This window comes from Cupressus sempervirens, chromosome 2, assembly GCF_028749045.1.
Source record: "Cupressus sempervirens isolate cs-2001-9-10 chromosome 2, ASM2874904v1, whole genome shotgun sequence".
In the NCBI taxonomy this organism is placed as follows: Eukaryota; Viridiplantae; Streptophyta; class Pinopsida; order Cupressales; family Cupressaceae; genus Cupressus; species Cupressus sempervirens.
Window position 1 is genome coordinate 376923169 of NC_143119.1, and position 141381 is coordinate 377064549.

Below are 141381 nucleotides of genomic sequence, written 5' to 3' on the forward strand. Positions count from 1 at the left end.
TGATCGGAGTTATTCTTTTCTGGTTCTTTTCTCCAAAAGCTTTTTTGAACCAATTATTATTTAAATAAATATAATGTTTTACCAAAAAAAAAAATTATTAAAATACTTCAAAAATTAATTAAAGAGAGAAAGCTAATTATTTAAATTAAGATATTTTGTAATTAAATATATAAAAGAGTTGTGCATGAAAAGATAAAAGGTAATAAAGTAATTAACAATAATTGATCAGCGAGTTCCCTCTCATGATTGCACAATCAGAGCCCCAATTTAGGGGAGAACTCTTTATCAGAGATCTAGAGCTCATTTTGCAATTACACAAGTTTTGGGGAGCAAAATTTGGAATTGGATCAATAAAAATTGAGAGTTTTGAAGGGTTTGGGATTTGCATGCATTTACAGATTGTCTCAAATTTTAGCTGTAGTTTTGAGGTAGGGTTTGAAAACCTATTGTAGAGATTTATTGAAACATTTGTCTACTTTGTGTCTTTCTAGGTGCTTGCCTATTACTTATTAATTTATTGTATTGATTGTTGAATAAAGAATTATATTGTAGATTTTGAAAAGGGAAAATTTATTAATTAAGAAAACTTGACTGAGAAAAATTATAGAAAATTGTAGAAAATTATTGTGACTGTATTCTTATAAACCCCTTTCTAATATCACGAAAATTTGATTATTGAAAATTGGAAGAAAATGATAAATTGAACAGTTAGAGTTTCAACTTTAAACTTGTCATTAGAACTATGTGATTATCATGAATTTTCTAAATATAGATGAATATTCTTCTTATATCTAAAATAATTTAATTGCAATATTTATTTAGAAAGCAAAAGATTAATTCAAAGAAAAGCACATTGTAACTAAATGTAAACATGCATGTGAAAACAAATATGCTAAAAATAGAAAGCTTAGTATGGTTACATGCATGTGAAAACAAATTGGCTAAATATAGAAACTAAGTATAGTATGGTTACATGCATGTGAAAACAAATATGCTAAAAATAGAAAGCTAATTATAGTATGATTACATGCATGTGAAAATAAATATGCTAAAAATAGAAAATTAAGTATAGTATGGTTGCATGATTTGAAAGATCAAAGACATGTGAAAATACTAATTGCATGTTTATTTTTATTTTATAAAAATATAATTTAATTTTTAGATTTATTTATTTAAAAATAATAATAATAATTTATTAATTTCTGAAATTAAATAAATACTATCTATTTAGTTATAAAGTGAATGTTAGTGTTAGTGATTATTTAAGTCTAGTTAAACTCTTAGTTGCATATACATGATTTTATATTTATTAATGCAAGAAGGGGGTTAATAAATAAATATTTAGAATTTTATTATATTTTAAGAGAAGTTGTGGTAGAGTTCACTTTGTAATCATTTAGTTAATAACTATTTGACTTTATGAGAGAAATTACAAATAATTAAATAAAATTTATAATTTTATCTCTACTTGCATTATGAATTAAAAGAAAAGTAAATGTTAATCTTGGACTTAAATAGAAGTCATGTTAATATTTTAGAAATGAAATTGATATTAGTATTTAATTTAATAATATACATTTATGTTATTAATTAAACCATTTCTAATTTAACATTATTTAAATTAATAACATTATAATATTGCATAATATTTTATATGCACAAAAAGATTAGATATTTAAATACTTATTGTTTTAAAAAAGTATATTAGCATAACAACTTATATTAACAAGTATATTCTTTCTTTATTTATAAACACATCCTTATGACCCAAACTAAACAAGAGAAATTGGTGGAATTAAATCATGTGGTTGAAAGCTATGTGTTTTCTAATATTGTATTTATAGTCTTGTGATATTTATTTTCTTGATAGTTTTTATTTGTGGGTTGTTTAGTTGGCCAAGTTAAGATGTGAACTAGAGGCATTTTTTAGATTTCTTTTATGATTATTTGATTGGATGTCATGATGAACTTTATGATTTGAAATGAGATTTATGTTTTATGAGCTTTATGCTATTGAGCATTTATGAGAACTTGGGTTTCAAGAACCAATGTTATTTTTTTTGGTTTCCTGTTAAGGAACCAAATTTGATCAATATTACTCTTGTGGTCTGGGACACTATTGTGGTTTGTGATTTTTGGAAAGGTAGTCTAGGTGCATGTTTATGGAAGTGGCTTGTAATGGGGGCTGGGGCTCAAAGTGGCTGCCAAGGTAACTCATTGTAAGTTGTGTAACAAGTGATAACATAGTAATTAAAATATCTTGCCTGGCCCTTTTTCATGAGATACATTAAAAAAATAAGTTAGAATTTTTTTCTCGCCCATGCCTTGAGTTCTTGTACAGGCTAAGGATGGGAATGGGATGATACCTAGTGAGTGGTATGACTAGTTTCCTTGTCATCACGAGAGGTTATTTTGGTTTCGCATAGAGTCACTAGGAGGTCACAGTCTTCAAAGACTGCTAGGGTAACCTTAGAGTTGGCTCATGTGATGACACTCCATAGTATGTAGCATAAGTCTCTTTTATATTTTTTTTCATTTGTCTCTATTGGTGTACTTGTTGGATATTACTTTTGATGGTGCATTTATTGTGAGTTGTTACTTATTGATTAGATGTCATTTATTATTGGTAGTTGACTTTTATTAATGAATGATTAGTTATTTATTAGTGGTGTTTTTTATTATTGGAGTTAGTGATTGGTAGTTTACTTTTATTGATGACAATTATTATCTGTTGGTCATTGTGCTTGTGACACTTGACATTGATTTCAAGGTGGTTGTATAATTCAGGTCTTGGTATTTGTATGTTGATTTGTTATGAGATGTTAATATTGGAATGAGTGTCCTTTCAATTTTGATTATCTCTTCTTCTTGAGTAGTTTGCGTTACCTTGAGGTAGTTTGGCTATCAAGAATCCTTGCCTAGGATTATTTTATGATTTTATTATCTGTGTGTGGATCGTACATTAGCTCTCCTACATGTGGGAGTGGGAGCCTAATTAGGTGACCATGCGGTCGGGAGGTGGTGTATTCTTATCATTTGGGTCTGCTCAGATTGACAGATATTGGATATCCCTTGATAAAGTGGTACCATTATCATTCTTCCTCTTATCTTGAAAACTTCTATTCATTTTATGTATCTATGTATCATGTGTTTTGAGATCCTATACGATATTATATTGTATATTGATGTACTTGTATCTATTTTTGCATACCCTGTGACATGTGCAATGGATGTTATTCATTAGATGTGATTTCATATTATTAGTTCTACTTGTGTGTTTTCTTATATGATTATGTATGTGTTTATTCATTTAATGATTATGGACATTGTAATTGAGACTTAAAATTATTAATAAAACTTTCTTAAATGTGACTCAACGTGAAGGAACCCTTGAGGAATTGAAACTATATTTGTAATTGATTACATATTCTTGATGTGTATGCATATATTGTTTCCACATTATTATTACTTTAATGTTATTTAAAATTTTAAAAAAAAATACTTCAATAAACTTTGTAACACATTAGGTTTATTTCTTTTGGATTTCTGAGCGGGGCGTTACAATTGTCACTGAGAAGTTGGCAAAGCAAAGTGAAAGTTTAGTCTTAAATGAGTAAATTTAGTGTGAGCTAAGTGATGTATTACTTAAGTGAAATGTTATGTTCATCAAGTAACAACAATAAGAATAATTTTATAAAGATGGAATGTGAGACTAACTTTTGGTAAAAATAAAGAATGTTCAAGAAGTTCAAAGACATGAGTCAAAGTTTGTCACAAGATCTATGACTAGAAAAATATAATGAATATCTAATGATGAAGATTGAAGAAGGATAAGGATGATCTGAAAGCTCTATGAAAGTATGTTCTAAATGACTAAATGCAATGATCTGAGATCAAAAATTTTGGTTAAGTGACAAAATCTAGAACAATCTAGAAGTAGAGACTATTATTTAAAGAGAAGTTGGACCAATTTTTGGTTGTTGGTTGAATGTTGATCAATGTTGTTAAATTAGTGATTTGTGTGAAGCAAGGAGAAGGAAAGAAGAAATGATAACTGAGAAGAGTAGAGAAAAGATAAAACTAGATTTAAGGAAAAGTGGAAGTGAGAAGGGGTGAATAAACTAGTAAAGAGATCAAAAGGAGACTAAGCAGAATGGAAATATGAATGAGAAAGGTAGTGTTAAACCTAACATATAATTTGTACTATTAATTTCTCACCATTGTAGAAGAAAAATATCATAATTGAGTGGACCTAACAAGTCTATGAAATCCTATATGGTAACATCAATTAGTGGTATTTATAAGTCCTTTAGAGTAGGCCACTCTTAAGACAAGATCAAGAAGTGATAAGATCTAGATGATTTTTTGGTGTAAATCCTCTAACCAAGTCACATTAACAATGTGTGTGTAAGCCTTTAACAAGGTTGACTCCTAGAAAAGATCACTTCAAAAAAGTGAAAATTTTGGGTTGTAAGTCCCAGGTGGTTTTTCCCTTTACAGGGCTTCCATATTAAGAATCTTGGTGTCAAATGTGTGAATGTTGTTGTGTTGCAAATTGATTTTCATGGTATTTAGTTTTTGCTGCAACTCAGTAACAACTGGATACTAGTAAAAAATTATTATTGATAGTCGACAATAACATGAACAATGAGTTAACAATTTAAAGTAAAATGATTATGTGAACTAATTATGAAGTTGAATGAGATCACCGATAAATTACTCTTTATAGTTATGAAGTTTTATTTGGTACTAAAGTCTTTGAAGAGATTATAGGATAACTGGACATAACTGAATCACCTTCCCCACCCGCCTCTCTCAGTTATCGAATAACCCTAATTACAACACATAACCTAATAATTACCCTAACATTAACCTTAATTGTAACAATATCACCAACCTTAACCATAATCTGATCACTAACCCTAAAAATAACCATAACTTAACAATATTAATAACCTTAACCATAATAATAACATTCAAACCCTAACAAAAATCTTAAATGTAACCAAAAGTCAACCATAACTTTAGTAATATCATTAACACTAACCCTAATTACAACATGTAACCTATTAATTTCCTTAAAATAACCTTAATTGTAACAATAGCACTAACCTAATATATATGTGTGTATGTGTGTGTGTGTGTGTGTGTGTGTGTGTGTGTGTGTGTGTGTGTATGTGTATGTGTATGTATATGTATATGTATATATGTTATGATATATATTTATATGTGTATGTGTATGTGTGTGTATGTGTATGTGCATGTGTATGTGTATGTGTATATGTATGTGTGTGTATATATATATGTGTGTGTGTGTGTGTATGTGTATGTCTATATATCTATATACACATACACATATATATATATGTATGTGTGTGTGTGTGTGTCTATGTATATATAAATGTATGTTATATATATGTATATAAGTATGTATAAATATACACAAATATAGATACATATTATATATGTATATATACATACATATATACTCATATATATGTGTATATATACATGTATACATATATGTATGTATGTATGTATACACACACACACACACATATATATGTATGTATATATATATACATATACATATGCATATACATATAGATATATATACACTTGCCAAGAGTAATCCTTGTCAATTTATTTGTTTTCATCAATTTTAATCCACATAAGAAATCTCTCAATTCGATGAAAATGGGGGCCTCAGCAAGGAAGACTCTCAACACTATATATGTGTGTGTGTGTGTGTGTGTGTGTGTGTGTGTGTGTGTGTGTGTGTGTGTGTGTGTGTGTGTGTGTGTGTGTGTGTGTGTGTGTGTGTGTGTGTGTGTGTGTGCTAGCAGGTATATATAAGGAAGACCTTTCTACTTTCTACCTTATTATTTACTAATTGAGCATTGCATCACTAGGCATTGGGATATAGCCTCGCCTAGTTCCCTAAGGTATTGATCAAAATAATAATAGGATATAGATTAATGAGACTATCTATAGCTAGGAAAAATCTACTAATAGGATATTACAAATACACTTTCTAATATTAGTCACAAGTAATTAAACTTCCTCCAAAGGATTTTTGGTCTTGTGCTCTATTTAATTATTTCAGATTTTTCTCATTATTTTGGAAGTTGATGATTTTATTATTTTATATAGATGACTAAATGGTTGAGTTAATTATTGAGAGAACCTTAAGAGCATTGAACTAGACATTTGGATATCAAATAAGTGTGTGTGCCTATGGACACGTGTGCACACATGCATGTTTTTAAAACATTATATGCAAAACCATTTTCCCTCAATGATGGATAGATCAATTCTGCTAGATAAATAATTTTGCTTTGTATCACAATTTTTAATGTCAAATGAAACTATTTTTAAAAAATATGCATGTAACCCTCATTACTAGCTTTGTAAAAAAATGTATTGTATTTATTTGAATTATATTTTTTATATAAAAAAATTATAATCATAGATGTGATATAAATATAATTTTCTTTATTTGAAACAAATGTGACACAAATATAATTACAAAGTTTCACCACTTAAAGTGGTGATTAGAGGTGGTATTTATTTCTCCTCATTGAAGTTCAAACTCTCGGTTGGTCATTGTAATTATGGGTTTGTGTCTTCATTGATCCAATGGGCTTGTGAATTTAGGCCTCAAATTTGTAATAAGGGGATGAAGTCCTCTATTTGTGGTCTCACTGGTTCATATTCTAGGTCAAAAATGTTTTACATGGAATAGAAGGTCATGACGTACTACTATCACAATTTACATTAAAATGTTTACTATGCACTTATTAAAAAAAATGAAGGGTCTCAAAAAAGTACATTCAATTACTTTCACTAATTGTTGTTGTAACAAGACAATAAATATCAAATGAACATATACACAAAAAAGATAAGTTACAAGATAACATAAAAACATAATAAAAATATATTCAATAAAAGTCACTTAAAAAAATTTAAAAAATAATTAAACTATTTTTTTTGGAATAAATAAAATACATGTTAGTTAGATCCATATTAAAAATGCCACAAATAAGAGTTCATTTTTACCCAAATCTTAACAATGTGGCACTATGCAATAAATGTGCTAACAAACTAATTTTAATTATTGCAAAACAACAATCGAATCTTGTATCCTTACATGCACAAATATGTACATATGTATATATGAACATATACAAATGCATACAATATACATTTAGAATTTTATATATTATTTTATTTGTTTTTTCGATTAAAAAAATTGCATTTACATCTTTTTAATAAAATTTCTACTAAAAGGTTAAAAATTATACAAATATAAAAGAGACAAAACAAGTGAAGTGGCCACTAGAGAGAACACTACCCAGCAAAGTGTTACAAAGGATGTCTATGTCTACTACATCTACCCTAACCAACATATGCCTAAGCACCGCCTTGAAGAGTAAAATTATGACTATTGCAAATAACATCCACAAGATCCACACCTCCAACTAATATACACTTCACCAAAACAATGTCAAAAAGAGGATGAACAATTTTCCACCACACATGTAGAGTACCCATCCTTACATCCTAAAAAATCCTCTAATTCCTCTCCAACTAAACATGCCAAATGATAAAATGACCAAGAGCTCATGCAACCTAAGGAAAAGAAGTTTTTGCAAGGGTTTTACCCAATGAGCCCTAAACTCAAACAAAGTGGAGAAATGTTAGTAGGTCCAATCCTAAACACCCTACTAGAGGTGCCAAATTTCCTTGGCAAAAAGAGCACTTTAAAAAATGTGAGAAATGAACTCCTAGGTATTACAACACAAGATGCACATTGAGGGTCCTTGAAAGTCCTTCTTGCATAAATTATTCCAGGTAAGATATTGGTTGTGAACGACCATCACATGAAAAAATTTCATTTGAGCCAGGAAAATTTATTCCAAACTATTTCCACCCGAGTACCTCAATACTTCCAAAGAACTATCTATTGAGCTCCAAATACCCTACAAAAGAAGAGTATATACCAAATGAATCATTTTCCTAGACCAAGACATTTGATCCCACCAAGGAACTACACTCTCAAGAATCCAAAACCTAAAACAATTTTGCTTTGATCCCTCTCTAAACTTCCCAATCAAAAGAACCCTTTTGTCTATAACCAACTGCTATGCCTAAATTATAAATAGTCTTGTAATGCACAACATTATGTGACCGAACTATAACAATCATAGAGGGGCTATAAATGTAGAAACAACTTCAATACCAAGAATTTTTTCAAAAGAGAGCCTTGGAGTCCTTATTGAAAATCAAAAAAAGGCCTCTTAACCAAGATCCATTTTTCAAGTGTGTCAAACCATGGAACCCCTACCCTCCAAAAGATGCCAAGAAACATCCAAATAATCAACTCGTAAAAAATAATGTGTGAGAATGCAAGCCCAAAGTTGATTCTAACTGGTACATAAACACACATATGCTTTGGTTGCAAGGCAGTATGAAATTAGTACATCTTCAGTACATGTTTCATTTTAAATTAGAGCTTCTAGTATTCAACTACATAAGCCATAAATGGTATAGGTATTCAACTTCTAAAGTTTTAACCCCAGAAACTCCTGTCAAAATCAAGTGTCACAAATTTTGCCCCAAGTTTGATGAGACTTCAAACATAGTACTATTCCCCATCATGTTGGAAGCACCACATTGAGATCAAAATCTACGAGTCCTAGAAGAACCTTAGCATGCATCATGAAAACCAAAAAAAGGGGTGATACTGCAAATCTTCTAGAATACTCATTGGTTTCTTTTGTTACTTTTTTCCAAACATTAGGAGTGTTCTCTGCATAATCTATTAGTAAACCACCATATTTAAAAAGTAGTGTGACCATGTTATATTCCACATAAAATTATAGAAAAGAAGATCACTAGAAAATACAAGGTAGAACTAATAACATATGTAGATGTTAAATTAATAAGGCTCTTTGTACCCACAAGGATGTCTTTACAGCCAAGAGGAGTAGTGGCTAAGGATGTGGTCTAAAAAATTACCTTTATATTTTTAATAGAGGTGTTTTTTACGATATTTGATTTTACATTCACATAATTTATCAAGAAGCAGAAAGATTGTCCCCATATTTTGTTGGTTTCTTTAACAGGGGCCCATATTTTATTCAATCATCACCTAAGTATTTTAAATTGAATTGGTACTAAGAAAGACAACCTAACAAACTTTAATGAGCCTTGATAATGAATTACATACTCTAATGATGTATTTTCAACTTGATATTCAAAAATATAGAACTAGTTTTTCTCCTACATTATGTGAAAATTATCATCAATCATCCTATACAAATAAATTTGTATATTATATTTTGAAATCATGCTCCATTTTGGTTGAATTTCTATTAATAATCAAAATCATGTCACATTTTCCTACCTATGTTTTCATTTATTTAAATAAAAATAAATTGCACACATTCATACATGTTATTCCAGACTAAGTAATGAGTAAAATTACATTTGATCAATCTAACATGATTACCTCATTATTTTAAACATCTTATGTTTGTTAAATTTATTTGGATGATGTTTCATCATATTAAATCTTCCCATTTTTAAATGTAAGTGTCTTGATTAATTGTGTCCTCAAATAAAGGTTGCAATACCCTCTTCATTGTTGAAGAATATGAGATCATTTTTCAACTAAAGGTCACAATGCGCCTCTTCATTGTTGAAGATTATGTGATATCCTTACATGAGTATGTAGAACTAACTCTAGTCCTTACTATAAATCTAACCATAACTATTATTTTAGTAACTATAGTTGTTAGCATGTTATTATTCATATTTACAATCAACGAGCCATAATTATAACCTTGGTCATAATAATAACGTGAACCTTAAGAAAATATTGTAACCCAAACCCTAATTTCAACATAGAATCTAACTATTCTAATGCTAACATCAATTGTACTAATAACGCTAACCTTAATCATAATAGGAGCACTACCCTAACAACTCCAACGCTAACCTTAACTGTACTAATAATGCTAACCTTAATCGTAATAGGAGCACTACCCTAACAATAATCATAACCTTTAAAATATCAATAATCTTAATTGTAATAATAACATGAAGATCCATTAAATATGCTCGTAGAATAATTTTTCGATGTTTCTCAAAAGACCTCAAACTTGCTCGTTGGAAACACAAAAGATGAAAACCAATAGTAGCCGAAATCATGAAACCTAACAAAAAGAAAAAATGTAACCAAAAAATTACCATAAATTTAATTATATCCTTAATAATTACACCATATAACCCAAAAATTACCCTAACACTAACCTTAAGTGTAATAATAGCACTAACCTTAACCGTAATAGGAGCACTAACCCTAACAATAACCTTAACCTTAACAATATTAGTAACCTTAATTGTAATAATTATAGAAGCCCTAAAATCTTAAATGTAACCAAAATCCAACCATAACTTTATTAATATCAATAACACTAACCCTAATGATAACATATAACCTAACAATTGCCTTAACCCTAAACTTAAGTGTAACAATAGCACTAACCTTAACCATAATATGAGCACTAACCTTAACAATAACCTTAACCTTAACAATATTAGTAACCTTAACCGTAATAATAAAATGGACCCTAACAAAAATCTTAAATATAATCAAAAGCCAACCATAACTTTAACAATATCATTAACACTAACACTAATTACAACATATAACCTAACAATTACTTCAAACCAACCTGAACTGTAGCAATAGAACTAACATTGTGATATAGCTTTGTAATAATGACTACTAATCTTGCTAATTGAATTAAATGTTTTCAAAGTATGTTTAATGTGATGGTTAAGTCATTATAGGCTTGGTATTTCCGCCAACGTTCAAATCTTTGTTTGTCTTGATGTTTTGGGTGTTACATGCCCTTGATGTGTTAATGTGAATCATTCATATCGATGATGAAGTCCCCTTTTTGTAGCCTGACCTAATTCAAGTAGGGCTAAAAAATCTTAAGGTATTGATCAAATAATAACAGTAAAAATAAATGAGACTATCTATAGGACAACTCTACTAATAGGAGATTAAAAATACATCTATTAATATTGGTTACATGTAATTAAATTTCCTCCAAAGGAATTTTGGTCTTGTGTTTTTTGTGCTCTTTTTTATTATTACATATTTTTCTCATTATTTTGGAAGTCAATGATTTTATTATTTTATATAGATAACTAAATGGTTGAGTTAACTGTTGAGAGAACTTTAAAGAGCATTGAATGAGACATGTGGCTATGAGATAAATATGTGTGCTTGTGGACACATGTGCACAAGTGCATATTTTTATAACATTATATGTGATACCATGTTTCCTCAATGATGGATAGATTAATTCTACTAGATGAAAAATTCCACCATTTTATAATGTCAAATTAAATTACAAAACAATGTGCATGTAAACCTCATTAATAACTTTGTAAAAAAAAGGTATTTATTCTATTTGAATTATTAGTTTTTATAAAAAACTATAATCATAGAATTGGTATAAATACAATGATCTCTATTTGAAACTTGTGTAAGAGGTATTAAGGTTCACCACTTAATGTGTTGGTTGGTGGTGGTATTTTTTTTTTTTGTCCCCACCGAGGTTTAAACTCTCGGTTGGCCATTGTAAATGTGGGCTTTTGTCTTCATTGGTCCAATGGGCTTGTGGATTTAAGCCTAAACTTTGTAATAAGTGGATTAAGTCCCTCATTTGTGATCTCACTAGTTCATAGTTCTAGATCAAAAAAGTTTTACATGGAATGGAAGGTCACATCGTAACAATATCACCAATCGCATTAAAATGTTTACTATGCACTTATTATAAAAAGAGGGGTCTCAAAAAGAATACATTGCATTTCTTTCATTAATTACTACTTTAAGAAGATAAATATCAAATGAACATATACACACAAAAATCATAAGTTACAACATAACACAAAAATACAATTTAAAAAATTATTCAATAAAAGTCACTTTAAAAACATCAAAAATAATTAAACTATATTTTTTGGAAAAAGTAAAATACATAAATTAGATCCATATTAAAAATGTCACAAATAAGAGCTAAATTTTACCCAAATCTTAATAATGTGGCATTATGGAATAAATGATCTAACAAACTAATTTTAATTGTTGTAAAACAACAAAAGGCATGTGTATTCTTATATGTACATATATGTACATATGTATACAATATACATTTAGAATTGCATTTTTTATTTTTTATTTTTTTTAATTAAAAATATCATACATATAGCTTTTTAACAAAATTTCTACTAAAACAGGGTTAAAAATTATACAAACACAAAAGAGACAAAACAAGCAGAGTGCCCACCAAAGTGAACACTACCTAGCAAAATGCCACAAAGGATATCTATGTCCACTACATCTACCTTGGCCAACATACACTAGAGCACCCCCTTGAAGAGTGCAATTAAGACTATTACAAATAACATCCCCAAGATCCACACCTTTAATTAAAACATACTTATCCAAAATAATGCCACAAAGAGAGTGAACAATTTTGCACCACATGTAGAGCACACATCCTTGAATCCTAAGCAATCCTCTAACTCCTCTCCAACTAAAAATGTCAAATGATAAAAGGAACAATAGCTTGTGCAACTTAAAGAAAAGAATCTTTTGTAAGCATTTTATCCCAATGAGCCCAAAACTCAAAGAAAGTTGAGAAATGTTAGTAGGTCTAATCCCAACACCCTATCATAGGTGTCAAATTTCTTTGGCAAAAATAGCACTAAAAGAAAACATGAGAAATGAACTCGTCAATATTGCAACATAAGACACACATCAAAGGGCCTTGAAAGTGTTGACGTATAGCATCAATCGAAGTGATATACTCATTACATTGAGTATTTGTATTCATGATTTATATGAAAATTATTTTATGTCTTATATTATTGATAAGAATAATATATATTATATATATTATATATGTAATATAATATATATTATACATTATATAATAATATATTACATATATGGTTAATATATTAATATTAAATCTTTCAAGATGTTCAACTTGGTGTTATGCATCTTTGGTGGAAGATCTCACATTCTCTTCAGGAAACTATTCAAGTGAAGTGTGCGCTAGATGGGGGTATGGATCTGGTTGATCTTGCTATATGCAATTGCCTACATTTTCATCTTCAGGAGGGGGTTGCAGCTCAAAGGTTTCCAAGAGTGTCCAGGCAGCCTCGACATTAGAGGAAAGGTCAGGTGAATCGAGATGGGCATTGGACTCCTCCTCCCCATGGAGTTCTAAAAATTAACACTGATGGTTCTTCCTAAGGGAATTCAGGCCCTACTGGTATTGGGGAGTGGCTCGTTGCAGTTATGGTGATCTTAAATTCTTTTTCTCAGTTCATAAGGGTGATTACACTAACAATCTCATGGAGGCTCAGGCCATTTTATATGTTGTGGAATAGTGTTGCTTGCGAGGATGGAGTAAGATTATCTATGAGTCTGATTCCCAAGTGGTAGTGAACTTGCTTTCCTCGCAAGAGCTTGAGGATGTTAGTTGGTAGCTAGCCACTATTGTTAATCAGATTATTCTCTTTTGTATCTCTTTTGAGTTCATTAGGTTTACTTATATTCCTCGTGAATGGAATAGAGTTGCTGTTTGTTTAGCCAAATGGGCTTCTAGTCATGCTCTGGGCTAGAATATTATGGATAGGGGGGCAACTTCCCTTTGAAATGGTGCAAGAATTTGATGAAATTGTTGCTCATGATAGAGCTCCTTCTTGAGCTCTCCTTGTTGTATTTCTTTCAGTCTTAATAAATTTTTACCCCTCCTTTTCCATATATATATATATATATATGCTTAAAGGTAAGTTATACATATAGTTAACTAAAGATGATTAACTATAGGAACATGCCTCTTGAAGAGACATGTCTCCTCTTCTCATTTTTATATGAGATCCAAAGCTACATTTGAAAAGCATCAATCACATTGACAATGTTACTACATTTGCAAAAACGGTCTTAGAAAAACAACATGGTATTAGAACTCCAGAATTCAAAATGTAGAAAATGAAAAGAGGAAATATAGAAGTAGTAGAATTAGAAAGATAGAAAATGTCCAATGCTGCATAATCATCTTTGAATTGTAGAAGAAAAACATGCTGCCAACATGCGTAGGTGGTTAAAACAACATTCGAATTGAAGAGAATATTTGAACAACGAAATCCTCTCCCTGAAGTAATAAATTCTTCAAGAATTGAAAGTTGTGGTTAGAAGTTATCAAATGTTTTAAATAGAGCCATGGCAGGGAAGACTTAATAAAGTACCTTTGTGAAGGAAACTAGATTATTGGTTTGACTGTATTATGAGTTCCATGGCATCTACATGGAAAATATTTTGATGGAATTACCACACCATACAGGCCCATGTCATCGTCCAAACGGCCCTGGGATGTCTTCATCAACTATTATGGAGATGACATGAACCATACTCTCGACACCATCATCTTCCATACACTTCATCGTACAAAACTGCGATATAATCCCTTGAAGTTAGTGATATAAATCCACACATAAATACAAGATGAAATGTGTATCACTTCCATTTACATTGTGATATTTTCCTCAAACTATGTTGGATTGCAATGTTGTTTAGTCGAGCTTTCATTTATACTCAAAACCTAGAACAAAATCATTCTCATCTTCTATCATAATTAACCTTGTAATCTGCATTCGCTAGCTCGTGGAAAATGATGCCATGCTTTTGTATTTTCTATATATGAAGAGAAAGGTTATTATACAACTAAATAGCTTCAAGAATGAAAAATGGTAGTTGAAAACATTTCTATTTACTCTGGCAATGTGATCAACTATAAAGGCATCTTAGCGCACAAATGCCATTTAAGTTTCTTAAGTTTCTAATGTGTTTATAATAAAACATGGTTATTTAAATCTGAAGGTGACCACGGATAAGAGACCAATGTGAAAAATTGACACACCATGAAGGGAAAGTGTGAATATAAAGGAGCAATGATAATAAAGAAGAGTGAGATCATGCAAATTGGAAGTTACTAGAAAATAAGAGATAAATATAATAGTGACCAAGCCTAGTCACCTCTTCGTAGCACACATAACAAGAAGAAGTCAATTCAAAATCTTGATGAGAAACTATCTTATAACCAATAGGTGACAGTGATGAAATGTAATACAATAGGAGACATCTACCATCCAATGTGGAATATAACATAGCAAGGGAAAGTGTATTTGATAGTAGTTAATATCAAAATACAAATGTGGCACCAAAGAAGTGGATAGAGGAGAGAAATATAATAGATCAAATAAAACAAAACACTATCATCATAAAACAAACAGGCATTAGTTGCAGAATAACAGTGACATGGAACCTGCCTTAATTTAGAAGGCAAGCGAATGAAAAAGGAGGAAGCAAGCAAATTAAAAAAAGAGGAAATAAAATGTAAAGTAAAATGAGGGAAAATGAAGTAAGTCATCTTCCATATTAAGGATGTTCTACGTAGGATTTCATATTATAGTCATACCTTGACTTGGAAGGATAAAAAAGAGGTGGGATATAAAGTCATGGAGATGAAACCTGAAATTATAGGGAAACAAATAGGAGAGGTATGTAAGGTTAAGGTAAATGTTTATTAATTGTAAAGGTCGTATTTATTTTTATTAATGTTATAAATATGACTATTATTATTATTATTGTTTGAATTTGTAATAATTATTTACAGTTATATTATATGAGATAACCGAAAAATATATTGATTATTAATTTTTATGAATATATTGAAATTGGTTATCTTCATTTTTTATGTAGTATAAGGAAATAATATGTTTTAGATTAAGGTAAAAACAAGTTTTGAAGGGACCCTAAACTCTTAATGGAAAAGTAAAAGATATTCAAATAAACACAACCAGATTTTATAAGGACTTGAAACCTGTAGTATGAAGGCTACAAAACCAGGTTTTATAGAGACCTAAAACCACAAAAAATGACCAGTAAATGAAACCAGGTTTTACAAGGACCTGGAACCTACAGTTTGAACAAAAGGAACAAAAATCAGTTAAGAAATTCAAACCAAAGACCAGTTACCAGAACCACCACCAGCTATTGCAACTCCTTGATCATTTTCACCACTTCCTTGCTTGCCTCCGCAATGTTTTGGATAATGTCAGCAGTAGATCCCCCAGTTGCCTCAGCCACCTTCTTCCTTGAACTCTATCTCGTTCTTTTGCTTGGCCCACCAGGAGACATGATTTCCTCATTATTTCTCTTACCTAAGCTAGCAGTAGCTACACAGATGCTTGAAGTGACCTGTGCCTTATTGTTACCACTCTCTTTGGTCAAAAGATGGAGCTCATGTTCATATTCCTTTAACTTCTCTGGGATATTTCCAACCTAAACTTCCAGCTAAATGATCTTAGCCTGGTCAATTTCCTAGTCCTACTGCATCTTTCTCATTCTTTTTTTTAGATTCATTAACTCATTGTACATCCAGGTATCACCTTGGAAAGAGGACCTTGGAGAGAGGATTATGCCTTGAGCTTGGCAGTGTGAAGGAAAGAAAGCATTGCATCCTCACCAGTTGAGTCATCCTTCTCCTTCCCCATATCTTCTTCCACACTCGTAGCACCCTTACCAGTGAGGTCATCCTTATCCTTCCTCGTATCTTCCTCCAAACTTACCTCCCTAGCTTTCTGGGGTTGCTCACTCTAGTTTTTATCCTCTTCTCCAACATTTTACGACCCTATACTTTTGTCATAACTTTCCTTAGCCTCATCATTTCTAGTCTCACCTTTGTTATTAGGGTAACCCTCCAAATTTGAAGGATAAAAGCACAAACCTGTGTCACCTTTTATAAAGAAATGTGATATCAGAATGTGATAGTTCAACATTAATGACAAAAAAAATGGTATTTGTGGTTAAAATATGAAGATGATGTAAACTAATGAAATGTGTAGAATTTGATGATTTTTATGCTTATAATTTTTATAATTTTTTTGAGTAAGAATTTATTCATTTTATTTTATTTTGAGGTCTTTTTTTTAACTATAAAAAATATAGAATGTAGTTCTCGTCAAACAAGTATATGCAAATCATATTTTTTCATTCTGATTTGAAAATATCTTATAGATGACATGTATAGCTAGTGAGCATAAAAATAAATAATTATTTTTGCTATATATTTTCTTTGTTATAAGTACTCAAGTTCAACCTTATCAAAATCCAACAGTTTTTTCCTCCCGTCAAAACTTCCCTATCAAATCTATACCTTCTTGAAAAAAAAATTACATATTCATGAAGATGATTCTCTCCTCTAGAGATAAATATAATTTTTAAATTTTTTTCATATGATTTACTATTTTTTTCCTTTTTTGAAGGAGAATCTTCTGAAATGTTGAAATATCAACTTATAATATTTTGAGATTATAACATATTATAACTAATCAAAACACTCAAAAATTTATATAATGATGATATTGAATCTGAGATCTATAAAAGGGTATTTTTAGTTTTTGAAAAAAATCGAGTTTCAATAGAGAAATGAGATTTGACCAAAATAGGTTTTGGTATCATAAACGGTGACACATATCTGTGCTTTTACCCTGAACTAAAGTCTCTCATATCCGTATTCTCCTTAGTCTCCATATTCATTTCATCATTCTTGTCTAAATTCTCAAACTCAATAATTTCCTCAACTTTTTTTGAGGTGTGTCCTACTTCAGACTCTTCTTTTTCACACTAACCCCTTCATCTCCCTTACTCTTCCTTGAATAGGTTTCACTAACAAAACCTCTCTTTTTCTCAGAGGGTAGGGAAGATACAATATCCTTACTCTTACAATAATTCTCAATTAAAAGGATTAACCCTTCATGTAAAACTAGACGGGAATCTTTTTTCCTATGGGCTTGAAGGCTTTGAAGCAAGGAGAACCTCAAATAAAATGAAAAAGATATCCTATCCTTATATTGAAAATGATTCAAAAACACAAAATAAAATTTGTGAACTCTTTTTTCCCTACCATCTAAAATGAAGTACTCACAAATGCAAGAGAGGATGTCCCACCACATAAATTTTATTTGACTCAGCTCGTAAAAGTCACCATTTTCTCCAATTTTTTTCCTCCTCTTCTATCTTTGGAAATTTCTTGAATGCAGTATTAGAGATATCGGTTTCCTTGCTAAACTTTATGCCCTCCTTTGGAAGCCTTGTGACTTTGACGATGAAATCTTCAGACAAGTGAACTATAACCCCATGCATGGAAACCCTGTCTTTGAACCAATTTTTAAAGAAGGTCTCTATGACTTGTGGTTTGTGGCCATGAAGGCACTCCAAGTAAGTAGTAACATTACCCTTCTCTAGAATCTACCAAACAAAGGCTTTGGCCTTCCATATTTTACAATTCTTTGGATCCTATTTTCTCAGTTCCCCACCCATTTCTAAAAATTTTGTTTCTCTGTGAAATGCCAAAGTAGAGTAGACTAGGAGACATAAAGATTTGAGAAAAGTTGAGGTAACCAAGGCGCTCATTAAAACACTTGTGTGCCAAGCAAAGGTAGTAATCAATTTTAGGTACTTCCTAGGGAATATAACACTGTCCTCTGTAACCTCACTTCCACTTATCATTAAATTTCCAATCTTAGAAAATATTGCCTTTTGTCATGTGAGTTCTATCATAATTAATTAGAGCTTTCAAATCCACCCTCTTGCTTAGGTCATCATGCCAACTCATCTTACATTCTTGTTGGACAGCCTGGTTAGCAATCCAGTCAACCACAGCATTTCCTTCATGGAAGGAATGAGAGAAAATGACTTTATCAAATTTATCCATTAAGGTTTTAATTTCCATTATACTAGCTTCAATAGGCCATGTAATCAATTTTTTGTCATTAAGCATATTTATGATATTCAACGAGTCTCCTTCCATACAAAGGTACCGAAAACCAATTTCCACTATCAGCCTCATCATATAAAGAGTTGTAGTAGCCATAGCTTTATGACTAGTAAAATTACTAATAGGTATAGCAATAGCATCTATAATTTTACAAGTGTGATCCCTCAAAACCCCTCCATAGCCCGCTTTGCTAGGATTTCTTTTAGTAGCACCATCAAAATTCCCTTTAATCCATCCCATAAGAGGAGCCTTCCACTTAGTATTTAGTTTCTGATCTTCTTTCTTCATTATAGAACATTTAGTATGCAATGGATTGTCAATTTCGAAATCTTCATTGTACTTTCTTTGGGAGTTGAAGTTTTCCTTTATTGCTCTAACAATGTTTTGGCCAAGCACCCACTTAGGCATTTCTTTGTTTCTAAAGATTCTGTTATTTCTTTCTTTCCAGATTCCCTACCAAAGATGGGGAAGAGTAATTTTCCATAGAAAATCAACATCATTATCCTTAGACGAGCAATGCTAGCTTTGAAAATAATGTTCAATATTATTTTGCTGGACCCAAGTAATATTCCAGAAGTTGAGAATAGAACTTCATACTTTTTGACTATAAGTACAATTTAAGAACAAGTGATCTCTATCTTCATAACCTTCTTTACATAGGCTGCACCAATTAAGCACATTAGTGCCTCTCTTTTGCAGTTTATCCTGAGTAAGATTTTTATTTTGAAGCAAAATCCAATAAAATATATTTATTTTTGGAGTAAGACCTTTTATCCAAGCTCTAGTCCACAAAGGGCGATTACCTTTCTCCTCAGATTTGAACATAGATGATACTTTGAAATAGCCACTTACATCAGCACTTCGTATCATTTTATCTTTCTTATGGGGATACAAAAAAAATGCATTCAACATAATCTAGATATTATGAAAATCCTAATTAATATCAACAAGCCTAATCCACCTATTATTAGACCAGTAATGTCCCACAAGAGTTCCATACAATTGCTTACATCTATCAATCTCGGTCCTATCCTCAAATTCCTCAATTAGAAGATGATCTAGGATCTAAACATCTTCCTAGAATCTGACCTTCTTCCCATTTCCAACTTTCCAAGAGCATCCTTTACTTAAAATGTTCTTAGCTCCCTACACAGTCCGCAAATGATAGAAGGGGAGAGAACATTAGGAGATGATAGAAAATAAAATAAAGAAGGAGCATTAAAAAGGTATTTATGTTTCCATATAGTGCTCTATTCATTATCATCATGATACACTCTCCATCCCTGCTTGGTAATAAGAGCTTTATTCATACTTCACACTAACTTGATTCCCAGACCACCTTCCCTTATAGGCTTACAAATTTGATCTTAAGCTATCAAAACCATTCTCTTCATTTCCTCAGTGCCAAACCAGAGAAAATTCCTTTGGATTTTATCAATAGTATCTACAAATTTTTCTAGAATTCTGAAGAGACTCAAAGCATAAGTAGGGATACTTTGGAGACAAGCTTTAAGGAGAGTGATTTTTCCAGCTTGGCTCAAAAGGTTACCCTTCCAGCCAGCAAGTTTCTTATTAAAATTCTTAATGAGATCATCCCAAAAGGAATCTGGAGCTTTAGGCCCTAAAGGGAGACCTTGGTAAATACAAGGAAAAGAACCTATTGAGCACCCTAAAATTTTAGCAATTTTGTTCTATCTACAAGCTAGGGTATTAACAAAAAACAAAGAACTCTTATTCCAATTAATCAACTAACCTGAAGCATAAGAGTAGAGGCTGAGGGCTTTTTTAAGAATTCTAGCTTCCCTAACTTCAGCTTTCTCCATAAAAATAGTGTCATCAACAAATTGTCTATGAGAGCAGGTAGGAGGCTGAGAAGAAGGTTGCAGACCTTTAATATCCCCTAGCAAAACTAGTTTCCCAATATACCTCTCCAAACAATCAGCCATTATAGTGAAGAGAATAGGGGATAAAGGATCTCCCTATCTCAATCCCCTAGAAGGGCTAAAGAATTTAGAGGAGCACCCATTCACCAAAACAACAATTGAGGTTTTAGAAATCAACTGAAGAATTTCCCTCACTATCCTATAACTAAAGCCAAAAGCCAATAAGATCTTATCAAGAAAAGCCTATTCCACTTTGTCATAAGCTTTTGCAATATCAATTTTCATAGTAAGGAAATAATATGTTAGTATATAGATTAAAATATTATATAGAAGTTTGAATATGTGTATTTTCAAAATATATTTAATCCATATTTTTTCATTGGAATGATCTTATTATGTAGAACAAATTATAATACTTGGAATATTATCGTAGTTTCTGTCTCTCTCTCATAAATATATTTTTATCAAAGCTATTTGCCTTGATCTTTTCTTTGAGAATGATATTACAGGAAGAGGGAAACTGAGATTAAGAGGGAGCTGAACATTTGGCATTTCATCAATTGCAAACTTGAAAGAGAGGGAGCAGATAGAGGATATGGTTTCGTCAATCACTAGTGATATCGATCATATTGATTTAGAGGGAGTAAATCAATGATGTATAGAATTTTCAGTGATCGATAAATTGTAATAGTCAAGAGGACTGTAATTCATGCAACAATGTGAATGGGCCTACTCCTTGTGTACATCATAAGATAGTTGTAACTTTAACTATCTACAAGTCTCTTTTTGAAAAATGAAACTTGATGTATGAGTTGTAGAGTCTTTCAAGTGGCACAATCATAATCAATCAACATATTGATGTATTGTGGACGAGTTTGTGTTAGCTTTTACTACTAACCTTAATGAATGTTTGGAGCTTCAATGGATGAAAAGAGAAAGGTTGAACTTAGAAAGATGGAATCGAATTTGATGTCATGTAAAAGTGTTCAATGATATAAGAGTGGGAATTTTACATTGTGGGGGGAATAATAGGCAATGTTTCATTCTCACTTGAACCATCCTTAGAAAAAGATATATTTCATGACCCTCATGGGAAAACAAGTACTTGTATCGTTTACATTTATCTATTCATTTATTTTTAGTTTTATACATACTATAAGGGTTATTTGCTTTAATATCTTCATTTATGTTTGAGGATATTCTTACAGGAAAAGAAGGTTGGTACTTTACATATGCTACCAAATATTGTGTAGACTAAATCTAATGATAGTAGTTCCAAAGACCTTGATGATTAAGATGGATAAAGTGAGGCTCTTGAATAAAACATCTTTGATGATTAAGGTTATGATATTCTTCTATATTAAGAGTGAGTATGACACTTGTTCGAAGGCAATGCAGGAGCTTAGAAGATTGATACTCAGAGAGAGTCTAGAAATACATGTGGGTGACTACATGATGTTTATGGGCCTAATCCTACATATATCATGAGGGAGTGATTAGTTCGACAGGCATCCTTGGGTAAAGAGAGTTTTTGAGGAAGTAACTAGAGGACTTGAGTTCCCATGATCGATGTTCAGAGGGAGAAATTTTGAGATACAATCCTTTGTGGATGATATCTTCTCTTTGAGGAGAAGTTCTAAGAGAAATTCTTTATAATGTGCTCTCCTCTCTGAGAGATAAGTATGAGGTCAAAAATCCTTTGTACCACCCTCTGACTAGGTTAATGGTGGTTACTATTTCACATATGATATGTAATGAAAGGTGACGATCTTTCATTGACATATATAAACAGAAGGTAACCATTATAAGATGATGATCTTATAAATGCTAGACCTAGTATCATGGTTCTTTGGGCCCAATTTTTTTGGGCACCATTATAACAAACATACAGAAGGTAATCTTTGTAAGATGATGATCTTGCAAATGATAGGCCTATTATTATGACATTTTTTGTTCCAGATATGTCGGAAGTCATTGATAACAAAAGCATTATGATTACTCTAGATATTTTTTTGGACAATTAGAGATCATAATATATGTTATGATAGTGTTCGTAAAATTGTGATTGTAGTTATTTGAAAAGTCACTATTTTAGAGTGTTAAAGTCAGATAATATGTTGTGTATAGATATCCTTGATATTGATATCTCATAAAATATATATTTTTCACTTCTCCCTTGCTAAGAGGGAGTGTTGAAGTATAGCATCAGTCAAAGTGATATACTCATTGCATTGAGTATTTGTATTCATGATTTATATGAACATTGTTTTATGTCTTATATCATTGATAAGAATAATATATATTATATTATATATATTATATATATTATACATTATATAATAATATATTACATATATGGTTAATATATTAATATTACATATATGCTTAAAGGTAAGTTATACAAATAGTTAACTAAAGATGATTAACTATAAGAACATGCCTCTTGAAGAGAGATGTCTCCTCTTCTCATATTTATATGAGATCCAAATCTATATTTGAAAAGCATCAATTACATTGATAATGTTACTACATTTGCAGAAATGATCCTAGAAAAATGACAGAATGTTCTACTCGCATTAATTATTCCAAGTACGATATTGGTTGTGAACCACCAATCACATGAAAATTTTGCATTTGGGCCAGGAAAATTTGTTCCAAACTTGTTTCTATTAGGGTGCCTCAATACCTCCAAAGGACTATCTATTGAGCTCCAAGAACCCTGCAAAAAAAGAGTATTTACCAAATGAATCACTGACCTAAGCCAAGACATTTGATCCCACCTAGGAGATGCACTCTCAAGAAGCAAGAATTTGAATCATCTTGTTTTGATCCCTCTCTAAACCATTCAATCAGAAGAACCCTTTCATCTATAACCAACCGCTACACCTAAATTATGAATAGTTTTGTAATGTAAAACCTTATCTTGCCCAACTACTATAAGACAATCATAGAGGGGATACAAATGTATATACATAAAAAGAGTAGGGAAATTGCAATCCCAAGAATCTATCCAAATGAGATCCTTGGAGCCTCTGTTGCAAATCCAGAAAAGGGCCCTCTTAACCAAGCTCCATTTTTCAGTGTGCCAAACAATATTTACAATAACTACCACTTAAAAATTTGATATGTTTAATGATTTCTCTTGTAATAAAATACATAAATTATAATGATACATATTCTATTAGAATTTCATATATCAATATTTAACAATTTCAATATAAAAACAAAATACCACTCATATGTAACCATACTTACAAATTGAAATGAGAATATTCAATAATTTATTTATTTTTCTTTTTGGTGTTATTCATGGGATCCCAAAAATTAATTTTTATTAGAGAAAAAAATGACTACGTGCATTTGAAATTATTCTATATGCTTTCTTTTATAGTATTTTATATTTGTTCTTATATAATTTATATTTTAAATTTTATGGTGATCATATGTGCAAATGCACAGGGTTTGATTTTTCCAAGCTTTAGGGAATAAAAGCTTTGCAACCAAGCCTCCCTCTACAAAACATAAATTGTTCTTTTCAAACATGATTACCAATAGATTTCATGTGTTCCCTACTCCAATGATCATTTGCTCTTCTATCAGTCAATTGCACTTTAAAAGAATTGAGAACAAATATAAGCAGCTAAGTTACCATGGTACCTCCCCCCCCCCCCCACCCAAGACTAGAAGAAGTTTGAATTGGTCTGTGGTACTGGTCTAGTTTGAACTCTAGTTTAGGGAGGGTTTCATTTTAAAGTTGCAGGTACGATCAAGTATGAAACCAGTTCCAACCAAAAATTTGAACCGGCAACAAACTGGGCCCCATAGATAGCTAGAAAGTGGTTTTTTGGACAAAATTTAAATGTTTTTTGGCATCCACAACCCTAAAAGGTCGTTACGAATTTCTTTTGGTGGCCTCTCATTGTGATTTTATGTTTCCAAACATATTATTTTGTCTTAAAGGAAGAGCACAGAAGTGGTTGAGCAAGAATCTCTTTGTGCAAGGAGGACATTGAAAATTTAATTGTGGGCATTCTCAAGTGTTTGTGCATCATTAATACAAATTTGCAAGCTTCCAATGGCTAGAAAAGATAAGATCTTATTCCATTTGCTATTTTTTTTGTTCTAGTTTTTTTTTTTCAATTTCTCTTTCAATCTTCATATGATATTTTCTATTTTTTTTGAATTTATCATTTTTCTTACAAATATATTATGAACATGTATCTAGTTTCTTGCCAAAGGGAAAGGAATGGAATCTACCTCTTCATCAATAGATAATACCGAACAAAGAATAGAACCCAACTCTGATTCTCCTCTATGGAAGTATGTAGACATTATAAGACCCCTTCCAAGAGATGGTGCATTTTGTTGGAGATGTTGGGATTGTGGTGTAGAAAGAAATAGTTCTTATTATCGTGTGGTAGGTCATTTGTGTGGATACACTAGAAGAGGAGTCAAGAAATGCCTTGGCAAAAAGGGTGCCCCAATACCAAATGAAACCGTATTAAAATATATTGAAGAGCATGAGGCACCAGAAGAAAAAGGACATAGGGCAACAAAACTCATTAGTAATAAAAGTAAAATTAAAAGAGAAAAGGGAATGTAACCCAACCCTTCTCCCCTCCCCCCACCAGATGTCATAGTACAAGACCACCCTTTTTTAGTATTGCAATGGACACTGAGACTAGATCTGACCCCTTACACACAAAAGAAAGGTACAACTAGAAACTGCTTTTTAGAATAAGAGTTGGGAAATTACTAACATTAAGGTGGGAATATGCTTGTTTGAAAATGGATTTTCCTTTAATGTTTTCGCTCTCCATTTTAGAAGGACATGTTGAGGGGTGCCAATGAAGCTCCAAGAGGGTCTTGTGGCCCTGGGTATGAGAAAGTGTGCACCACCTTGTTAGATCAAGAGGTCCAATGGATTGAAGATCAATTGAAGCCCATAAGGGACTCATGGGTTGAGATAGGGGTGACAATTGTTTCAGATGGGTGGAAGGATTTCAGGAACCATCCCTTGATCAATGTCCTTGCGATGATTGTGAGGGCCAAGTAAAAGATGGGGCATTTATTGCTAATATCCTAATTGAGGCCATTGAACAAGTGGGAGAAAGAAATGTTCTCCAAGTTATAATGAACAATGCAAAGAATTGTAGAGTAGTTGGTTTGTTGGTTGAAGTGTGATATTAGCATATATTTTGGACACCTTGTGCAGTCCATTCACTTAATCATATGCTACAGAAGATTGGGAACCAAATTGAGTGGATCAAAATAGTGTATGAAGAGGCTAAGGACATCCAAATGTTTGTCACAAACCACCACACGAATCAACCTCTTTTCAAAAACCACTCAAAATTGGAGCTACTGAAGGTAAATGAACTGAACTTGAACTCAAGTTAGTAATTTAATTTTTAATATTTGACAATTTTTGATTTTTCATATTTTGCTTGTGCAATGTATATGCTTTTCTAAAATATGTATCTAGTAGTTTTTTTTTGCTCTAATTTATGTCACAGGTTGCTGATACCCATTTTGCATCACATATAGTCGTCTTGAGATGACTTGTGCAAGTGAAAGATGCACTTCAAGGTATGGTAATCAATCACAATTGGGGTGTATGGAAGCAAAAGAAAAATGATAGGGCAAACAAAGTAAAGGATAGGGTATTGGTTGACTCATGATGGGAATGTGTGGAATATCTCTTTGAGATCAATGAGCCCATGATGAGCATGCTTAGGTACATTGACATGGATAGGCCTTGCTTTGGAGAGCTCTATGATGGCATAGACTCAATGCTTGAGAAGATAACACAAATTATAAATGAGAAGGAGCAAGATCTACAAGAGACCTTTTTCAAACAAGCGCAAGTAATTATTGTTGAAAGATGGAACAAAATGACAACTCCAATACATTTGCTTGCCTATGCCTTGACACCCAAATACTATAGCTCTCAATATTGTAATCTACCAAGAAGGTTGCCACCATATAGAGATATGGAAGTGTCTAACAAGTACCAGGTAGCATTTAAAAGTATATTTCATGATGATGATATGAGAGAGATAATCATGGATGAGCTCAAACAGTTTGCCAATGCTAGAAGTCTAAGTAAATGTTGTGGTCTCACAATGCACACCCCATTTCTCCTAGAAATGGGGACCCCCTAGTAAATTTTGTCTACCAAACTCCTAGTCTAGAATCTGGGTCATTTTGGACTAGCCCAAGAGTCTAGACCAAGCCATAGTCTCTGACTAGGGAGTCCAAAGAGCTTGAATCTAGAGAAAAATGAAGTTTATAAAGTTTCAAGTGCTTAAGTGTGTGCACAGTGCACAAGTGCACACTCATCTCCTTATAGAAATGCACAAGTACTTGTGCATGTGTACAACTATGCGCACCCTAGGAGATACTAAGGAGGGCTTGGGGTCTATATAAGACCTTGGATTTCCCTCCCTTCTTTCTTCATTCACTCTCCACTCCTACTTCTCACCACACCTTCACACCCCTCAACGTGCGCTCCCCGGTCTCCTTTGCTCCCAACCTAAAACACACTAAGGTTAGCCCTTTGTGAAGGTGCGCACATGTGCACCTCCACTCACACCAAGACCTAAACACATAAAAAACCTAACTAAAAACAACTCGACCTAGACATCAAGAAGGTGCACATGTGCACACCTTCTCAAATCTTAACTAAAACAAGTAATGCTAAAACACCTAAAGCAATGTAAAGGTGTGCAACATGCCCACCTCCTTAAGGTGTGCATGTGTGCACCTTTGTGCCTTCAAAAACATAAGTTAATGCAACTAAGAACCTGATTTGCTCCTCGGGTGGACATGCATTGCGCATGTGTGCACCTTACCCAGGTGCACACAGAAGGCCAATTAGGAACCAAATTAGCACACAAGCACACCTATAGGGGTGTGCTAGGTGCACTAAATTGCACAGTAGGGCTTCTGGGGGGATTTGACTATTTTGATGGTACTCTTCTTGATTTTAACTAGGTTTTCATCTCTTTGGGGTCAAGTAGGGCCTATTTTAGGTCAAATCTTAGCTTTCCAAACTAATGTCCCATTTCTTGTACAAATAAGATGGCATCATCCTCCTCCTCAATGGTAGAAAATATATCTCAAAAACTTGTATTCAAGTACCAAGGTGCACTGAGGAAATCATGGTTTCAAGATGGGCATGCTAAGATCAGAGATACAGAGCTCGAGCATATAGACTGGAATGCATTCCTTACTATCTATAACAAGCCTAAAGAACAATCTGCAATGGTGTCAATACTTATCCGGTCTGGCCTAATTAATGTGGCATCACATCTGGCATTCATCTAGCCTTCAGAACTTATAATGACTCTTGTAGAGAACTTTGTGACTGAACAAAAGGTTGTCAAGAGTGTTACAAGAGAGATAGTCTTGGACCTCCGACCAAGAAACATCAAGAAGGTATTCCATCTTCCTAAGGTAGACTGGTATTTGAAGATTACCTATGATAGAGCAAAGAGATGGTATCAAGAGAATGAAAAGGAAGCTAAATAAATAATTCAATCCTTCTTCCTGATAAACAAAACACTAGTAGGCCACGGAGTCAACAAAGTAGACATGACTAGGGGTTATATCAAGGATGGTATTGGATATGCAATTGTACTTTTGAGCAGTCATGGGACTTCCTGCAATAGGACACCTTCACACCTGGATGGTTCATTTTATTGATACCATCAAGATAGAAAAAAGTCGATTGATTGGGCTACTATCCTTAGTGATCATTTCCATGAGCAACTTATAGTTGTAAAAGTCGATCAAAAATTATGCATGACATTGTATATGGTTTACTTACTAGCAGCAAGAACCATAGACTACCTAGACCTCTATAAGAAAGGGAGCATTCAGGATGCTAATGCTTAGCCCTATGTGGTGTATCCATAATTGGTAAAAAAAAGAAACTCTCATAGTGTGGAATATAGGGTGGTGAATGATGGCTTCATCTTCGCAATCATCAGATTTATAGAAGGTGATTATGCAAAAAGGATGTCAGTAGAAGTAGCACCCAGGATTATAGAAATTGGCGCTTACTACATTCAATTCAAGACATTCACCTATTTGAGGGTAGTCGGTACTCTTGAAAACTCAAAGAAGCTCCCAAGACATCTATCAGATAGGCTCATTCTTCTCAAGATTGCATGCTAAATCACTTCTTCAAATGATAGAGTGAGAAGATAGCACCATAAGACATGGGTCTGGCCCATCACAATTGGTGTTTTTGAAGTCAAGCAAAAGCAAGACATTATGACTTTTGATTCTGAGCGGAATCAGTATCCCTTAGAAGAGTACAACTCCCCTCACCCCTACTTTGACAACATAGGGATGGTACAACGTCTAGTAGGGAAGTAGTTTATACATGAGGATGCATTAGAGGATCATTGGATGAATGCAGTAGACGGCTATGATATTTGGATAAGGGATTACTGTAGGATGACTCTATATTTGGTAGAGAAGGTGCTAAAAATTAAGATCCTGCTAAACTTTGTGGAAAAGGATACAAAAGATAACTTGGATCCTTTGTATAATAGGGACAAGATATATGACTGGTCGATAATGAATGTAGAGATCAGAAGAGAGGAAAATGCAAATATAAATCATCAGGTTAGACAAATAGTCCAGTTAACAAAGGAATGGATCAAAAAACCTTTCAAGATGGATCAAGTTCCTTAGGCTATTCCTCTACAAGCCACGGCATGGCCAATTAAAGGAAAAGGTGCATAAATCATAGTGTCAACCTTCCCTGCTCAATCCTTAGTCAGGTCGGAAATAGTGCATTGACATAAGAGGGAGGTTGAGTACAATAGGGTTGAAAAAGGCACAAACAAAAGGGAAAGAGTGCCTACGAAGGAAAGGAAGCAAATGACTCAGGATCAAGCGCCTCAACCTAAACAAGGTGAGCTTGAAGAACAAGAGCCTTCTCAAGAGCCCATCCAAGAGCCACAAGTGCCTTTGCAACCAAAAGCGGTAGAGGAAGAATAGGTTGAGCAAGAGTAGGAAGAAGAATAGAGGGTGCCACCAGTAGCTACACAAGAGGAAGAAGCCTCCCCCTCAGCTCCCAAAAAGGCTAGGATTGAGTCAACTGTGGTGGGGACATGCAAGAGAAGATTAAAGAAAAAGAACACTCCACCCCCACAGGTGCTCGAGACAATCCTAGAAGTAGAGGCAAAAGAAGAAGGGGAGAAGATTGAATATGTGCCCCTAAGATAAAGGACCTATTTAGCAAGGGCATTAGAGGAAGAGAGAAGAAGTTTGATAGTAACACCTCCATTTGCTCCAAAATAGCCTATCCAAGTATCAACATTAGAGGATGAACAACAGAAATGGATATATGATACGGAGGGTCAAGTAGTTGATGTCTTTGACCTCTCTAACTTTGACTTCATGTCAATGGGCACTGAGGTGGTGGGAGAGAAAATAAGAAATACTCCCATGACTGAACACTTAGGAGAGGACTAGAATCAAATGTCGCCTTTACCTCAAGGACCTCTGGGCATCCCACCACCACCATCTTAGGATTTAACATTTCTAGATAAAGGCTCAGTGACTCCACTTCCTCAGGCCACAAGAATAGAAGAACATGTGACAAAGGAAAGAGAGCCCTAGCAATCGCATACTAATGAAGTATTAGAGGAAGGGAAAATACTTGAAGAGTCTCAACAAACTCCTCATGATACAGAGGTTGGGACCTTAGCCCAACCAAATACAAAGACACAAACTGTAGATCTTTCTCAACGAAAAAAGACTCCAGAGAGGACTAATAAGGGGAAGGGACCTGCAATGGAAACAACTTCATCAGCAAAATACATGTCTCCCATGGGCACCACACTGGCATGGTTGAAGAGAGAAGTCATGTTCCACTAGAAAAGGTAGCTAAACCTGATAGTTGAGGAGAGAATGAAGGAATTAGTGAAAGCACTCAAGAAGCATGAGCCACTTGCGAGTGATGCACAAACACTAGCCTTCATAATGAAGAACCAAGATCAAGACTTACTTGTGTTGGCATTAAGTCAAGTTTGTTATTAGTGACAACACTTATTCAGATTTTGTATGGTTACTGAGCTCTTTGAATAGTCTCCATTTTTTTCCATGTAATTCAGTGGTTACCAAGCTTCATAGTTCCTACCGAACATTCCAGTGGTTACGAAATGAACTCAGGCAGTGTGAAGACCAGTAGTTCTTACAGAGTAGTTCAGTGGTTATCAAGCTTTGTAGTGTCTACTAAGTCATCAGTTGTTGTGAAGCGAAGTTAGTGTTAACTGAGTGATGAGATGATTAGTGTTTATCGAGTGTAGGTATGGTAAACATGGAATTCAATTTCTACCGAGTGACACTGCATCTACCAAGTCACCAATGTATACCGAGTTTGAAACTACATTGAAGTGATTAGTATGGACTGAGCCTCTACTTCTACTAAGTGCATGACGATGCCAAGTAATGACAGTGGACGTCTTGTATCAGAAATTCACCAAGTCAGTTTTCAAAACTTGAGTATCTACATTTGGGCCAACTTTGAAATATTGGTGTTAACTTGTGTAATGGTCGACCTTGTAATTATGTGAATTGGATTGATATATATGTTATGTATTGTATCATATCCAAGTGAGTAATGTTTTGATATGAGATAATGTGAATGAAATGCAAGCATGCGAATGTGAATCAACAACAGAACAAAGTGCATTGCAAGGCCATATCAGGAGCAGCAGAGTTACATCTATCACATAGAGTTGATCAGTACTTCAAGGATCTCAATCAGTGATTCAGTTGTAAGTCAAAAATCTATTGTTTCATCCTAATAGGTGAATCAGCTTCAAATCTTTCAATAGAGTAGACTTAACAATCTTTTCTTTAAATCACTTTACCGAGTGTGTACTTCATTGTATGTTTGTAAAACCTCTAACAAGGTGGACCTAGCAGTCCTAATTGCTCCTAACAAAGAAAATCATCAGAAGTGATCATTCTAAGCCTTAATAGGCTAACTTTATGCTGCAGTATTGAAGTTTTGTGGGTATCATTCCCACCCCTGTTTTACTTTCTATTTGGAAGGTTTTTGGGTCACCAAATATTGTGTTCAAATTATTTTATGCTTTCAGTTTCTCATGCATGCAATAGATTAGATCTATAAATAGTAATTGGATTATGCTATTGAGTTCTGAATTTGTTAAAAGATTTGAGGTTACTGATTTACCCCTCCCCTCTCAGTAACCTAGTTAGTCTTGAATATTTTCAACAATTGGTATTAGAGCTCTATGGTTCTTAGGATAAAGTTTGACAACTTGAGCAAAGATCAAGGACAATAAAGATATTCGGACTTGACAAAGCTATTGAAAATGAAAAGTTAGATCTAGAGATGGCTATAGCTCAACTCAAGAAAGCAAAAGAGCATCTTTTGCAATCTCTAGAAAGAAGGAAGGAACTTGCAAATCAGATGAATGACCACTAGTATGTTGAAGAGAAGATTGAAGATTTTCTCCCCTCAAACAATTCAGATGAAGCAAATGATGCAATCAAAGAACTCCTAGAAAAGAATGGCTCCTTGCAAGAAGAAGCAAGAAAATTGAAAAGAGAACAAGAAATTCAGTCAATAAGATTGTGTGAAATCTCAGAACAAAGAAATAAGGAAAAAGAAGACTTGGAGGTAAGGAACAATGAAATTCAAAATCAATCCCTTAAGCAAAAAAATCTTATTAATTAGCTCTCCAATGCAAATGAAGAAATCATGAGTCTGAGATCTGAAAATGAAAGGTTAAGGAATTACTTAAACTCTGAAAGGAAAATCAATGAAAGGATGAAAGTTGATCTAAATTCTAAAAACCAACTCAATGAAAGAATAATGGAATCCCAAGCAGACATGGATCAATTGAATTAGCAAAGTGAGCAGAATATTTATAGTCAAAAGGGTAGGGTAGGACTTGAATACAAAGAAGAAGGTGAATCCTCCAAACAAGGTGCTCAAAGGAATCAAAGACTTGCTGGTAAGATAGGTCATACATCAAATAAATATTGGAGTAATGGAAAGGAAAAATTCAATGAAAAAAGCTACAATAGCAATTAGCATGGTCATAAGGCTAATTTATGCAAAGAAAACCCAAAGTTTGAGGGCAGGTGTCACAAATGCAAGAAACAAGGTCACAATGCATCTAAATGTAGATCTAAGTTATTCAATCCAGCTAAACAATTTGTGAAGGCAATATTTAGTTGGGACTACAACACTTGGTGTAGATGTCATTATTATGGAGAATATGGACACAATGGTATGAATTGTGTTAGACATCACATAAGAAGAAAGGATACCACCATAAGATGTTACACATGTACTGAACTTGGTCATATAGATAAGAATTGCATGAATATAGGTAGAGTTGAAGATGAAAAGAAAGAAAAAGAAGATAGTATCAGGAAGCAGATGAGACAACAATGGATTCCCAAATCTATCGAGCAAGCTAGTTCAAGCGATGATAGTCATGTCACTCAAGAAGTGGGTGACTCCACCATTTCCAATTAAGTTCTTAAGAAAGAACTGGAACTGTGGTTTCAAGGTTACATCTTAAACAGTTCCAATTAAAAGTAAGTAGAGATTCATATTGGTATTCAAGATATAGAAGAATCATCAGCAAGATCGATAATAGTTATCACCAAATTGACTTCCCTACCGAGCAAGGTTGGCTCATGGACTCTACCAAGCGAAGTCAGGAGTTACACGATTATGTTTGGTTGCCAAGTTACAAGCTTTTTACTAAGAAATCTATACAGATAGTGGATGACAAGATATCACGCATAATGGCTCTCATCGTACCAAGCATTAATGGGAAGTTTTATTAAAAAGGCAAGAAATCGACTTCATTCTCACCGTGAATTGAATATATAGTGAACAGAGTGATTTGCAGAGCATCCCAGCGACCCTGAGCAGAATTTTGTAACAAAAAAATTTTGAAGAATTTTCTCACCTTACCAAGTTATCATGGCATCCAACAGCAACAAAAAGGTGAAGAAAGGATCTGAAATGTTGGTGCGAGGTGTTGAATGGAAAGCCCCTAACTTCAAACTAGTGCCAGCGATCGACGAAACCCTTGACTTGAATGGACCTCAGTCGCATATACCACCCAAGGTACTTCTCATAAATGACATTCGAACTCAATTTAAATGTGTAGTTCAGGAGATAAGAACCCTTGAAATGGATAATTTCATAAGTGAACTATGTGTGAATGGTATTCTCAAACCTGAGCAGAAACATTTGGAAGAGAAAGATTTAACCCATATTGCTCACCTGCCTTGAAACTTTCAAATCAAATGGATTAGGTATATCCTAAGTCGAGCTCATAATGGTCAATTATGGTTGGAGCAACCAGTTTTAATTACCAAGAAAATGATACATCGCATTACTGATCTTCCCATGCTTACCAAAGCTAAAATCACTAAAACCCTAAGTCGGGAAGAGTTACAAATGAAAACCCTAATTGAGTGGGACAGCAGAGGAATGAAAATCAGTAATGTAACTAACACAGAACTAAAATTTTGCATCCATGTGATAGCACACAAGATCTATAGTTCAAGCCGACTCAATAGTGTGTCATGTGAAGCAATTGACTTAGCATATAAGGTAGTAAAGAAGAATTGTCATATGACCTAGCAAATTTGTTGTTGAAATAGCTGAACAAAAATATGGAAAGCATTAGAACATCAAAGAATAACTGATGCAAATTTGGTTCATTGTTGACATGTTTGTTTTTCTATGTTCAAAATTTTTTCCCTTTTAAAGGCACAATTGTATAGAGAAAAGACACACCAGTTTTATATCAGATCAATGAGTATATCACTGAAATGGGTGAAATTTTTGATAGGATCATGGAAAATTATTTTGAAACTTTCAAAGAAAAGATGATTAACAGATTTAGGATACCAAAGAAGTTGGTTGAAGATTATAAGGATGATGTTTTCTTTATGGTAGATAGTGACAGAGTATACATCTAGGCAATAAGGCCCAGAGTTGTGTAGGTAAAACCTCTTCCATATGAGGTTAACATTGATGAGGTGAAGGAAATCATTGAATCCTTGGTAAATGAGCCTGTAGATCCAAAGGCACCTCTCTTTGGAACCTATGATGAGGCTAAAGCAAGAATTGAACTTGAGATCAAGCTTCCACAGGCGGTGAACAAAGGAAAGAGGAGGATAACAAAATTGAAAATAGCAAGCACCCGTCTTATGATTACCGAAGGAGAAGGAGAAGATGTGGAAGAATCTAAAAATGAAGAGGAATCAGAAAAGGAAGCAGAGCCAGCAAGGAAGAAAGGCAAGGTGATTATCACCAAGCCACCCAAGTCATCCACTGTAGTATTTACAAGAACCAAGAAGAAAGCAAGAAAAGATGGTAGTCAAGTTGTGTTTAGTAAGCCTCCTCTCACCTTCCAGGAAAGACTGAAACAAATGGAAGAAGGTGCAGGTATAACTAACTTCAAATCATTAAAGTATGAGACTAAGTTAGAGGCTAAGAAGAAGCAGATTGAGGAATTGGTGCTAACCAAGATGGGCAAATGGAAATATTCCCCTGATCAGATAGCATCTCATATTTCTAATGATCTATTAGAGAGATTGAAGCCAAGATGGGACTCAACCATGTAGACAAAAAAAGACATCTATGAACAAACTCTGAGGCAGTTGTTACCAAGCATTACCAATGCTGAGGTAAAATAATCTATGAAGAAAAATGAAGACAAGATGACTATTAGATTTCATACTTGTTTAATTTTGTTAAACGACATAGAGCATGTAGTCAAGAATGTGACAGGTATGTGGAAGAATATTTATCACTTGCATAAATAAAGTGATTTTCCAGTAGAAGTCAAGGATGATGACAATGACAAGGATGAAGAAAATGAAGAAGACTCCACTCCATTTTTTACAATTGATGCTGAAGAATATCAGGAATTAATGAAGGATGATGAAGAAAAAAAAGAGGAAGAAGTTGAAGAGGAAGTCAGGAAAGAAGAAGAGATTGACCCAATCAAGATAGTTGTGGTTGTCATAGCTTCACTTCCTCACTCTCCAACAAAACTTGCAACATCATCAAGCTCAGAAATAGCTTCAGCAGAATTGATTGTGATAACCATTGATACATCAAATGTCCAATCACTCCCTACTACCTCACAGCTCAGCACATTAGTGATAGAAGTGCCTACCACTTCATCCATCGAGCTGCAACATCCTTCAATTACCGAGCCAGCCTCAGTAATGGATAAAGAATGTTCCACAATTTTAAGCTCCTTGGCAGTAAGTACAATTTTGGATTCTTCAGTTTTGGCTATTTTAGTTGTGCATACTCCTGTAAGTACTTCAGTTACAAATACTTCTGTCAGTACTTCACTTGCTAATATTTCAGTTTTGGGAAGTTGATAAATACATCAGTTTTGGATTTTGTAAGTATTCCAGTCAGTATTTCGCCAATAGGCACTGTACAAATTTTCACTACCAGTCCTACTATTTCCACTATTGTTTTTATTCCAAAATCTAAAGCATTAACTTCAAAATCAGTTCAACCAAGACTTCTGATTAGTGGAAAGGAAATAGATGAATATATAGATTTGGATGAGAAAATAGAAATTCCCAAATGGGATTTTGATTAACATCTCTACAGATCAAATGCACATAGTTGGTCGACTTCTTCAAAAGAAGGCAAAGTAAAAGAAACTCAAAGAAGAGAGAGACATAGAATATAAGATTATTGAGGATGCAAAAAATATTTTGACAGATGCTATAGGTGTTGAAGTTAATACTTCTCAACACATTTTGTTGCAATTAGAAGAGGCGGTTAGAAAATTCAAAGAAGATTCTAGTGGCCAAGATAAGTTAATTGAGAAAGAAAATTTGATAACAAAGTGCTTGAGCACATTGCTCAACAAATAGCTATCGAGTAGGTAGAGCTTTCTTCAATTTTGACAAATCTTGAAACTTTTACACAAACGTAACATCTCTTTTCGCAAAGTTATGTGATACTACTGAGTATACTAAAGAAATAAAGAGAAAATTGAATAAAATTGATGAAGATTTGATGGCTAGTACAAAGCAGTTGCAACTTGACCCTAGTTCAAGCTTTGCACATCATATGAAGATTAGATTCTTAGCAGATATGCAAGCAGAAATACTAAGAGTGGAAGCAAGGATCCGGTCTACACTCATAGACATTCAAAATATGATCCTTCCCATCATGGATACAATGCAAAAACACATTGCCTATTCCAAAACATTGCTCCATGACGATAATTTCTCAATTGCAGATCACATGATCGAGCTCTATGCAGAAGTACAAGTTGCTCTTCAAACCTGCAAAGTTTTGCAAGATAACTAGGACAAGACCTTAACTCTTATTCTTAAGGTACATTCTGAATTTCTCTCACATTTTGGTGTCTCCATATAAGTAGATTTTGTATAAATCTTTGGCATTATTGTCAAAAAGGGGGAGAAACATATACATAATTAAGGAGAGATATTTGTAAATATCATAAGAGAAAGATTCCATACCAGGAGATACACTTAGTATGACATGATATGTATATTGTATGGAGGAGATATATGCAAAAAGTATATATAACAGAGTTACAAAGACCAATTTTTAAAAATCTCAAAAAAACAGTATTCCAGTACCGAGCCAATATCACACTGTATATAAGTTTTGGCTAATAAGTGTTTTTGTCACTAATGCCAAAGGGGGAGATTGTTGGCATTAAGTTAAGTTTGTTATTAGTGACAACACTTATTCAAATTTTGTATGGTTATTGAGCTCTTTGAACAGTCTCCAGTGTTTTCCATGTAATTCAATGGTTACCAAGCTTCACAATTCCTACCGAACATTCTAGTGGTTATGAAGTGAATTCAGGCAGTGTGAAGACCAGCAGTTCTTGCAAAGCAATTCAATGGTTACCAAGATTCGTAGTGTTTACAAAGTCATCAATTCTTGTGAAACGAAGTTAGTATTAACCGAGTGATGAGATGATTAGTGTTTACTGAGTGCAGGTATGGTAAACATGGAATTCAGTTTCTACCGAGTGACATTGTATCTACCAAATCACCAGTGTATACCGAGTTCGAAACTACATTGAATTGATTAGTATGGACCGAGCCTCTACTTCTACCAAGTGCATGACGATGTCGAGTAATGATAGTGGACGTCGTGTATAAAAAATTCACCAAACTAATTTTCAAAACTCGAGTATCTACATTTGGCCGACCTTGTAATATTGGTGTTAACTTGTGTAATGGCCGACCTTGTAATTATGTGAATTGGATTGATATATATGTTATGTATTGTATCATATCCAAGTGAGTAATGTTTTGATATGAGATAATGTGAATGAAATGCAAGCATGCGAATGTGAATCAACAACAGAACAAAGTGTATTGCAAGGCCATATCAGGAGCAGCATGGTTACATCTATCACATAGAGGTGATCAGTACTTCAAGGATCTCAATCAGTAATTCAATTGTAAGTCAGATATCTATTGTTTCATCCTAATAGGTGAATTAGCTTCAAATCTTTTAATAGGGTAGACTTAACAGTCTTTTCTTTAAATCTCTTTATTGAGTGCATACTTCATTGTATGTTTGTAAAACCTCTAACAAGGTGGACCTAGCAGTCCTAATTGCTCCTAACAGGGCAGATCATCAGAAGTGATCATTGTAAGCCTTAACAGGCCAACTTTATACCGCAGTATTGAAGTTTTTTGGGTATCATTCCCACCCCAGTTGTACTTTCTATTTGGAAGGTTTCTGGGTCACCAAATATTGTGCTCAAAATATTTTATGCTTTCAGTTTCTCATGCATGCAATAGATTAGATCTATTGATGGTAATTGGATTATGCTATTAAATTCTGAATTTGTTAAAAAAATTGAGGTTACTTATTCACCCCTCTCCTTTCAATAACCTAGTTAGTCTTGAATATTTCCAACAACTTGCACATATAGCCATTCCTCCTCCATTTATTGACATCGAGGAACTAACTCCTAAGGATTACCAAATTAAGGAGATCATGTTGGGAAGGCCCATGGGAGACACATCAAAAGTAATGATCACTATGGGCATGAAGAAGGTGTTTAGGCATTTGGACTGAGATGTGTCTAACTTGATAGCACTTAGGAAGCGAAATGGGATATTAAGAGGCTATATTCATGAAATTGTGGGCCCTATAGACTTGGGTAATCTAGAGATTACTCTTGTTGTGGCATTAGAGAGGAAAGGTATGGGAACGGAACAGTTGGACCCATTTTTGGAGGCATGTCAACAATGGCGTGACAATTTTGAAAAGAAAGGTGTATAGATAATACAAGGGAACTTGAATTTGTTGCTAGGATTTTGGATTAATGGATGAGGTACATACTTGGGAAGAAGACCTAGAGGCCTTGACATCATTAAGACAAGCATTTAAAATTGAAGAGGTGTTGTTGGAGCTAGATACAAAGTTTGAAGATTTTGTGGATACTCAGATCGAAGTAAATAACTACCTGTAGTTAATAAAGGACAAATACAGAACTTTGGATTCTCCAAAAGCTTCCTAAGTAACTAGGATAATAGAGAAATTCAAGAGAAAACATCCAGACATCATTTTGGTCTAAAGGGGAAGAAAACCTAGATGTTGGAAATGCAGTTTCAACACTTACAAAAATTTTGAATTTTTGGAACCTATTATCAAGGTGTGTTGGTGCCCTTTTTCCCAAAGGTGCACCAACAATTTTAAAGAATAAGTAGTATGACGATAGTTAATTGTCAATTCCTAATTTAGAGCATTCCATGTACCAAAAACGCATTTGACAACAATTCAACTCCCAGAAATGCCTAGTGAAGGTCGAGCTTTCATTTTTAAAGCTTCCAAATATTCCTAGATCGTCTTGCAACTGCATTCTTGTTATCTTCTCATTCTTTTATTCTTTTGTCATGTAAAGGCTCATGCACCCATTAATTGATATAAACAAGGGTGGAGACCTACTTAGCGTCATTTAGAGAGTCAGTTTGTATGTAATTAGTTTTATTTTATTGGTTATTTAGCATGAGTTTGCATTAAAAGAGCTCACTCCTAACACAAAAGGAGAGGATTTCTTATTAATACATATATGTAATATGTAGTCCAAGTTGTTATTTTGATGTAATAATATATGCTATAGGTGCTCTCATTCTGAGTGTAGTTATTCATGTCGAAGTGTTATTTGTGTGAATGCATGTTCGTGAATAATAATAGAGCCAATGGTTTTATTGTGTTGTTATGATTGTGCAACCTTTTAGTTTTGGCATTTGCCTCGTGTTAACAAATTCCGTTGATGTAATGAATTGGAGAAAAGATCACCTGCTGTTCTTTCACAATGTTTTGTCTTGCATGAGCACACTTTCTGTGGCCTTGCAATTTGATGAAACGTGAAACATCTTTTGGTTATTATTGAGTTCCCATCAACAATTGTATTAGTGGAATTCACGAAGTGTTGCTCCTAATTTTATTGGTTTCCTACCCATTCTTTTCGATAATTTAACTCGCAGACGTGTTGTTATCATGGTTTATGTCTGTTGGGAATTTTCCTTTCAAGTTATTTGTTTTAAATTTCTCATTACCTTATCTTTTCTTTTCTAACACTTGATTAAAATAGAAATTCATATAGTTGCATTGATAAATTGCATTCATCGTAAAACAAAAAATACCAAAAATATCTCTTTTGTGGTTACTTTTTCAAAACAGCAACAAATCAAACAAATTATCCGAAATTGTTCAGAACCAGCAAAAGTCTCTTCAATTGACCGGATTTCAATAGGTCGCAAGATCACCGAGAACTTTGGAGTTGATCCTCAATTACCTTTTCAAGAGAGAAGTTCGAAAAGATTTATGTGGTTTACCATCTTGCAAAATGCAAGCTCAACAGTAATGATGATCTTCATTATTAGTTCAAGAAGGATGATCATAGTTGGTGGTACCTCTATAGTCAAACATTGCAGCCCCTTGATATCAAAATTATATCACAAGTTTTACTTATTTTTAATAGTTTTATCTTCAAAAAAATCATGACTAGAAAGTGATTTTAATTTTTTTATAAGATTGAATTATTATTTTTTAATTGCTTACCCTCTGTTGTCTTCATAGTTTGCTAGTTCTTCTGCATTAGAAAGAAATTGGAGGACCAATTCTTTCGTTCACTTAGTGAAACGCAATAGGTTGCAATCAAAAAAAGTAAAGAAATTGGTACTTGTGCATAACAACTTGCACCTTCTTTCAAAAAAGATTAAAGAATACAAAGGGGAGACAAAGAAGTGGGATATAGGTCCAAAGATTGCGCACTTTGATGCTTCCACTACTCGACTAACAATGGATGATTTTGATGTCAATTAACCATTGTTTCGTATGTTGTTGATCACATTGGCCTTAGCTTAAAAAAAAGAAGAAGAAGATTGAAGAACTTAAAATATTAATAATTTTTCTGATTTGCATTCTATCAGTTGAACAATGAACATGAAACAATGATACTTGTACTTGATATTTATAATGTTTTGAATCTTTGATGTTGAAATTGATTGAACTAAATGATAGTATGATCACTATGATGTCAAGTTTAATTGTTTATGGTGTTTTTGTTGTTTAAATATGTTTATGCTACTATGCTACATTCTTATTTTAACTCATGCCCCACTCACACACACAGACACATTTTTGTACTAACAAACCCAAACGATCCCAAACCCCTTTTCAAAATTTTGATGAACTTGTGAACCAGTTCTCAAACTTTGAACTTGGAACCGAACTCGAACTGGCAACTTAGATAAGCAGGTCAAAACTCGAACCGGCAACTTAGGTAATCAGGTCAAACCTCAAACATGCATTTGCTCAAATGGAATGTATCACTAACGGTTGCAGCCCATTTTCTTAATAGTGTTTGTAACTTTGTTCATTTTGTGTGAGTAGCACATGAATCTTCATGTAAGAACATGAAACTACTCAGCATGGTAATCAAGTTCATTATTCAGAATCAACACAATTAATAGTGTTTTGTTGCTTTTATATTAAAAAATGTATGCAATGCTGTAACAAAGGAATTCTTCAAAAACTAAAACGCCTTAAGTTTCTTTTAGTATCATTCTGATTCTTCTGCAAACCATTTTCTCTACAAAGAGTAAGTTCCTCAACAAAAAGTATTACATCTTTGCAATACACTTTAGTCTTACATCAGTACATTTAAAATAAAGAACCCTTTTTCATTACACATAAAAACATGCCCCTTTTCAATTACACAAAGAAAGTTATTTTCCACCCACCTTGTTCTATGGGTACAGCCTACAGGCATGCAGTGCATTCCTAAGATGGCAGCACTAGCTTCCATTACATTATCGAGTGAATTTCAGGTACCAGATGTTAATTTCTTTGCATTTGCAGAATTAATTATTTTGGTTTGTAAACCCATTAGGAAATATATCTGATTTACCATCAAAATACAGAGTTGATAAAATCAGAACATGCTTTGTAGCTGAATTCATGGAACACTATAAATGCGTAACACTGAAGACAATAACAAAACTAAGACTGGATAAACCTCAAAGGCAAGGCAGTATGAAATTACTACATCTTTAGTACATATTTCATTTTAAATCAGTGCTTCTAGTATTCAGCTACACAAGCCATAAATGGTATAGACATTCAACTTCCGAGGTTTTAACCCCAGAAACTCCTTTCAAAATCAAGTGTCAGCAATTTTGCCCAAGTTTGATGAGCAATCAAACATAGTACTCTTCTCCATCACGTTGGAAGAACCATTTTGAAATGAACTGTTAAAAATCTACGAGTCCTAAAAGAACCTTAGCTTGCATCATGAAAACCAAAAAATGGTGATACTGCAGATCTTCCGGCATACTCACTGGTTTCTTCTGCCACTTTCGTCCAAACATTTGCAGTGTTCTCTGCATACTCTATCTGTAAACCACCATATTTAAAAAGCAGTATAACCTTTAGTCTCAGACAGGGAGCATGATTTATTCCACATAAAATTACAGAAAAGAAGATCACTAGAAAATACAAGGTAGAACTAATAACATATGCAAATGTTAAAGTAATAAGGCCTATTGTCCCCACAAGGATGTCTTTACAGCAGTGGCTAAACTGCAGAACTAAAAAATAGATTGATGCAGAGAATGCTTCTGCTGGAATGAAATATTAATATCTCAATGAAAGCTAGCCAAGGGAACATAAGACAGTGTAAAGACACCTAAGGGTCATAAAATATAGCACATGGGAAAAAGATGCCACTGCAAGATAAATTTTTCATCTATTTAACAAGTGAGACATTAGGTTAAATTTATGATAAGGCTGCTTAACAAAAATTTAATTAAGAATGAGCTTCATTTCATGTCCTTTGTACATAACATGCCATCCCTTGATTGTCTTGATCTAAATGCACTATCTTGCATTGGTGTTTCTAGATAGATCTTAGCTCTTCCATTCTGCTTCCTTTTAACCATGCTCTTCACATTAATCGTATTGGATCTCGCTTCAATCTTTGCATGTGACCACTGGGCACTACATTAGGGATACATATTTAAAAGAACCCTACAACAATGCACAAACCTCTCAAACCTATTCAATTTACTACAAGGACAACCTGTCAAATTATGATGACCTGTTATGGTTTTGCGAGGATGTGCTTGTAGCTGAATATTAATACTTACAAATGCATGATATTAACATTTCATAATCAAAAGGCATACTACTGTCAAGACAATCACATAATAACAAGGTCATCAGATACAGAACCATAGACAACCTCAATTTGTGAAAATAGGGAAGTAACCACCTGACTATGTACAAATCCCTTCAACATGTCAAAGAAATCAATCTTCCTTTCTGATTCAAACCTCACAAGTTCTCTTCTATTGTTTTCCTGCAAGAGAGAAGCAAAGCATCAAAACTTTGATGTTAACAGCAACCACAATCTTTGTTTCCAAACAGAAATAGAAGGCAGCAATATTTGTACCATAAATTTACTTAAATTACACAACTACCAAAAACCAGGAACAAAATATCTTCCTAAGCAATGGAAGTATCTGATGTCCGATCAGAAATGAGGAAGACAAAAGCCTGCATTAGAATATTCTCCCAGAAAGAGATCATATGCTTTTGATGCCATGCATTGTGACATATGACCACAAGGACAAGCATCTACATACTAGAATAATTATTTTACAAACATCTGTCTAAAAGGCACCAAGAGATATCGGTCTTGAGGTGCCGACAAATAAGTTAGAAAGGAGAGATAAGCCCCTTGACACTGATTGATATCTCTCAGCATCATATATATATATTTAATATAATTATGCTGGTTTAGAATATAGATACTCTCATATATATTACTTCATCATTTGCAAACATTATGAATTGATCAAGTTTGAAATTTTTGTGCTTGTGTAAAATACTAAGATTAGATTAGATTAATACAAAGAAGCTATTTTCTTTGCAATTATATGAACATCATTTTTAAGTATCTTTCTAAACTACTAATACACACGTGGACAAATGATAGGTAAGCAGATACAATAAGAAAACACATATTGACAACGTTTATTTTAGAGAGTCTTCACTTTATCTTTCATTGAAGAAGTATTTCATTTTTCAAAGTAATCCAATAAAGCATAAAAACAATGCAAAAGTTTTTAAAATGTTAAAAATTTACCTATATTTTTTTCTTTCGAGACTTATTTTAATTTCCTATACAAATATCATTTTTCAATATCTTTCTAAAGTTATTCTAAACTACCAAACAGAATAAGTTCTTCCACCACCTTGTATTCTTCATTTTGTATTACTATTTCCCATCTAGGATGTCACTAGCTTGTAGATCCTTGGTGTATTCAGCAGCAATAGCATTCTTCCTGTCCACGGAGATGTCATTGTCAAATGGCATCAGCTATGACATTGCTTCTCTCCTTAATGTATTAGATATCAAAGTCAAAAGCTTGTATCTTACTGACCCACTTTTGTTGTCTATCATTTAAATCTCAGAAAAAACCTTAGACAATTATAATTGGTTTTAACAACAAATCTCCCACAAACTAGGTATTGCCTGAATTTAGCAAAGGCATGCATGATCACTAGCATCTTTGTGTAATATATGAAGTAGCTTTTTTCAGTTCCTTTTAGCTATCTACTTTCAAAGGCTATAGGATGAGAGATTTAATTACTTTTCAGAGACAAACGCATATTCTTCAAGAAGACTGCCACAGTATCATATGCCCATGAGCGAATACTGAAACATCAGCTATCTATTGTGTAACTCATAGTGGAATGATTATATTATCACACACGATTTGGTCCAGCCATTGAAATACAAACAAACTGAATTACAAGAGTTGGGTCCACGATAGAAATAAAGCGCGACAAATACATCATCAAATTCCCATTCAGCTTCATTGTTAAAAGAAAAAAGAATTAGAGGGGACTTTGGCATCTACAGATAGTAACAACATTAAATTTACGAATTAAGATATAACATAAGGGACATCGAACACTAAGGAGGATATATATAAATATACGCCTGGAAAGGAATCAATGTCTAAGGAGTAAGCTCCCAAAACAAAAAAATAAGATGAACAAATAGATCCTGAAAATAGTGATAACATGAGGATATATGGTTATATCAAGACAATAACCACCTACACATAAAGAGGAACTGGTGAGCGTTATTAATTACTAATACTTTGCTTGCAATAGAACATAAGAGAAGGAACAAATAGTTAAGGAGATCCGTACCAACGGAGCCCACAAGGTTGTTGAGTAAGACCAAAACCAATCCATGTCAAATGGTAGGCAAAAAGGAATGATATCCAAGTCCAACCGAAACATATCCAATAAAATACGTAGTATGCAAAGGGCAATTATAATAACAAAAGGGAGATGAAGTAGGGCACGAAAAGTGGCAAAGATTCATATTTCAGCAGCAAAGATATATATTCAAAAGTACAGATGAATGCACCAAAATATATGGAGAGGAAAACAGATGGTAGGAAAAATGAATAAAAAGAAAGACCACCACCTCGCATATGAGTGGACCACATTAAAGTCATAACGTGTTGTGGGGCATTCCAACATCAGAAGTTAGCTTGGGTAAGCAGTTGGGAGGTGCGAAATCAACGCTAACATGGAGGCAGTGCAACATATTATAAGGTTAGTGTTTGATTTCAACAATATTTAATGCTGATAGAAGGGTTCAATTTGTGTGTGTGTGAGATAAGCAACATACACATAGAACCAAGAAATTACAATGAGCATTAATAAATATTATGTAGCATAAGCATTTGATAATAGATTCTTATTAAGTCTTTCAAAGTAAACATGTACATACATATGTTAGAGAGAGAATATAAGTAAAAATGTATTAAGGGGCATTAAAGAATGAGTAGTTAGTAAATATATCAGTAAGCACATCAAATCGAGTACTAATGGGAAGAGAATATTATTAAATAGACTTAGTTTTCATATATGAAGAAACTTGTATGTTTTGGGATAAACATATTGTATTCTGAAATAAAACCTCGCATATTTTCACTAGTAAAACATATTTGAAATTTTCATTACTTGTTTGCAATATAAGTAAGATCTATTTCAAAACGATTTAAGAGTGTATCCCAAATTGGAAAGGAAGGTTGTAAGTTGTGACCTTCAAGAACAAACTCATTCAAATCTGTAATTTTAAAAGAAATTAAATTAAGGTCTCAAAAGGGAACATTACTCATAATCCTTTGTGCTTATTTTCATGATGGATAGGGAGTTTGCACAGGGAAAGAGTAATCCGATCACGCTGAGGCAAACAAGTTCCAATACGGGTGAGAACCATGAGGGAGCATTGGGTAGATTGTTTTTTTCCTCGAGCAGTAGTAATTCTACCATCCATTATGTAATTAAACACATTAAGGGAAAGATAGAAGACAATCAAAAGGAATATAACAAACAACATGACACAATAACATGGATAACAAGGGAAAAAGACGAGAGCAACCAAAACAAGACTTTAGAAAAATAGTATTCTTTTTAAATGCATAATGGATAGGGAGTTTGTACAAGGAGAGGAACAATTCAATCACATTAGGGCGAAAGAATCCCAATATGGATGTAAATCTGAGGGATTCCTAAGTAGATTGATTCCAAACTTGAGCAGCAATAATTCTACCATCCATTATATAGTTAGTGGGTAGGGAGTTTGCATGGGGGGGGAGTAATTTGATCACGTTGGGGCAAGAGAATGCCAATATGGATCTAAATCTGAGGGTCCCAACTAGATAGATTCCAAACTCGAGCAGCAATAATTCTACCAGAAAAATGTTTGGCAAACTTAGTAAAACTTTAGGTTAATTTCTTTTGGGTTCCCTGTGTTAAAAACAATAGTCCAACAAGTTAACTGGGGGGGGTGAATCAGTTATCCAACAATTAAAATATTTCTCTCCTTTAAACAAACTTATCCATTCAACCAAAATAAACAGAAACCATAATAAAATGCACATAAACAATTACACCAGATATGTTGACTAGGGAAACCCTTCATCAGAGGGAAAACCCCAGTGGGAATGATGCCCACAAGATCATGTACTAATATAAATATTCCTTGTTAGAGGATGGACCCTATTAGGAGCCTATCACAACATTTAGTGTAATGAGTCCCTATTAGGAGACTTTGAATCCCTATTAGGAGATTCCAACCCTGTTAGGAGTTGTGGTATAATGTATGCAAGAAGAGCCCACTGCCCAAACATGCAATTTCAACTACAAGAAGAGTTCACTGTTCAAACAAGTAATTTATTGTTATCTTCCTTTTTCCTCTGCTCTTTCCTCAGTCCTATCAACCGGACCAATCACTGTCAGACCTTATAGACCAGGTCACGAACCTCGGATTCAAATACCAAACCTCAGATCACTCAGCAAAACCTCGGCAATGAAGTTTCCTTCACTTCCGCACTGCTCTACACAACTTCGCATTCTGCACTCTCTACTGATTATCATCGATCATAAAATTGTATCATCTCATACCATGATAAAGGAATATGTCCTTCCTTTATACGAAGTCCACAAAATAATTCCCTAATTCGGCTGTTAGACCTTCTCAATTAATTATTACAGGACCACATTAAGAACACATTACACTTAGCGATAACATTAATCTTCCACCTTGCAACTTGAATAACTTTCCGTACACGCAATATTATGACGAGCGAGCTTAGCCACATCATCCTCAATATGTCTTCTTCATGTTCTCAACCTCGATCCTCAAGATATTAACTCTGCTAAGAGATATAACAAAATTACAAGAACATGCCTCTGTAAACTCTATCTCAAAACAGACATCACCAAAACTTACATAACTTCTTCTAGACTTATCCTTTCTTCTTCCGACGTTAACTACATATACTAGATACTCAGAAGTATCTCTCATAACTTTGGATAGTTGTAATGCTCAACTAGCCATCTGTACTAACTTGATCTTTTCGTTGTTCTTCTGTCAAATACCACAAAAAACTGCTATGTTGATATCAATGACAAACTCAGTCACGAATGTAACATATCATCATAGTAGTACTCCCCCACAGGAATATCATCAGCATTCATGCTTCCAACCAATCTTTCAACAATCTCCCCAATCTTCCAACAATCTCCCCCTTTGGCATTGGTGGCAGCATAGATGAAAAACATCTAGTTCCAAAAATACCAACAAAAGATTGTTCATCTTCAAATCCTCTTCATCAATCATACTCCCCCATTGATATACCTCAATGTATTCAATACCAAACTGTTATTCCACATACTGTGGTTATGCCGAACATCTTCCCTTAGCATAATGTTTTCAATGCCAAACTTCTCCCCCATTGACATCAAAGTCAAAGGTAACCAACTCTACTGCATCGATCTCTGCAACAACTTACTAGCTCGAGTGTCAAAAGACACTGTTCAAAACAACATCAACAAGAGTTCTAGATGACTCTATCCATCACAGATACTGCCCCATACAGGAAGCATCAGCATTTAGTCCAAACAACAATGGTGCTCTATTACACTAGACTGATGCACTCTTGCATCTTCTTACTCTAATGTAGGAAGGGGTATAACCCCACACATACCTCACAAATACTCAAAAGTCTCTTTGGGAAGAGGCTTAGTGAATATATCTACAATTTGCTCTTTAGTGCTTACATACTCCAATCTTATTTCCTTTTCTGCAACTTTTTCTCTCAACATATGATAATAGAAATGTGCTTAGTCCTCGAATGCAACACTAGATTTTTAGACATTTACCGTGCTTATGTTGTCATAATGTATAACAGGTTCACTGATTTCTATCCTTATATCCTTCAGCATCTGCTTCATCCAAATGACTTGATTGCAATTATTTGCTACTGCAACATACTTTACTTCCGCTATACTTTAAGATGTACAATCCTGCTTCTTGCTTAACCAAGAGACCAATCTTCCTCCAAGAAAGAAAGCTCCTCCACTGGTGCTCTTTCTGTCATCCATACTGCCTACCCAATTTGCACCAGTATAAGCACTTAGAGTAAAATTATTAGAACTGTCATACCATAATCCAAACTCAAATGTTCCCTTCAAATATCTAAATATGCTTTTCATTGTTGCATAATGTGCTTCTCTAGGATCATCCTAGAATCTTGCAACAATTCCAACTGCATTTGTTATATTCGGCCTTGTGTGAGTCAAATATTGCAATCCTCCAATCATAGATTTGTACCTTTTTTGCTCAACAGTAGGTGTCTCATCCTTTGTGGATAACTTGTGTCCACTTACCATAGGTGTTCTAACGAGTTTGCATGTTTCCAAACCAAACCTTTTCAATAAATCCTTTAAGTACTTAGTCTGAGAAATAAAGATTCCTTCTTTATTCTGTATAATCTGCAATCCTAGGAAATATGTCATCTCTCCTATCATACTCATTTCAAATTCTTTCTTCATTTCTTCCGCAAACTTCTTACTTTCTTCATCACTTTCTCCAAATATGATGTCATCAACAAATATTACCAAAATCATCAAACCATCATCGGTTTCTTTCCAATACAAAGTGCTATCTGCCATACCTTTGTTATATCCAAGCTTCGTCAAATGTTTCTCCAACCTTGCATACCAGGTTTTGGGTGCTTGCTTCAATCCATACAATGCTTTCCTTAGTCTGCATACTATGTCCTTGTCATCTGTCAAAGGACATCCTTCAAGTTGCTCAATGTATAACTCTTCTTCAAGTTCTCCATTCAAAAATGCTAATTTGACATCCATCTGATATACTTTGAATTTCTTTTGTGCTGCATAGGCTAAGAATAATCTTACTGCTACTATTCTAGCCACTGGAGCATAAATCTTCTCATAATCTATTCCTTCTTGTTGTGAGTAACCTTCACATACCAATCTTGCTTTGTTTCTTACAACTTCTCCTAGCTCATTCATCTTATTCCTGAATACCCATTTAGTTTCTATCACATTCTTGTCTGCTGGTTTGGGGACCAATTCTCATGTCTCATTCTTTACTATCTGATCCAATTCCTCTTTCATAGCTTGCTTCCAATAGTCATCTTGCTTCATCTGCATTCTTAGGCTCAACTTCAGATATCAAGCATACTACTTCATTTATTCTGCTTCTTGTCATCACACATTTGTCTTTGCTTCCGATGATCTGTTCGAATGGGTGATTCTTTATCATGTACTTTCTTGAAGTAGGAGTTGCTATCTCAACTCTTGGCTCACTAAAGGTTTCATGCTTTGTTCCTGCCTTGGCTCTCCTTCATTCTACAAATCATTATAATATCTCATCATTCCTTGGCTTAGTAACAATATCATCATCTAAATTGTAATCAACTATTCTCTCTTGTATTATGAATTTCTCATCAATTGTCACATTTGCACTTTCCATAATATTCTTAGTTCCCTAATTATAACATCTATAAGCCTTACTTTTCAATGAATAACCAAGTTCTCTGATTATAACATCTATAAGCCTTACTTTTCAGTGAATAACCAAGAAACATACCTTCATCACTTCTAGCATCAAACTTGCCAATGTCATCATCTCTCTTTATGTAACACTTACTTCTGAATATTCTGAAATACTTAACTGCAGGTGAGTGACCAAACCACAGTTCATAAAGTGTCTTGTTTGTGTCCTTCGTGACTTGCACTCTGTTCATAGTGTAGACTGTTGTATTCACAGTTTCTCTCCAAAATGTCTTGGATACATCATTTTTTGCTAACATAGTTATTGCAACTTCTGTAACTGACTTGTTCCTTCTCTCAAAAATGCCATTCTGTTCAGGGGTTCTTGAAGCTAATAGCTGTCTTTTAATTCCATTTTCTTCACAAAACATGTTAAACTCATTTGAAGTAAATTCTCCTCCTCTATCTGATCTTAAACATTTAATCTTCATACCAAATTCATTCTCAACTCTATTCTTGAATATCTTGAACTTGTCAAATGCCTCAAATTTCTCTTTAAGAAATGCAACCCACATCATTCTAGAAAAATCAAGAAGTAGACTCATGAAATACCTTTCATCATAGAATCCTTTAGTCTTTGTAGGACCATTGAGATCTATGTGTACAATCTTCAACTTTGCTGTAGTAGTAAACTTTTTGCTAGGAAAGGAAGTTTTGTTATGCTTTGCCAAAAAACACTCCTTGCAAATTGTGTTAGTAGGCTTTACAATCTTTGACAAATCTCTAACTGCAAACATTCTACTAGTCCTCACAATACTATGAAAGTTTATATGACAAAATCTCTTATGCCATAACCAACTGTCATCTACCTTTGCAACCAAACATGTCATTTCAGTAAGATTCAACTAAAATAGATTACCTCTAGATCTGGTTCCTATTTCAATTACCTTTCCATCTTTATCTTTGATCATGATCTCTTTTCTGTGAACTACAACTGATAACCTTTGTCTACTAGTTGTCCAACACTCAAAAGATTGTGCTTTAAACCATCAACAAAGTATACATCCCCAGTGTTAGTTTTACCATTAGAGTTATAGATCCAATACCTTTTACTTGGCATGTTGCATTGTTTCCAACTCTGACAATTCCTCCATCCTGACTTTTAAAGTTAATAAACTAATTTATGTCACCAGTCATGTGATGTGAAAAACCACCATCAATTATCCAATTAGATTTCTTCTCAACCTATGATACTAAAGCTACCTTCTCTAGAATTTCTTCTTTAATTGCCACAAATCCAATTTTACCATCACTAGCACTTAATGCTTGTTCATCAAAATCATTATCCTTATTTGCATACAAACATACCCTATATTTTCTAGGCTTATGATTTCCCTTATACTTTTTCTCCCTTTTAGGACACTTAGATGCATAATGACCATATTCATCACAAGTCCAACATTTAAAAATGTTCTTACCTCCTTTTTCTCTACTTACTAAAAGGGTTACTCCTTCAATCTTTCTATCTTTCTCAGATCTGCTGCTGTTAGCAAAATCTCCTCTAGCACTTGTGCTCCTTGATAAGTTAGGTCGAATATTCAAGGCACTGAAAGCTGTCTCTGTTCTAGTCAATTCTCTAGACTATCTAAATTTATTCTCAACTGCTTCAAGTCTTCCAAGCAATGTCTCCTTTATGAAATCTTTGGTGCATGATATCAACAACTGTATCATCTGAACTACTGACTTAAATGGTGGTGTTAGTCTTCAATATCTTCCATATAATCTCATCCTCTTCTTTGGTTCCTCCTTGCGCTTTAATACCTGCAGTAATTTATGACATCCTTCCTATATATGTTCTTAAAGATTCATCTTTCACCATTTTAGCATCTTCAAATGCACAAATCCAACTTTGTAACCTCAACTTCTTAGAATGTGCATCACCTTCAAAACTATTTTACAAAGCTTTCCAAATCGAATGTGAAGTAGCAAGTGATTTTACCTGATTGTACTCAATTTCAGGAAGTGCAATCAATAGTGCTTCTCTAGTTCTCATGTCACACATGAAAAGATCTCTTTCTGCTTTGGCACAAATTTCCAAATCTTTTTCTTCAATGATTGTCTTCGCTGATTTCGTCAAGATCCAATATCTCGGACCCATACACAACAAATGTCTTCATCTTTTCTTTCCAGCTGTCACAATTTGTTCCATCGAACTTCGGACTATCTTTCCTTAACATGTTCACCATCGATCTCCCAAAGTTGTTAGACTTTTTCTTCAAGGACCTAATGCTCTGATACCAATTGTTAGAAATAATAGTCCACCAAGATAACTGAGGGGAGGTGAATCAATTATCCAACAATTAAAAACATTTATCTCCTTTAAACACACTTATCCATTCAACCAAAGTAAACAGCAATCATAATAAAATGCACAGAGAATTACACCAGATATATTGACTAGGGAAACCCTTGATCAAAGGGAAAACCCCAGTGGGAATGATGCCTACAAGATGATGTACTAATATACATATTCCTCGTTAAAGGATGGACCCTGTTAGGAGTCTATCACAATATTTAGTATAATGAGTCCCTGTTAAGAGACTTTGAATCCCTGTTAGGAGTTGTGGTATAATGTATGCAAGAAGAGCCCACTACCCAAACATGCAATTTCAACTACAAGAAGAGCTCACTGTTCAAACAAGTAATTTACTGTTATCTTTTTTTTTCCTTTGCTCTTTCCTCTGTCCTGTCAACTGGACCAATCACTGTCAGACCTTGTAGACCAAGTCAGGAACCTCAGATCCAAATAACAAACCTCGGATCACTCAGCAAAACCTCATCAATGAAGTTTCCTTCACTTCCGCACTGCTCTGCACAACTGCGCATTCTGCACTCTTTGTTGCTTATCATCGATCATAAAATCGTATCATCTCATACCATGATAAAGGAAAATGTCCTTCCTTTATACGGAGTCCACAAAAAAATTCCCTGAGTCGACTATTAGACCTTCTCAATTAATTATTATAGGACCACATGAAGAACACGTTACACTTAGCAATAACATTAATCTTTTGCCTTGCAACTTGAATAACTTTTCGTACACACAATATTGTGACGAGCGAGCTTAGCCACGTCATCCTCAACATGTCTTCTTCGTGTCCTCGACCTCAATCCTCAAGATATTAACTCTACTAAGAGATATAACAAGTTTACAAGAACATGCCTCTATAAACTCTATCTCAGAACAGACATCACCAAAACTTACATTACTTCTTCTAGACTTATCCTTTCTTCTTCCGACATTAACTGCATATACTAGATACTTAGGAGTATCTCCCATAACTTCGGATAGTTATAATGCTCAACTAGTCGTCTATACTAACTTGATCTTTCCATTGTACTTCTGTCAGATACCACAGAAAATTGCTATGTTGACATCAATGACAAACTCAGTCACGAATGTAACACATCATCATAGTAGTACTTCCCTATAGGAATATCATCAGCATTCATGCTTCCAACCAATCTTTCAACAATCTCCTCAATCTTCCAACACCCTGGTGGGGAGTTACATCTGGTATCAGAGCTCGAGTTTCTACATTAGGAGCTCTAGGTATATTGAAACGCCACTAGTTGTCAACTAGTTAAACTAAAATGAAACTCAAATAGTGTTATGTATCTATTACAATTTGAATACTCGAAAACTTCTGACTTGATTTCTTGAAACATAGGAAAAGGCAAAACTTGAATAAATCTTGAGATGGATTCTATAACAACCACTTTTTCCGGATCTTAATTAACAACTAACATAATCAAAGAAATACAGTTATTATTTCATTTTCATAGGAAGACGGTTATATCACTTATGTTCATGTAAATGAGATTAACAGTTACAATTACTTAAACAGAAAACTCATAACATCTGAAAAAAACACCATCAATAAATTTACTATGGAAATTAAAATCTACATACCATGTAATTTGAACTGAGAAATCACTGTAGGGATGCTTCTACAATCACCCAGATTAGTCTACAAATATCACTTAGGATAAATTGACGATTACCATCAAAAACCACTATATCAAAATCAAATGGCGATTACCATTAACCAAAATCAAATGACAATTACCATTAAATACCACTATACCAAAATCAAATGACGATTACCATGAAATACCACTATATTATTTAGGGTATCACATACCACGGTATCAATTAGGGCATCGATTACCATTGGATCGTTTAGGGCATCGGATACCACTGTATCATTTAGGGCTTCAGATACCACGGTATCATTTAGGGCATCAATTACAATTAGATAGTTTAGGGCATCAGATAACTATATCATTTAGGGCATCAATTACAATTAGATAGTTTAGGGCATCAGATAACTATATCATTTAAGGCTTCAAATACCACTATATCATTTAAGGCATCAATTACCATTGAATCGTTTAGCGCATCAGATACCACTGTATCATTTGGGGCATCAATACCACTGTATCATTTATTTTCTTTCGATTGCTTAACTGTGGAAATAACATAATATTAGAACATATGCTCATAATCACTATTTTATAAATGAATGACTGAAATATCAATTCCATCAAATAAATCTCTCTCGCAAATAAATATATTCCACATTCAGTTAGAAAATCAACCTATCTAACTGGTTGCCAATTATATTGACAATAAGAATTGCTTTACAGAAATAACTATAACGATGTTACAATTCAATTAATCTTACCTTCTACTTGAATATACATCATAAAAATAAATATACATGTTTCCGACAATTGTTTGAATGCATAACTTATCTTTATCAGATACACGTTCAACGTCTTGTGAAGAGGGGAAACATTGTCAGGGGCTTAATCACCCAACCTCAGACCATAGCTTATCCCCACACAATCTCTAATGAAAAAGGCCCTCCCTACTCGAAATAGACATGGAACACCTTGTCATCCACTGAGCATCCTAGTATCTAATCACACCACTCGACTTGACAGCAATAGAATACAATAAATATGATCAAACATGAGTTATTAAATGATTCCTTTTAAAAATAATAAACATTGTTATATCACATCTGACTCTATTTCATGTAATTGCAGATTTTTTTCTCTCACCTCTTCACCCTTTTCTTTGGCTATATAGTCGGGTGAGTCCCAGGTGTTTGAATCTCAGAGCAACCCACTCTTTCGGTTGATCCTTAACTGATAAAAGAATATCATATGTTTCCAGCTTATCACAAACTGTGAATTGAAAGAATATGTTCTTTAAAACTAGCAGAAATATCATTGATTCTTATTTCCAAATTGTGTATTTAAATCATGATCTTATTGCATTTTCAATAACTCTCTCTCAAGAGGTTCTATCCAATGATTATAACTATAGATTAGTTGTTATGGAAATTGGAAACCAATAGGAAATGATAAAAAATATACAGCTATGCTTGGAACATGACTGATTATGTACTTCCAACTTTTACAACCTGTGATTTGAGAAATTATATTCTTAAAGATTGCAGAATTTATTGTTTAATTCTAATATCCATTGGCATAATGATTTATGGATCCATACTAAGGTTACTTGGCTATCACTTGCCATGAACAAAGCTAAATTAAAAGAAGTTCAATCTGTAAAATCAAACAAGATATCATCATGATAAATGCTGAAATTTGCTGCTATGATATTCGATGTTATTGTACCTTTCATACAAGGAAATCAAATTGGAAATATTGTTTTCGGGTGTTCCACATAACCTGGACAAATTGATGATATTGTCTCATCGAACCCTCAACTACTTCGCCACACCTTACTTGCAAAGATCAAGTCATAGCTCCAACCAAAAATAACACTCACAATTTCTGGCAGAATGTCTGAATGGGCATCAAATTGTGGGAAGAAAAATGCAGACTGGTATTATACAAGAAGAATGAGAACGGGTGTTATGGGGAGGCGGAAATAATTACTGGAAAAGCGTAGCAAAAGCAAGGTAGTCGAAGGTTTGGAAATAATGTTCGCCTTCTTCTCTCGACTTATGATATAAAAAGGTTTTAGAAGACTTCTTGGCTTCCGTACCTTAAAGAATATTTGCCAATTTAAAACACCAAGTGTTCAATTGGTTTCAAAAAAGGAAAAAGGAAAGAATAAAGGTTGGAAGAAAATTTGAAGGTTTAAAAATCGAAATTATTATTCTTAATATTTATCTACGTACACATAGATTTATTTGTGAGGTGGCATCATTATATTATGGTGTCACTTTATATTTATCTCTGTGTACGTACATAGGTATAAATGGTTGTCGGTGAACATATATTAAAATAATATGGTGAAAGATCATTTAAAATCTTTTGAGATACGTATTAAGTTAATTAATGTTTTCAATTTTTTATTTTATAGCTCATGCGGTTCCATCGATTGAATCCTAATGTTCAAATCACTAAGTCCTCAACCCATTTGCCTAGTGATGGTGATGCTTTTGTGCCTAATTCTTTTCTAACAATGCTTCCACCCCTTCAACATGCTTCCTACAAGGAAATTCTCCACAATTAAATCATATTACCATAACAAGTTATTAATCATAAATAATCATAACGTCTAACCACCTTTCCAATTCCATGAATTCATGATAAATAATCAACTAACATGTTATCTTCATATTAAATTATAACGACTAACCATCTTACCATTTCGCAAGATTATAACAAATTAAACTGTCAACTGACTTCATGTAAATCTCAACGGCTATATGAGCATTTTAAATTAGGTCAAAAATTGGGATATAACATACCATTCCCCTTTTGTTTCATCGTCCTCGATGAACTTGAAATTGTAACGAGCATTATAAAGGAACATTTAAAATTGGAATATAACGTACCATTCTCCTTTATGTTTCATCGTCCTCAATGATCTCTAAGTTCACTTTATTGTACTTGTGGTCACCTCAGCATCACTTGAGTTGATCATGTTGTAGGATATTCTATTTCATATTCCTGTCATACTCATGTAGATACTCACCATATCACTAGTTTGATTCCATATTGATATCTTCATTTAAGAGAATTTTCAAGGTTCAATCACCGAGAGTAAGATAAGTATTCAAAATTGGAATTGTTCAACTAGCAAGTTCTAGATCATAATTTAAGTCACTTATACATACCATCTGGCATATAGCACTCATTAATGAGTAGATCATCCTTGCAAACTTACAGATCACCTGAAAAAGGTTAATAGATCCATGTTTTCCATTTATGTAACCTCTGCCTTCATGCCCATCTTATCACAATAACATTTTATTAGAATAATCATCTCATGATAGAATATACACTTCATCTCCAAAACAATATACAACATCTCAGTATGTAAAGTCAACATCGCATGTGTATTATACATGCATAGCAGTGTGCCAAAGGATAAAAACATGATATACTATGCAAGAGCATCATACATCTAATCAAGATCATAAGCATCTGAAACAAATTCTCATAAGATTCTTAACGAGTAGCTCATCATTCATCTGTAAATATTTGGAAGTTTATCTTTTCCATTTGTGTGACCTAGGCTTTATGCCCATCTTGTCAATGTAATTGTTTCAAGGAAAAACTTAAGCCAAACAAAAGTTTAAGTCATTGATGTTTTCTAGTTATGCAAGTGCGTTTATTCCATACTACAGCACAAAATGACCTTGTCGTTTAATCGACATCAAAAAGGATTATCATTCAAAATCATGGTTCACAATTTTGTTTTTCCTTCACTTCAAGTTCAAAATGGATAAGAAAATATTACTACCATTTCATATGAATAGGAATATAATTGTGTAAAGTAAATGTTGGTAACATTCAACTGAAAAGAAATATTTTGCCATCATCAGAATTTTAGATAACATCTCATCAAGGTTATAGGAGTTGGTTTGTATTGCGCAAGCCTCGGCATTTGGACCCAGTTTAATCTTCTCATTCTCTACTGAGAATGGCCCTCCCTCCACGGATAAGGCACATGTATCATTTAAATAGGCGACAACCCGATCACCACCACTCGACTTGTCAATCATGTCATTTTTTAGTTTTGTTTCATCTTTATAATTTTGCAGTTTATCCATCTATCCATTTCATATGGACCACACCATCATCTCAACCTTTCCTGCCTACTCTGGATGATTTCCTAGTGTGTTTTTCCAGTTTGATTGTAATATCCAGTTATGTAAAATAAATCTTTTTCAACATTACATTCTCGGTTTCTCAAAAATAGTGTTGGGTCCAAGGCTCAATGTCGAACCTAGCGCTTTGATACCATATGTAACAACCACTTTTTCTAGGTCTTAATTAACAACAAACATAATCAAATATAGTTACTACTTCATTTTCATAGGAAGACAATATATCAGTTATGTTCATGTGAATAAGATTAACAATTACAATTGCTTAAATGAAAAACTCATAACTAACATCTGAAGAAAAAAAACGCCATCATAAATTTACTATAGAAATTAAAATCTACATACCATGGAATTTGAACCGAGAAATCATTGTAGGGATACTTTTGCAATCACCCAGATTAGTCCACAAATATCACTTAGGATAAATTGATGATTACCATCAAAAACCACTTTATCAAAATCAAATGACAATTACCATTAAATACCACAATATCAAAATCAAATGACGATTACCATCAAATACTAGTATATTATTTAGGGCATCGCATACCACTGTATCAAATAAGGCATCAATTACCACTGGATCATTTAGGGCATCAAATACCACTATATCATTTAGGGCTTTAGATACCAGCGTATCATTTAGGGCATCAATTACCATTGGATCGTTTAGGGCATCAAATACCACTATATCATTTAGGGCTTCAAATACCACAATATCATTTAAGGCATCAATTACCATTGGATCATTTAAGGCATCAAATACCACTGTATCATTTGGGGCATCAATACCACTATATTATTCATTTTCTTTCGATTGCTTAACTATGGAAATAACATAAGATTAGAAGATATGCTCATAATCATTATTTTTATAAATGGAAGACTGAAATATCAATTCCATCAGATAAATCTATCTCTCACAAATAAATATATTCCACGTTCAGTTAGAAAATCAACCTAACTAGTTGTCAATTATATTGACGATAAGAGTTGCTTTAAAGAAATAACTGTAATGATGTTACAACTCAATTAATCTTACCTTTTACTTGAATATACATCATAAAAGTAAATATATTTGTTTCCAACAATTGTTTGAATGCATAACTTATTTTTATCTGATACATGTCCAACATCTTGTGAAGAGGGGAAACATTGTCAGTGGTCTAACCACCCAACCTCAGAGCATAACTTATCCCCACACAATCTCTGACGAGAAAGACCCTCCCTACTCGGAATAGACATGGAACACCTTGCCATCCATTGAGCATCCTGGTATCTGATCACACCACTTGACTTGACAGCAGGAGAATACAATAAACATAATCAAGCAAGAGTTATTGAATGATTCCTTTTAAAAATAATAAATATTGTTAGGTCATATCTGACTATGTTTCATGTAATTGCAAATTATTTTCTCTCACCTCTTCACCCTTTTCCTTGGCTATACAGCGGGGTGAGTCCCAGATGTTTGAATCCCAGAGCAATCCGCTCTTTTAGTTGATCGTTAACTGATACAAGAATATTATATGTTTCCAGCTTATCACAAATTGTGAATTGAAAGAATATGTTCTTTAAAACTAGCAAAAATATCATTGATTCTTATTTCCAAATTGTATATTTAAGACATGATTTTATTGCATCTTCAATAACTCTCTCTCAAGAGGTTCTATCCAATGATTATAACTACAATTTAGCTGTTATGGAAATCGGAAACCAGTAGGAAATGATAAGAAACATACAGCTATGCTTGGAACATGATTGATTACGTACTTCCAGCTTTTACAACCTGTGATTTGAGAGATTTTCTTAAAGATTGCAGAATTTATTGTTTAATTCTAATATCCATTGGCATAATGATTTATGGATCCATATTAAGGTTACTTGGATATCACTTGCCATGAACAAAGCTAAATTAAAAAAAGTTCAATCTGTAAAATCAAACAAGATATCATCATGATAAAACTGAAACTTGCTGCTATGATATTCAATGTTATTGTACCCTTTATTCAAGGAAATCAAATTGGAAATATTGTTTTTGGGTGTTTCACATAACTTGGACAAATTGATGATATTATCTTGCTGAACCCTCAGCTACTTCGCCACACCTTACTTGCAAAGATCAAGTCACAACTCCAAACAAAATAACTTTCAGGATTTCTGGCAGAATGTTTAAATGGGCATGAAATCATGGGAAGAAAAATGCAGACTGGTATTATACAAGAAGAATGAGAACGGGTGTTATAGGGAGGCGGAAATAATTACTAGAAAAGCGTAGCAAAAGCAGGGTAGTTGGGTGTTTAGAAAAGATGTCCGCCTTATTCTCTCGACTTATGATATAAAAAGGTTTGAAAAGACTTCTTGGCTTCCGTAACTTAAAGAATATTTGCCAATTTAAAATGCCAAGTGTTCAATCGGTTTCAAAAAAGGAAAAACGAAAGAATAAAGGTTAGAAGAAAATTTGAAGGTTTAAAAATCAAAATTATTATTCTTAATATTTATCTACGTACACAGATTTATTTGTGAGGTGGCATCATTATATTATGGTGTCACTTTATATTTATCTCTATGTGTACGTACATAGGTATAAATTGTTATTAGTGAACATATATTAAAATAATATGGTGAAAGATCATTTAAAATCCTTTGAGGTACGTATTAAGTTAATTAATGTTTTAAATTGTTTATTTTATAGCTCATGCGGTTCCATCAATTGTATCCTTATGTTCAAGTTGCTACGTCCTCAACCCATTTGCCCAGTGATGGTGATGCTCCTGTGCCTAATTTTTTTCTAACAATGCTTCCAACCCTTCGACATGTTTCCTACAAGGAAATTCTCCGCGGTTAAATCATATTACCATAACAAGTTATTAATCATAACGGCTAACCGCCTTTCGAATTCCATGAATTCATGATAAATAATCAACTAGCATGTTATCTTCATATGAAATTATAACGACTAACCATCTTACCATTTTGCACGATTATAACAAATTAAACTGTCAACTGACTTCATGTGAACCTCAACAGCTATATGAACATTTTAAATTGGGTCAAAAATTGGGATGTAACAATTTCAGACATATTTTTTTGTGATTGTGCTTTATGGTGGTATGTCTTTGTTGACTTTGTGAGCATTTTTGTTCTTGCTTGGGTGTTGTAGGAAGATGGCTTCTAAGACTAGATCCATTGTTAGGGGTCGTAGTGCAAGCAAAGGTAGAGGTCATGGGAGAGGTAGGCATGATAGTCCTCTTCTGACTCCTATAGAGAGTCTTATTCAAGAGGAGAACAGAAAGGAGAGCCATTGAGAAGAGCATGCTGACCTAGAGGAGACTAATTTAAGACAGATGATGACGACGATCTTAGAACGCCTACCTCCTCCAAGGAGTGTTGATCAAGAGGGATTGCATCATGTTGGGAATGAGGAGAGGCGAAGATCCAGAAGTCCGCGAAGAGACCTCCATGGTAACAGACAGAGGTTGGTTAAGGCCGCTCAGCTGAAGGACCTACGGAGGTCCAAGATCAAACCCTTCACTAGGGTTGATATAGTGTACGTGGCAGAGCAGGGGTTAATTGCTTTAGATAGATGCTTTGAGATGCAAGACTTTGACTCTAATGTTAAAGCGAGATTTTCCATCACCCACCTAGAACTCTTTGGGGCTACATGGTGGAACATTGAAGAGAAGAAACTGGGTGTGAACATGAACACCGTTACATGGAAGCTATTCCTTGAGAACTTTTGTGAATGCTTCCTACCAGAGGAATGGCACTAGCAGAGGGCCGATGAGTTTTATGATCTAAGACAATATACTATGACCGTGGCATAGTATGAATGGAAATTCTATGAGCTCATGCCCTATGCAGGGACTAGTGAGAGTTCACCGTTGATGCTTTAGCACTTCATTTGAGGTCTAAACAACCGTCCTATTGGGGGTAAAAGGTTTCCAGCTTAAAAAGCTCAAGGATGCAGTACATCAGGCTATCCTTGCAGAGCAAAGCGTCAACTTGGGACATGGTGGTTTTGTGGGAGCACCTACAGCATTAGGGTCCAAAGGTGATCAGGAGCAAGTAGTAGTAGGAAGCCTTCTTCTAAAGGCAATCAACAGCAGCAGCAGGAAGGATCTTATCCTCCAACACAATGATGGTGATGGTTCACACTCTAGGGATTTTCAGTACTCTCAACACAACCAGTATGACCATCCATCACAGAGTACTCCTTATGCCAGTGGGGGTAGTTTTCAGCAATCCAGTGCACCTAGAGTGCAGAGGAGTTTTGACAGAGAATGTTTTTCATGCAGACACAAGTCGTCCCATTGTCCTCAATGGAAATCACAGTTCTCAGATCAAAGACATACAGCTTTAGAACCCACAGTTAGAGATGTGGGTAGATCACAAAGGGTGTTTTCAGTGGATTCTTACTCTCCTACAGGAGGAAAGGGTTCAATGGGACCCGCATAGTGAGTGTTAGAGTTTTATCTTTCTTGTAGGCTTCCAGGAGTAAGCCTAAGTCTAGGGGGGGGTGGACGTAATGACTACCCCTAGTTGACTTTTCATGTTGTATTGCCAAATTCTTTTAGGCCAATTTTATGATTTTGTTTTATGATTAGCGGTACTTGGTTACCGGATTTGATTAGATGTTATTTCATACTCAGTTGATGTATTGATGAGATACTTGATACTCAGTTATTTCAAGTGTTCATAATTATTTCGATGATGATATATTTATGTTCATATAGTGATTTCAGTTATTTCATGATGATAGATAGATGGATGATTTATATGTAGTTTTTATGGTTACTTACCCCATACTTGCATGTGTATGGTGCACTTGTATGTTTACTTTATGGTTGACGTTTCTAATGTGGTTGAGGGAAGGAGTTGTAGTCACCTGCTAGTCGGGATCCACACAATGCACCACTTCCCATCATTGCCTGTTTAGTTTAGATTATATGTATATGTACATGCTCGAATTTTATGATGATTGCAAGTTCGGATTTTATGATGATTGTAGGTAACCGGCATCGACTTCCCCGAACTATCAGGACGAGTGTGCCCTATCGCAATATCTCAATGGTAAAAGAGGGGAGATAATTCTCAAGTACAAATCCTAACCCTAAGACAATTGTCCTAGACAGTAGCACAAGTATCTGAGTTGTTTACCCTTCTGGATTCATCAAGTGACGTGAATTTGTGATTTTGACCCTTTAGTTTGATCTAGTATTCTGTACTTTATAATGGGTTTTCATATTTAGTCTTGCAGGTCTGTTGTGAATTTCAATTATAATTAAATCAAATTAAAAGATAATGATTTAATTTAACTGAAATTTAATAAAGAAAATTCAATATTTAATTATATTTAATTAATTGAGAAATTAATTGAATAAAAGAATTAAATTTAAAAACTTAATTAAAGTTCTAATTTTGGCATATTTATATTTATTTAATTTTAATAATTATTTATTTACGAGTTTCATTTTTATAATAAACTCTAAATATTATTATTAGTTAGATTAATAAAAAAAATTTAAAAGTCTCGTGATTTAATAAGAGAAAAGAAAAAAAAAAAAAAAATATATATATATATATATATATATATATATATATATATATATATATATATATATATATATATATATATATATAAAATTTTATTAGACTGCAAGAATCGGGTGCAGCACGACCCCCCTATAAACTGTAGTGCACCGGGTAAACTTTTTGACGTGACCAGTAGCACTGGTGCCACACGCCCACCGATACCACGGGGACGGGGGAGACTAGAACCCGTGACCAACCCCCTGCAACAGAGAAGATTTAGCCAACCGGGCTAGGGCCCCCACCCCTAAAGAGAGAAGAATTAATTTAGTAAAGTTATTTTAATTAATTTGCAAAAAAGTTGCACATGAAATTATATATAATAAAATAATTAAGAATAAAGTTTCACGTGATTGCAAAACCAAAGCCCTAATTTGAGAAAGCTCTTTATTAAGAAATTAGAGCTCATTTCTCCATACCGAGATTTGGAGGAGCCAATTTCCGAGAAGAGGGTTTTCGGAAGAAGGGGAAATTGCTTGCGAGCTCCATACGTTTGTTGTTTTAGCATCAGATCCAGATAGGATCTTGTGGGTTTTGCGCAGTAGATTTCATTCTTTGATTTCTCTATCTTCTTCGTGTTTGTTGTGGATCTATTTTCAAAATTTCAATTGGATTGAAACCCTTGTTGCGAATTTCATTGTTCTTTATTTCCAAATCATCTATATATGAACTGAAAATTAGAAAACCCTCGTTTTGTAAATTTAGATATTGGTATTTTATTTTGGGTAGGATTTGGAAAGAAATCAAACAAATTTGAAATGTGAAATTCGATTAGTTATTTGTAATTTTCCTATCAGATTATGGTGAAATTTTGATAAAATAATATATATTATATAAAAATTACCACAGTAAATATATTACTGCGGTAATATTCATATTAAAAATGTTAATTATATTTTGGTTTTCTTGGTTTTCTCTTGAAAAGAATACATAATAAAAAAATATGCGATTTCATTGCAGGGGGGTTTATGTTGTTTGTTGTTTTTTTTTAGATATATATATTATAGAGCACGGGAGCCACCACCCCCCCATCCCCTTTCTATTTTTTCCATCAACACAGCTGTGATGGCAGCCAGCTGCAGCAAGCCTAGAGCCGCGTGGCGGCTACCCCACTTTGGGGTTTGGGTAGGTAAATTTTAATTTTTATTTTTTTTTTTTTTTTTTGTTATTATTTTTATGTGTAAAGTTTTTTAAATAGATTTATTTTATATATTATTAATTATTAAATGTTTTGTTATTAAATATTATATATTATAAATATTGTTAATAATAATTAGTATTTTATTAATAGCTTTGTAATTATTTTATTAATAATTTAGTATAAGTTATTAATAATTAAATAATTATGATCATTAATAAATTTAATTGATTATTATTAAATATTAATAAAAAATTTAAATGGAAGATTGTTAATTAATAAAATATATTTGGAAAACAAATTTGAGAACTGTAATTGGGAAAATGATTATTTTAGTAAACTCGGGTTTTACTTGATGGTTCAATTTTATATGAAAACAATTTCTATTACTAGGGGAAATTGTATTACATCGTTTGATAATTCAAAAACCTTAGTAGTTTTGATACTTTGGTAATGAAAACTGAAACTCTAATTGTATATCGAATCTTTGTGTTTGGAAAAGCTAACGAACTATGAAAAACATTTGTTAAAGTTCTGATGTGATGTATGTCGTATTTCATGTTGGGGTTTGGATTTGACTTAGTCTTTGACCATTCAGGATGTTTACCAAAGGCTTGAGAGTTTTTGTTCTATGATGATGTTATGTATATGATCCTATACTCGACCATGATCATGTGTCACGTGTTTTCTATGATGATGTTTTGTATATACTCTTTTATACCCGACCATGATTATGTGTCACGTATTTTCTATGATGAGTTTGTTCAGATGTTTGTGGTGCTTTCCAATTTTTTGTGTAGCACTAAGGTAAATGGTGTGACTTTTCTGGTGTAACCTTTGAGTCTCCGATCAGCTATCTTTTGATGCTTTCCAGTTGCTTGTATAGGACTGAAGTGATTATTTTGTTTTATCTTTTTGTGTTTTCTAGTTGCTTGTATAGGACTGAGGTGATATTGAGATTGGTCTTTAGGTGCTTTCCAGATGCTTGTAAAGGATTGAAGTGAATACTATGTTTTATCTGTAGGTGCTTTCCAATTGCTTGTAAAGACTGAGGTGAAAATTGTGAATTTTATGATTTATACTTTCATGAGCCTAGGGAAAGTAATCTATGTGTACGTTGGGAAGTGGCTTGCAATGGAGGTTGGAGCCCTGAGTGGCTACGTGGGTAACCCATTGCAAGTTGTTTTGATAAGTGATAATATTACATTAAATGAGGGTAAAATGAATTAATAAGTCATTTCCCATGCCTTGAGAGCTAGTACAGGCTAGGATGGGAGTAGAGAGGATGCTTGGTTGCAACCTTGCTTCGTTAATGTCTTGTCTATATGAAAAGATATTGATGCCGCATAGAGACACTAGGGGGCCGGAGTCCAAAGAGGCTACCAGGGTAACCTTAGAGTTGGCTCATGCGATGACACTTGCCCACTTGCATAGTAGATTTCCTACGTGTCTTTGTTACTCTGGGATTAGATGATACTTGTGTCTCCATACCCTTGAGATAGATTGCTATCAGGTTTTCCTCAACCTAGATGTTGGTTATGACTTGTGGATTGAAATCTGTTTGGGACTTGAGACTCTCTCCTCATCACAGTGGGAGTGGGTCATTTAAGTTCCACGAAGTTGGGTGGTAGACAATTTTTCTTACACTATTGAGATCCGACAGTTGGATACCGTTGTTGGATGTACCTATGCAGTTGTTCCTTTCTTTTTGATCTTGTGTCTCTATTGGATGATTATATTTTGTTCAACTGTACTTGATTATCAAAGATCTTATAAGATGATGTATTTATTTATGCTGTGTATTCCTTGAGCTTTTCATACCTTGTGATTTGTACAGTGGATGATTATGCATTTTGATTATTGCCAAGTGGCATCATTTGTAATTGTATATTATTTAATTGGATTCATACTTGTGATTATTCCATGATATGGATTTTGGTTGTGTTAAATTTAATATTAATAAAACTTATACATGTGATTCAACAGCATGGAACCCTTAAGAGATGTAATCTGTTTATGATGGTTGTATGTATGTGAGTTATTGCTTCCACTATATTATCTGTTAATGTTATCTTTCAAAAAAAAAATGTTTGACAAACTTAGGGAGACTTTAGGTTAATTTCTTTTGGGTTCCCTGGCGGAGCATTACAGACACACAAAAGAAAGTCTACAATTAAGGGAGGAATGCTAGGGAACCTTATTGTGGTATTGGCTAAGATAAAGTTGCTAAAAGACACATTTTTAAGAAATTTGATTTCCAAACAAGAGGAAGGTGCATGACATTTATAAGCAAAATTGGTAAAACATTTCTTTAACCTTTACCTATTTGAAAATATGAAAAGGAATCTAATAAGTTTTAACATGTATAATTTGTGTCCACATCGTGTCTCCATACATTAATGTGTTTTCTTCACGTCTTCTTGTGTCTTCATTCATTTGTGTGTCTACATCATGTTTGCATTGTGTCTTCAAGCATTAATGTGTCTACTTTGTGTCTTCATTCATAGGCCATCATATACTAACATGTGTACTTTGCAAGTGTTTAAACGCATATGCAAGGAAAAGAATTAATTTGAGCTATGGACCAATTAGAATCACATCAATTGCTTGAGGACAAGCAAATTTGAGAGAGGTGGACTTGTCATGAGTCCTAATTAATGTCTACAATGACATTTAAATAGTCACGTTATTAAATATCTTATTGAAATAGTTAATTAATAAATATTATATTTATAATGGTAATAGTACTATTAATTATCAAATAACAATTTATAAAATTAATAATATTATAATAAGATATAATACAAATCATATTACGTTTTTTTTTTTTTTTAACTTTTTTATCGGTAAGCGGCCAAAGCCTGAATTAATTATTATTATATGTTAAGCAAGGGTAGATTCCAACCCAAGACCTCCCACATGAGAGGATCACAAGTTACCATTGTGTTGTAGGCTTTTGCCTAATCATATTACATTTATTATAAATTAATAAATTATTAAAATATTAAATGAGATAAATAATCTTTATTGAATAATAGTATTATATATTAAAATAATATTAAATATATAAAATAAATACCTTTCAAAATCTAAAGGACATAACCTTTCAAAATACAAGATATATAATTCTCAAACAAGAGAACATTGAAGATATATTATCACTCAAATTTTAATAAAAAAAGACAATTTAGAGATGTTGGAGAAAGCTCGATTCATCACACTCTCCTAGCACCCTATCATACTTGATAATTAATTAATTATAATTTTCTTTAAGATTACTTCCCATTGTATCATTTATTTATAGAATACTCTTCGCGAATGTGTTGTGCAGTTGGAATTGTTATTTTTGGGCAAAAATCAGGTATGTCCCAGAAGGGGACATTATAAAAACAAATTATATCAAGAAATAAATATTTTTGTGCTGGTGCTTACACAATAATTTCATCACACAATTTGGATAACATGCATGAGAAAGAAGAATATAACGTATATCAAAAACTCATTACCTTTATATGTTCATACTCTTTTATTGCACGATCTCGTGCCTCTTCTGTAACCTTTATAGCATTCCTTAACTCCTCTGCTTTGCGAGTCCTGTTTTTATCACCACCAAATACTTTTGAGGACGCAACTGCAAGATTTTCAACCCGAGCAGTCATGGTAGAAAGTTCAGACATCAATGTCTGTACAGTTAATAAGGCATTAGATCGATTAGATGATGCTGTGTGTACAGCCTGCATCAAGCCAAGGTACTCGTGTAGCTGATCCTGCACAATAGTAGGAAATAATTACAAAATATATTTCTAAGATATACAACCCATGGGCTGAAGACGCTGAAGACATTTATCAAACATGAAAAAGATTTAAACAAATGTAAGCGAAAAAACTGATGAATTTCACAAAGATCTGCTTAATTCTGTCAGTATCAGAATTACCAGCTTATTTACTGCCCGTGCATTTGCCTCTCGAATGAATCTACTGTGTTTTACAGCTGCAGTACCAATACGTTTTGCATTCCTTGCATAAACTGTATGAGTATTTGAAATGGCTTCTGTACCTTTAGACTTTGAAATTTTAATAAATGCTAGCCCAAGCTCTCCCAGTGTTTCTCCAAGCTCTTGCTGAGATTTTACCAGTGACTCGGCCTACATGCAAATGAAGACAGCCAGCAGTCAGGTTTTTAATATTTATATTTTAATTAAGGATATAAACAAAATTGATGGTAATCATTTTATACTTTAAACTACCACCATACTCATTTTATACTTTACTAACACCATCATCACCCTATCTGTGATTCTTGCGACTCAGCATTATAAGTTATCACTGTTAGGCCTTAGGATTTTCAATTTCTCTTCTTATTTACAATGGCTACATCAGGGTTTAAACATCCACAGAATGGTAAAATTCAAATTCCTTTCTATGCCTATCTGTGGAAGATTATAATAATCAAAATGAGACCTCCGTGACTAATTTACTGCACACTACAATTCGAGAAACCCAGATGCAAGGAGTTTAGCCTTCAGAACAGATGTATTTTTCTACAATTTCTGAACCCAGATGCTTTGCAGTAGATACTTCTACACAATACTTGTTTTCTTCTACTATTCATATCCAAAAGCCCTTACTTTTGATAAAGCATGGCATGTCAATGCAGTATTTTACACTCACCTCCCTAAAGCAACTGATTGTAATTCTATGTGTAGTCAGTGATAATGATTGAAAAGACCTGATGCACTCAAGCTTCTCTTCAGAGCTAGTGACATTTTGTCACTTAAAGAGATTGTGTAAAAAAGGTTACGTTTTATAAACAAATTGTGAGCATGTCCAAGCCAACCTTAACTGAGATTTGCATGGACCCCCACCTCAAAAACAACAGTAAAATGCATACTGAAATGTCACAGGCTGTGCAAGAGACAAACCATACACATCTTTATACAATAATGTGAAAATCCTTTCTAGCAAAGAACATATATAACAAGATATTTACACTGGAAACGAAAGAGCATGCTAAGTGGAACAATAGTTGATATTTATGTGGCTTGCAATGATTCCAATGTTACCTCGAGGATCTTAGATATTGAAAAATGCTGAGAGATATCGATCTTGAAACTACACAAAATCTCATGTCACACAACCATTTCCACATTTTTATTATTTAAGAAAGAAATAGGTGCTTTGCACATTTTTCCATAAAAACTATGCTCCTGAGTACTGTGTGAGGAAGTGTGATGTGCATTTGTGCATTTATAGGGAAAGATTGTTGCATTTTTCCAATTCCTTTCACTTTTTTACTTTATTCTTTTTGCTTTTTGCGACTTCTAATGCATCTGGCAAGTTTTCTTGTCCAACTCACAGAGTTTCTGACAAGTACTTGCCAAGAAGGATAGTGTGATGAAGGGGAATGGTGTACAGGCTCTGCTAGGTACGCCACCTCATGAGCATGGTTGTCACCACATGAGGCCAGGGGGGGGGAAAGTTTCACTCTTGGTCCTAGGGTTGGAGATAATAATCGCACCTCATCAATTTTTTTCTATCTCAGCCCTCATAGATAGAGTCCATGAGAATTATGTGCTAAAGTGTATTTTTTTCTTAACGCTAAGAATGGACGTATCACGTGTATTATGTTTGCAGGTATTATCTAATTTGGTTACAGGTGCCAAGACATGCTTCTCTCATTGACGAATAGTGGTCAAGCTTTTAAGTTTGAATCCATATCAATATTGATCTTGAAAAATTCAAAAATCATTCAAACAATGAAATCCCCCCTTTGGGGATATTCTTATGTTTTGCCCTAAAACCACAGTTCTAGCTAAAGATACAAAATGCAATATAAGTTTACCAATCAAAATGCCTTTTAACAAGATAATTCTTGATTTGGAGTTTACACACAATATTAGTCATTAGAAATTAACGTTGAATCAATTCAAGATAACGTCAATTTTTTACTAATCATTAATTAGTACATGTCATGAAACCATACAGCATTATCTTAGTAAGATCCACTTAGAGCATAACCTCATAAGGAATTCATTGAAACCTTTGCAGACCATTGTGTTGATGTAAGTTTTCTGACCACCCCAACATGCAGAATAAAATAATAAGTATTTTATCCTCTCTTGAACAAGGAAACTCCAAATGCTAAACAATATGGCAATTGTGTGATCAAGTGAATCAACACCAAGGTTTACAATGCAAACATGCGACTTAGTGTGGACACAACTCAGCTTAATGATGCAATTTGCTAGAAAACACGCAGGGGCTTACACTATTCTTCTTGGACATTATCAACAATTCTCCTTGAAGTGGCTGGAACTTGAACACAAACTTAACTTCAAATTATGATATAAAGGGATTGAAGGGTTAGGAATTCTACTCTATTCCTAAGGACGATATCAGTAGATAAAGCCTAGATGAGTGAATTCCTATAACCAAACTTTGCTTTGCCAAATGAGAAAACACAAAGCTGATGCAATCTTCAAAGGGAACATGAAAGATTTTCATATTTGTTGGTTAAAAGATTTGTCTTTTTTAAAATATCTTCAAAAATTACTCTAAATGCCCCAAATTGAAAGGAAAAACTAAAACCAACAGTTGAGTCACCTGCAATGACAATTGCAAGAGCGCTCTAAATTTTGATATGAAGATATATCTCCTTTCATTGGATAAAATATTTGTTTTTTGGATATGCTTTTAACCAGAAAGTAATAGTGGAAACTCACATCTGCTCATAGCCATGACACAGATTGAACAGCAAATTTATAAAAGGAAGAAAATAGAAAAAGACACAAAGATCATTCTCGGAATGCTTCCAATAAGTAATACATGGAGAAGATTTAATAACTCAAATAACTTAAGAGCTCAAAGTCTTTGTAGCATTTGTACGCATGATCAAAGATAACAGTGAAGAACATTGGAGAATAAACACATTTATTCACAGAAAAATTTGCAACCAAGAGATACTTATATAACAACACAAATTTAACATGCATTCTCTCTGTCTCCAATGTAAAACAAATAGTGCACAGACTATTATTCCTCTGTGCAATGATCAAACAAGAAGAAAAATGTTCTTCTCCTTTGCTATTATAAAATCGGAAAATTTCTCCTTGCTGCAACATAAGTTTTCAGCAAGACCAAGAAAGAGCACCTTTCCTCTTTTTTCTTTACATATATATAGTCTCATCTTTTTTGGTGAAGTTTTAACAACTGATTCTTGATAAAGGGAACTAAATAATTCCACTTCAAGTGCTGCTCTCAAACTGATATAGAACATTTTTAAAACTCATTTAACTTGTTGCACACATAAATGAGTGAAGAAACTTTAATTTCTCATACAACTACTATTTAATAAATTGACCACAGGTTAATCGGGCATCCTAAGGCTGTAAACATTTGCAAGCAGTTATGCTATTTAAAATTGCTGATGGTTTTCTGATTTTTAACAACTTGCCAAATTAGGATACTTCCTTTGTAAATTGGCCTTGCTAATCATATTGTTGCATTAAGAAAATATCAAAATAATATGGCATGAGCTCATATGGTCATAAAATAAAAGTAAGGAATATTTAAGACCAAAATATTAGGTGGGTTGTCCTCGGATTTAAATAATCTACAAAAAAAATTGTATGCATTTTGGACTAGCAGATATGTGTGCAAAGTTTGACTGTCACGTTGAACCGCTTGAGCCACAGGGTTCAATCAAAAGGTTCAAAATTATAGAGTTTTCCCAGAACCATTTTCCTTCACTAATCACTTTTGCCTTCACATTCTCATGCGCATTGAACCATTAAACCAGTTGAACCTTTTTGTTAGACTATGATAGCTATGGTCAGATACAAGAATGATATTTATGCTTACATACATATATGTATTTATATACATAAATTGGAAAATTATTCATCATCCATATACCAGATCATAGTTGTGAATCCAAGTATATAGGCAAATCTGATCTTACATATTATCTATGAATATTTCATGCATTATCTTCATTGATTGCAGATGATATTGAATCAGATTAAGTCTGACTAATATTCTATGTTCAGTGATCTCAATTTATATATGTTTTAGTTAAGAATGCAGTCTTATCTAATCCTGATTATGGTCGGGTTTCTTCTTTGTAATGAACAGTTGCATTTTGGAAGACAAGTCCTGAATGGACATGGAGACATATCCATTCAAGGACGTGTACATTGAAACAATATATATATATGAATCGATCTGGCTAGAAGCATCGAAATCCATAAATGTTATCTAGAGTAGATTGACCATAATTAGAATTACATCAGACTTGTAATCTTCAGTATTTCTAAATACTACAATTATACTTTCCTACATTTTGGCATGAGATCGAGATCCTCATTTTCTGATTTAATCTGTACAAACAGATTTGCCAATATACTTGGATTCACAACTATGATCTGGTATATGGATGATGAACAGCTTTCCTATCTATCTATCTACCTACCTACCTATGTATCCATCCTACCTACCTACCTACTATCTACCTGCCTACCTACCTACCTATCTAGCTAGCTAGCTATCTGTCTGACTATATGTCTATTTGTATGTTTGTCAATCTCTTTGTATGTCTATTTGTCTATTTGTTTATTTGTCTATCTATCTATCTATTTGTCTGTCGGACTATCTATCTATCTATCTATCTATCTCTCTAGCTCTCTATATATCTATCTATTTGTTTGTTTGTCTGTCTATCTGTTTGTCTGTCTATCTATCTCCCTTTATGTCTGCCTATCTGTCTGTCTGTCTATTTGTCCATTTGTCTATCTATCTGAATGTTTGTCTATCTATCTATCTGTATGCATGTCTATCTGTCTATCTAACTGTCTAACTATCTATCTGTTTGCCTATTTGTCTATCTATCTATCTGTTTGTCTGTCTGTCTGTTTGTATGTTTGTCTATCTATCTATATGTTAGTTTGTGGTGACTGATCATGGAAGTACTATACACTCTCCAAGATTTTTGGGCCTATTTTCTCGGCAATTTTGACATTTATAATTGACTATAACCCAAAAATCTTGTATAAAATGGCTTAGGGTTAGGGATTTTCATGCGGTGTGATGTGATAATAGCTTCTTGTGGCGGTATTGAGTTGTAAGGGGATTGCAGATCGTAATTAGGTTGTAATCACTAGATAATAAAAATACTGGACTCGTTTGATGAACGTAGCCTAGGGCTTGGGTGAACCACGTTAAATCTTTGTGTCTTGTGTTCTTTTCTATGTGTTTTATTATTTTCTGATATTCGATATATTTGCATGTAATTGTTATTTTTGTCTCGTTAATCCTAACGCGGGGTATCAGAGTAAGATCGTTTTCAATTATCCTCTCCAAGAAAGTCTCACGATTGAGTGGGAGCAATGGTAGATGAGGGTAACCTTAAGGTTGAGAAGTTTAATGGAAAGAACTTTCAGTTATTAAAAATGCAAATGGAGGACTACCTTTATCGGAAGGATTTACGGTAGCCATTGGAAGGAAATCCAAGAAACCGACTACCTATGATAGATGAGGCCTGGGGAATTTTAGATAGAAAGGCAATTGGAAGTATTATGCTGGGCACAAACGATGGCATTTAATATTACAAAAGCGAAGACAGCAAGAGTTGATACAAACCCTAGCAAGGTATTTCAGATTTCTCATGAAGCGTTTATTTAATATGAAGATGACAGAAGGTGGATATGTTGCAGATCATTTAAATGAGTTTAATACGGTTACCAAACAATTATCTTCTACAAATACTAATTTTATTGAAGAAATTAGGGCTCTCTTGATTTTGTGTTTTTTACCTGTAAGTTGGAATGGCCTAGTAATGGTTGTGAGTAATTTTGTCTTTGGATTCAATACCCTAAACTTTAATGATCTGATTGGTGTTAATTTGAGTGAGGAAACTCGTAGGAAAAGCTCAGGTGGATCTACATCAAGAAGTGTTTTGAATGCACAAAGCAGAGGTGGAATGAATGAAAGAGGAAACAATTCTAGAAATCGTGGGAAATCAAGAGGAAAATCAAAGGGGAAGAGATCTCAATCAAGAGGACCAAAATATTGTTGGTACTATGGGAAAACAAAGCATAAGAAGAAAGATTGTTGGATTCGAAATAACAATGAAGGAGACAAACAAGAAAGGAACAAGGAGGCAAATGTGGTAAGTAATAAATCCGAAGAGAATGCGTTCCTTCTTTCTTTAGAAAGTGTTGATGATTCATGGGTTTTAGATTCAGGGGCTTAATTTCATGTTACTCTCCATAGAGGTTTTTTTTTTAATTATGTCCAAGGGGATTTTGCGCTTGTTTATTTGGGAAATAATGAACCCTATCAGATTGTTGAATAGGATAAAATTAAGATTAAGTTGCAGAATGGGCATCATTGCCTATTACAAGAGGTAAGACATGTTCCAAGGCTGAGTAGAAATTTAATTTCAGCAAGGCAACTGGTTGATGAGGGTTGCACAATTACTTTTAATGATAATTAGAAGGTTTCAAAAGGTTTTCTTGTAGTAGCAAAAGGTGTGAAAGTAGGCACCTTATATCTTTGTACAAGTCATCTTGTTCCTTCTACTTTAATTGTTTTAGAGAAAAATGAATGTTCAAGAACAATTGTTGCAGTTGAGCAAGGACAACAAACAAATGTTGTGGATTCTGATACAGTACTATGGTACAACAGACTTAGGCACATGAGTGAGAAAGGTATGAAATTACTTCATTTAAAGAAAGTTTTACCAAGTCTGAAATGTGTCAATATGAATTTTTGTGAAAGATGTGTGCATGGAAAACAAAAGAGAGTTAGTTTTGTGAATTGTGGGAAGGAAAAGAAAAACGAAAAATTAGAGCTTGTGCATACAGATGTATAGGGACCAGCACAGGTATCTTCTCTTGGTGGCTCTCATTATTATGTTATATTTATTGATAATGCAACTAGAAAAGCATGGGTTTATTTCCTTAGACAAAAATCTGATGTATTTATAACTTTTAACAAATGGAAATGCTTGGTTGTAAATGAGACTCGTAAAATATTAAAATGTCTCAGATCTAATAATGGTGGTGAGCATTGCAACAATGAATTTGAAAAAAAATTGTTTCATTAATGGCATTTGTAGGCAGAAAATTGTTCCAAGGACTCCACAAAAAAATGGAGTGGTTGAACACATAAACAGAACAATAATAGAGTGTGCAAGGAGTACGAGGTTGCATGTTGAGCTACCCTTAAATATGTGGGTGGAGGCTATTAATACTATTGTATATTTGATTAATAGGGGCCTCTCTACTCCTTTGGGTTATGGTATTCCAGAGGAAGCATGGACTGGTAAGAAGGTGAGTTATTCTTTTCTCAAAACCTTTGATTGTGAAGCATTTGCACATATAAATTCTAAAAATAGAACCAAACAGGAAGCTAAATCAAAGAAATGTATATTTGCTGGATATGGCATCAATGAATTTGGTTATAGGCTTTAGGTTTTGAAAATCATAAAATTGTAAAAAGTAGGGATGTCATGTTCAATGAGAAAGTGTTGTACAAAGATCTGTTGTGGCAGCATGAGAAGAAAGAAAATTATTATGTAGAGCTAGATGATACTCAGAATGATGATATTCTAGTAGTCTCTCATGCTTCGCAACAATAAATACCACACCCCAGTGAATGTTAGACAGTCAACAAGGCTAAGTAGACCTCCAAAAAGATTTTATTCATCTTTGTATTCTATTTTATTTACAGATGTTGGTGCACTTGAATGTTATGATGCAGTTGTGCAGGTGGATACAAAGATTTAGTGGGAGTCTACAATGACAAGAGAAATGGACTCTTTGCTGAAATATCAAACTTAAATCTGTAAGTTGCCTACAGGTAAAAGGGTTTTACAAAATAAATGGGTGTGCAGGTTGAAAGAAGAGGATGGAGGTAAGAAAAGATTTAAAGTCAGGTTAGTTATAAAAGGATTTGCACAAAAAAGGGGCATTAATTTTGATGAGATATTTTATCCTGTTGTTAAAATGACTTCTATTCGAATTGTTTTAAGTATTGTGGCTACTGAAGATTTGCATTTGGAGCAGCTTGATGTTAAAATCGTTTTTCTTCATGGTGATTTGGATGAAGAAATATATGTGACACAACCACAAGGATTTGAGGTCAAAGACAAGGAGAATTTAGTGTACAGATTGAAGAAAAGTTTATATATCTTGAAACAAGCACCTCCGCAATGGTATCTTAAATTTGACAATTTTATGAATGAGCATGATTATACTTAGTGTCATTCTGACCATTGTGTTTTAAAAGGTTGAATGATGATAGGTACATTATTTTATGTTTATATGTTGATGATATGCTTGTAATTGGGTCTCACATGGATCACATTAAGGTGTTAAAACAACAGTTAACACATTCATTTGCTATGAAAGATTTGAGGGCAGCAAAACAATTCTTTGGTATGAAAATTTGCAGAGATGGGAAGAATAAATAATTGACATTATCTCAAGCTTATTATATTGAGAAGGTATTGCAATGTTTCTCTATGGAGAATGTCAAAGTTGTCAACACATCTTTGTCTAGTCATTTGAAATTGACTAAGGAGATGTGTCCAAAGACACAAGAAGAAGAGAATAAGATGTGCAAGGTACCTTATGCTTCAGCTGTAGAGAGCTTAATGTATGCCATGGTATGTACTAGGTCAAATATTGCACATGTCGTGGGAGTTGTTAGGAGGTATATGAGTCATCCCGGGATTGAGCATTGGTATGCAATCAAATGAATTCTCAGATATTTGATCCAATAAATATTTACATTTTGGGGGCTCTACTATTGATTTACAAGGTTGTTGACTCAAATTCCGCAAGGGATCTCGAAACCAGGCGGAGTACTACAAGATATGTATTTACTATTGGTGGGACAACAGTGAGTTGGGTTTCTCACCTACAGAAGGTGAATGCTTTATCCACCACAGAGGCAGAGTATGTTGCTTCTACAGAGGCAGCCAAGGAAATGATATGGCTTCAATTCATGGAAGAATTGCAACATCCACAGAGGAATATTTATCTGTATACAGCTAGTCAGAGTGTTATTCATCTTGCCAAGAATTATGTGCATTCGAGACAAAACACATACAATTATGATACTATTTCATTTGTTCAATTTTGGATGATGGATAGTTAAAGTTGGATAAGATACATACATATGATAATCCAGTAGAAATGTTTACAAAAGTAGTGACAAGGAGAAGTTGAACTCTTCTTCAACTTTGGTTGGTTTTCTTGATTGAATAAAATAAAGGAACAATTGAGTCTAGGGTGGTTCAATCCAGTGGGAGCCTCATGAAGTAGCAGAAATGCTACAAGATCAGTCTCCAAGTGGGAGGTTGTTGTCTAGTGTGGAGCCTAATCAATCCCCAAGTGGGAGATTGTTAGTTTGTGGTGACTGATCAAGGAAGTACAGTACACTCCATGTACACTACACTCCATAATTTATCAGCAATTTTTGGGCTGACATGTTGTCACTAACTATAACCCTAAAGTGGCAAAAATCTTGTATAAAATGGCTTAGGGTTAGGGATTGTCATGTGGTGTGATGCAATAATAGCTTCTTGTAACGGTATTGAGCTGTAAGGGGATAAAAGATTGTAATCGCTAGATAATAAAAATATTGGACTCATTGTTTGGTGGATGTAACCCAAGGATTGGGTGAACCACGTTAAATCTTTATGTCTCATGTTCTTTTCTGCGGGCTTTAGTATTTTCTGATATTGGTAATATTTGCATGTAGTTGTTAATTTTGTCTCGTTAATCCTAACACTGTCTATCTATCTCTCTATATATATACAACATTCATGTATCTGATCATAGCTATCATACTTTAACACTCCCTCTTAGCTAGGGAAGATAAAGATCTAATCAAGTATATATATATATCACAATAGGTTCATCTATTGTGAAAGGAGATATCACCTAACTCATGATATCTGAGTATATAATATGCTCAAGAATATCAAGTCACGTGACATTTTTTTAATATATATCCATGTTATGGTATGTGCACTGACAGTACATCTCATGATGTCTACCACAACAAATCATAGTAGCTCATAAAGAACATAATGATCTGCAATTGATATCAAGTCTCATGATATCTATCAGAATGTTCAAAAGATACTGTCATGACATGTCCATGAATATCAAGTCACATGATATTCATCATGATAGAGAACTAATTATTGTAAAGTCATCACCTTACAATGTTATATACAAGTGTATATTATTTGAAAGATCGCCACAATTCAATAATGTACACGGGTGGAGCCCATAAAATCATAGTTACACATATGGCAAATAGTTTACACATTAAACATCTTTTATATATTGGTACAAATAAACAATTTAGAAATTTAATCTCAAGAACTTACATTTCAACCATACCAAGTTTCTTCCTAAAGTAGTCAACTTTAACTCTGGATAGAGGCTTGGTGAGAATGAATTTTGTTTGATCGCTTGAACTAAGATACTCCAACTGGATCACATTCCTTTCTACTATATCTCTCACATAGTAGTAAGGAATCTCTATATGCTTCAATCGATCATGGAATATTAGATTCACTCAAAGCTTAATACAACTCTAATTATCGCAGTGGATAGTAGTAGGCTTAAGGGGTTCACCAAATAGTCCCACAATAAATTTTCGAAGCCATACTACTTCTCTTGCTCCCATAGAGGTTGCAATGTATTCATCTTTTGTTGAGCTTTGTGCCACAAAAGATTGTTTCCTACTTATCCAAGAAATCATAGCTAATCCTAAACTGAAGCAACATCCTAATGTGTTTTTCCGACTAGTTACACTTCCAGCCCAATCTAAATCAAAGTATCCATGTAAATCTAAATCAACATTTCCATATTTAATACCATCCAATAGTACCTTGAAGGTACCTCAATATATGCTCTGCAGCAACAAAGTGTATCTCTCGTATGTCGCACATAAATTGGCTTAAGTATTCATTGCATAATAAATATCCGGCCTAGTGTTAACTAGGTACATCAGAGATCCAATTATTTGTCTGTAAAGAGTAGGATCTACAAATCTAGATACTAATGTTGCATCTTTCAACTTATGTAATTTGGTTTCCATGGGTGTAGACATCAGCCTACAATTTAACATTCTAAATCTCTTCAAAAGATCGATAGTATATTTTCCTTGATTTAAAAGTGTTAATGTTGTAGCTTCAATTGGATTGATTTAACCATGAGATATATTGGTATGACTAATTATTATGATCAATAATCATTAGACAATTAACGTGTGTATATATATAATTATTGTCTATTTATTAAGCTTAATAATAAAAATAAAATTTAAAAATGGACATGTCTCTTTTTGTCTTAGCCATGTATAGATGCAAGAGATTGCTACACTTGGAACAAATATACCAATCTGGCAATGCTTAGTACATTTGCAGTGATCTGAAAACAATAACATGGTATCAAAGCAAGGGTGCAAATGTAAGGAATGGAAAAGTAACATCTGATGCTAAAGTTGGTTGCGTGGCCAAAACTAAGTGGAGATTTATGTGTGCCTGTGTGGGAGAGGGTTGCCACGCACCTTAAAGCACCTAAAGAATTCATGTCGAAGGGGGCCTGTGAGACCTGGATCGTCACCTTAGAGGTCGGAAGATATTTGTTCTAGAAGAAGGCTCGAGCGTTGTCTATGCTCACAAAATCTTGTTGTGTAGGCTTCACAAATCAGATCTCTACTACTCAGGGTCAAAAGCAATATTGGATACGACTCAGGTAATGTCACCAATTTTTCCACGTCAGTCCCAGCATAGAGAAAGACTTGCATCAGATTTAAATTGATGTAGCCTCAAAAAAGCAAATGTTGCTATCAATGTGCAATGCAATGGGACCCACATTTATGTCACAGTCAGCACATGACTGTTGAACATCTTGCAAGGAGTTGGATTACGGGCCTCTATGCTCAATATGCTCGTGCTGCCATGGATCCATGGTGGGTTTGCAATGTTAATGTCACCTAAGATGGGTCTACACATCAGGCTCGTTGTATAAACCTCAATGTGGAAGGGTCAATCCACTTATTAGATTGGAGTAGGGTGCTTGTGTGGCACCACCTTAGATCTTTGGTTGCTACAAGAGGGAGTGATGAAGAATATATGTCACGTGACCAATTATTATGATCAATAATCATTAGACAATTAACATGTGTATATATATAATTATTGTCTATTTATTAATCTTAATAATGAATATAAAATTAAAAAATAGACATGTCTCTTCTTGTCTTAGCCATGTATAAATGCAAGAGATTGCTACACTTGGAACAAATATACAAATCTGGTAATGCTTAGTACATTTGCAGCGATCTGAAAACAATAACATGGTATCAAAGCAAGGGTACAAATGTAAGGAATGGAAAAGTGACATTTGATGCTAAAGTTAGTTGTGTGGCCAAAACTAAGTGGAGATTTATGTGTGCCTGTGTGGGAGAGAGTTGCCACGCACCTTAGAGCACCTAAAGAATTCATGTCGAAGGGGGCTTGTGAGACCTGGATCGTCACCTTAGAGCTCAAAAGATATTTGTTCTAGAAGAAGGCTCGAGCATTGTTTGTGCTCACAAAATCTTGTTGTGTAGGCTTCACAGATCAGATCTCTGCCACTCAAGGTCAAAAGCAATATTGGACGTGACTCAAGCAATGTCATCAATTTTTCCACATCAGTGTCGGCATAGAGAAAGACCTGCATCAGATTTAAATTGATGTCGCCTCAAAAAAGCTAATGTTATGTCACAGTCAACACGTGACTGTTGAGCGTCTTGCAAGGAGTTGGATTGCGATCTTTGAGGCCTCTATGTTCAATATGCTCGTGCTCCCATGGATCCACGGTGGGTCCACAATGTTAATATCACCTGAGATGGGTCTACACATCAAGCTCGTTGTATAAACCTCAATGTAGAAGGGTCGATCCACTTATTAGATTGGAGTAGGGTGCTTGTGTGTCACCACCTTAGATCTTTGGTTGCTACGAGCGAGAGTGATGAAGAATATATGTCACGTAGAAGGCCTAATTATGGAGGCTCGATTAAATAAGGAAAACGATACCCCCTTGACGGTAACTACAAAAAAAGGATCGCACGTCCCACTTGGGGATTACGTCCATTAACTAAAATTGATCAAGCATTGTGGAATGGTACCGTACTACATGGACATAATCTAAGTTATCAACGGAAAATTACGTGAATATTAATGTGGATGATGCTATCATATTCATTATTTAACTTCGAAATATAGGTTTAACATATTACATGGCCAAGGTAAGATTACATATGATTAGATTATAAAGGAAAACATATGTGAATATTAATGTTGACAATGCTAACATATTCATTATTTAACTTTGGAATATAGGTATAACATATTGCATAGCCAAGATAATATTATATATGAAAATAATAGATATTTTATAAGTGAATGTAAGAGATTGGAAAATTGGCATTAATGAGAAAATTATATGTCAAAATATAGATTGTTGTATATATTTAAATTACACATTTATCTATATTTTTGAGTTTTATATCAGTCTCTCTCTTATTATTTCAATACATACTATAAGAGTTATTTGCCTTGATCTTTTCCTCCGAGAATGTTATTACAGGAAGAAGGAGATTGAGATTCAGAGGGAGCATGACAGTTCATTAGACACAACCTTGAAGAGAGGGAGCGGATAGAGGATATGGTTTAGTCAACCTTTGGTATTCTTGGTCGCATTGATTCAGAGGGAGTAGACCGTGTTGAGATGGATTCTCCAGTGATCAATAAATTGTAGCAATCAAGAGGACTGTGATTCATGAATATACTTCATGACTAGTTGGGCCTAACCCTTGTGTACATCATGAGGAAGTGACAACTTCCAAATGCTTCACTTGTATTTGTATAAGTTATTAAAAGGTGACGATATTTCAATAACTTCACCTTCTATTATGATAAACATCTTATGATGTCTAGGCAGATCATGATAGATGATATATTGCATGGTGGATTAAGTTCTTGAAATAGACCATGGCCATCCATCTATTATGATGTCTAAGCAGATCACAATAGACAATATCTTGCACGGTGGATTTAGTTCCTTAAATAAACCATCGCCTTCTATTGTGATGGACATCTTATGATATCTAAGCAAATCACAATAGAAGATTACTTGCATGGTGGATATTTAAGTTCCTTAAACAGACCAAGGCTATTCATATGGTAAGCATTATTGAGAATGCGTGTGTATATACCTTATGAATATTTTGAGTACTTGGTGAATGTCATGTGAGTACTCATACCATGAGTTGATATCTGAATATTGAAAATCTTCTGATCAAAGATATTCTTATATTACATTGAGATATTTTATGGTCATGTGTTTATCCTTCCTAGCTGAGAGGGAGTGTTAATGTTGTAGCTTCAATCGGATTGATTTAACAGAAAAACTCTTCTTTTCGAAAGAGTTTTTTGTTAGGACTTTGAACTCCTTGAACCTTTTAAGGATTCATTTTGACTCTTTACACTTGAAGAAATATATCAATGTCTTTTATAAAAGTCATCCACAAAAATTAGATAATATAGAAATCCTCCCATGGAAGGTATAGACATGCGAACACATAACTCAAAGTGGACTCGTTCTAATATGTTTTTGGTTCTACTCGAACTTTTTTGAAAAGTTCCCTTAGTGTTTTTCTCTAATGGACATCCTTTGTATGTCCCATTATGAATTTGATTTAGTTTGGGTAGTCTCGTTAATAATTTTTCTATTGAGGTTAGGGAACAAAATGAATGTATCCTAGTCTTTGATGCCAAATTTCATTTGAATCGAAAGTCTCATGAATTAGGGCTTGATTTGTCTTAGTACAAAGTTTGTATAGGTATCCTTGTCTCATGCCTATGGTTTAAGCTTTCTTTATGGTGAGTTCTTTGGCCATGCCAGAACTTTCCCATCCATAAAGTTAAACCTATACCCGTTATCTTCAAGGGCAATTATGGATACTAAATTCCCCTCAATTCCTAATACATACAACACCCCAGTGAGTTGAATAGAGAGGTTAGATTTCAATTTGATGGTGTAGGTTCCAACCCCTTTTACTGATTGTGCAAAATCATCCCCAATTGTTACTTCTTCATCGATTTCTTCTACCATAGCATCTAAGTGTTCTCTAACTCCTGAGATGTGTCTTGATGAACCACTATCAATCACCCAGATATTAAGTTTATTTGATACATGGCTTGATAATGTCGAGTAGAAAAAAAATTTCTTAGAATCATCTTTTATATTTGTTTTACCAACCTTAGCAAAAGATGCTTGTTTCTTTTTTCTATCAGGACATTTGACTGCATAATGTCCATATTGATCACATCTAAAAGAGTGAACTTGGGAAACATCTTTCCTATACTTGGATGAACCCTTTGCATGAAAATTTCATTTTCTTTTGAAATTCTTTTTCTTACCTTTCTTATGAGAATTAGTGTTTAAAACATGAATATCCTCATCTACAGGTTTTTGTTTGTTTCATTTTGGCATTTGTCTAGCTTCTTCTTGTAAACAATCAGATCTTAACCTATTAATTTTTTGGGGATTTCACCCTTTCGGAATTTTAACAATGTTGCATTTGGAGTTTTGACTCTTGTTCAGATTTCCTTCATAATCTGGGTTTGAAAATGCATGCTTGTTAGGACTAAAAGCCTTATGCAGGTCCAAAATCAGAGGTTTGTTTGGACAAGTCTCTTATGCTGGTCATATATTCATACATTTTTAAGGTAATTGACCCAACAATAGATCGGAAACATAGCTTGCCTTTGGATTTTTCATTTAATGTGATCAGAAATTAGGCTTTTGTTTGGCCAAGATGCTTCATACAAGTTGGAAATATGATTCATGTTAGGCAAAATGTTTGGAAATGAACAAATTTTAGACAAGTGTTTGGAATGCCTTCTCAGAGACGGATTGGAAATCAGACTTGTCTTAGGATCTTTCAAAAGCAAATCAGAAAATGGCTAAAGATTGATTCCAAAAAGGTTTCAGACCTCTCGTGCTTGTTTGGATTTCTTATTGAACAAACTTCATCATTTCTAGGCATGCATCAAAAAGATGGTTGGAAATTCACTACTCATTCGAAATTTTCCTCAAGATCAGGTCTGAAATCAAGCCCTTGATTGAAATTTTATCACTAGGAGAAAGAACTTTTTGCACTTGATAGAATTTTCATCCAAGCATAAGTGCATTTTCTTGATACTTAAGGAATTGGATCAAAAGTAAGTCCGAAACTAAACATGCCTTACGATTTTTGGCCTTAGAACATTGAATTCCTAACATTCTCAAGGATTTTTTCATTTTTAAAATAGGAATTTCTTCACACTTTTTCATTCCCCATTTTCTCAAGAGTTCAATTGCTCACCTCTTGCATCTCCATGTTCAACTTATGACTTGAGCTCAAGCTTCCAAACCCAATATCTCACACTTATCCACACTCAACTCTTGATTATAAGACCATGACTTTAAGACCAGAGACTTTCAAAAATGTTGACAAACTCAAACTAACCTAGGCAAAACACTAGACCACTAAACAAAAAAGTGGGTGTCCCCATTTGCAATGGGATGTGTGAGTTTACAACACAACATGCAGTCTCAAGAACTATCATCATTGAATTGTGAGAGCATGGAAGGTGGGTCGGTCTTCCATCCCTCGGTTTGCTTTGCAAGCTAGTCGTCCTCCCTGTTCAAGCCCAAAAGCATCAAAAGGCCAATCTTACATTCCGCCTAGCGCATGGGCAATATAAGTTTGGTCATCCATTCCATCTCAAGGTGGTGTACTTGATGGGACCTCAAGCCCAAGGCCATTCTAAGCCACATGTCCCACAAGCATTACATTCATCGTGGGGTGGTGTACATAGGTCTTGTGAACTTGGAAGGTTAGCCCATCCTTCCTATTCACAATTCGTTTTTCTAAATTCAAAACAAATTATCAAGCAAAGCAATTAAATTACTCAAAAAATTCAATAAATTTAATTTTTATCAATGATATATATTATTCTATTAAAATGAAAAAAGAAAATGCAAAAACAGTCTCAAATGCGCTTTCCAGGAGACCAACCAGTGCTACTTGTTGTGCTACATGAAAAATTTCAGCTGATTGAAAGTCTCAACTGTTAGTTGAGTATTCCAAAAATACCTTTGCATGTGAGGTTATGTACGTGACATGGTAAAGTGAGTAAATTCTACAACACCCAGCACTTCAATTGCTTGGGGACAAGCAATCTTGGGAAGGGAGGACTATCATGTCCCCTCTCGTCAACTAAGTTCGAATTTAGCCTTAGTCTACTTTTGCATCTCAATAGGCCTAAGTCACTAAGCTAGGGGTGTCATGGGGGAGGAATATGAGAAAGGATTCTTATTTCAAATTCCTCCTTAACCATATTTCTCTTCCTCACATTACGAACCTTTGTCAATGATCAAATAATGCGTTGGATTGAGCTGCCTACTACCACTTCCCATCTGGCAACCACTTCAACATAACTTCTCTGTGCATTTGTGTTCTAATGCTTGTGCAGTTACGTGTATTTCAGGCTCTCTATAACATTTCTTTCAAGAATGTCAAGTTGGTGTCAACAGCTTTTAGGTGGGTGCAAGGGTGTATGGAGAGCATACGAAGTTCAGAACAATCTTTCTGTTAAAGTAAATGTTATCTTCCTCAAGGATGAAATCCCTTCATACAATTTTGAATAGGATGTTTCCTTTATTCGATCTTAGTTTCATATTCCTAAAATTACTTCAAACTACATTTTCACATGGAGTTTTCATTACAGGATTGAACCCAAATAAGGAATTAGTGAGCAGTGAAATTTGTGTTGCAACCATTCCACAATTGTCTCACGTATTTGATTAAAAAGAAGAGAGCCTGAAGGCGAGTGAATGCTATCAGCATTAGAACCAAGAGAAGACAGGAATATATGGCTAACAGGTCAAACCAAAGGACAACATCTACACATAACTAGAGTGAGAGAAGTCATTTGTGCATTTTTACAAGTTGCGGATGGTCGAGGACTACATCAAGTTCAAGCACATCATTTGTGCATAGAATAACATCCCGAGACGACTAATCTTTCAGTGACGCATAGTATTTATGAATTACGTTCAGTCTAAATAGACTATTGTTAATTAAATGAACTCATTACCAGTATAATCGAATCTTGTTGATGTCTGGTGAAAGTCCTTTAACTAAATGGTAAGATTTGTATTGAGCTTTCTATGTATAAATTTATTTGTCATTTCATATTGCATGCAATCAGGTGAAAAGTATCTCTATTTTATTTTAATAATATCATAACCATATCATATTATCTGTTATAACTTCACAACTTTGGTTCAATCTTCATCTACTTAGAGAAAACATTCAAATTTGAAGAAATTTTAGGCAAGCACATTACATTAACTTAGAGATATTTGAAACTTAAAGCAAAATTTTCGTAGTGTTGCCTCTATTTTGTGATTAAAAAATAAACGACAACAGCTGACTTTGTCTGGGGAATGTAACTCGTTTGTCCTTGGAAGCAATGAGTAACATAGAATCCAGATCTCTAAGTCCTTTATCCATTTCATTGGGCTATGGAGTCAAGTGACAAAGAACAAAAAAATCTAATGCAACTAATGCAAAGCAAACCTAGTTAAAAATAAAACATTCTGGTACAAGTGCACTTATTAAGAACAAAGAAAAACCTGCTTAATCAAAATTAGCCAATAATGCAATGTTTTAGATGAAACGATTTACTGGCTCAACAAAATAGCTACATTTTTTCAGCAACTTGCAATACCTTGCATGTTCACAAGCAACTTCATATAAGTGGAACATGAACAATTGGAGTAACGATGTCAATGCCTGATGTAACACCTCTTGGAAGAGATGGAAAAATTCACCTTGTTGAGATGAATCATATGTACTGCCACTCCAAGCTAGGTCCATGAATTGAAAATGCTCACACAGAAATGAACATGCTTCTTTGACTTCCTCTTTAATTGTATCCAACCAAGCAAGTCTAGGTACATGTGGAATGTCTACCTTTCTGTTAGCCTCTAACCAAGCAAGATGTTGGATTGGACATCCCCTTGATCAAATAAATTTTGTATTCTTCTTGGCAACTACAAGTTGCTTGACTGGTTCATCAATCACTAGCACCCTAGGATGACCAAGAAAACCTTGTTCATGTGATTTCAGTAATTATTAAGATAATATCTTATACTTTCTATAATAGTCAACTACTTGTCTATAGTACGTCTTTCAATCTAGATAGGAATGTTTCCTATCCCATCTCTTTTTTCTTCAGTCCAGATAGGAATGTTTCCTATCCTGTCTCTATTTTTGTTTCTAATTCTGTCTTCAGTCTACGTTGTTTCTTTTAGAAACAACGTCCTTGTAATTCTTTATAAGGAACACATTTGTTCCTCTGTTAATCAATCAATCATCCGGAAATCCGTTAATCTGCCAATTCTTGAATCTTGTAACATGGTATCAGAGCTAGTACATTATTTCGAAAACTTATAATTTCTTTTGAAATTATCAGTGCATAAATTTTTCGAAATTATTTTGTGCATTTCTTAGTGCTAGTTCTTAGAAACACGCCTAGGGTTTTCGGTCTACAGGAAAAATCCCGAATTCGGGTCTGTTTGCAAATCCCAAATTCGGGTTTGTCTACAAATCATCTCTCAAAATCGTGTCCATTTTTTGGCGATCTCTCTGCTCTCAAAATCGCGTCCGTTTGGGGGCCCTTGTGAGGTAAGAAAACGGATTTCAGAGCACCTGTTCTGCGTCACTAGAACGGTAGCCCTATCTGCGACCTCCATTTCCAGTTCTGTTCCTCTGCGACTCTGACCAAAGATTCTTTTTTTCCAACTCGCGACTAATAAAAAAATCGCGTCTTTAAGCCTGCACCTGCGCTATTCGCATCTGACAACATCTACCTTTATTTGGAGGTCATAGACTCTTTTTTATGCAACGTCTCAGTCTCTAATCATGTGCTGGGAAGCAGATTCGACCATTTTTATCAAGAAATCTGAAGTTTTTTCAAGCTTTTTTCAGCCAGGGCCTTTTTTTTCGAAACCCTAATTTTTGGGGTCGAAAAAATATTTTGTTTGCAGATTCTTGGTGGGTTTTTTGAGAACTCAATTGGGTTGTCGTTCGTTTTTTCTGGGTGCCTAGATTTTTGTGCCTCGATTTTTGAGCCAGCAGATCCAGAAAACGACAGCAAATTCCTTTTGGGTTTTCTGAGCTCTCTTCTGGGTCATTCTCTGATTCTTCTGGGTCTTTCGTATTTTTGCCTCGAAGAACGTGCCTTCACAGATTTTCACAATTTTTCATTGAAAAACGTGCCATGGCATCTCTGACAAATATTTTGCTCGAGCATAATTCCAAATTCAATGGTCGCAATTATGGAACCTGGAAGCAGCGCATCATCGCAATCTTCGAATATCAAAACACCGATCAACTTGTTCTGGGTGTTACGCAGCGTCCGACTTCTCCGGGTCCTAATCAAGGCGAAGCTGCATTTTTCGCCTTCTGAATCTGTTTCTGTTTTTTTGGGTTTGTTGATTTTCTCCTCAAAAATCATTTCAAGTTGTCTGTAATACGCGAGGCTGTGTGAGATTCTGGGTTTTACCATTTTTTCCACAAAAACGAAGTTTTGTAAATGCAACCTATTTTGAGTCATAGCAGTCTTCTGGCAAAGCTTCTTGGTTTCAACATTCTGTAGATCCAGGGAGGGTCTCAATTATCCTAGAATGTTCTGACATTCGTACGTTGACCATTAAGGGAGGTTATTAAGATAATATCTTATACTTTCTATAATAGTCAACTACTTGTCTGTAGTCCGTCTTTCAGTCTAGATAGGAATGTTTCCTATCCCGTCTCTTTTTTCTTCAGTCCAGATAGGAATGTTTCCTATCTTGTCTCTAGTTTTGTTTCTAATTCCGTCTTCAGTCTACGTTGTTTCTTTTAGAAACAACGTCCTTGTAATTCTTTATAAGGAACACATTTGTTCCTCTGTTAATCAATCAATCATCCGGAAATCCGTTAATCTGCCAATTCTTGAATCTTGTAACAGTAATGACATGTCTACACTACCTACCTCAACATATTGCTCACAAACTTCTGACTTGGGAAAGTCTTTATTGTTTATGAGAATTTTCCTTTCAAGCTCTAGGATAGAACATTTATGCAAAGCGTACCCAAGTTCATGACCTTGAGACACAAATACATCATTTTCAGCTTGGTGAAAACTTGCTTGTATGTCCTCTTCTATAACATGATTATTTTGAACTTTGGAAGAGAACAAATTTCCTTCCTCATCTTTCCATTGCTGGCCTATAGAGATTGTGTGAACCAGTTATTACAATTGTCAACTATGTCCTCTTCCTTTTCCTGGAAGAGAATAGCAAGATCACTAGCTTCGAATGCATAATGTTTTATTGTTGTCTTTGCTAATGATTCCTTAATTCCAAGCTTCTTTGATGGCAAAACTAACTTTTATTGATTCCCAACAATAGAACTACAAGGAACAATTGGAAGAGGTCTCCTTTGTACATCTTTGTGAGAAACGATGAACATATCTTGAGCTATTTGCTTTTTCAAGGCAATTAACTCATTCCCTAACCTCTGCACTGCATGATCCATCCTTGTGATGGAAGAAAATGAATTAGAAGAAAGAGAGCTTTCGTCAAACTCGCTTGCTTTGATTCTTATCTTCCTGACAAGAATAAGATCATCTTCAATTTCAACCACTAATGTTTGTGTAGCTGCAAGAGTGGTTGGGATTGCTCTCCTTAATAGAAAACTGACTTTAGGAATTTGAGCATTGACAAAGAAACACCTCAAATCTGAAATTGCAGGTTGAGCAACAACTAGAATTCTTTGTGTCAATTTGTTGATATGAGCAACAAATTCACAGATAGGCACATGAGATGACTTCTTCAGCTGAGTAAGTTAGGCCAACAGTGCACAAGCATCTTCAAGAGGCTTGAACCTTTCCTCAAACATGGCTATGAGAGTAGCCCATTTTGTAATAGTACGTGGTGATAAATGGTAAAACCAATCAGCAACCACACCTTGGTTCATCAACATGTTGTTGTCCATCACCGAAAAAATTGGGAAAATTCTTTCACTAACCCTCAGGAAGGGCATGTAGAGGTGGTGCTAGATTCAATGGTACAAAAGCATTTCCATAAGGACCTTGGGTCATTTACATGTCCCTACTAAATGCTTGAAACAACTACAAGAAATTAAATTACAATGAATATTTATAAAAAAGGACATGAGTATGCTTCAAATCAAAATGTGAGGCTCTCAAATGCACATCAAATCCCCAGTACAGTCGCCAAAAATTACTAGGTGGATATTTTGCAACCAACAATTTGTATAACTTCTGTTGCAAAATAGGTATACCAGCCATAGTATGTGAGACAAAGTCTCTCCTACCTTAAAGGGAAGGCTCCCCTTCTCACTATTACTTAAATCAACTCAAGGTAAGCAAGAAGTTTAGAGATCCCAAAAGGGGTGTTACTGATATTTTTTTCCTCTTTTTTTTAGCAAAGAATCCACTTACTTGCAGAGCAAGTAATGGGCAAGATGGATCTCTAACTACACTTCTATCTTTAAATTGGAGTAGTAATACCAATAAACTCAAATCAACTCACAGGCTGGTTGCAAGCATACCTAATTAGATCTATGTCTATTTTTAATTTTTTCCATGCTATAAGGATGGCTATTGGGCTCATAGGCTCCTATGCAATCCTTTGAAGATGAGTCTCCACTATTGGGGCACACAAACTTCTAGAAGGTGATGACTTCTAAATTCTAAACCTATAAGTTATTTTAGCACACAAACATGAAAGTAACTGATTCTAATTAGGGGTGTAAATTAAAAAAGTAATACAAATTGCGGACACAACTTCCAATTTATACCACCACAATTGTCTCCAGTCACAACTTCAAAACAAATTGTTTCTTATATTCACTTTGCTCTAGATACAAACAAGATTTGCATGAACTAAAGAAATTAACATGAATCACATTCACAACTTCCAATTTATATCATCACAATCGTTTCTATACAAAGCTTCGATACAAATTGCTTCTTCTATTCACTTTTCTTTAGAACTTGTACAATAAATTATAGTTATATTGCACAAATTTCGCAGAGCTTTCTCGCATATAAAGAATGATATTTACAATGGAAGGCACTCCCTTATATAGGCAAAGGAGTGAAAGAAAAGAGGAGAAAAAGGTGGGAGAAACTCAACCACCTTGACTAGTTCAAACAAGGAAAAAAGCTTATTCAATCACATGACTGAAGGTACATGTAATTTGATTGCATGCAAGTCAATTACACGCAACATGTCTTATGAACTACAAAAGAAGTGATGAAGAAAATGTTGAAACTGTCCTGTATGTTATTAGCAAAGGTTTTGTACTTGGTGATGCAATCACAAATGATCACACGATCGAAAGTTCTTGTATTTCGTGCCACTGCATTCACTTTGATTAATTGCTAGTTGTCATTTTAAAACTTGATGTAATCAAACTTTCTCTCATTCCACAGTAATTGTAAATTCTCATTTGTCAGATTTGCACATTCTGAAATTTTATAAAACCTTTTTAATGATGTCTAGATGTAAATTCAGAATAACTTTCTCATCAGCATCTTTAATTGATTTTTTTTGGATCAAAATGTTTGGCACATTCCCACACAAACTCACGTTCTAGGGCAGCCATTAGGAAAGTGGAGACCAAATGAATTGTTATTTCTTTTGATTTAAAGCATGTCTTCTCAACAAAATGTCCCTATACTTTGAAGAAACTCTAACATATCTTGACTTGAAGCGTTCACTACACTATAAAAATTTCAAAAAGAAAAAAAATCTTCCAATGGGATTGAATCCATCAGGGTTTCAAGATTTGGGCAATAATGGCATATCTATAGATGAAAAGTGTTTTAGGAAAGATTTAGATACTTTTTGAACAATAGATAGGCTTGGAAAAAACATGACAGCTCCTTTGTGGAGCAAAAATATCGAAACTGGGTTTTTCAAGGTGGATTTCATATGGGCAAAATATGGCTTTTAGGCTTAAAGGACTAAGAATGCAAGTAGAGGTGGCTTGAAAGCATATGGATAGAAGACTTTGTGTTTAAAAATGTGAGCTTTTCCCAAAATCAGGTTTTATAAATGCATTTACATGTGGTAAAAACTCAATATTTTAAACTTAAGCAAATGTATAATTGGGTTTTTAGAAGTCCGATTACATATTTGGGAAATGTGGAGTTGGACAAATTTGGAAATGGAATGAATATGAAGGCCTGTAATGTGAATGGATACTTGCATTCTTTGAGAGAAATTTCATATTTTCTTCATGAACAAACCAAAAACAAACAAAGTATTTACAAAACAAAGAAAAGAAAAGAACATACCTCTTGCTTTGATGCAAATTGATAGCTTTCAAACACTTCAATTTTGTAAGCAATTTTGATTTTTAGAGGAAGAACATTTTTGCATTACAAAGAATGAGAGTTTGAATTTATTTATCAACTTAGGACAAAAATCTAGGGCTGCAACTAAACAAATGGAAAGCAAAGAGCAAAAGAATGCATCAAATAAGCAACAAGAACACTAAACCCAAATCTTGCACTTACTTGAGACCAAAGAGAAAAACTTGGAGCAAAAAGAAGTTGGGATGACCCTTTCTTCTCCAAATTGGGTTTTTCAAACTCACTTGCATATTGTGATCAAATCTTTTGATATATTTGCATTTTTTGTGTACCATTGCATATTTCAAAGGATGCAAATGAGCTCTCCAATTGCAAATCGCACTTTTCTAACTTCTTTATATATTACATGCAAACCATCCAAGTGAAAATCGCACTTTTTGGGAGCATTTTCATATTGGAAATAAGAGGCTAAGTGTTGGTCGCACTTTCCCAGCCCATTTGCATATGTAAAAATGTGTAAATGGAAAACTTCTAATGCAAATCAAGCTTTTTGTGTTGCATTACATGTTCTACTTGGCACCTAAGAGGACAATCATGGTTTTGGCAAGCATTTACACCTTGCTTTCTTTATGCTAAGTGTTGACTGCACTTTTCATGGTCATTTGCATAATTTTTAGTGGGAGATCCAAGTGCAAATTGCACTTCTCATGCCCTCTTACACATTGGAGATTGACTTCTTATGCAAATTGCACTTTCCATGCCCTCTTACACATTGGAGATTGACTTTTTATGCAAATCGCACTTTTTATGTGTATTTACACATTGCATATTGCATACCAAGTGCAAGTAGAGACAAATCAGGGTTTTGGAAGTGAAATTTTGTTGCATTTAGCATGAAATGTGCAAGTTAGAAGCTAGTCGCACTTTTTGAGTGCATCTACATATTACATTTTGCTTCAAACACTCAATTTGGCGTGCATTTGCATGTTATTTTGAATGAAAAATGCAAGTATAGAGTTGGTCGCACTTTTTGAGGGGGATTGCATATTGCCTTTACATGCAAATGGGCAAATTGTTGTTTTCAAAATGAAACGCATATTTAAAATACCCTGCAAACCCTGCCCAGCCAAGTAGTTTCTTAGAAAAATAAGTTGTTTTATAAACCAACCATGGTTTTGAAGGCATTGCACGTTGAAGAAATGGTAGATGTAATATGCAGTTGGCCTCAAAAAGTGCAATTTGCATCTAGAAATGGAGCAGAACAAGCCAAATTAGACTTTTCAATTGCAAAACATATTTAAAAGAAGACAAATCACACATTTCAAGTGCATTTGCATATTTCATCAAATGCATATGTAAATGACTTATTAAAACTTGTTATTTTCACTTGACTTCTAATTTGTACATGTCTAATTGATTCACTTAAATGAATCGCACTTTTTGGAGTTCATTATATATTATACATGAGATTTTATGTGTCGTGTAAATGGGTTGAAAATCTGCACTTTTCACTTAAGTGATTTAAGTTACTACATAAAGTGCATATGTAATCTGTAAATAGATTTATAAAATGCACTTTATTACTTAAGTGACTTAAGTTATAACTTAAAAGATCAATAAAGTGCAACTTCATAAGTTATAAACACGTGTTAAAGTGATTTTAAGTAATAATTATCAAAAAGGGCAACATAACAACAAAATATAAGGTTTAATATTCAGAATATCTATTTGAGATTCTAAAGTCCGATTACACACACACTTAAACCTTGAGATCTTTTGATTGGCAACCTCGATTAAGTCCTAAGATAGCTTTAAACATGTACATAACTGAATGCAAGTGATTGAAGGAAACAAAAACATCAAAATCCAAACAAACACAACGCAAAAAAGACTTTGAAAACTCAAAAATCAAGTACATGACACTAGATTTGATAATTTTAATCAAGCTTTCAAAATCAAAAGTAACTTGATGAGAACCTTCAATAAAAAGACTCACATTATGAATTGGGAAGAATTAATTGACCAATTTTTGCCAATCATATAGTGAGTTTAACGTAGAGAAATTTGAAACTTCAATATCAAAGTTTCTAAGTGTTGCCTCCATTTTGTTATTGCGAATGAAGGACGACAATGTCTAATTTATATTTTTTGGACTTTTTGAGGTTCCTTGTCTATGGCAATTTCTCCTCTTTTGTCTAGTTTTTCTCCATCTTTTTCTTCTTGCAACTCTTTACCATCCTCAAGATCTCCTCACCTTGAATTATCTTTTCATCTTCCAACAAACACAAAGGAATAATAATGACTCCCACCTGCCAAAAGCCTCTTCAATTCTCTTTTCCTTATGTGTAATTGTGCTCCAGACCAAGAACAATTTGAAGCAATGATTTGATTCATCCACTTCTCTCCATAGCCCTTCCTTTGTTAACAATCCCACTCCAGACTCTGTCATCCCAATAATTGGGACCAGCCCATCGGCCCATTGTCTCATCACCCACAGAGCCTCTTCCTCAGTTCCTAGTTGCAATGCCCAAGCAAGAAGTACAAATAAGATGTCTAAGTTTGTTCTTGGCCTAAAATTTGTGGTCATAAATTCCACTCCAAAGATAACCTCCACACAATGCTAGAAAACTAAAAAGGGGATCATTGATCTTGAATGTCCGTCACATCTTCTTGAGGCTCATTTTCCCTTTGAATGCTTGAAGTTGGTTGAGAGTGTGCAAGGGAAAATTTGCCCACATTTTGAACTACTATCTTCTTCCTATGAGTCTAGTTCATTTTGGCTCTCAACAAAACGTAAATTCAAATTTTGCAGTCCTCTAATAAACTCCACACAAGCAATCCTCCATCTATTTCAAAGCCTTCTAGCTCCTTCCTAGAGACACTAATCATCTAGTATCACATTTTCTTATGGATCATTGGTCATACTTCATTTTTCATGTGAACATTGTCCCCTACCCTCCTTTCAAATTGTTTCTTAAAAGATCTAGTCTCTTGAAAATACCAATAACATCAGTGTTTGTATCTTTGTGATATTTAGAAATATATCTAGAATAAGAATTCTTTTACTTTTCCCATGATGGGATCTTATATCCATGGTCTGATTGTTCATACTTTTGTTCTCTTTTAAGATGTTTCATAAGCTCAGCTTTTTCTACCTCAAGCTTCTTTAATGCAATAGACTGTTGCTTTATTGCTAGCTTTCTTCCTCCTTTAGTTCCCAGAGTTCTATAAGGATCTTTGAATTTCTCTATCTGAATCTTTATATCTTTCCAAGTATTCTTCAGTAGAGATAACCAATAGTCATCTTATTCTAAGAATGAGGATGTAGATGATAATTCTCTTTCTTCTAGATGTTGCAATTGTTCAACTCCTAAATCTGAGAACACAATGATATCATCAATATAAATAGCACAAAAGTCTTTTAGATGCATTAATGCCTAGTCCATCCTCCTTTGAAAAAAAGTTGGTGTTGTACAAAGACAAAGATTAAAGCATTATCATCAATTATCTTGAAGTAAAGATTTGAATTTGTATCATTTTGTGGAGAATCCTAGGCTCAATATGTAACGGTCAATCCTCTCATACCAAGCACATGTTGCTTTTTAAGGCCATACACCACCTTTTTCAATCTACATACATGAGATCATTTTCCATGAATCATAAAGCCATCTGTCTACTCAATTCATACCTCTTCTTCAATCACACCATTAAGAAATGACATTTTTATATCCGTTTGATGTAATTTGCAATCTTTAACTGCTTCAATGGCAATGATAGTCTTGATAGAAGTATATTCCACTACAAAGTTGGGTGGGAGCGTTTACAATGACCAAACTTGGCAAATGAACCTTTAAACTTTTGAGTTTAGCAGCGATAGGGTTTAGCAATGACAGGATTGCTACGGAACAGTGAGTTTGAATTGTGGAGCCTGAAAGGAGTGCAAGAATTTGAACTCCTTCAGCAACAAAATTTAGCAGCGACATGATCTACAGGTCAAGGGCAGCGACAAGATCTGCTGGTACAAACAAGGTAGAGACAACAAGCTAGGACCACATAGAGACTGAAAACAGGAAAGGAGACAAGTCGGGCCCACTATTATTTTACCAACATCGAGATTTCTAGGTTGGATTTTGTAAACTCTCCTTTGTTCTCCAATTTTTGTTCTTATTGTATTTGTTTATAAACAGTTTGGAACCCGAAAAATTGCATTCACCTTTTCACTTACAACAAAACAAGAACCACGGCTAAACACACAGGGAACACAAACACATGGAGATTCTTCACCCAGGTTAACAATGCAAAATATGGTGAGACTAAGAATAGAAGGCCCTACACCGAAAATTCAAGATCATGACAGGCAACAGTATGGGAACCTAAACCAGTGTTTGAACAATCTCAGGATGACACAGTGGTCGCTTTGCAATCCTTAAATGCGATCACATCCAAGGGCTATCGCATATCGTCAATACATCTCGTCAGAAACACAACAAGAAGAGCATCACGAGATGAACACCAAATTCATTTCGGTCAATGAAAACCAATACCTAGGGATACTTAAACAAAGACAGATCCAAAAGAAAAGAAGACAACTGCAAAAGAGGAAACTTATCATGATCTTACCAAGGACAGCTAAAAACCTCTTACTAACTGATACAAAGGAACAAGCAAACGATGTTTCTCCAATACAAAAGGAAACTCAAGAAACTATGACAGGGATGCCTACAATAAAGGATGGGGCAGACAAAGGAACTTGTAAGGGGGGCTTTCTACAAGAACCTTACAGCCCCTCCTCTCATTTGCTTTGGTCTTCGAAAATGTATGTCAATGACCTTATGGACATGAAAAGAAGGATAGAGGACTTGGAGGAGAAAGGACAGCAAGATAGAGAAAGGTTACATGAGGTCACAATAACTGTAACAACCGGATTTCTCGAGTCTTAAATTAACAACTAACATACTTAAAGGAATACAATTATTACTTCAATGTCATAGGAAGACAGTTAAATCAGTTTCGTTCATATGAAAGAGATTGATGGTAAAATCAGTTAAACAAAATTTCTTAACTAAGAACTTAGACACCATCAATGAATTTACCGTAGAAAATTATAAACCACATACCACAGAATTTGAACCGATAAATCATTGTAAGAATGCTTCTACAATCACCCAGATTAGTCCACAAATACCACTATAACAAAATCATATAACGACTACCATTCAATACCACTATATTAAAATCAAATGATGATTACCATTTAATACCATTATATAAAAATTAGGGCACCACAAACCACTGTATCAATTAGGGCATCGATTACCTTTGGATCATTTAGGGCTTCAGATACCACTGTATCACTTAGGGCTTCGGATACCACTAAATCAATTAGGGTTTCAGATACCACTGTATCATTTAGGGCTTCAGATACCACTGAATCAATTAGGGCTTCAAATACCATTGTATCATTCCTTTCCTTTCGATTGTTTAACTGTGGCAATAACTTAAGATTAGGAGATATGCTCATATTTATTATTCATATAAATGAAAGTTTGATATATCAATTCATTAGATAAATCTATCTCTCGCAACTAAATGTAAAATAACTATAATGATGATATAACTCAATTATTCTTACCTTCTTGCATGTACATCATAAAAGTAAAAATACCTGTTCCGATAAACAATTGAATGCATAGTGTATCTTTGTCTAGGGTACGTCCAACAACTTGGGAAGAGGTGAAACATTGTCAGGAGCTTAACCACCCAACCTCGGACCTTAACTTATTCCCCACACAATTTCCAACAAGGAAGGCCCTCCCTACCCGAAATTGGACTTGGAACATCTATCATCTATTGAGCATCCTGGTATCTAACCACACCACTAGACTTGACAGCAGGAGTTATAATAACAGGATCATGCATGAGCTATTAAGTATGTTTAGTTTATTTTATTCAATTATGTTTGATTTTCTCTTCTACTTTCTTGCAAATTCATTCCACTTCTTCACCTTTCATGGCTACACAGTCAGTGAGTCCCAGGTGTTTTGGAATATTATGAGCAATTTACTCTTTTCACCTCTTCACCAATCACGGCTACTCTGTCGATGAATTCCAGGTGTTGGAGAGTTATGAGCATTCTATTCTTGATTATTGTTTATATCATTTATCATAAATTATGCTAAAAATAAAACATGTTCTCGAGATCAGCAACATTCATCCAGGTTCTTGTTACACTTGGAAACTTTTCTTAAAGAGATACTATCCAACTTCTTTTATGATGAATCTGAATACTATGAAAATAATAAGGAAATTCATTATAGTTCACAAGGATTATTCAGCAAGATAAATAACATGAACACAGTCATAAAGTAAAGAGATTCTTGTGCCTAGCCAGCTGCTATAGAAATTGAATTATAAAAAAAAAATTAGATAGGTAACTCATAACCTGATAAGAATTTGATGTTGCCTGAAAACTTGCAAAGTGACTTGAAATCAATTTCCTACCAATTGCTTGAGGACATTACCATAATGCATATGATCTTTTATTCTCAGCCAGAAAAACTTGTACTGCAGGGTGTATAAAACGAGTTGCTTGAACAGAGAGGAGTTCGAGTGTGAATATAATATCCGTCTACTACACACGGCTTCAAATAACACTCACGAATTTCCAACAGAATGTCCGATTGGTATGAAATCATGAGGAGAAGAGTGCAGATTCGTTTCAGCAGTGAAAATCGGCACATAAAATAGAAGAACAGGCATTATGGGAAGGCGGAATTGAATATTGGAAGATGTAGCCAAAGTAGAGTAGTCGGTTGTTTTTTAAAAAGGATCCCTACCTTCTCATGTTAACAATGTACGACAGACTTGAAGCAGAGTATTGATTTGGAATGGAGCCGCCAATAACAAGGAAAGATTTTGATTTAAAAAGAAACGGGAATGAGAGTTCTTGTGTCCATTGTCTAACTCGACTCAAGAGAAAATTAATGGTGGTCGGATGATATGGGAGGCGATAATAATATTGGAAAGGAAAAATGTAGCAAGGAAATAGTCGGGTGAATGAAAATATATATATCATCCCCGACTCCTCTCATGGCTTCCATATAAAGGAATGAGCCGTGACTTCTTGGCTCCCATCGGTTTAAAAAGATTATAGCCAATTCAAATTCCAATTGTTTTAATTCGAATACCAAGTATTAAATCGATCTATCATGCCAAGTGTTAATCGGTTAAAAATAGAGAATATTAAAAAGAAAAGAATGGAGTTGGAAGATTATAACTAGAATATTATAATAATTTTAATGTTATTTTATCTGGAATATTATTATAATCTTATATGTATATATGTACATGTAAATATTAATGGGGTGACATCACTTTATTAAATTATTATAATAATGGTGGCATCTCATTTTTATATCTATATGTACGTATATAGATATATCTATTATAATAATAAGGTGAAAGATCATATTAAATCCTTTGAGGTACGTTTATATTTTAATGCTATTATTTATGTTTCTCAAATTATTTATTTCAATAGCTCATGCGGGTCCCACAGATGTATCCTGTTTCAAGTCACCAATTCCTCAACCCATCTGCTCAGTGATGGTGATGCTCCTGTGCCTAATTCTTTTCTGACACATGACTTTCTTAGAGACAAACTAAAATGGACGGGTAAAATCCGGCAAGCAAATAAAATTGGGAGAAGTATGGGAATGGGGAAAAATAGGCATGTGAGAGTTACTTTCAGCAACATAGAAGATAAGGGCACAATCTCGAAGAACAGGGGGCTACTCAAAGACACCCCAATATACCTAGACGAGGATTTAACCATTAACCAGCAAGAGGAAAGGAGGAAGGAGTGGGAGAAAGTAAAATCAGCAAGGGCTGCCGGCAAATGGGCTTGGATGAAAAACGATAAACCATAGTATGCTGACAAATCAGCGAATCAAAAATAGGAACTTAGGGCCCCATGAGAGCATCTAAGCATGGTGAGTTGGAAATGTAGAGGATATCCATGGAGAAGAGGACCAGGGTTGGGGCCCATAGCCGAGGGGCAAGACATCATTTGTCTCATAGAGACACACGAACATGAGGGGTGTAGGATTCCAGATTTTGAAGGGTACAATAAAGTCTATGTGTGGAATGAAGAAACGAAGACAGGTAAAAGACATGGAGGAATTACTATCTTGATAAAAGATATGTGGAACAAAAACATAAAATTGGAGAAGGATGACCCAAATAAACAATATATATGGCTGAAGATTGAGGATGATAAAAAGATCACATGGCTGGCAGCGTGCTATTTCACACCAAAAAGCTCTAAATTCTACAAAAAGAGGCATCTAGACAATGAAGATCCTTTTGTAGCTCTAAAGAAAGAGGTGTTTTCCTTTAATCAAACTGGCAACACAATGCTTTTAAAAGATTTTAATGCTAGGACAGCGAGTAACCAGGCTATTCAGCTGGGCAACGATCTACCAGAGGATAGTAATCCCTTGTGGCTAAACAAAGATTATGACAATATCAGCAAACGGACTTCTCAGGATGAAAAAGGTGGTGTGTCTCACTTTGGGGCTAAACTCATAGAGCTATGTAGCCTCCACGAGTTAGTTGTGTGTAATGGTATGAAGATGTGGCCTAAATCAAACAAATTTACTTGTAAAACATATAATGGACAAAGTGTAGTAAAGTATATTATATGTTTGCAATCAATCATCACCAAAGTAGTTGATTTCAGAATTAAACAATGTCCTATAGAGTTAAATTCAGACCATATGCCTCTCTGTATTAAATACAATATGAAGGTCAAACGATTGAAAAGTGATCAGGTCCTAGATGAAAGCACAAAAGGCAATAAAGAGGGCAAGATTCTTATAAACAATGAAAATAAAAAAATATTGTGCACCACTCTTGAACAACAGATCTAAATGCATCATGACATTGCGAATACTAAGGAAAATAGTGATAAGAAAAGTCATATCAGCAGCAGCTCGCTAATCCCATTAATTCAAGAAGCACTAAAGGGTTGTAAGAGAACAAAGACAAAGAAGAGCATCCCAAACACCTTTCCGACTAACCCATGGTATGACAAAGAATGCAAGATCGCAAAAAAAAAATTCAAAAGGAGAAAGGAAAACAAAACAATCATAAGAGAATACAAACAACTGATCAAATCCAAAAAAGAAGAATATGTGATTAATCGGAGGAAGGAGCTAATCATGTTAAGAAAGCACAATCCTAAAGATTTTTAGAGGAAGTTACAACAAGCTAGGAAATAGGTTGAAAATAAAATCACGGATTCTCAATGGTTAGAGTATGCAAAATCTCTTTACGAGAGACTGGAGAATGAAGCTTCACTCCCCACAACCAACAATTCAGATGAACTATTCTTTGATGAAGACATTACTCTAGGGATAAGGAGATTAGTGAGTGGAAAAGCTCAGGATATAGATGGGCTACAGGCTGAATTTTTTAAGTGGGGGACGAATTTGTTGACTCCACACATCAAGAACATTTTTAATATGGTCACGCAAAGTTGTTTTCCCACGGAATGGACCACCAGTGTTGTCCTTCCTCTCCATAAGAGCAAGAATGTCAACAACCCTTCCAACTACCGCATCATCATGGTGAACCCCCTATTAAGCAAACTCTACGATAGTATGGTAGAACGGAGCATTAGTGGATGCGCAGAAAAAGAAGGGAAAAGAGCTATGAGACAAGCGAGTTTCAGACCAAAACTTTCCACCATTGATCATTGCATTACCCTAAGGTTCCTCATCGAAAAAGCATGGGATAAACAGGGGGAAGAGGCTTTTTGTTGCTTTGTTGACTTTAAGAAAGCTTTCGAGACCGTCCCTAGAGATAAGTTATGGAATAGGATGGAAGAATTGGAGGTCCCAACAGAATGTAGAGTTGTTGTTTATAAACTTTACGAACAGGTTAAAGCGAAAATCAGAACCAAAGTGGGCATGTCAAAATGTTTTGGCAATGACATAGGTGTCAAACAAGGGTGCCCGCTCTCTCCTACCTTGTTTGGCATCTATATTGACAAGTTAGAGGAATGGATAAACAAAGCCAATGGAGAGGGAATTCAACTAGCTGAATATGTGATCAGATTGGTTTTGTATGTTGATGACCTCATTCTCATTGTTAAAATAGCACAGGGGCTAAGGGAACATTTAAAGAACTTAGAAAGCTTTTGCATGAGAATAGGGATGGAGGCCAACACTTCTAAGACCAAGTTTATGGTATTTTCCTTGAGGAAGAGATAACAACAATGCACTTTCATATTTAATGAGAAAGCGTTAGAAATTGTAGAAGAATACAAGTATCTAAGGATAGATTTTCATTACCGGCTCAGTTAGGAAACATGCAGATCAAAAAGGATACAGGGAGGATGGAAGGCTTCTTATCTTCTTCAAAACAGGTGCAGGACAGCAAAGTTATGGGATTGGAAGACTAAGAAAACCTTCTTTGGGCTACTGGTAGTACCAGTTATTTTATACGGCAGCGAGGTATGGGGGAGCAGCATATCAAACCATAAATGGCGACAAATTGAAAGAAGTCAAAAACACTTCATCACAACTAATCTCAAAATCAAATCCACAATTCCATACAAGATTAGTTTAGCAGAGGCAGGCATGTTCCCAGTGGAGGCCTTGGCAATTGTTAGATTGTTGAGCTATCTAAAAAAAGTGAGCAAAATGGATGCACAACGCTAGCCTAGTAGGGTGGTTGACGGAGAATTGGCTCATCGGAAGAAGACATGGAAGAAACAAAACGATAAATGGTTCAACAAGTGGAACATTGTCTACCAAGAGTACCCGGAAAACAATTCTAAAATAAAAAAATGGGAGGTAGGAAAAATCAGATCTATCATGTGGACAAACCAATTAGGTAGAAAAGAAGCTTGTTATGTCAAAGAATTTAATCCCACATGCAAACATGACGACAAAAAATATTTAGGAGTTGAGATCAAAGAAAAGGCAAAAATCCTAATTGCATTGAGATCTAGTTCCCACTGTTTGAGATGTGAAACTACTAAATGGAAGGTCCCTAAGGAAGAGTGGGAGGACAGAATTTGTAGATTTTGCAACGAGGGTGTGGTGTAAACAGAATGGCACTATCTGAAGGATTGTACAACATACGAAGACATTCGTAGCCAACACAAAGAAACGCTAAAAGTGAACAACATAAAAGACCTTTTCGAAGGACCAAGACTCCTCAAGGGGGCCATTTTACTTATGCAAATTCACAACAAAAGAGACAGGCTAGAGAAATCACATCAGACTAACTAAGTGTTTTTGTGGGTCCCTTAGGCTTATGGCCTCGTGGACATCATTAAAAATCTTTCATTCATTCATTCAGAAGCAAATGCCTACTCATAATCTATACCTTTCTTTTCAGAGAATCTTTTTGCCACAAACCTTGTTTAGATTTTTCAATACTCACATCAATTACATGCCTTATTTGAAACGGACACTAAGAAGATACAACTGATTTTCCTATAGGCCTAGGAACAAAATCCCAAACACCAATTTTTTTATAATAGATCGATATTCTGCAGTCATAGCATCTCTCCATACTTGTTAATTTGAAGCCTCCTCAAAAGTTGAGGGTTCGGATTTAATATGTGACTAATTAATGCTAAATAACTTGAAAACCTATGATATGAGGTATCTTACTTTCTCTAAAAGTGCCATGAGAAGCTATATATTTTTCAGCCTCTTGCATAGTGTGTCTGGCCCACAAAGGTCTCTTCCTATCTACAGAAACCTTGCATGGATCATTGTTTGGTTTAGTGATATCATTTGGATCGTTTAAATCAGTAGACTCCCTATGAATCTCAAAAGGTGTAAGGCCCCGCCCCGACCCATCCTAGCATCGATGATACATTATTATTTTGATACTTATGACTCGATATGTCAGAACATTATTTGATGCACTGAACATTATTATGCTATTATGATGTGTGATGCTTTACTTTTAGATATTTGTTTTCGTCATTTAATGCTTTATGAACATGTATGATGATGAAGTAAATGAATGCAAAACTAACACTTTGATTATGCAATTTTAACAGTCGAAAAATGAGTAGAATTAGATAAACAATTGATTGTTAGAAAAATGGATGTTTTAATTTATATGATTTTTTTTCTGATACGTAAATTTCATAATGCATGTGATTCTTGAACCTACTGATGTGTGCAATGAGTGTGCTGGATATTTAGCCGGGAAACCTAGTGGAAAGACGGAACTAAAACCCCTTGTTAGTTTGTGCTATCCTTGCATTGTCTTCTTTGAAGGTTGTCTTTTGGTCTTACTATTCTCCTAGCTTTTAATTGTTTCTATTAAGCCTTTAAGGCCTAAAAGCATTAAATTTAAGTGCCCTAGGGGTAAGGGTATGAGTGGGGAGCACTTTCCACCCCCTTAGCCTCTTTATTTGACTTTTAGGGTCACTCAAAAACCCTATTTTTGGTTGATTGTGAAAATTGATTGTAACCTTCATGAGTGGGTGACTCAAACTCCATCTTGAGTTACTTGAAGCCTAGTTGAGTTAGGAATCATACTTAGAGGCTTTTTGGAGTAGTTTTGGGGTGGATACCCAATCTCTAGTTTTTGGGAGAAAGTTTGAAGATTGACGGAAGAAAAGGAAAAGCTCTTCTCAACTTTCCATTTTACCATAACTTATGGTGAAGGTAGGAGTTCTCCACTCTTTGATTTTGTTTCTTCTTGTTGTTCATGCTTAAATCATGCATAAGGCATTGTGTTGTTCTTTGTTTTGTTTGCTTGTGTTGGGATTGATTTGGAGGGATTTTAACTTGTTCTTGATGTTTTTTTTCCTTATGCTTGCCTTGATGTTTTGTTTTGAGGGGATTTCATGAGGATTGTTTTGGCATTACTCGCCCTTGGATAGGGAAGAAGTGGCCATGTACGAGGGAAGGGCCTTAGTTGGACCTCAATGGTGTAGAGTCTCCTCTCGTGAAGAGAGGAGGGGAAAGAGGGTAGGGTGTATGAGCCCCTACTTGTCATCACATATCTTGTTTGATATTGTGAATTCTTGATATGAAAAGGAATGAAAATCCTTGTGGTAATAGCCTCGAAAGGGCATTGTGGAAGAACGGAAGTTCTTGAAGTTTTAGCCTCGAAAGGGCTATGTTATGGTATAGTGATTGACGTCTCTCATTGAGAAAATCCACCTCCCCCCAGTTAGGTTCTATGCTTAGACCTATTCTGTAAAATCGGGTTGGAGTGCATGCTCGATTTGTTCTTGATGTTGTGGTGTTTCACCCTAGGTCAGCTCTTGTCTTCTCCTTGTTTCCTTGAAGAATTGACGATATTGGAAGAAAGCACTTGTGGAGGATTCATTTGAATTGTAATATTATGTAAAATGTATTTGAATTTTGATGTATTGGCAAAGACATCAGATTTTCTTACTAGTTCTTTCCCAATGGAGCCTTGAACCAGGATGAATAATAGAGAAAGAAAAAGATTGTGAAAACCTCCTTGCATTGTTCTTATGTGATTTCAAATTATGCATATGTAAGTGAGAAAATAGCTCAATAGATAATGTCTTCAAATTGTGAATTCTCAAGTTTTCAATTTATGTTAAGGAAAAGTAATTTGATATGTTGAAGTTTCAAATTTGATGTTTAAGTATTAAGAGGAAATAAAAATCCTACATTGTGATCACAAAGTTATCTCTCTCCTTATTAAGTTTCATAGTTGACAAAATCAAATTTGATTAAGAATTTTGGCTCCACCTTGAATTCTGAATATAAAGGAACATATACCTTGCTATGTGATGATTTATAAAACATAAATTATAAGAGAGAAAAGAAATTATAACCTTTCTGACATCAATGTATTAGCATGCTTAAAAGGGGGAATCAATGTTTCATTAGGTTAAAAATCACCCTTGTATAAATATGTATATAGCAAAGAAAAACATGCCAACTCTTGGTCAAAATTGGCTTCAAAATAAAAATGTGCATCTCTAGGAGTGAAAAACCTCTCTGGAAAATGTATGGGGAAAATTTTAATTCCCCCAAGTTTACAGAGAATATTCTCTAAGGTATTCTTTTGAATTTCAAACAAAAATTATTATTAAATCTTTCAAAAGAATACAAATTAAATACATTTGGAATTTAAAAACATTTAATTGGATATCTTGTTGACATCTCTCAACAATAAAACTTTATGCATTAAACACCTTGTAGCTAAAGGCAAGGTACTTGCCTAGAACATGCTAGCTATTCATTATATTAATAAAAGAAAAAAAATAAGCTTAACCACTAAATTTATAATCCCACCCATCTCTTGCTTTTTAATTTCACTTCCCATTTAAGGGCTAAGCGTGGGCAATCCCAACTACCTGCCAGTATGGGTACTGACAACCTGACGACCCATCACTTCAAAGAGGGGAGCAAGGAAGATTGTTTGATTTAAAAAAGGAAACTGAGCTCATAATAATTAAACCCCCCCCCCCCCCCATATTCTCTTCCCATGTGCCTGATCCTATGTGCACGCAAGGGGAGGAGACAGGTCTGCACGCTGCAGACCTTGGGCAGCGAACTGGCCATAGGGAAGTGCGCGGGGGCCACTTGTGTGGTCGGGCCATTGAGCCTATGTAGAGGGAAGGGGGGATAGGTTTTAGGATAAGGGTTCTAGGGTTAGTAGTATAGCATTAGATATAATTTGTTTGTTGTATAGTTGTTAATATTAGTAGTATGTTAGTTAATGTTTAGTTAGTAGATTTTATTGTTAAATTAGCATGTAGATAGTTTAAGTTAGTGGTAATGTCAGGTTAGTTTAAAATTTAAGTTATTAAATTAGTTTAGTTATTTTCTTCTAGTTTTGTATTAAGTTAGTCTAGTACTATGTTGATTTTTAATTTGATTTAGTTAGGGCTAGTTAATAATTGGTTCATGTTTTAGTAGTTAGTATTTTAGTTAAACCTTTAGTATTAGTTTAGAAGGTGATGAAAGTTTAGAGGTAGATTTAGGATTGTTGTGTTATGTTTAGATTAGTTTTTTTGTTTATGTGATAGTTAGTTTATGTTAAATATAGTTAAGTTATGTGTTAGTAACGTGTAGTTTATGTTATTTGAATATCAGTTGTTTAATATTCTAATGTTTAGAAATTTTAATTGGTTACTTAGATTTTAGTTGTTCCATATTGTTAAAGTCTTAAAGTCAATTAGTTTCATGTTTGTATTTGTAATGTTTAAAATATTAGTGATTAGTATCATTTGGTAATTTTGTTATTTGCAAGTTGTTTTATTATTCTAGTTCAAGTTCTAATTTAGGATATTTGTTAAGTAGACTAATTTAATATGTTGGTGGATATTAGTTAGTTAGGTAAGATAGTGTAGTATAAGTTAAAGTTATTATTTCTTGTTAGTAAGTTTCGAAATTATCACAATTATTGTTAGAAGATAGTTGAGTATTTTTCTTTATATATTTAGATAGTATAGTTGGTATGCATGTTGTTTAGTTAGTTTAATTTTAAATATTTTCATGTTAGTGTAATTAAGTATTCCACTTAAATGATAAAATTTAATAAATTAAGTTAGCTTAGTTCAAAGGATAGTGTGGTTGAAATTAGAGACGTTAAATTTATCTAGAAATTAGTTTTAATTAAGTAACAAATTTAATTAGTTTATCCAAAGGGTTTCAAGTACATTGTGTAGTTATATCTTATCTTATAAAATTAGTACTAATCGTGTAGTTGTTTGCAGATTGATTAATTTAGATTTAAATTAAGTAAAGTTTTTAACCAATAAGTATGTTTTGTTTAAAACAAGGTTAGGTTAGACTAAAGAATTAACGATACAAATGTTAATATCAATCTTATAGCGAGAGTTCTACTTAACGATTTATTTCTCCTCAAGTTTATAATCTTAAGATGTAATGTAGAGAACCTATACATTAACTTTGAACACAAACATATCAAACTTAGAGTAGTTTAATTTTTAACTTTAAAAAAAAATTATTCTGTGTTTTGCCCATATATTTTGGGCATGACAAAAGGGGAACCAGGAGCAGCATTTTGCATATCTTGAGATGTCTCTTGGTCTTCTCTAACAATCTCTATTGGCGTTCTCTTTCATCTATTGAATGCCACAACTTCAAATGCTATGTCTTTGCTGACTTCTTTCTTGCCTAAAGGTTCTAAACTAGACCTTTTATCTTTAAGCACATGTATGTAAATTAGACACCCAAAAATTCCAAAACGACTAAGTTCAGGTTTGATACTTTTGACTACCACTTTAGGAATCATATTATCCAAAATCAGATGTGGCCTTTATAAACAGTTGTTCTACAAGCTTCTGCCCAAAGAAAGGTTTGCAGATTTTGATCATGAATCATGGCTTTCACAGCCTCAACAATAGTTTTGTTCTTTCTTTCTGCAACTTGATTTTGTTGCGGATTAAATAGAACACAAAACTCCCTCTTAATCCCTGCTTCAATACGAAAACTTTGAAAGATCCCAGAAGTATATCCCCTTCCATTATCTGATCTTAGAAAATTTATGCTCTTTTTAGACAAAATCTCAACTTGAACTCTAAACTATTTAAATCTAAAATGCACTTCATCAGACTCCTTGAAATATAAGAAATAAATCCAAGTGTTGCATGAGAAAACATCAATTAAAATTACAAAGTACCAAAACCACTCAAGGATGCAACAGATATAGGTCCACACATGTCAGAATGAATCAGATCTAAAATATTTTTTGCTCTACATCACTATTGCGAAAAGGACCTTCAACAATTCTTACCTAGAGCACAACCTAGCAAATATCATCATGCTCTTGATTGCGTTTTTGAAGCCCAACAACCATCTTTTCCAAGGAGGAAAGAGTACGGAAATTTAAATGAGCAAATCTCCCATGCAACAACTCACTTGTACTGATGGAATAATGTGTTAAAGCTTGGATGGGACGAGCAGAAAGTCTACATAGACACTCTTAACAAACACCAATTTCACAAGTTGATTTAATGCTAGAGTTTTTCTTCCATGAAAGCACTTTACGTTCAGCAAGTACAACCTAATATCCTTTGTCCCCCAATGCTGAAATAGAATCAAATTTCCCTTGATTCCCAAAACAAACAGGACATCACTCAAATGAAGAGTGATGCCTCTAGATGAAAGGAAGTAGTTCCAGCCCCTTTCACTGAATAACAAGCATTATCAAAAATAATAACTTGCAAATGAGTACCTTTTTCCACCAAGTTAAAAAGATGCTCTCGGTATCCTGTATTATGATGTGAAACACCACTATCAATTAACCAAGAATTACTATCAATCGGAACATTGCTTGAAAGAGATGAGATAGATAAAAATCCCTCTAAATTGTAACTCAATTCTTTATGTGGTGAAGCAACATCAACATTTGCAGCAGCAGTTTGATGTTTTGGTCTTGATAAACAATCACATGCCATGTGACCATACTTGTCACATTTGAAGCATTGAATTCTAGAGAAATCTTTCTTTGGTTCAATGGCTGAATCTGAATTCCTATCTCTAGTCTCTTGAGATTTCCATTTCTGCCTTTCTTTTTAGACATTCGAGTAGCACGACATGATCTTCTTCATGATGATATTTTCAACGACTTTCTCTTGTTTCTGAATTTCCTCTAAAATATTTTAGACATTCGAGTAGCACGACATGATCTTCTTCATGATGATATTTTCAACCACTTTCTCTTGTTTCTGATTTGCATTCCTCTAAAATACAATCAACTCTCAAAAGATCAATCTTAGGTAATTCATCTCTCCCACTAATGTCTTGAATAAAAGACTCCCAAGAATGAGGGAGACCATTCATGGCCAGCATAACCATGTCTTTATCTTCAATTAAATCTCCAATAGCACTAAGCTGATATATCAATTCTGCAATCTTTATGAAGAAGGAGATAGTTGATTCTCTTCCAGCCATTTTAATATGAAAGAGTTGACGTCTCAAGGCCAAGGCTCTGCTGGTATTATTGAATTTGTACATACTTTTGATAGACTCAAACATTTCTTAAGCTGAATTCAACTTGCAAATAATAGGCACAAGATGATCCTTTACAAAAGCAATCAAAATCTTCCTCACCATAATATTATTCTTTCTCCATTGAGCCTTCTCAGTGTCATCAGATGGCTCAGCCACATCAGACTTCACATGGTTGAGGTCATTTTCTTTTAGAGTAATGAGGACTCTGAATTTCCAAGATGTAAAATTTGAAGCACCATCCAACACGTCTTCAACTTTGAGTCCATTCACCATTGTTGATAACTGAAAGAAACAATCTAGAAAAAAAGAATATTTTGAAGCCTTTTTTCTTTAAAAAGGGAAAAGTGGTTTTGGATCATTTTTTTAAATCCACTTTGATACCATGTTAAATTTGAACCAAAATATCATAGAATAAATATAAGATAGTTAAACAACACAATCTCCTTCTTGTACAATGAATGTCTTAGCACAAGATTTTGTCACTTCTGCAACTACACAAATTTGATGAACAATACACAATATTTACTCAACTAATTACTGACTGATAATATCCTGCTCCAGAATATTTGCCACAAACTAAACCATCTACACACACTTCTAACCATTTCCAAAGAAAACTATGCTCACAAACATTAACTCCAGACTTCTTTGTATGAACTGAACCTTTCACAAAAGGTCACCCTAGAAATATATAAGGCAGTGAGTCAAAATGCCACCCAAGTCCAATCTTCTTCAACAAGAGAGATGAAACAAAGGGTTAGTGCCAAAAGACACGCAGTGCCTTTCCAAAGCCGCACGGTGACACAGTCAGATATCTAGCAGTTATGAACTTTTTGAGTCCCAACCAGCCGCACAAGTAAAGACTCTTCAGTGCTCAGCAGACACGCACATAATAGGAAATCTTGTTTTGGATCTTTTCTTTAAACCCGCTCTAGTACCATATTAAACCTGAACCAAAATATTATAGAATAAATAGCAGATATCTAAAGAACAAAACACCAAAGATACCCTGGGAAAATCCACCTTCTCAAACAATGAATGTCTTAGCACAATGTCTTGTCACTTCTGCAACTACACAAATCTGATGAACATTACACAATATTACTCAACTATTTACTGACTATAATATCCTGCTCCAGAATAATCACCACAAACAAGATCATCTACACATGCTTGTAATTATAGAATGCCTATGATAACATGTCCAAAGAAAACTCTGCTCACAAACATTAACTCTAAATTTTTTTGTATGAATCAAACCTTTCACAAAAGGCCACACCAGAAATATCTACGGCAATGAATCAAAACACCACCCAAGTCCAGTCTACTTCAACCACAAAAATGAAACAAAGGAGTAATTCCAGAAGACACGCAATGTTTTTCCAAATACCACACAATGACTGTCATATATGCAGCGGTAATGAACGTTTTGAATCCGAACCAGCCACACAAGTAAAGTCTCTTCGAAGCTCAGCAAACACACAAATACGATTCCTTTCATATTCCAATGCTGAGAACTCTAGATTTACTTTGATAGGAATGATTCTGCTTATAGAATATTGATTACATTTGAAGACACTCCGCACTCCTAGAATGCATGAGAAAGAAATAGGCATAGCAACGAGTAAAAGCATCGTATGCATACAACCTGTATGTAATGAAATCATCGAAGGAATAAAAAGAATGTCTCCTGCACCTATAAATTTCAATGTACAAGGGGGTGTTGCCCCTCAGCCCCAGTAGGGGAATTACCCCTTGACCTCGCTGGGGTGTTCCCACCAAATCCTCATTTTATTTTTAAGTACACTAAAAAACCTTGAGTTTGGCGAGTACAGGTCATTATCTACATTCTTGTCATTGGTCGTCTTAGGTATTACTTGATGTATACTTTTTGTCGACTTTTTCTTTTGTGTGGGATGATGTAGTAAAATACCTATTGTTGTGTTTGATAATATTGGTTATCTATCAATGTATTAATTGTCGTTAATGTATTAATTTGTTATTGTGCTCACGTGATCAATGCATATTTATGTATATGATCAAATTAGCCTGTATAAGATGATGTTATTGTATCTCTAAGCTTTATTCAACAATGGGTGCATGAAATTGTTGAAATTTAACACAAAAATCAATGATAAACAGCAACAAAAAATAGCCAAAACTGAAACAATAAACACCAAAAATACCTTGGGAAAACCTTTCTAGAATGAAGGGAAAAACCCATCCACACAACAAAATATCATTTTCTTGATCATAAAATTCAAGTGCACAATATCATTCGCTGATACGAAATATATAACAATAGGAGAGACTCTTCGTATTACCACCAAAAGTCTCTTGAGTTTCCCCAAAAGAAATCTTAAAAATGCAACTCTATGTATTTCCATGCCTCAATGCATGTTGAATGACACATCATTATATTTAATATTACAATTTTATCATAAGTGTCCTCTTTACCTGAAGGTGACCGTAACGATAATAAAGTCCATATTTCTAGAGATAAAGATCTCTATCACAGCTACAATCTCCAATACTCCCTCTTAGCCACAGAGAAATCTTCAGTTGAGCAATCATACAAAGTTGCAACCAAAATGCCAAAGATAAAATCTAATCACATAGATCCTATAAAATTCATAACCATGGAATCACTCAACATGATAGATTTTGTAAAAATCTTAGCTAAGCCTTTAATCACGGATTCTATCCACGTGAGCTGTCATGGAATCACTCAATATCACATCCAACTCCCATCACAGATTCTCTCCACATGATGTCATCATGAATTCTCTCCATATGATGATCACTCCCAAAGCGAAAGAGTTATCATAGTTGATTCTTACAATCTCATTTATTCACACAAGACTTAGTTCCATTTAAGTCTCAAATTTTACACATATCATAACCATATATGAGTATGAATGGGATTCCATAAGCACTCCCTCTGAAGCTAAAATCTCCATCTAAAGCTCAACATCTCCCTCTTAATATTAGCAACCTATTGCCTTTCTTGTTGCATCCTGCAACGATGAGAGATTAATAAAATTAATCTTTCATAAACAAATATACATCAATGCCAAAAAATACATTATTTTTCATGATATGACAACACCCAATTATTCAGGGATTAAAGAAAGCTTATCGCAAGATTATCTTTTCAAGATTTTGATCTTCATAATATGACAAGATACTATGACATTGCCCAATATTTCAACTTTGCATGTTGGGCATGAACCTGCTTCCTAAATATCAACATGCTCTAGGAACATACTGCAAGAAAAGTCAGAAAAATGCAATTCCTAAACAAATACACATTAAAAATAAGAATAATATGAGACACAATGATATCCAATCATGTGTCGGCTAATATAAAATGCCAACATACTATCACGATATATTTATAACAAGCTAGAATAATCAATAACAACAGAAGGTGTCAATGAACTGCCACAAATCTCAGACAGGGAATGAAACTCAACATACACGCACATTAACAAGATGAACTGGAAATTTCTAGTGAATCAAAAATAGGAAAGTCTTGTGAAGGGTATGAAAAAATGGCAGTTACAGTCGACATGCAATTACAATTTGGCATCACAGTCATAAAGTGCAAGGTAGAGACCAACGACACTCAAAATGTCATTGACCGATGGTCTTACCTTCCGTCCAAGGAGAAAAGTTGTCAAACCACTGCAGGGAGACAAGTTATCACACGCGAACAAAATTAAGAGAACTGAAACATAATTAAATAGATCCAATATCCAGCCACTACACAAAAACAGCCATGCGCAAATACATGAAGCTTTTGGAGCAACATTATTTCTAAGAAAACAAATGACCATAGAAGAATAGCAAACAACCTAACATAATAAATACATATTTGCCTATAACGATGACACTTTCCCAGTTGGAAATCACCAGAAAAATTTACTGAGGTTCTTTGCTTGCTGAAAATGTTTTTGATCTTGAGTGACTTTATGAGCTGCGGAGAAGGCTCCATCCAGATGCCAATCTCTCCCTGTAACATTGATCTCCACAGCTGCTAACATTTATCCAAATGCTAATGTTTTTTTGAGAATGTTCAAAACAACATCATGTTGAAGACCTTAATTGGGAAAGACTTCACAAAACCAGTTCAAAAGAACAAGATTCTCCAGTCCTCTCCATGGTCACCTATAACATCGACATCGTTCCAAGAAAATAGAAAACATATACATTAGTCAATAAGGAAACCAAAGGGAACATGAACTGATGCCTGACGGTTACGGGAATATGTGAACACAAATCTTGAAATAGCGAGAGCAGTGACATCTTCAAAGATGCCACCAAACCATCCACAATGGCACTAACAAGCATACTCATTCCAAGGAGCAGGAACCTAATACGAAGGAGGACTGGCGTTAATGAGAAACTGTCATAACAGAGATAATAGAAGCAAGCAGGTGCTCTAAAATCACTACTTTCTTGAACCACCTCTTCATCCACTCACGGCATATATACGATACACATGTATGGGTTGCAGTAACTGATGTCTTGAATAGCCAAGTAGAGTCATCAACACATGTAATAACTGCTCCTGCATATTGTCCAGCTAGCACACGGTGAACTTGGTCCATGTAGAATGCAACAGCCACACTCAGAGAAGACTAATCACTTCCAGACTTGCCATAAATGCAGAAAACTATACTTGAGATCAACTAATGTCATCCAGACTTGCCGTCTCATACCAAAAGCCCAGATAACAACAGTATACAATAACAAGTCATAGTCCTGAAGTATTAGCATCACAAAGAAGCAAAGGAATATACAAAGACTGCCAACAAAGCATGAAAATGTACAGAAACATCATACAACTGCTCATATACAGATCATGCAAAGCTGGACTTGTTGCTGATATCAACCTGGCTCTGATACCATGTTGAGATTTAACTTAGAAATCAATGATAAACAGCAATAAAAAAGAGCCAAAACTGAAACAATGAACACCAAAAATACCCTAGGAAACCCCTTCTAGAATGAAGGGAAAAACCCAGCCACACAACAAAACATAATTTTATTGATCATAAAATATCAATAAAATTTAAGTGTACAATATCATTTGCTGATGTGAGATATATAACAATAGGAGAGACTCTTCTTATTACCACCGAAGGTCTCTTGAGTTTCCAGAAAAAAAGTTCTTTAAAATATAACTCTAAGTATTCCCATGCCTCAATGCATGTTGAATGACACATGTAATTATATTTAATATTACAAATTAATCAGAAGTGTCCTCTTACGTCGATAGTTCTAGAGATAAAGATCTCTATCACAGCTACAATCTCCAACAGAAACAAGTTTTAAATCCTTTAAAATCTCTAAATTTCAGGGGTTTTTTTAACTTTGGCGAGTCATTGCCATGTCACAGGACAAGCCGAGTCCGAGTCTGGGAGCTATGATTTTTCCTATTCTCGTGACAGGAACATTGATACCATATACAAAAAGACCAGAGACTATAACTGAACATACTGTGTGGAGATTGTTTCATCATTAAATTCTACCAAAGGAAAGACAGAGTAAATATGTTTGGAACAAAAATGCTTGGCTCTTGAACAAAGCATGATTGTAAAACCTTTTAAATTGTTTCCAGCATTCAAGCACTGAAATTGCATGAAAGCCTTGTTTCTTAGCATCCAAATAGCTCCATATCGTATTCATTTTCCTCAACATTTGTGAAGAGTTCCCAACATTCAGCAAAACAAAACTGCTTCGAAAGCAGAAGTCATTATTTTATCCTCCCACACACTACACATTACGATCAACATGGTAAAAATGCAATTGTACAGAAGTTTGATGGACCTTACTTGATTTCAATAGAAAATGAAATTGCATCTATAGTGGTGAACATAAGCAACAATAAAGAATGTACATACTAAGAAAGCAATAAAAAAAAGTTCTTGCTAATATAATAATATTGAATGTAACACTGGACATTGGGCATGCTTCCACACGTACCCGTTGAGAGGCCTGGCTTAGCTGGTACTCAAGTTCCTGTAACTTTTCTTTCTTTTCCAAAAAATCCTTATCTTCCTCAATAACAAGTGGCTTTGCACCCCTCCAATCATTTGTCACATACTGTTTTAGCTCCTTGAACATTCTAAGCAAGTCCCTGCCTCCTTTTGCAGGTTGAGTAACATCATCAGGAGTAATCACTGCACTGCCTTCTGTGCCAAATAATTGTTTTGGAAGTTTAGCAGCTCCATCTAACATTCTTGAAGCCATGTCTGTTGTTGTAGGCAAAGGTAGCTTCCCTTCAACCTGAAGAAACAACATAAATTCCTTACTCTTCCTAATGACTGGATGTGTAGCCAACCGACGTAGGTACTTCTCCAAAGCTATCCTCCGCTGCTCAATAAATTCTTCCTTGTGCATGACCTGACTTTCTACTATACTTTTGTCTGGGCGAGCAGGGATGATAAAACCTCGATATGACTCAGCAAGCCTATCAGCTAGAGTCACAACATCACGAAACCGCCGCCTGACCTTGAATTGTTTGTCACCAAATTCTAGGATATTAGTGTGAGTTTGGATTAGATATGTCACATATGTATTCCCACCAGGGACAAGAGATGCTGCATTATTTTCCTGTTCCTTCTGAGGCTTTGACACTACCACTGTCAGAAATTCTGAAATTGAAGAAGTACTAGTTTGTGAAAATGAATCATTCCCAAAGCCATGAGGATTCCCATTTCCAGTAGACTCTCCAACATAAGGAGTGTATACGGCATCTGAATCAGATTCAAAAAAAGATTCACTTTGAGATAATGTCTCCGGACCAATACCTCTGTCTGAAGACCGCAAAGGGTCCTCTGTAGGTGACATAGGATGAGCTTCAGAATATGACAAGCCCCCTGACAATACACTTTTGTAATCTCTATTGGACATATATGTCTGTGGGGTTTGATCAAGCGAAACACTCACCATGGAGTCTGCCATAGACACAGGCAGAGCTTCTTCAGACATGTTATTTTCAGTGCCCATCATGTTGAAGAGAAGCCCTAATTTCCACTGCCATCACCAACGGAAATACATCAAATGTCCAGTCAAAAATTATTTGATCTAAAAAGTTGCTACCAGATAATAAATTCATGTTAGTTTATCATTTTATAAATCTAGTCACACGTGAATAGCACTATAGCAGCATGAAATGGCTAAATTAGGTTAACCCTTCGACAGAATGCATTTGCAGAAGACTTGTAAACACAATCATTGCTTGGATTATTGAATTTACAGAATTTATGCACGCTACAACCATCACGGGACAACATTCAAAGAAAAAAATCAAAATATGCAATTAAAACAGCAATAATTAAAAAGAAATAGGCTATCATTCAATTCCCAATATAACAAACAAAAAGGACAGAACAAAAAATCCATTTTATGCTAACATGCAACACGATTAAAATTTAAGAAAACACTAGTAAAAACTATCATTGATAATTAGCAGAGTTAATCTGCGTTATCTCCAAAAAGCATTTACACTGACAAAAATAATGACAACAAAAAAAACTTGAACTAGATCGCAAAGCAATAGCACTGTAAAAATCATCAATTTGCTAATAATTAATTTACTTCAGAGCAATTTTTGATAATTCCACAATGAAAGCAATTTAATTAAGTGAACTATATAGTATAATGAGTGCAGCCCCTCTTTAACTGTGTTCTGCCCATTATTGAGTGAACTCACAAAATAACAGAATTCAGATCTCCTATTTCCACAATACAAAAACACTCGCAGAAAATAATATTAGAAACCACGTCTAAGCATGGCAAACATAAGAAGGGAACAAGTCAACCTAAAGATATCAATTTAAAATAACGGATAACAAAGTTCATTTGCTTAAGAGTATTTCACTACTTCCACAATGTTATCGACAAATCTGGTAAGAGAAACACACTCCAAGTAACATTGTTTGATATATTGGCCTTACAAAAGATTAAATGAGAGGTTCTAATGGAATGACTACTAAATTAACAAAAGAAACACGATTAAATACTTTTAACAAAAAGAATGAAACCAAGGAGATTTTTCTAACTGAGCAGTATGACTATTAAAGTAACAAAAGGAGCAAAACTAAAGAGGTTTAAGGAACAACACATAACAAATTTACAAATTAATATTCGCAGCAAACGAAGAAAGGGTATCTCTAACACTTGTGATACACAGGATCCGCAGGAACAACACAGAAAAAATTAAAAAATTATCTTTAGAGGAAACCAACAAAAAGATCCTATAGAACAATAAATTGCCGAAAAAACAACAAATTCATAATCGATATGTATTTGAAAAATGACAACTAAAAACAACAAAACTTCAACACAAATCAGATTATCATTATTCTACAGAATTAGGTCATTGTTCCGCAAAATCCCTCCTGTCTTATTAGTGTTTTCAAATTGCAACAATTCGCTACTTCCAGAATAAACCAAAAACAAGCAATGAACGGAAAACCATCATTTATGAAAACAGAAAGTCGGCATTAAAGAAAAAGATCTTTCCAACACCTAATGTTTACACATAAAATAATCAATGCTTCAATTATTTTATTTTTTAATCAATCTAAGTTGTAGATTTAGTTCAAGCAGCAAAGGTTCGAATCTCACCGCTTGCGTACCAAATCCTCCCGTTCATGCGATCATCGATAATGGAGAAAAATGCTGCAGAATTTCCAAAACTTGACGATGACCTAAATTTTTAATTTGAATTCATAAATTGACACCTGGCGCCAAAATAATTAATCTATCCGCCGGAAAAATAAATGGATCAACACTGAATTGAGGCCAAAAAAATGTCAAAAGAAATAAAAATGATCTGCTATAAATGTAAAGAGGCCCTAAATTCGAGAATTTCGCTGCACCAATTTGGGCAGGTTTTGCAGCGGCCAGCTGATTGTCTGATTACCGATCTGCTTTGAATTTTCTTGGTGAAAAAGTGCAGTTAAAAAATAAAACTCCTGTTGCTTTCTTTCTGTTCTGGATGTTCTGGAATCAGAACAGACAAATCCGCCACCTGCAAGCCCTTTTTACAATTTTGTGACCTGTGTGCAACTGTCTGATTGTCAAACTATTTCCGATTTATAAGAGAAAAATTAGAGATTAAAAAAATTGAGAGCTAGTTTCAAAGACAGTATTTCTATTCGGAGCGCCGTGTGGTTTAAGTTGAGTGTTTTGGTGTGGAGTTGCTTTTAGCTGCGTGATATTTTGATTATTTTCACTATTAAGATTGGATTTATAATTATTTGTATTACTACAAATTAAATTTGTGGATGTATTTGATAATTCAAATCTTAATAATATTTAATGAGGAACTGTGTTGACTTGAATGTTCTTGGCGGTAATTAAGGAGGTTTACTTATTTAAATAGTTTCATTGGAAGAATAAATTTCTATGGATGTTTAAAATATTTGAGAGTAAGATTGTTCAATTTGAATGTAGTATATGATTGTCTCTTTTCAAATTTTTAGATTTAAAATTAAAAATTTAGTTCATTCAAAAATTTAATTAAAAATCTTTATAAACTCATTAAAATTGTTTAACAAGTGCTACATAGTGGCTTACTACTTTTTTTTAGTTTTTATATAAATCTAATTTTAGTTTAATAAATTTATTATAATATGTTTTAAAATTATTTATAAATATAATTGTTTTGATTAAATAAAAACAAGTTTTAAAGGACCCGAAACCTTTTACAAAAAGTTATGAAAGAAATAAAGAAGAAATCTACAGAGGGAGCTAACATAGCAAGCATGAAACAGACCTCCAAAAAATACATCCAAGAGGTCACTCGAAGGACTGTTGAAAAGACAGCAAAAAGATAGCAAAGGAAATAGCTAAAGGCTAGCTAAGAAGACTTGATTAGGTCAAGTGCCTAGTCCGCAAGGATGTGCATATTTTTAGCCAAAGCCTTGACCTCATTCGCTTTGCTCGTGTCCTCAGTCTTCTTTGAGTGAGCCCTAGTATGCTTGTTGGGACCCTAAATCTCAACAACCTTAGGGGATTCCTGACCTTTCTCGTTCTCCACTTTCTTCAGCAGAGTGCTAACATTGTCAGCAATCTGTTTAACCAGTTTTTCTAGATTGCCCATCTTGGCTTCTAGTTTTGCAATCTTCCCTTAGTTGACATCAAACTTTTTGTCCATCGCCATGTTCTTTGCCTCTAGCTATAGGATCTTTTGCATGAGGTTTTTGACTTGTTCTGTGTTCTCAATGACCACCAATAGTCTATCAATATGTTGTCCAAGTGTGCGTTCGCCACGAACCACTTTGCCAGCTTGCTCTACCTCTTTCAAAAGTGCTTGCATATCCCTTCCAACCACCTGCATTTATTTTTTCATAGCCCCAATCTCCTTCAGTATTATGTCAGGTTTACCATACAACCCTTTCGTAGACCCCGATAGTCATTTAGACTTATCACCAACATCAAGATGTAACCCCTATTCATCAGACTCCTCATTATCTGCCTCCCCATTATGCCTAACTTTCTTTTCTTGAGGGATATCTCTTCCTCTCCATCCTACGGTCCTACGGGCCAAGGGTTCAACATCTGAGGAAGAAGAAGCCCTCACAGCAGTAATGCCCTTAGTCCTCTTACCCTTACTCCCACTTTTCTTTTTATAATCCCTCACCAAATCCTCCATAAAATCACTTTCCTTATCTGAATCAAAGTCAACAACCACTTTTTTCTTCTCCTTTGTACTGCCCCCAAAGCCCTTGTTCAAATTCTCCTCAACCCCCCCCCCCCCCCCCCCGACTTCATCCTGGGTTTCAAAATCATAACCCTTCTCCAGAATGCTACCTTTTGTATCATAATCAGCAACCTTCAGAGAGCCTGTAGGCTTTACAATCTTTTTTGACTTTAAGATATTCATAATGAGAACCATAAGACCCTCGTGGCAGACATGTTCGCCATTCGGGTCTTTCTGAATAGCCTGGATTGATATGCTAAGAGACTGTCTTAAATAGTAAGGAAAATTAATTTTTAACATTGTGCCTAAAGTGGTTGGCCAACATGAAATGGTACCCATAACATTTCATAAATCTCCCATCAAGAGTCAGGTATTCCATAATCACAAACAACACAAAATGCCATGGGCAAGAAACAGAGGCTGGATTGATATAGGAATTACTTATTTTGACCAGACGGTTCTTCTCGTTCTCAGACTCCACAACTTGCTCAATTGCTCTGTCTAAAAGTTTTCGCTTCCTGTAGAAATTGATGTTGTCCAGCTCCAAGCCTGTGGCCTCAGCAATTACATCCTTAGTGACCTCCATACGCTGATTACCCACCATAACTAAGTCTTCCTTCCAAGTTTTTATGAACTATTGTGTAATGACGGAGTTGTTACCATTTAGCCACTCCATATACCTAGTAAAATTACCACGCCTCAAAATATTCCACACCTCCTCCTTCTTCATCCACTCCGAACAACTAACTAGTTCCACCCTTTTCCTCTTACCTCCCATTTTCCTCTCAATAAAATCACAGTTTATCTTCCTCTGAAACCCCCAAATGAAGCTAAAAGTAAAAATCTCACAAAAAATGAAGAACAAAATGGCAAATCTGACCCAGAATCCGTGTGAGTAAATGCTCATATCACTAAAAATCATGACCCGATGCCCGCGGCCACATATCCTCACATTATTACACGGTACTAACACTGTCATATTTTTAAAAAAAATTGCATAGACCTCCATTTATCATGATGAAAGAATTGGCAACCATCAAGAGGTAAAGGATCATCATGTTCCCAAATGATAATATGATCACTATGGCATGCAACATTCGCTACCCAATTTGCTGTACAATTAGCTTCTCTAAAATTATGAGATATAACAAAAGAATCAAAGGATTTAATAATGTTAATAGCCTCAAAAATAATATTACTAATTGTCCACGAAGATTTAGAAGTTTTATTAAGGTAATTAATAATATTGAGTGAGTCCCCTTCCACCCATTTTTTTTCATATCCATTTTCTTAGCATAAATAAGACCATGAAGAGCAGCAAAGGCTTCAGCAACATGATTTGTTTGATTTCCAATTGGGATAGCCATACTTCCCATATTATCACCATTTGAATTCCTTATCACAATACCACACCCTGCTTTTCTCGAGCTTCCTTTCGAAGCCCCATCAAAGTTTATCTTAAACCAATTCTCCAAGGGACAATCCCATCTTGCATATTCTCTAGGATTAGGTCTTTGAACACCCATACACAAACTTTTTAGATTCCAATTATGAAGAACTCATTCTTCCCACTCATTACCCGGTTGTTGTTCATAACCAATAGTTTTAATATTCTCAATTATAAGGATCTTTATCTTATGGAAAACTTGATTAGGATTGGACTCCACATCTCTGAAGATCCTATCATTGCGCTCCTTCCAAATACCCCAACCCAAATACGAAAGGATGAAATCCCATAGTTTAGCAATCAGGGTATTCGTGGAGGGGGCCTTCCAACTAGTAAAGAACAGCTGAATAGTGGATGGGAACACCCATTCAACATTCAATAAGCTGCAATTTTTATCCCAAATCTTCCTAGTAAAAGGACAATGCAAAGTGATGTGGTCAATAGATTCCCCATCATTCTTACAAAGAACACATCTATTAGTAATAATAAACCCTCTCTTTTTAAGATTATCCAAAGTCAGGACTTTATTCTGCAAAAGGATCCAAAAGAAAATATTGACTTTGGGTGTCATACCTTTCACCCAAGCCTTAGCCTAGCACGGTTCATCATAATCACCAAAGGAATCATCATAGGCAGAAGCTATAAAAAATGCACCACTGGGATCAGTTTTCCAAATCAGTTCATCCTCATTTTGATTTAAGAAGAACGCATTCAAGCACTTACTAAGATCACCCAAATTGCGGTCCACTCTATTGAGATCTAGCCAATTACTCTCTTCTCAGTAATCTGCCACAAGAGATCCAATCTGAATCTTACAATGCCCCATATACCTATTCCATCTCGGGTCATCACATATTGGGTAATCCAAGATCCAAATGTCTTCCCAAAACATAACTCTCCTACCATTACCTACCTTCCATTTTACCCCTTTTCTAATAATATTTTTGAGTTTCTGAGCATTCTTCCAAACCAAAGACCCTCCTTAATCCACATTACTATTAAGGAAATGATTAAAGTCAAGTTTATCCTTGTTATATTTATTAGTCCATATATTCTTCCATTCCCCTACCTCTTTTTGTCATCTCCATAAGAGTTTAGCCAATAAGAAATCATTCATTGATGTGACCCTTCGCAAGCCAAGCCCACCCTTCTTTCGAGGCATACAAATATTTTCCCAAGCAATTAGAGGGAGTCTTTTTTAATTCTTTGTACCCATCCACAAAAAAGTTTTTTGAATCTTCTCTATAGCAAGAGCATATTTTTTAGGAATTTTGAAAATACTCAAAGCATGAAGCAGGACACTTTGCAAAATAGATTTCAAAACAACAACCTTACCTACCTAAGTAAGAAGAGATCCTTTCCAACTTGCAAGTTTTGAGTGGATTTTATCAATCAGCAAGTTCCAAAAACTGTCAGGAGGTGATAACCCCAAAGGTAGTCCCAAATAAGAGTCGGGCAAAGAACCAATCTCACAGCCAATAATCTTTTTAATCTTAGTTTGTCTGGCTTCACTAACATTGATAAAATAAATCAAACTTTTATTCCAGTTAATAATTTGACCTATAGCATTCCCATAATCCACCAAAGCCTTCTTAATATTCCTAATATTCCTCACCAAAGCCTCTCCCATGACAATTGAGTCATCAACAAATTGTTGGTGAGAACACACTAGAGTGGGAGAACCATTCACCAACATCGAGAAGGATGCTGACGACACCAACATAAAGATAAGATCTTGAAATCTCTTATTGAAACCAAACGCTTCAAGAACACGGAGAAGAAAATGCTAGTCAACTCTATCATAAGCTTTAGAGAGATCAAGCTTGAGCAAAAACCTTCCTTTTTAGACACTGAAAGAGAATGAATATTTTCATGCACTGTAATAATGAAGTCCACAATCTGCCTACCTGAAACAAAACCATTTTGTTGTCTAGAAATAATGAAAGGTAGAAGAGACAAAATTCTAAGGGTGAGAACCTTAGAAATAATCTTATAAAAAGAATTACATTGACTGATAGGCCTAAACAAATCCATATTATCTGCACTCGGCTTCTTTGTAATAAGAGCAAGAAAGGTACCATTCAACTCCTTAAGGATATTCTTGGACCCAAAAAATTCCTTTACACCATTACAAATATCAGCACCAATGATATGCCAGTACTTATGAAAGAACAAGAATGGAAATATAATCTTATGTGAACAAATTAGATTATTAATAAATTTCAATTTAAATAACATAATATTTACTAAAATATTTGAAATAAATGAATAAATATTATTTATTTAAATTCAATTTATCAAAATTGAAAAAAATAATCATTTAAAAAAATCTATTATGAAAAATTATTAAAAGAAATACAAAATATTAATATGAAAAAATAGTAATGTCTCTAACAAATATTCTATTCACTAAATATATTATAGAAACAAAAAATTAAAAATTAAAAATTTAAGAAAAACTAAACTAATAAAAATAAAATAAAATAATTTAAAAAATAAAATCTAAATCAATTTTAAAAATCAAAAGTTAAATAAATAGAAATCACAACATGATCTAATGTGAGATCACAAGTAATTTTTTTAAAAATAAATAGAAAAAGAAAAACAATAGTTAAAAGTGGAGATAACAACTAATAAATATCAAAACAAGAGTTAATGGGAGCAAATTAGATTATTAATAATTTTCAATTTAAATAACATAATATTTACTAAAATCTTTTAAATAGATTAATAAATATTATTTATTTAAATTCAATTTATTAAATGTGGAAAGAAAAAAAAAACTCATGAAAAAATATATTATGAAAAATAAATAATATAAATACAAAAAAGAAGAAGAAAAATAACGTCTCTAACAAATATTTTACTGACTAAATAAATTATAGAAACTAAAAAAACTAAACTAATAAAAATGAATTAAAAATAGTATAGATATCTTAAATAAATCTATCTAAAAAATGTTGATAGATATCAATTATAAAATACTTAGAATTTGCTCTTATAATTTTAGCAAATTATATTTTTATTTTTTATTTTTCTGTGCTGTTTATGAAATTATTTTGTAAAGTATATTATGTTTATAGCAAATATTAAGATTTTGACGTACAAATGTTTGTCAAATTTAAGCTTAAAAAATAATTGTTAACATTAACACACTCACACCATCATAATCCACCCTTTTTGCCACTGTAGAATGCCTATCAACATTAATAAAAAAAATGTTGATAGATATCAATTATAAAATACTTAAAATTTACTCTTATAATTTTAACAAATCATTTTTTTTATATGGTGTTTATGAAATTATTTTGTAAAGTATATTATGTTTATCACAAATATTGAAAATTTGACGTGTAAATAGTTGTCAAATTTAAGCTCAAAAAGTAATTGTTAACATTAACACATTCACACCATCATAATCCACCCTTTCTGCCATTGTCGAATGTCTATCGACATTAATAATTTAAAAACTAAAACTTAAATCAATTTTAAAAATCAAAAGTTAAATAAATAAAGATTGTAACATGAGCTAATGTGGAGATCACAAGTAATTATTTTTAAATAAATAGGAAAAGAAAAATAATAGTTATAAGTAAAGATTTAAAATATAATCTTTATGTCAATAAATTAGAGTAGTTTTCAATTTAAAAATAACATTATATTTATTAAAATATTTTAAATAGATTAATAAATATTATTTATTTAAATTCAATTTATCAAATATTAAAAAAAATATTTTTAAAAACCCCATCAAAAAATCTATTATGAAAAATTAAAAAGAGAAACCAAAAATAATGATAATAATAACAAGTCTCTAACAAATATTATATTGACTAAAAAAATTATAAAAACTAAAAAATAATATTTAAAAAAAAAAAAAAAAAAACCAATAAAAAAAATTAAAAATTAAAAACTAAAATCTAAATCAATTTTAAAATTCAAAAGTTAAATAAATATAGATCACAACATAAGCTAATGTGGGGATCACAACTAATTATTTTTTTAAATAAATAGAAAAAAATAATAATAGTTAAAAGTGGAGTTAACAACTAATAAATATCAATTCAACAAGAGTTTTTTTTTTTTTTAATCAGTAAGAGGCCGAAGCCAAGATTAATTATTATGTATTATTATTAATTATTATTTTATTAAGCACAAGTAGATTCAAACCCAAGACCTCTTCGATAAGAGGCTCACAATCTACCATTGTGTTATAGGCTCTTCCCTATCAATTCAACAAGAGTTAAAAGTAGAGTGAGATAAATAAATAAAATGGCCAGTAAATAATTAATAAGAAGAAATTACAATTTTCTACCAAACTAACAACTTTTCCAACCAACTGACAATTTTTTCGTCAAAAAATCAATTTTCAGGAACAAAGTTCCCACAAATAGCCTATCAGCTAAATAATAAGAATGATATTTTTTTATCAATTATAATGTTTAGCAAAATTTTGGAAAAGTAAGTTTCATTTAGGTTTGTGATATTTGTTTTGTTTACATATCCAATTAGTAAACATTAATTTAATATCAATGCATTTTTCATAGTAATTGGATTGCAATTTTAAAATTATTATATTTGGATATGAAATTGTATGTTATCATCAAATAATAATCCAAATATATTTATTGTTAGCTACTAGATTATGCAATAACCCTAAATCTTACAGTAATAGTTTATATATTTTTTAATGAATACACATAATATTTGTCATTATGCAATAAGAAGTTTGTGAGCAATTATTTTACAATGGGTTGTTGTACCCAATACTTGTAGAATGTGTCAATCAAGACTACCTTTTTTAAATTCACGTAATCTCTTTTCTCTTACATATTTGTGCAGCCCCAAGGCTTGGATGGAGAAATATGAAGTGTGAAAGGTTGGGTCGAGCATGGGAAGAAAGAAGTACCTGTATTGATGGAAAATCAAGAAAGTTCAAGAATTGTGGCATAGAATTAAAAGCTAAATAATTGTACTAATGAGGGAAATAGTGTAGTGGTAACTACAATGCATAATATTTAATAAACCAATGTGTAAGATTAGTAATAACATTATCAAGAGGTAAATTTCATATGTTCTTCCATCAAAGGAGTTGAATTGAGCATTCATTATATTGTGTACATGTGAATTAAACATTAATCTTTGGAGAGAGTATGGTTTGAAATCCATTGTCATAGTAAGCTACATAGCTTGGTCATTCCTAATATCAAATCGAATAATGCCTTATTTTTAGAAAGCCATATGTAGGCACGAGGATGATATTTTCTTAGTTTCTACATGGCATTTCTCTACTACTAGTCAGGTGTTCGTAGCCTTGGTAGAGTTTCCTACATTAAATAATTTTATCAACCTGGCCTTTTGTAGTTAGTTGTCTTGTAGAAATGAAGACATTGAAGTCATTTCCAGGTTGAAAACAATTATTTTTTCAAGTAATGACCTTTTGATTTTCCACTTAGTATGATTATGTACATCAACAATACACTAACTCATATAAGGATTTATTGTGTATTTCACTAAAAATGTAGTGAATGATGCCCATTCAATTTTATGTAACATATAATTAGTGTACTCAAATGGTGTAAGGGTTTGTATGCTAACAATGTCAAATAAAATCCTATGTCATAAACATTCTAAGAAAGGGCAAGTTTATTTGTTGAGGATAGGTTAGAGGAAGGATTAATTGTGTAGATTGTGAAGATAATCCAATGCCTAGTTTAAGGCATAGGCCTACTACACAATGGTAAAGTTGTGAGCCTTTTATCTGGGAGGTCTTGTTTATGAGTCAATCACCTTTGTAATGTGTTAGAGATGTTATAGTGGTCATTCTAGAAGATATACAATGGTGAGCAATCAAACTTCTTTAACTTTGTCATATTCCCTTTGTAATGTAAGTTATTTCCATTTTTTCCTATGGTAAAAATCAATGTAACAAGTCAATAAGTATTTATTTATAAATATATAGTAAATTTTGTAAAGTATTTCTTGTATTAAATTTATAGATAATAACATGTAAAGGAAACAAACCATTTTATCAGGTAGGAGGCATGTAAAAATTCATCGTCTCTTATTCTTCTTGTCTGAGAGTAGATCTATAGACAATAAAATATAGTATTTGTAAAATTGTGTTGAGTAAAATGTATTAATTAAGTAATAATTATGATCTTATTAGTGTGAACAATGCAGGCGTTGTTGGTGTTACCTTTCCTTGCTATTTTGAGAGAAATTTTAGACAAGCCCATTCATTTTTCCTTGTAATGTTGTATGGATATTTTAAATTTTTTTGGAATAACGATCAAAAGATAATGACAGTTGTACCCAAGATACTGCAGTAAAGGTGAGGCCTTAACATTCAACTTTACCAATATCGGTTGTTTCCTTCTTGAGTGTCAACCCTTATGAGTTTTGTATAGTGATAGCCCATGCAATTGATAGAGGATTTTTCCAATAGTTCCCTTATGTTATTGGTTGTATTGGTATTTTTTTGGGGATTTTTGCATCACACGGTAGACCATTATAGTTGGAAAATATTATAGTCACATATGTTGGGAAATCTAATGGTTTTGGTCATGTATAGTAGACAATATCTTTTGACTTCTCCAAGTGACCCATTTACAAGGCAACATGGATCTATATATTTTTTGTTAGCATTACATGTTGCAATTTTATTAATAATACTTCTTGTGGTAGTCTCTCATCATTATCAATATTACCTAATTTACATTGTGTGTTTGATGCAAGGCTTAGTGTAATAGGTAGATTTAGTTGTTGCAAACTTTTTCTATTGTGTATTGTTATAAGTTCTTTTTTTGGGAATAAGTGTATAGACAGGTCAAAATCTTCTTGTTAAGTTTTTGTTAGGTTCTTATTTGTATGTACCATTTATAATTCCCAATCCTGTTGTTTTGATTCTACATTGTACATATTTTGTAATGCTTCTCAAAACTATACTTGCATTTGACACCACCTCTTGTCTGTAAATTTTTGCAATGTTACGATTGTATTAAATTTGTGCCATAGATTTTGTGTAATTGTATGAGATGCATATATAGGTTTTTCCATCATAGGCAATAGTTGTGCCAATTCACCTACAAGGATGATACTAATGCCTTTGAATCAAAGATGTTGATTTTGGGGTATTGCTTCACAAAGCATACTAGCAATTTTTAGAAGCATCTTCAGCTCAATGAAGCTCATCTCATCGACAAGAATGTATATTATATTGTTTGTCTCTTCTTGGAAAGATGTTAATGATTGTGCTTGGAGAGGTTGCATGTCTCTGATTGGAATCTTTAGGGCTAGATATGTATTATTGAAGCTTGTATATTAAATGTAGATATTCCTGTTGAAGAAAGAATAAGGAGTAGGTTTACCTCTTATTATTCTTGTCTTTGTAGTGTGTTTCTTATCTAGTTGATGAGATATGATTTCCCATATCCCATTGTTCCTTGTATGACCATATATATGGTTGCTTGGAGAGATAGCCAATGAATGATTTCTAAGAATAGTAAGTGCATATTATTGTTGTAAAGATAAAGTTTTATTCTAAATGCATTCATTTATAGTTGTTTATGTATGCTATTCGCAGATCTTATTTGCACTAGTAGTGAGATGTTATGATTTCCCAATTGTTGTTGTTGTCAAAATAATGTCAACCTAGCATTGCAAGATCATCTAAGTCAACACTACTGGAATGTCCCATTTGAGATAGTAGCTCTCATTCAATCATTTGTACATCATCTTGATTCTTCATTTCTATTTATTGAATGCGAGTATTCTAAGTTTAATAAATTCATGCATGTATATTATCAGTAGAAGTGTGATAGTTATATGGACTCATCATAATCTATATTGAAAAATAAATACACACACACACACACACACACACACATTCTTTCCAATAGAGCTAGCTATAAATTTTTGAAGGGACCTTGGAACCCTATGTAAGCTAAATTCATATTTGAAATATAGTAAAGGAATCTTAAATTAAAGGGGAAAGGGAAAGAACTCAAAATGAAATATATTAATTTATAGTTCACTTATTTGTAACATCCAACATCCAACAAACTACAAAGTTTATTGAAAAGAACTAAATCATTTATGTATACTTGGATGACCTTCAATTCATTAGAAAAGATTGTGGTATGAAGACTTGAGTTGTGATGCATTGCCCATGTTGTAATACTCGTTGTAAGCTAACTCTCGCAAGAGATTGTAAAATGCTTCCAGTTTGTACATCTAATGTGGAATTGGTGCAATGTTTCTCATGTAGTGGTAATTTCAATGTGTTGTACTTCATTTACATTCTCACTTATTTGAATGACATTGTCACATATCTCAGTGTAAGTTGCTACAATGTTATTTGACAAAACCATAATATTGTTTTGGTTATTTCCCCTCCAATTCACAGATGTTGACATTTTAGTCAATGTTAGGACATCCGTATCAGAGTCATCACTTGAAATATCTATAATTGGCTGAGATAGTTGATTGTTGTCCATAACCTTGAAGTAAAAGATAGTGGATAAAGTAAATGTATATACATTATACCCTGGAAATAGGGATTGCCTAGTCTAAGTATACCAATTAAGGAATGTTAAATACTATTTTTCACCAACAAAAACATTGAAGGACTTAATTAAAATAGTACAATATCAAAGGAATAAAAAAAACAAGAGATGAACAAAGAGAAATTGGAGAGCATTGGATAACAAACATGTAAATATTTTGTAACACACAGAGGACATCATTGAAATAAAAAAATGACAAAATAAATATTTTATCTAAAGATTGAATGACAAAGACAGACCTCTTAATGTATGTACCTCCTCTACTTTGAGATAATCAATGCAAACCCTTATATAGAAAATCCAAGAAAGACTATAGTGAGTATAGTAAATGAACAATTGACACTTAACAATATACAAAATAGATAAGTACCAAAATACTAACAATTGAAAATCCAATTTGAACCTCATTCAAATGAATACTTCAAATACCTTTCAGTGTGAGTCTTCTCAAATTTGTGGTTCTTTGAAATACTTTGGCCCTATATTTATAGGCAAAAGTTTAACACATGAGAAGATTTATGCATAATTTTTTAGGAAAATTTAAAAACACTCAAAAAGTAGATATTATTATTATTATTTTATTTTACAAATTTAAGATTCTTATTATTATTTATTATGATTTTGATATTTGAATTTGATAAAATAGATCATTTATATTTATTATTTTAATTATTAAAAATAGATAAATTATTTTATTTTATCGTCAAAGCAAAAATAAAAATTATATCTTTTCAATTAATAGAAATATGTTTTGTTTAATACAAATATATTTTATTTGTTATCTAGAGATTCATATATCTTATTATTGTTTATTTAATTTTGGTATTTTATTTAATACAATAATAATTTATCTTGATTATTTTAATCATTAACATATAGATAAAAATAATTATTTTACTATCAAATTTTTTTTTAAATATATATTTTTTCAATTAATACAAATCTATTTTATTTCTTATGTTAGAATTGCATAATGGTTTATTTCAATTTCAATATTTTTACTTTAAAAAAAAAAAACACTAATTTTACTAATAATTATAATTAATAAAAAATAGATACAAGATTGGTAAAGAGGAAAACCAACAAAAGATAAATGGTATACTAAATGCAGGGAAGGGGAAGAGCCTTCCCACAACATCGTACAACTCACTACATGGAATGTTAGAGGCCTAAATGCCCCTAACGAAAAAGAATTTTTAGATGGCAACCTAACATCATTTGAATAAGTGATAATGTTTTTGCAAGAAACAAAACTTAACAAAGTGGAAGAAGAAAAGCTAAAAAAGTAATTAGGCTTTTAGAAATAAGATGGTAACAAGAGCATCAGGAGGATTAAGTTTTATATGGGATCCCGAGAAGGTAGATTTCACTCTTCCAACAACAAATAATAATTGATGAGAGGAAAAGTTAAGAACTTCAAAAGTGACATTCAGTTCATTGTAATACATGTTTATGGACCAACTCTCACAACATATAAAAAATGGTATGGATGGAGACAAATAACTTTTTGGATACACTTCCTACAAAACAATTCATCTTAAGAGGTGACTTTTGCGTAATTATAAGTCTTGAACAAAAACAACGTGGATTGCAAATAGTAACATAGGTTATGCAGGATTTCAGAGAATGGTTTATAAGGGACTCCTTCATAAACATTCGAATGATAAACAAGGTTTTTACATGGAACAACAAAAGGAAATACTTCAGTCATATCACATAAAGGCTAGACAGATTCATTTATAAAAGTGACTTCAACACTTTTAATTTTTTAGTTTCCACATCTACTCTTCCTTAGGCTGGATCATATCATTTCCCAGTCAAATTAGAAATAAGTTAGCAATAGAAACATTCAAGAACTCCTTTTTAATGTGAGAAGATGTGGTTCCTCAATGAAAACTTCTTGTTAGAATATTCAGAATAACTAAGAGGGGGGTGAATCAGTTACATGCATATCTAGATGTACCAATTCAATATTTAACAACTTCAAACAACTTATTCAAACTCATAAAATCACTTGGCCAATATAGAAACTTATCAACAACTTAACTTATTCAATCATCACGAGCTCTCTGTTCAGTATATGTTGACTACCAGAAATAAACAACAGTAAATAACATGCATCACAAAATAACATTCACACATATATGACACCAATATTTAATGTGGAAACCCAATTTGAGAAAAACCACAAAGTGATATGCTACCACTTTTCACTCTTTTGAAGTGAGCTCAGGTAAGAGTCAACCTTGTTAAAGGTTACAAAACACACTCTTAGGTGTGGCTTGGTTAGAGGATTTGATCACCCTATTAGGAGTAGCCTGGTTAGAGGACTTTGGATCATTCCATTAGAATATCACCTTGATTAAATGATTTACAAATGACTATTAGGTCAACCTTGATTAAAGGATTTTACTGCTATAATGGTTAGAAAGTAACAACTAGGTTTTATCTACCAAGATACAACTCACTTTGCAAATTCAAATCTTCATTCAACTTAATTGTTGGTTCATTGACTGGACTTCATTATACTCTCCATCTATGATATGCTTGGTGACCCTTTAAGCAATCATACTTCACCAATCTTCTCACTTTTCCTTTGCTACATTGTTCTTCGTAGGCTCTCCACAAAATTTCCAATCAACAATGAACCAACCTTGATAAACATCCCTAATACCTCCTTAAATAGGTGTCTATGATCTTTTGTCACTTAAACATGACCATAGATCTTAGGGTTTTGTCAAGTTCAACAAATTTGTCATTGTTTTGTCCTTCTAGGTGAGCCCACAATAGTGCGTACCACTTTTGTGGCACAAAAAAAATTGGAAATGCTAAAAAAAATTTGAATTAAGATTGTGAACTCCTTTCTTGAAATTTCTAGAAACTTCTCTTTGAATCCTTTCCTTTGATCTCTTTACAAACTTAATTCGTGCATCAAATATGCTAACTCATCAATCCTTACCATCCACACATTTTGACCAATCCAAAACTTCAACTATGTTGGGGGCTCAAAACTCAATTCTTCACAAATTGTTAAAATGTTGACACTCAGTCACCATTGTGTTCTTCTACTTAGTCATCACTGGGCAGCTCGGTCTCTATTATTCTTTCTTGCTCGGCTTACACTGGTCACTCAATCTTCACTACACTCAATCACTGCTACATTTTTCTTTTGCATCTTTCTTGGCCACAACTAACACTCGACTAATATTGCTTGCTCAACTATCTCTTAAGTTTCGTAATCTTCTACTTCATTGACGTAGTAAATCTGTCAATCGATCAAGCTTAGTGTTTTACTCAATTTCTTATCTTCTCTTATATACTCCAACTCAACTATCTTCTTCACTTCATATACTAATCAAACAATACATTATCTTGTCAAAGACTAATTGATCAAGTGCCCACTGTAATTCCAACATACTTGCTCCTCTTTACTCAACAAATTCACTAGTTCATCCAATTAACTCTCTTTTCAAATTCTCTTCATCAATCAACTGATAGTGCACTCTATATTGTTAGTAAATGTCTCACTAGTAAGGTTTGACATCAATGACAATATATCAGTTATTCCAATTGTAATTTCCAACAATATCCCTCTTTGGCATTGATGACGACACCTCTAGTTACCATGCAAATGCAAAAGACTTTCATAAGATTTTTCATTAACAACTCCCTCTATATTTTGTATCAAATCTTCATTAATATCCTTAGTATCATAATGATTCTCATATTTAGTTTCATTATGATTGTCATACATGCATTCTCTTACACTTCTCCCTCTATCAGTTATCCTCAAGTCCATGTGTACCAATTAAACATTTAACAACTTCAAACAAATTATTCAAACTCATAAAATCACTCGGCCAATAGCACAACTAATTCAATCATCACTAGCTCTCTATTCAATATATGTTGACTAATAGAAATAAACAATAGTAAATAACATGCATCAGAAAACAACATTCATACATATATGACACCAGGGTTTAATGCAAATACCCAATATGGAAAAAAAACAACCAAGTAACATGCTACCACTTTTCACTCTTCTAAAGTAAGCTCAGTTAAGAGTCAACCCTATTAAAGATTACTAAACACATTGTTAGTGTGACATGGTTAGAAGATTTAATTACCCTATTAGGAGTGGTCTGCTTAGAGGACTTTGGATCATTCCATTAGGATATCACCTTGATTAAAGGATTTACAAATGACTACTAGGTCAACCTTGATTAAAGGATTTTAATTGCCAAAATGGTTATAAAGTTACAACTAGGTTTGATCTGTCAAGATACAATTCACTTTGGAAATTCAAATCTCTATTTGGCTCAATTACTAGTTCATTGATTATACTTCATTATACTCTCCATCTTTGAAATATTTGGAAACCCTTAAAGCAATCACACTTCACCAATCTTCTCACTTTTTCTCTGCTACTATGTTATTCACAGGTTCTCCACAAAATCCCCAATCAATAATAAACCAACCTTGATAAACATCATTATATGAAGTGAAGAAGATAATTGAGTTAATGTATATAAGAGAAGACAAGAAGTTGAGTAAAACACTAAGCTTGATCGAGTGACATTTTTACTAGGTCAATGAAGTAGAAGATTATGAAACTTAAGAGATAGTCGAGCAAGTAGTATTAGCTGAGAGTTAGTTGTGGCCAAGAAAGATGCAAAAGAAAATTGTAGCAACAATTGAGCATAGTGAAGACTGAGTGAGCCAGTGTAAGCTAAATGAGAAAGAATAGTAGAGACCGAACCACCCAGTGACACCAACTTTGTCAAGTCCAAACATTTCAAACCAAACATTTCTTTGCATAGAAAAACCTTTGCACACTCCTATATTGCACTTCAACCTTTCATTTCCTAAACATCAATAACCCCTTTCAAAATTGTATATATAAAACCTTAGTTGCATTTTCATAATCCAAAAATTCAAAAATTCAAAAAACATTTTACATACAAATAATAGAGGCAAAGGAAAAATCAACCAAATACTTCTAAATGAAGACCTTAAATATGATCAATCCAATCCTATTGTATTTGAATCAAGTGAACCTCAATAAATGTCACAACCCTTGATCCCAACAATTCAATCACAAACAACTTGGCCTTCAAAATCATTTCAAGATTATCAAAAATGCCTTATAAGTTTGTCTCAAGCAAGCACAAACTTAAACATGTCAACTTTTTCACATCAAGAAAACAAGATTAATAGTATTCCTTTTGAGGAATATCTTCAACCAAATAAATATGAACAATATTTACATATCAATTCCACAACACCAAAAGGATCACCCAAGCAAAGGAATTCCAAGCATTATACTGTTAAGCAAATTTGTCAAAAATTATTTGAAAAGAATGATGATAATTATTCACCCATGTCTAGCAATGGCTCATCCAAAAACATTCACATTGATGAAAGACCAATGTCCCCTCAAAACACTTACCTTCAAGAAACATCCATGTACTCCTCTAGCCCTTCATATCCCAAAAACTCACAAGAACATTTTCCTTCATCACCCTCAAGTTTCACTTCCAATGTTGAAACCTCTCAAGGGCTATCCATAGAACAAATTAAACCTAGTCCCATTCATGATCTAATTCCATTTCATGATTCTCAAGTCGTAGATCCAATACCATTATTTTCTTGATCGAAATCCTATTTCAAATAGTCAAACTCGAAATCCATCAAATCAAAACATTAATCCATTTTCAAAATTTCATACCCCATGTCAAGAGGATGACTTAAATAATATAGAAATGAGTCCTAAAAACAATCAAAATGAAGATCCAAACAATTTCAAAACCAATCCAATCTTTGACCAAGAGCTCATTTCTCTTGAGCCTCACAATAACCCCATTTTCCAAGATGATCCATTTTCTCATGACCATTCACTTCCTAAGAAAGATCAAGATCACCCTTCCATATTTATTAATGATCCAAACCCAAGTCAAGATCAAAGTATCCCTTCACCCTTAGATCATCCAAAATATCCTATCATTTCTTCATATCCATCACAAGATCCTACCATCCCTCCAAATCTCCACAAGATCTCACCATCCCTCTAGATATTCTACAAGATCCCATCCTATGAGATGGTCCTACCATTGTTCCTATTCCATTAGAGGATCTCATTATTCCTCCTAGTACCACTCATAGTTTAAATATGCTTATGCAAGATGCTCATGAATTGCCTCTAGTTCAAATGGGTTTCCCTGGGTCTATCAAATCTAGTCCAATTCATTTTCTTATTAGTTCTTCTATTCCATAAACATCTAAAAATGGACTCGTGTCTAGTAGAAAGTATCACCTTGGTCAAAAGCATTATCGAGTCAAAGGGTCCAACATTAAAGAACAAGATATGTCAAAACCCTTTCATGTCAAAGAAAATTCTAAAGGTCATGACTTTAGTCCTAAAGCTCTCTCTCTAGGCATTGGTATCCCTTCCAAATATAGATCCAAATGTATACCTCCTCATTTACCCCTTCCATCCATTTTAGGTCCATATGTTCCTCCAGCCACTAGTTCACAATCCACTTACCCTTTTCCATATGCAAGTCAACAAAGGCACACATCCTAGAGAACACTTCACCCCTCAAAATTTCATCCACACAATTCTTATCCATCCCTTAATATCATTCTATCTCCAAGTAATTTGGATGCCAAGCATGAGGTCTATAAGTCAAGAAAGCCACATGCAATCAAGGATCAACATATCCAACCTAATCAACATGTGCAAATAAAGAAAAACATTATCCAAAAACAAAACAAAAATATATCAAAAAAGCCACAAAGGCCCATAAATCAAAAGAAAAAGTCAAAAAATATATGGGTTCCTAAATATCTCTTGCAATCAATACAAACTAAGGACCCACAACAGAATGAAAAGTCAAAATACATGTAGATTCCCAAGAAGCTTCTTAAAGCACAAAGTCCTAAAGAAAGATCAAAGTTGGTATCCAAAATTGCTATCCCTCCATCAAAAACATTTCCATCTTCCAAATCCATTTTGGGTCCTTGTGTCCCAAATTCCACATCCTTTCGTCTACCAAACCCAAAATCTTCTTTTCCTCCATCATTCCATCACCCTTCAAGGTGTGTGCCAATGTTGTTCTTTCATCCACTTCCATACACAAAAAATAAAGACTTCTTCCATTCCCTCCATCATCCTACATACTTTTCCTATCCTTTCATTGAGCCTATCCAATCCCTTGCCTAAATTCCTTTCATTCTAATTTTTCATACCCCTACCAACATCTCTAAGCAAAATATCATAGTCATGGTCAATTATTGCATACCTTTCTAGATAATTATCCAAAAATAAGATTCTTAGGTATTCATTCATGTCATGTCATATTTATGTTATCTTCTAAAAAGTGTCCAAAAAAATTTTAAATGAAAAAAATGGAAGAAGAAAAATAGAATAAAGAGAAATCATTTTGTCCAATAGTGAAAACCTGGCAAACAGGCACTTTGGGAAAGTACCATGATGAAAACTTGACAAACATGCATTATGTGTAGTCTATGAACATCTTTCATTCCATACTTGGGGGCAGGGTTTACTCATGTTATCCTCTATCATTTCATCCATCATCCTATTTCCCTTATACCCCTTATCCTATCCATACTGTACAATTCCTTTTTTCCCAACTTTGATCTTGAAAAGGATATAGATCCCCCTAGAAGCACCACATGTCCTACCCTATCTTCTTTATAATATCCTAATCCTTTTGGTCAATATTTGTCTATCTTATCAGAACTTCCAATCCATATTCCCTTGTCCATTATTGATCTTTCTTATCCCATTCACATCCTTTCAATTTCCTAACATAATCCCTATCTTGGTCTTGATGAAAATAAGGAGAGGAAATGCACAACATATTTTTAAACAAACCTCTTGGCATGTTCATCCCCATGCATTGCTTGTCATCCAGTTCATGAAGTGTCATGCCATCCAATTCATAAAAAGTCAATAGCCTATCATTGTCATATCGAGCCTTTGAGTGATAAAATATGTCCTCCCATTTCTGTGGATAGTCCTCAGTGACCCAACAAACCTTGGAAAATTTTTATGTTACCTTTATCCATCATCCATCTACTTTTCCACTCATTCATCCACGATACCCTTACCTTGCTAGACACTAGGGGAAATTCTTTCTTTGTACATACCTTAAAGATCCTAAAAAAATTCAATAAAAATCATATATGATTCTGAAAAAAAATTCTAGAAAAATAACATATGATCTTGAAAAAATTCAAAAAAATCGCATATGATCCTTAAAAAAACACAAAAATTCAAATAGGATCCTGAAAAAATCCAAAAAAAATCAAATATGATCCTGAAAAAATCCATAAAAAATCATAAAAATGTCCTGAAAAACTCAATAAAAAATCATAAAATGGCTTGAAAATATCCCTCAAAATCATAAAATGTCATGAACAAAACAC

At 33.8% G+C, this 141381-nt stretch overlaps 1 protein-coding gene across 1 annotated transcript; it reads right to left on the reverse strand.

Moving 5' to 3' along the window:
* Positions 1–42381: 42381 nt before the first annotated feature.
* Positions 42382–121278, reverse strand: LOC149572713 (sorting nexin 2B-like). Its single transcript, XM_089813800.1, has 6 exons — positions 120834–121278; positions 118185–119237; positions 69611–69820; positions 69182–69442; positions 43660–43746; positions 42382–42782 (listed from the first exon to the last, which is right to left on the reverse strand). Exons 2-6 carry the CDS (start codon positions 119211–119213, stop codon positions 42669–42671), a joined length of 1701 nt encoding a protein of 566 aa, XP_089669926.1. The 5' UTR covers positions 119214–119237; positions 120834–121278; the 3' UTR covers positions 42382–42668.
* Positions 121279–141381: the final 20103 nt, after the last annotated feature.

What these genes read in the sequence shown, in the direction of transcription:
- LOC149572713 (XM_089813800.1), bottom strand. Translation starts at nt 119,213, where the DNA reads ATGATGGGCACTGAAAATAACATGTCTGAAGAAGCTCTGCCTGTGTCT. An exon ending in TAAGCCAGGCCTCTCAACGG is followed by an intron (nt 69,821 to 118,184) that starts GTACGTGTGGAA and finishes ATTTGCATGTAG; the next exon opens with GCCGAGTCACTGGTAAAATC. An exon ending in AAGAGTATGAACATATAAAG is followed by an intron (nt 43,747 to 69,181) that starts GTAATGAGTTTT and finishes TCTCTCTTGCAG; the next exon opens with GAAAACAATAGAAGAGAACT.